The sequence below is a fragment of the Clavelina lepadiformis genome, chromosome 7 (genome assembly GCF_947623445.1).
Source record: "Clavelina lepadiformis chromosome 7, kaClaLepa1.1, whole genome shotgun sequence".
In the NCBI taxonomy this organism is placed as follows: Eukaryota; Metazoa; Chordata; class Ascidiacea; order Aplousobranchia; family Clavelinidae; genus Clavelina; species Clavelina lepadiformis.
Window position 1 is genome coordinate 8,871,475 of NC_135246.1, and position 141,591 is coordinate 9,013,065.

Genomic DNA, 141,591 nt, shown 5'->3' on the forward strand with positions numbered 1-141,591 from the left:
AAAAGCAAAAAACCTGGGAAAAATAATGGATGTAGATTATGATTCATCAATGAGATGGATTACTCGCTGGCGAGATCGCAATTCAATTGTTTTTAAGCATAAGCATGGTGAGAAATACGACTATGATTCTGAAGCAGCTGAAAATTGGATAACATCATAATGGCCAAAAATACAAGACCGTTATTCAGTCTCAGAAATTTACAACTGTGATGAGACAGGGCTTTACTTTCGTACACTACCACAGGGAACTTTGTGCTTTAAAAACAAAATACTCTCGCACAGTTAGCAGTCAAAAGAACGCCTTACAGTCTTACTTACTGCAAATATGGACGGTTCAGACAAGCTACAGCCGTTTGTCATAGGAAAATCTGCAGATCCACGCTGCTTTAGGGGAATAAAAAAACTCCCGGTAACTTACAAATCTAATGGCAAATTCTGGACGACTGCAACACTCTTACAAGAATGGTTGGAATGCTTTGACGCTCGCATGCAAAAACTAAGAAAAAAGTGTGTTTACTGTTTGACAATTGTTCTACCCACAAAGTTGAAGATAATGGTTTAAAGTGTATTGAACTTGTGTATTTGCCACCAAACACTACTTCCTCTGCCAACCACTTGACCAGGAGATCATTAAAAACTTCAAACACCATTAACGTCGTCGAATGTTACAAAAGCTTGTGCTAACATCACGGCAACGTAAGTGGCTCAATCTATTACTGTATTAGATGCTGTAAACTTTATGAGTGCTGCTTTGAACGATGTTTCTGCAGACACAATTCAAAGCTGTTTTTTCCGTGGTCTAATACCTGAGGTACCTGATGAGTCCTTTCTTGGATTTCCATGAGATGAAGTTCTATCTGAATTAGCACTGGATACATACACACAATATCTAAATCTTGATGATGGTCTTGAAGTAGCAGGGGTTCAAGATGATGCCGTTATATGTGAAAAAGTTTTACGATACAAACAAGTTGAAAAAGACAACATCAACAAAGACAGCTCTGCTGACACAATCGACTACGCCAAAAATTAAAGAAGGTCTACATGCACTTGATATAATTCAGCGACGAATACAGTTTAAAGGGGCAGATATGGACACATTTGTTTGTTTAGAAACACAAATGCAAGAAAGCATGCAAAATAAAATTAAACAAACAACAGGTGCGCAGTATTTTTCTTGATTAAACAAAAATTGTTAGTGTTTTGTGTGTTTAAATGAATAGATGATTGCATTATACAATAAATGTTAAAGTGTTTTGCGTGTTGACATTTTTACACGTGACCAGCTTTGCACTTCAAGTTAGACAATAAGTGGACTTAGTACTTTTGCATAATTCGTTTAATTGCATAAAAAAATTTGGCAAATTGACTATGAAATTAACCAGATTCGAATGTATTCTAAAAAAAATCACTCAAAACATGATCTATCTGAAAAAGATGTTGGTTATGTTAACCTGTTTGGATGACGTGTTTTGAAACATAAACTTAAAACCCTTGTCCAAGGCAGAATTGCCATTGTGAATGAAAACTTTGGAAATGTTATTGGTGTAAACCATAAATTTTCACCTCATATTTTGGAACTGAAATCTTCTGGATGAACAACTTTTCGTCTAAACCAGGCATCACCAATCTTTTATAACAATGGGCCAGACAAGCACGAGGACTGACGATCGTGGGAAAGATTACCCCTTTGTTCTATAGCAGCGGTTCCCAAACTATTCTAAAAAATTTGCCTGGCGGACCCTTTGCAATTATTTTGATATTTCGTGGCCCTATAAAAATCAAAGAATGGTATAGGAAACTTGGAAAAACCACACAAATGAAAGAAAAAGCAAAAACTATCAAATACGATAAGCGTTTAATGGGTGCACTTGTTTTGCTGCAATTAACTCATCAATGTTTGGTTTGGTTTTGGATAGCGCAACTCTCATGTCGTGTACTATATCATCCCTATGAAACTGCTTTAAAGACTAATTCTCATTGTGGACCCTCTGAAACTTCTTTACGGACCCCAGTTGGTACGCGGTAACGATTTCACTATGTCAGAGTAACCCTTCATGTAATTTTGCATAGCAAGCACAAAAACATTAGAAAGTTTTGTCCCGCTTTGCCTAGACTTCCCCTATTATTATACACTATAGCACACTAGGCCTAGTGAGGTATCTGCTCGGGGCCCCTGGTCAAGGCTATATACGACGGAAAACTATAAACACAGTTTGTACGTCGGCCGATTTTGGGAGTATGTAAATTTTCGACGTACATAGATTGTTAAGTATGCAGATTTTTTAAATAAGCTATTTTGATATAATTTTATATTGACACAAATATTTTGATTGTCTGACTGTTCGCGTAAGTCTTTCAGATTCAATTCTGGTTCTAGGCTAGGCTAGCCTATAGCTAGGTCAAGGCTAACAAGCAGATCAAATAGCCTAATTACTTCAAACAAAACAAACACAAGGAATAACAGAACATAAAAAAATTAAAGAGATTAGATCTTGGCTAAGGCTACATGCTACAACTGGCATTACCGCATTAATGACGTTGCTTGAAGAACTTTAATTAACAAGTTCCAACTGCCAACATACAGTTACATGCGTTGTTGTTGCAGCCGCAGCAATATTGAGGTATTCCCCTAAAATGGTGCTGATCAATCAACGTTTATGTTAAATATTTTACAAAGATTTTATAAAACAACAGTTTATATTGGAGTTTTTGGTATATTTTGTTTATTTTACCTGAGAGAAAGCTTATCATGGAAATATCATATGACCAATGTATTACAGAAATTCAAAACAAACATGGATGCAATGATGAAATTTAAGCAATACTTAAATCATGGTGGCTTACTTAATTTGTATGATAGTTTAACCAACGATATAAAGAACATTCTTATTCTTTTATTCATTCTATTCTTTATATCGTTGGTTTAACAGAATCTCGCTTGCGCTACTGTATCTCTGTTTGGTATCATTGACAAAGCGTATGCAAAAAGTACGTGGTAATTCCAAAAATGATATTGAGTTTATCTTCTAATATCAAACACTCAGGTACAAATATTGATATTGTCCAATAAATGACTTGTTATCATTGGAAACCAACATGTTTATGCACAGATGTATCACTAAAAACTTGACATCTGTATTTGACAATCTCACTGAAAGTAACTAAAAGATTTAGCCTACTCAATTGGCACAAAAAGCAGAAATAAGTTGTTTTTACCATACTGCAGACAAAGTATTATGCAGCAAACAATAAAATTTTTGTTGTTAAAATTTGAAATGTTTTACCTGAACTAATAAAAGAAATAAAAAATCATCATAAATTTGCATGTGCTTTAAAATGTCACTGACAACTACAGGTGGGCAGTACCGCGGTACTATAGTACCAAACTTCTGTACTGCGGTACTTTTTCAGTACCGAAACCGGTAATTAAGTCGGTATTTTTGAAACAAATGCCGAATCTCTGTACCGAATTATTTTTTTCAAGAAATTTCAGTCGGTTCCGATACTCGATTCTTTTCACGTAATCATTTAAAATTTTTCAACGAGTAGGCTATATTTTCAAAAATGCACGTTAATTAATCGTTAATACTAATTTTAGCATCTGTTGCTCTTTTTTAATCTAGGAATGTCAAGTAAAATCGCAAGCGGTTAAAGGTTTCACATGTTTTGACCTGGAATAATTTTTACTGGAGGCATAATAGTAGCAAATATTGCATTTGAAGCAGCATCTTTTACACATAAAGTACCGGTACCGAGTACCGACAAAGTAACCTACTACTTTTTTGAATAGCACTAAATACTAGAACTTTCGGGACATTTTTTGCCAAGTACCGGAACCGACGGTACTTTAAAAGTACCGACTGTCCACCTCTTCCAACAACTACAATCATAAATTATTTTTTATTTCTTTACCCTATTTAACATTGTTTATATAATCTAATATAGCAAATATAATCAAGTTCGCACACTTTGCCATTTGTCTGAATCATTTTTCTTCACAAGCTGGAACGGAATTTTTGCTTTCATTGATCAATAAAATTTAACATAATCATCATTTCGGTCTTCTTCATTATTGGTAGTGGTCATTCCGAATCAAGGATTTCTTACAAAATGTTCTTTGGGAAAAACTGACTACCGACATTGCTTTTTTCTGTTATTGTATATCGTAATATGTTATTGTAACATAGTTCATCGTAGTCGTTACTGTATAGACCTATACTCCATAGTCCGCGTATGTTTATTTATTTAGCACATAATACCGTATTTGTAGGGAATGCAGAGGCATGATTTCCAAATGGAAATATTACAATTTTAATTAGATTCGTACTGTTTATCTTTTAGTGCGCTTGTGAGTCTCAATATTGGCCACAAAAACAGGATTCCGGTTCCTAGGATGTAGTTTTTTTGTGCGGGTTTCTTTAACCATTCATTTGTTGTGCACTTAAGAGATTCATTGTTGTTTTAATCAAACGATATCACTTCATATAAGTTATTTATTTTGACTGTTAGCGCTCGTGTTTTTAATGTTAGGGAACATAACAAAACTAACTTCTTTAGGCATTTTTATAGCTTATAGGCTAATGTTCCATTAATAGCAATGCAATTTGGTGTATATATTCTTGAAGAATGTCATCACTGCTAAAACATTGCAAACAGCATCTACAGAATTGTTTTTGTTTGTATGCTTGCTTTGATTAAACATAAATCTATTAAAGTCTTTTATCCAAACATAAGGTTGTTTGAACTACTTTTTTGGAAACAAATAAAGAATAAGGCTCTTTATTTTCATAACCAAGTACATTAAACTGATGTTTTTCATTCTTTTGTGTTTTTTTTTTTAATTTTAATTGAAAATGTTATACCATTATAAGTCATGTGTTAGCATATTTCTTGTAATGACTTATTCTATCACGAATACGTTATCAGCAAAAAATTTTGCTAAATGACATCCTACCATCTAAAACACTCGTCATCATTATTCTTAGTATTTATCAACCTTTCCTGAAATTAACAAGTTCTTTTAGTAACTCAATATAAGATAACTCCTTTAAAGGTTTATTTTAAGTAATGCTACGACTACGACAATGAGCATCAACAGAATGAATTATCCACTTTGAACGTCCACGAAACCATTTACCAATTTCTTCCATTATTGGATTTGTTGCTTTTTCTAACATGTCATCAATTTCATTATCATTATGTATTTCAATTGCTTCACTATTAAAAAATGTTTCTTCGAATATCCATTTATCTTCATCCTCTTCTTCTTGTTTTGTTTTTTTTTCAAAGGCGATTCTTAAAGTGAATAATGATTTCACACCTTTTAGTTTTCTTAGAATTAACTTAATTTCATTTTCTACAGCATTGTTTGTAAATTTTAGCTGTTTTAATGGATACCGGGACTCTTTATTAATGATGTTAATCTCATAAGATTTTACATAACTTTAAGTCATGTGACCTACGTAACCGTGCAGCCTCAATGAATTCGTTTTACCTCTAAGTCACGTGAGCTCAAACTGCGCTTTTGTCATTGCTCGTTAGCCTGTTTAAAACGACCCCGAGTGATCCAAACTGTATTCGAGGCATGGAAAGATACGGTGGCTTTGCACGTACCAAATCTCTTGGATACGTTGCAGGCTACCCACCGGCGCCCGTGGGCTAGGCCTTCACGACTCTTACTCAGACTGTTCATTGGAGGACAGGTCTAAATTCGGGTAATACTATACGACAAAAAAATGAATGACAATCGGAACTAGCTTAAGTCATGCAAATACTTTTTTCAGCTAAAGATTGTATCATACTGTAAACCCCGTAAAATTGTACTGTATTGTTCATTTTTTGCCATTAACTGTGCTGAGCGAAAGTTAGGATGCTAACCGTTGTGGTTATAGCACAATAAAACACATGATCACGAACAATTAACGAGCAGGAATAAGTGTAACAATAACAGGATGGTAGGTTGGCATGGTAACCAAACCCACAAATCTTATACACTTGAGCTACTTTTTAATTCAAACTTTCCCACAACTTTTTCAATTAAATTCTACCAATTTAGGCCTAGGTAGGGGAGACCGGGGTTAGTTGGAAAAAATTTTAGGAAAATTTAAACCACCAAAATTCAGAATGATCTTCGAAACCTTTATCAGGTCTGGCATAATGACTACGATCATCTACAACTTATAACAAAAGACTGACCAGACATTGTTACAGGTTTACGCACAAACTTTAATTTTTCACACCTCAGTCACGTGTTTCAACTAACCCCGAAGCCGGGGCTTGTTGGAAAACCACACGGGGTTAGTTGAACATACATCGATTTGTTATATACAGTATTCAAAAGTGTCTGTTCTTTGAATGTCAATCAATCTATTGTGGATTTTAGCCCGACTAGTCAACAAGGAAGACAAATTTCTGCTGACAGCGTTTCGTTGATCCGCGTAGATCCACGTTGAGTTTTGCGTTTATACTCGCGCATACTTTCAATTCTAAAGTGTAGCTATTTATCGATCTGTATCAAATAACAAGTTCCAACTTAACTGTACGAGGCTGTATAAGTAAAAAATATGAATTCCATCAAGCATTAATAAAAGAAATTTTTACTCATATGATTTTACATATTCCAACTAACCCCATTCAAATTTTTCCAACTAACCCCGTATACACATGGGAGAGAAAACTTACTTTTTATGTAGCCACTAAACCAGGTAATTTAATTGCCTCTGCCCTTTCTGGTACCATGGCACCTACGGTCAATATAGACTAATGAACTTTCACTTATCTCTCTAGAGCACTATGTTACACTATATTTACCAACAAGCTCGAATTTTAGTTCAAAGTGTAAAAAACAGAAAAACGTGGACCACTCTTATGCTTCTGCTCTGAGACCAATAAAATTAATATGGCGAATAGTTAACATAGTTGTCAATCACTAAGGGGCAGTAAAGATTTACAAAGATGTTCGGGGAGTACTAAAACAGCTTTGTTTCAACTAACCCCGCTTTCCAACTAGCCCCGGTCTCCCCTACCGTCCGATCATTTTATATTTTCAAGCTTGGAGGCAATCATCAAAAGATGTAGGAAGGAAGCGCAAAAGCTGCCTTGGCTACTTCCACATCAACAACAAGACACCAAAATTTTATTGTCTAGTTCCTTTATCGTCACCTTTATTAGTGGTTTTAATACTTTTCCATTGTCTTTTTCAATATTTCTTATCAAAATTTTCACCTAAGCATGACCTTATTTGGTCATTAATAATCAACAACAAAATATTACCATTACTGACAAATTTTAACTGATTTGTATTGAAATGTTATGTTCCTGTAACATAGCAGGCTAATATAAGTAAAATTTATTTCAATATTTTCTTAAAAAGTAATTGGCCTAGTTGTCAGCGACCGGTGTGATAGCACTTTGCGAAACATTACACTAAATACCTTCATATTTGTAAATGAAAAGTTGCAGTATGTCGTCATTTTGATTTATTTTTCCTCATCTCTCTTTTTTGCCTTCAGCGTTTTTCGGTACACGCCACGTTTGGCTGATTTAACTGGGTCACTTCTGGAACTAAAACTTTTAACTAAATAAACCAACTTTAATGCAATGCCATGTTTGAACTTGAATAGTATTGCTACTGAAAATTTTCACATTTTTAGGATTGTTTTCTGAATGTTCGGTAAGCTTTCCTTTCTGTTTTTTTCTAAAGTCGATCGTTGTTTAACAGAAATCTGCTCTGGTGGCATTATACTTACACTTCTTTATTTGAAAATATTGCCTTTACCATTTGGAGAATTCCATTACCAAAAACGTTTGAATAACTTTGATACGAGATCGTTATGTACGTTGGTAACCCTTTTTAGGATTGTTTCATGTCATAGCGTAAGACACATTGTTATATGATAGAGCTTTTCATAGCAAAATTGATATTTGAGCAAATTAAAACACAAAAAGTCAGTAAATCAAGCAAAATTTTATGATTGACCAAAAAATGTGGCAATCGAATACTAGGCAATAGTTTATCGTAAACTTACTAACGAAATGCATACTGCTTACAATTTTTTTTTGAGAAATACATCATAATCAATTCTCTCAGTTCCATGAGTTAAGCACCTAAACCAATGTAGTAATTCGTTCATTTGAAGATGAAGTAATTATGTGAGAACTTAGAAAATGACTATGCAATTGAAATCCAAAATTCATTTTTCCACTTTAGTTTTCCAAAGAGTGTAAAATATCCACCTAAGATTGTTTTTAGCTAAGGAGTTCACTTTTGAAAGATTACTTTGCAATATTGAAAATAAATAGTGTTAATTTAATGTCGCTTTTATGTAAGGTAAGAGGACTTCCACCACAATAACTCCTTGAACGATTGCATTCAAGAAACAAATTTATGAATATTTTTAACGAAATTAGGTTCGAGTCACTAAATAGCGTTACCTGACACACCATCACATACAAAAAAAGATACATTTCAAGGTATGAGGGCACGCAAACCGCTTCCTTTGTGAATGACACTGGACAAGGCAAATCCAGCAACTGTTGCTCATACATTGTAAGCGCTTCTACGCAGTTTGCTCCATTACCCTGGGAATTAAAAAAAAACACAAAGAACCATGTGAAAACACTGGTTTGTGAAAATTATAAGATGTTACATGAATGATAAATTGACCGTTGTACCTAGTGAATCATGCACAATATCTTACAAAGATTAAGTTGGAATAAGTAACGGTCTAATCCAGTGGTTCTCAACCTTTTTAGGCTTGTGGCCCAGCCCATTGCAGAAAAGATAAGTAGTTTGTGGCACCCAGTGGTGGTATATAACACATTGAGGTGCTCTAATGTTCTCAAAATTGGGAAATGCCCACTATTTAATTCACCCTACCGACATTGTTCATTTTCTTTCAAAAAGTTGTATCTGTTCAGTTTATGAAATCTAAGCTTAAGTGCTGGAGTAACTGCTGATATAAAGTAAGAAAACGCATGACACAACATGAAACACTGGTCTAACACCTTAGGAACCGCTAGTCTAAACATTTACAATGCAGTAACAAACCTGTGTAAAATATTTTCCATCTGATTTCAGAACTTGCATAGACAGCGAAAGTATCAGTCTCAGAAAATCCCAATGAGAGCCAACTGGTTTAGTGCTTATTGGAATGGCGGTGAGGTCATTAATAACATAATCAAATTTTTTCCCTTCTTCAACATACTTTTGTAAATACTTCACACAATCATCTTCAATAATCTGAATTTTTAATAATGCTTATGCATAAGTATGTAAACAATTAATTGATTGTGAAATTCTATATTACCTCATAATTTTCTCCTTTATAAAAATCCATTGAGTCGCCACAAATGCCTCTAAGATGAACCTTTGCTGCCTCCAATACAACTCCATCAATTTCAATCATTGTAATCATTTTAGGCCCTCTATCAGACAGATTACAGTATATGTACATGTTGTCTTTTTTAAGTTTAAAACAAGTTGCAAATGATACAATAAAATTCCAGAAAAATACATAACCTAATTTAAAATGGATAAAATAAGCCTGCTGGTGACAACATATCTTAAAAATATGTATATACCGGTCTTTCAGATAATGGAGTATACCACCATCACCTCCACCGAGAACCAGGACTTCCTTATTAGTGTAATCTTCTTTCTCGCTACCAGTTATTGCAATGGTGTATTGCAAGTCACTTTCGGAAAGATCTGAAAAAAATATTAAATTGCTTAAAATTAAGAGTTGGTAAACACTGACACTTAAGGTTTCTATATTGTTATCTGTTGGATTACATTTTTTAGGAAACCTGAGATATGTATGGCTGATTAGCTGGTGTTGCTTATTAGCAATATTTTTTACCTAGCACAGTGCTTTTTTATCTGTGATATGGTTATTATTGTATAGTTGTTATTATTTTGTTAATTGAATACCAGTAATATATTGGCTATTTTTTTGCTTAGTTTGGTGGTCATGCAAAGAAAATTTCTGTGAAAGAGTGTGAGTGCAAACCATCTTCCTAAATGGAACTATAAGATGTTCATTTCAAGAAATTATATCATATATTTGTCAGTTTCTGCGAGATTCTGTGCAATTTACCAGATGTGAAAAGTATAGCTATGATACTTATTTCCATTACAAAACTCATAACGGAAGCACTAACTCATATCATTATCAAGAACAAGGCAGTTGCCATACTGCTTTGAGTGAAAAATTCGAACATTCTGATATGGTGTGTTTTGATCAAAAACAAGCTTGTCAAAGTCATATTCCAGCAATGATCCAAATGATGACTTATCATATGCCGAAAAACTTCTCCCTCGTTTTATAGCAGGCAGGCTGTAAGCAAATGAATCTGAGAGTAATTCTTGACATATTTTGAAAAATAACTTCTAAAGCATTTAATTCTCAGCGTTATAATAATCATTATAATATGTCGCAATTAACATTACCATAAAAATACAAAGTATCAATTTACTTCATCCATTATTACCTGTCAAATTCCATTGTATTTTTTCGACAGATGTTTTCCATGTCAAGAATAGCCTCTCTCAACTTTTGTATGTTCTGAAAGTTAACATTCATATTAAAACCGTAGCCAAACTCTAGAACTGCAAAAAAACAACATCAAGAAGTAAACATCCCATATATATTTTACATCTACGAATTCAACAAGTTGACTGCCAAAGGTCAGCTCTGACAACATGACCTCAAAAACTAATTTCTGTTTTTAATGCTCCGCTTGTTTCTAGTTGCCTTTTGAAGTTGAGTCTTAATCTATGTTTTCAATCCTGATAAACAGGTCTCTTCCATATTGACTGTAGTAAAAACAGAACTTCTTGGCCAATACAACCACCCTAGCCTTGAGTTTAATTTAAAATGAACACTTATGTGTCCCGGCTACATATGGCAAACAATTAATGAATAAATAAAACGCTTTAAATACTAGGTATTAATACTACTATTATTGGTATTAATACTATCAATACATTGGTATTAATACTAGAGGCCTTGAGAAAAGTCTTACTATTGACAATGCTAACAAGATAAAGTCGAGACAAATTATACAAAAAGTGTAAAAACATTTCAATTTTGGGCATCGGACAAAATGCTAAAGTCAAGAAAACAAAACTATTTTTTTTAAACAAAAAGTGGATGGTGGATAAAGCAAAGATGTCATTATGAACAGTTTTAATGTTTCTGATGGAAACTTTTCATAACATTGGATTTTTTTTCTATATTTTCAAATTACATGGCATATATATATATACTACATACATTTTAATACAGCTTTTACAGGTACAGTAGATGATAATATACCTCTTCCCGTATATCCAAACCATTGTTACACAGCAAGTGAATATCCACTGTTAGAATTCCATTAGAAAGTCCTTGAACAAGAGCAGTGCTGGCAATCAATTTAAGAAATGTTTACATTTTTAAGTTAAACCATAACCATGCCAGTCTGTTAATTTTGCATCTTACAATTCAAATGGTTTTCTGAATAAGAGTGTAAAACCGTTTTCCAAGTCACATCTGTCACCAAACAACAGAGAGCAGTTGCCAATCCCAGACTGGATTTCCTGCCCTATCTTTTCCACAAAAACACCTGGAAATGATAAAAAATGCAAACAAATTGACTCAGACATTTTTTCATGTTTGCCATAAATAAATAATACTTCAAACTATTGTTAAACCTTTTAAGATACACAAAGCTAGTTGAAGAGCATCAAGTGCGAGTAAATGTTGTTATTCAGTTTGGCACAATGGTACATTATTAATTTTTGGCCAGTTTGGGAACCATGTTAAAGTTCAGCAACAACACTGTATCATCAATGAGAGCCTCAGATAAAATAAACTGATAAAATTCCCAAACATGAAAAATTCTCCAAAAAGTTAATGTTTGAAAAAAGGTAAGTGCACAAATAAGTTGCACACTCACAATGAGACAAGTGAACAAGAGTATGATAATCTTTACATTGTAGATCATTTAGAGACTCTGTCAAGTTAAAACTAAGCTCATGTATGAATTTCAAATATTGGCTTAAATATCTCAAACGCTTCTGCATGTGTTAATTCAATTTATGCGATTTGAGTTAACACACCAGAACACATGCATGAACTGGCTTTGGCTTTTTCTTATTCACAAAATGGGAAAAGGGTTATCAGACATTTTAATTCAAATTAAGTTCTTTATATGGTAACTGCTATGAAAAGATTTACAGCTCAACTTGAAAATGTTTTTTCTACTGAAAAATATAATCCCTTTAATATAGTTGTTGTCTAATTACTGAGATATTCGCCACTGACGTTTCCAGTTAATCAAACCAGCCCACATTACAACAGTATCAAAAATGTCCAATTGCTATAGATAGAAATTATGCCATCAAAATTTCCATGGGAACCACGTTGCGTAAGCTGTCTAAATCATCAGTTTGTGCTTTTTAACAGTTTTATTATATGAATTTTTCAAGTGAAACAATTTGTCAAAAGGAGTATAAAGAACTATAGTTCATCATTAAATTAATAGCTTCACTTTATTCTGTAAGGTCTATGCTTACAATTAATGAAAAAACAAACTTTAATAAAGAAAAATTCTCCAAATCATAAAAATAACAGACTGCATTCATTGTCTTCTGTAAGATACATGTTAAAAATTGTGCAAAATCACTATTTTTAATTATTTTTATTTAAATCTTTAAACAGCTAACCAGCGTACTGGTACAAGGAATGTAGTCTGAAAAGGATAGATATATGTAAGTCTCTTACCGACACTGTTTTGGTCATGCAATATCACATTGTTATATCGAAACTCTAGAAGCCAAGATTTCATTGTTCTATTTGATATTCAAGTTTTAGCAGGAAGAAAACTTAAAAACATCCTATGCAGATATAGAAAATATTAGGTAAACCAATAATAGCACAGCAGATAGCAAACTATCCACATCAAAGCTAAGTAAAGAAAACAATATGTATGCCAAAGTGTCGAAAATGTTTACGTCACTAGTGCGATCACACTTTGACATGATTGTTGACTATTACACAGCCATAGTTTCATACTAGATGAAGATTCCTAGCTGCTTCTAAAATACTTTGCTGCTACAGAATGACAGGTAAACATGACGATTCCTAAAGATACCGTAGAAATCATGTATATTACATTCTACTGTTATGAAGTAATGAATCCATAAAATGCTAATCTCAAAATATCTGAACCTAATTATTGTATATTTTTTAATCCTAAAAACCAATCTCAAAAAGCATTTAACTTAAATTTTCATAAGCTAGGTGTCAACCTGGGCACTAGGTTATTTTTTTGTGAAAACTGTAGAAATAAACTTTGTATTGTCACACCAAAACTTCATACTATCTGAAAGTTAAAATGTACTGCTTGTGTAGTACTAAGATAATTTTTAATACATATATTATCAAGTAAAAATATTGTATACTGTTGCTGTCAAGTTGTACTAGCCCTAAATTAACAACCACGGTTAAGCTGGTGTTTATTTCACCATTACTATACGAAAAAGAAACCAAACCAATGTACTAGGGTTGTTATACAAAACTCTAAGTCAGCACTGATCAACTGGTTTAAGACATGTTTTCATTTCCAGAGAATTGCAATAACTTGTTATTTTATTTTAGCAAAGATTTTAACGATACTACCTAACTTTTTCTTTTAAAATGTTTCACTGTGGGCAAGGCATATCCTATATAAAATTCTGACAACATTTAACATTATAATGCGTTGCAGTGGCTGATTTTAGAGCCTAGAAAATTTCTTTAAGTGGGTGGGTGATTTTTTACAAGAAAGTCTGCATAAGTCCACCATAAAAATTGTAAACAAGTATGTGGTTTGGCCATACTCTGAAATGTGTATGCAGGCACAGATGAGGGGCGTTTAACAAGAACAAAACTGGGTTTAAATAGACTAGGTTTCTAAATGCAATTGATTAATTAATTAAAATTAATTCTCCATGAAAAAAAAAACCAACATACAAAGATTTTTTTATGAATTAGTAATTACCCTTGAATTCTAAGGAAAACTCTGCTTTTGGAGAAAAAAAGTAGTTCAAAATTTGAATTGTTTTCAGAGGTCAGGAATATTAGGGTAGCGCTCTTCAACCTTTTTTCCTCTCGTGCACCTTTCAATAGTGATGCTTTGATTTCATGCACCCTGGTGATAGAAATCGTGTAATCTCCTTTGTGTTTTTGGAGGAGTTAGGCTTGAAAATGTTCGATTTCTTTATTTATTACTGTAGTTAATAAAGGCGATTACACAGTTGGATAGATGAATGTCTTGCAGTGTTATAAATACTTTAATTGGGATAAGGAAAAATTTATGTTATGGTAGAGATAGGTAGACCCTATAGACCGGTGTCATTTATTAATCTTATTAACTCTTGCTTCCCAAGATATTTTTTAACTATTTGTTTGTATTCCGGTGTCTACGAAGCATTATTATTTGTGTTCCGGCTGTAAACAACACAATAAAAAATCAGCGGTGAACCTTTGTGCATCCCTTCGTACTCAAGCACCCCTTTGACTGTCGCGGTGCTCCCCGGTCAAAGTGCTCTGCATTAGGGTTCTGAGATGTCAATATATCAAAACTTAAAAAGTTTTATTTCCAGTAATGTGAAGTCACATGAATAAACTAAACTCATAGTTTATTACAAAAAGTCTAGATTTTTTTCATGTTTTTCCAACTTTCTTCAGGATTTGCTATTAAAAGTAAATGACACTTCATCAGTTTTTTTGCCTTTTCTGTTCCCAACATGTTGCGCAACTTGCTTTGCTAAACCCAAATGTTGTTTAACCTTTGTCCTACTGCATAATTTTACACCGCTAAAAGGCGGTATGGGTACAATTGTACCCACATACATTTTATATTGAAATTCCCAAATTAGTTATACTTTTTGTACGGTGTGCCGTATTTAATGGTCCGAATGTTTAAATACTGTGCTCTACAGAAGTATCACACGTGTTGTTAGGCCACGTAGACATTGAACAACGTTATATGATATGTTATCTTTGTGACCTCGATTATACTCAGAAAAACAACTCATTATGCCCCTGTCCTCAATTCCCATAAATTTCCGCTGATATTGCATGGCATTTCACCGATTCGAAATTTAGCATAGATTCTTTAGCATTTATTGCCATCCTTATTGTTGCTGGTGTACGCAGAAATAACAAAGATAATCTGGAAGATATGTGGAAAGTAGATGCTTTGCCTCTTGCACGTGCAGCTATGTTTCGAGATCGCTTCAAGATGATGCTCAGATTTATTAGATTTGACAACGAAAATACCTGTGCAGAGCATGTGTAAAAAGATAAAGCTGCACCAATACGAGATATTTGGCTCATGCTGAATAAAAATTTGGAGAGGGCCTACAAACCACATGAATGCATCACCATAGATGAACAATTGTTTCCATATCGAGGACATACTAAATTTACACAGTATATAATTATATACCATCAAAACCGGCTAAATATGGCATCAAGGATTTCTGGGCTCATGATGCATCAAACTCCCACCCGCTACATGGTCAGATTTATACTGGTAAACCAGTAGATGGTCCCAGACAAGTAAATATTGGTGAGCGAGCAGTTCCGAACCTGGCTTGTTTGTATAAAGGCTCTGGAAGAAATGTCACCACCGATACTTTCTTTACAGGCACAGCTAGCTATGTAATGATCACATGGGACATGACTTTAGTTGGAACAGTCAGAAAAAACAAAAGGTTTTTGCCTAGCAACATGCAGCCTGCCAAGAAAAGGGCAGTTTGCTCGACCAATTTCGTCCACCATCAAGATGCAAGAGTCTGTTCATATGTGCCAAAGAAAAAAAAATCGGTTGTGCTCTTCTATCATCCATGCACATGACTGGAGAAGTCGAAGCGACGCAATCAAGCAAACCCTAGATAATCAAGTCTTATGTCAAAACCAAAGGTGGGTTGGACACGATGGACAAAATGCTGGGTGAGTGAAGTGTAAACGACGGACATTGCGTTGGCCATTGGCGTTTTTATGATCGACTTCACTGGCTTAGCGTCGTTTATCATCTACAGGGAGCACAACCAAGAGTTCTAGAAAAAGGACCAACGGAGAGAGTTTCTGAAAGATCTTGCGAAACAGCTATGTATGCCTTCAGGGGAAGCTCGCTCTGCCAACCGGATGGTGATGAGAAACCGTTTCCTTCGAGCTGCAGTGGAAATGGTTTTAGAACGGCACACTGCGACACCGCCAGAAGGCGAACTAACTCCAGCAACTAACTCCAAAGAACCCCATGGAAGTAATGGAGCTTCACCGATTGTTGGAAATTGCTATGTGGCAGACACCAGAAACGAAAACGACGAAAGACCAGGAAAAGCTGCGTGGTTTGCGTTCAGCCTGTTTGCGACGAACACTCAGTAACAAAAAACAAAGTGCATTACTTGTGAAACGGACTAAAACCACCTCGATTAAGTTTTCTTTCATATTTCTGTACCAAATAAATCATTTCTGTAATCTGTTTCACTCAACATTCGAAAAATTGTCTTTGTGTTATGTATTCCGGCGTCATTTCGATACAAAATGTGTAAGGGTACAATTGTACCCATGCCGCCTCTTAAGGGTGTAAAAACAACTCGATCCTCTATCTCGGTAACGTGTAAAGATTTTTTGCCGAAATTTACTCTGCATAATCTAACACAAAGATGTAGAGATGTCAGGAAATCTCAGGTCCCTCAGGTTTCTAGAAAAAAGACTGCCTTAATTTAAAATTGGAAAGGTTACAATTGTACCCATGCAGTAGGACAAAGGTTAATGGATGCTAAACTAGCTGGTATACAACAATTTTTTGATATAACATTGCAAAAGTTTAATGGGGGCAATTTTTCAACTTATTTGCTCAAGCCTATGTAGGTTTTACAGATTAGCAGATTTCTGGGAATAGCATAGACTTTGGGAAGAAGCCTGTATCTTCAGTTGACAGTGATAATAATGGTGCCAAGCAACTGCTATCAATAAAACAAAAAACATTTTAAAACAGCCTCTTCAAGTAATGCAAAAAACTTGCTTCTGTAATATATGGAATGAGCATGATATGCAGCGAAATAAAAGACAGTTAGACATGGTTTATATCTTTTTATGATGACCCCTTTGTATGCCAGGCTGGAAAGTATGGCAGTTTTCGATGAGATCTCAAGGGAGTGGGCAGCAGATTAAAGTCGGCCTGCAATGTGGTACACTAAGTGTATTTTTCAGTCTGCAATGAACGCTAGCCTAGAAAAACAAAAATAGAAAAGCAAAAACTAATGTCCTGCGCCATGATCTGGTCTCGCATGGAGCAATTGATGAAGTACTTCTTGAGTTCGTGGAAGCGAGTTGTCTTCTATGTCCCGTTTCGGTTTTTGCACGTTTCTTTATAAACCAATTTTCAATCTGTTGCTTTTTTAAACCAGTTTTTTTGAAAGATATTGCACATTCCCGAAGTTGATGTTTGGGTTCAGCAAGTACAGTCTTCAAAAATCTTGGCAGTGCAGTAGCCAAGCATAGTGCATGATTTTTACTATGGGTGATTGCTTACTGGTAACTATAACTGACTGTTTCTGCACTTGGACTGGAACAGAACTTCTGCGCACTCAAAATTTAGGTCATAAGAGATTGAATCAGTTAATTTCTGTGCAATTGCACAATTAGGTGTGAACTTAAAGTGCATCTGGGTAATTTTGTGAACCCACACTTGTCACTTTTTGTTGGCTGGTACACGCAAATTTTGTTGTAAACGGCTTGCAATCCAGCCAGCAAGTAGACCTACATCCGCACTTCTAGCCTATGGCAAGTGTAATACTGTTTTTGGTGACACCTCATTTTTAAGAAAAGTGAAATAGTGTGCAGCGCATTTATAAACTATAAGATTTCTTTCAGATTTACTTGTTTGCTTTCTCATTTTAAAACTTTCCTTCAATTAGGTCTACGCCCATTTCTTTGCTAGCATCATGTTGTTTTCACTATGTTAAAAAAATGCAATAACCTGAAGAAAATCAAAATTTTTGCTAATAAAACCCGTTTTTTTACAACCATGGGATTAAGTGATACTTGTCTAAAACGGATGTATATTTCTTTGAACAAAAACTGTTTTGCCTTAGGTTTAAATTGTTTGGATGCTTTTAAAACAAACACGTTAAAAAATAGAATTATCAGATTACAGAAAATAAACTTTTGGCCTAGAGGATAAAATAGAGAAAAAAGGAGAAAAAGAAAATATCAAAAAGTAACCGTGTCCGTTGCCGAGATTAGTATCACGCTGAGATTAGTGCTTGACGAGATCGGTAGTCTCCTATTCACTACCAGGCCAGGAACATTTTGGTTAGAACTTCCTAGATCCACCCGCAACTAACACCTTACTGTTACACTGTGTGAGCAACGGTCCTTCTACTCTCTACGCTTCTAAACATTCGCTGCAACAGCGCAATGTGCTGCAGAGCAAGCAATTTGGGAAAAAGGAAAAGCAGAGTTTCCCCAAAACCAGCCAACGTTAAAAATAGCAAAAAACTCTGCCCCGGTGGAAATTTGGAAATTGCATTATTACCCCAAAAAAAACAAACAAATAATGCGTGTATTTCTTAAGAAAGCAATTTATATTTTTTCAAATCATTTATGAAGCCAGTTTTAATTTTAACCTTTAAAAATACTATGCTTTTCTTGAAAATACTGCAATTTTTAACAGTTCCATCACTTGGGGATTTCCCTACAACACTACTAAAGCAATAAAAATCATAACTATTATGATTATATAGTACTAATTACAAAGAGATTTAAACACAGTGTTTAAATCTCTTTGACTAATTATAATTTACATTCTTATATAAAGCACTGTTGGGTAAGATATGTTAAAATGGATTGTTCGTTTAAATGGCAAGACCTGTTTACAACTGTATTGACAATTACGAGCGAAAACAATTTCCATAACACAATAGTTTGTCGTCACTGCTGTCTCCTAAAACTGCTTAATATTGTAACAGGATCACTTTTGAGTCTTTTTCCTTCTAGATAGACCATCTAATCTAAAGGTTGGGAATGGTCCAGTAAGAACCCGGACGGAATTTATTGCTAGGCCAACGCCCGAATGACTCGGCTACTGAGCCAACATTTTAAACTATTGTAGGCTTCAAAAGGGTTTAGAACGTGCCAAGAAATTCTGCTTTGCCGGCGTCACGACCTGTAGAAAATTTAAACGTTTTTTAACTGGGTCTCTTTTACTTTTGTACTCCCATATCAAGATTGAGTATTGAGGAATTGTTACGTCAGAATTTTTTTCCTATTAGGCCTCATGGCTCATTTCTAGTAGTGGAAAGCATGCAGGCAACTGCACCCTCTGATTTTCCAATGCTGTGCTTGGTGCACCCAAATGTCTCCTTTTTTAATGCCAAAAAAGAAGGCCTAGGCTTTGTGTTTAGGCTAGTGTTCATTGCAGACTGCAAAATGCACCTAATGACTGCAAATGCAAAATACACCATCTTGCACTCGCTGCACCCCGATTTTAGCTGTCCTGTGCCCGGTTATTCTGACCCACAAGATCTTGTCGAAAAGTGCCATGCTTTCCAGCCTGGCTCATAACTCCTTCCGATTCAGGCCTTCAAGTCTGAAGAAAGCATAAAAATCCCTTTAACTCACATTTTATTTGTTCCAAACATGTATAATAACATAAAATATAACCTATAAGGTTAAAAAAGATATGCTTTGTACAACAGGTTAAATTTCATTAATAAGGGTTGGAATTGACTGTTTAACTTTGTTTAGAAACTTTAGATCATATATTTCTAGGTTACAGTTAGAATACCATGTTGCAACTTTTAGGTTATGTTAAGATTTAAGCAGAAATTATGCTATGAAACATATGCTGCTTAAAAATTACCTTCAAGATTAATCAAGTTTGAAATATTTACTGTGATCATTTTTTTGTATGACCATATGAGTCGCTGTACTAATTGTGATGGCATTAGAGTTGAAGTGGGTCTTTTATGGCCCGCCAAAGCTTCTGCACAAAATTTCTGTGTAAGCTTGACATCATGCTCAACTTATCGATACTTATAGTTCTAGATCAAAACTATTTACTCAACAAATCTTTTTTATTAGCCATTGACTTTACTAAGAAAATTCCGCTTAACCATGAACCATAACCCACATGCATGTCGCTGTTAGCAATTACATTTTGGCTATGAGTTGTGTTTTCAAGGCACAGAAAGGCACAACAAATGATGTCTGATGGTTGTTGAGGTATGGGTTTGTAGCTTCAAGCCCCCTGTGTGTAAAAAATGCAGGCAAAGTTATCCCACAAAATGGAAAACATTTTAAACTCAATGGGAAAAGTTTGTTTTATTGCAATGCTATAGCAACCAATAAACATTTGTTTGTAGATATGGGAGAGCAGGTATATGGGACCAAATGACTTATAAAAGCTGTTAGAAGTCAAAAAGTTGTAAAAGCACTGCAAAATATGTGAATAAACAAATATTAGACTTGAAAGTTTGCACTTTTGGATATTATGTGTCCCTATTTATAGTGTATATATATATAGTACTCATATTGCTAGCTATGGAGTTGATTAATGCTGACTATCAAAAGAAAACAACACACGTGAATGTTGGTGGCGCAGCAAATGCATTAAGTGTTTGTCGAGACAATTCAAAAGTAATTGTAGCAGGAAGATCATTGCTGAAGATTTTTTCAGTTGATGAAAATACTGGTCAGTTCAAGGAATTCAAGAACCTGCATATTGGTAGAAAGCAGGTCATTATTTTTAGACTATGTATGATAGAAACATATATTGTCCGTTGTTTAAAACTACATTGATGTGATGATGATACCTGCTTAAAAGTACATTTATGTGATCATAATCATGGCAACTTATTAAAGTTGCTATTTGTAAGTAACATACTTACTATTTCTCAACATAAATTATGTCGATTTTGTAATGGTTGGTAGATTAAACAGATTTTTTAAGCTGTTGTCTAGGATTATCATCAAATTCACAAATGTATATTATGTTATGGATACTTAAAGTATGGTGCTATTGATTAGTTTAATAACTCTCTATGCAATTGCATATCTCCTAATTCTTCATTAAAAAACAAAGTTTCTGGAAATTTAGCAATCGTTTTGACAGCTACTAGTAATGATGTAAACTTATGTTACTTGTTATAACAGGGCTTGAACATGAGCAGTGCTGATGTGGCATGGTGCCAGAATGATGAGATGTTGATTGTCACAGCAGCTACAAATGGTGCAATTGTTGCTTGGGACTTAGCTGCTATGAATCGCAATAAACAGTTTGTAGTTCTATCAGAACATCGCAGGACTGTGACCAAAGTTTCTTTTCATCCACATGAATCTTCTCGTATCATTAGTGGCTCGCAAGTATATACTATTATGTTTTTGTGACTAGTAGATCTTACGGTGTTAAACATTTTGTGACAAAGAAATCTTAGCTGACTGTTATGCTTCCAATATTACTCTTTCATAAAATTAATAGGTGGTCTTCTGTCAGAATTATCATTATATTTTTTTAAGGATGGGACAATGAAAATGTTTGATGTGCGAAAAAAAGAGTGCTTATGCACTTTTGACAGCAAGGCAGATGGTGTGAGATGTGTGCAGTTTAGTCCTTACAACCACTTTCAATTTGCGGCCAGCTTTGATAATGGAAATGTACAAGTACGTTTCCTCCATGTGTTACTTTATAATTTTATAAACCTCAGTTCAAGCAGTCATGCAGATTAAGGAAAGTTATTTAGTATTTTCACAGATCTGGGATTATCGTCGCAGCAATATTTGCATATCCCAATTTATAGCTCACAAAGGATCAGTTTATACACTAGAATGGCACCCAGATCCAGAAGAAAAAAACACTTTGGCTACTGGTGGGAGAGACAGTATGGTTAAGGTATTACTGTGTTTTTAGTCAAGCTTGTTCACAAGGTTTCAATGTGATGCTCAATACTTCAGTAAAAAGAATAAAATATATTTTACTGAAAGTTTACCAAGGTATCAGAGAATAGTTCTGGCACTTTTTGTTTTACTATAGGTGTGGGACGTCTTGAGCAGTCGGCCAAAGGAAATTAATAATGTTCCGACCACATCTTCAGTTGCATCTCTGAGGTGGAGGCCTCGGCGTAAAGATCAGCTGGCTACTGTGTCCATGATGCTTGATTTCACCATTAATGTTTGGGATCTGAGAAGAAAATATGTACCATTTGCTTATTTTGATGTAAGTTTATAGGCACGAGTAGTTGCAACGTTTTAATCACATCATTTTGAAATATTTTATAACATAGTTGTACCAATTTTTGATGGAAATTTATGTGAAACAAATCTGCTTGATATTATATTTATAATGCAGGACCACAGAGACACAACAACAGGCATTGCATGGAAAAATAATGACCCTGATTATCTGTTTTCGTGCTCAAAAGATGGGACGCTGTTTATGCACAACATGAAGGAGTCAATTAGACCATCAGACAACACTCAGACTTCGGGTTTTGATGTTAGTTCATTGGGTTATTTGGGACTAGCAGGGGATGACAAAGGCATGTACACACCACGTGCACAAAGCCCTTCTGGTCAATCGAACAAGTTACCTACCCTTTTTGGTTGGAAAGGGACCGAAAATGATGGCTTGATTTATTCGAGGCCTTCTTCACCAACCTACATCGGTTTGAAAATGAAGCAATTTCTAAATGCTCGATCATCATTAACCATTTTCAAAACAAGCAGTGATAGTAATAAATTTTGTGAAGACTTAGATGATAACATTAGTGTTGAAGACACTGTAATTGAACACCTAAAGAAACCAGGGTTTATATTCATGGCAAAAAATTACAAATTAACTGGTATTTCCGCGGCACTTTCTTTCAAAGACCTTTGCACACAAAATTCACAAATCGCGTTAAAAGCTGGCAGTCCAAACATTGCTAGAACATGGCTTTTGGTAGGAGAATTTTATTGTAATGAAGCGCAAATGCGGACTAACAAAGCTGTAGGTGGAGTTAATACTTCTTTACCGAGAACGCAATCAGACAATGCTACTGACAAACACAGACGAGCAGAGGGTGACAGTAAAAAGCCTTCAATAATGTCTAGAAAGGTGGGTTACAATTTTTACGTTTATTTTTGTGCAGCAGATTGATTGTTGTAATTATGTAAACATATTTCAGGATGATTTGCATGGTTCTCAAATACTGTTTCCAGTTACAAGTGGCGCAGAGTCAGAAATTCATTCAGACGAGGGTCGGGTGGAGATTGAAGATTATTTGACCGACATAGCTAGGGGACACCATTCTGAACCAGACTTTTATATTTCGGATGATGAAAATATTTTATCGTGGGTGACGTTTGAGCTGAGGCTCATGCAACACTTGTTAGACTTTATTGCTTGACGTTAGAATCACTGTATTTGCTTAATTTCTGAACTATAAAAACTTACAAAATTGTTTTAATTTGAAGGTATGGGTATGATGGTGCAACATCAGAAGCAGATTTTATGACTGACCAAGAATGGAATACAATCGGTATACCATCAGAAGCTTTTGAGCAAAAAGAAGTGAGTTACAGAATTTTGTAGTGGGAATACCTGCATTTAATTTTTTACCTGATCATATAAATGTTTTATAGCCAGAATTTGCTCCACCATATATCATTCGTTGTTGTTGTTACACATACCGTTGTTTACGAATGCTCGCTTTTAATACAGCAGATTGCTATAAACTCCAGTGAAAGCAGAAGGACAAACTTTGTTTCAGGTGTTAGACATGGAGTCAATAGCAAAGTTTGGTCATGTTGATGTTCCATCCGCCGTGGCGAATTTATCAGCTGCAAAAAGGACAATATTGACTCCACATGGAGGAAGATGGCATGAGACAACTGCACCATCCAGAGTTGAGGTGTCGTCCTCTCCATCGCCTCCTGTAGAAGGGGATGGCATGTTTTTCAGTGACAAAGACTTGGTTGTCAAGCCTTCCTTATGGCCAAATCCTCTTGGCGCAATAAAACATGAAATAACCAGTAAACAGTTGACGTAGGTTTTTTGTTAACCGTTCATCAATCTATTTATTGTTATGTGCGTAATTTGGTCATAAAGTTATTTTTGGTTATTGTTGATATTTTAAAAATCAGATTCTATTTGACGGCTATTTAAAATAATTTTACTGTGGAATATTGTGTTAGAGAGCCTGAATATTTCAAGAAAAAGATGCTATCCTTTCTTTTGTTAGGCATATGGCCAGAAATAATGACGTACAAACTCCGGTGAGCATAATACTAGCTCTGAGTTCTTACATTAGCTCTGACATCTTGCCATTAGACGAGTGTGACGTCGAACGTTGGCAACAATCTTACCTTGATCTGCTTGCAAAGCATCAGTTGTGGGTGCAACATGCAGAGGTACTTCTTTGTTAAGATATTGTTTAGGTTTGCAAAATGTTGGGATGGGAACGTATGGAGCTATTTTCACAGACTGTCGTGGTGGCAAAATGTTCACTGCATCGTGGTGTAACCTGTAACGTTAAAAAATTATTAGGTTGTGAAACTTAGCCGTATTCCCTCGATTCGTGGTTTGTCTACGTCATCGACTGTTCATTTTTGCTGTCGAGTATGCCAACGTCGCATGCCTGGCGCAAAACCGTGGCGCTGTGATCACTGGGAGCAACCTGATCACACTAACAAACCGGTTACCTGCTTTCTGTGTAATCTCACTGTGAAAGGTTTGTATACATATTGCCAAGCTTGCAACTTTGGCGGACATTTTCGCTGTGTTGCAGAATGGATGAAGAAAAGGAAAGATAAGCCGGGCTGGTGTGAAAACCACTGCATATAACTGTTCCTTATTATATATATTGCACATAGTTGAAGTTTAGGACATTGCATTTTACGAACTGAGCGTTCATAGACTTAAGCCAGAAATGTTTTAGTGCGCTAAATTCATGTGCACATGACGACAATCAATGTCAAACAAACAATTTCTTTGATATGTTAGTGTTAGCTTTGTATTTAAAAGTGCTTAAAATTTAAGCGCTTTTAAATAAGTTTAAGTTTTAAATGAATAGCATATAGCTAAGTGACAGCTTCAAACACTAAGCTTTTCGTTAAGGCCAGGTCGTGGTTTTGTGTGCCTTGAGGAAACGCATAGGGTAAATTGATACATCCAATTGCTTGATAATTACGTTCAAACATAACGCTGCATTGAAAAAACGGAAAATACGTGTTTTGATGTGAAGAGACTGAATAAACGATATTAGAATAACTGAATTTCAGATATCAGTCCGTTTAGCGCCTGCAACGCGTGAGGACAGCGCAAGTTTTTCATTTAAGAACTGTTCTGAAGCTGGCGAGTGAGCGATGGAAAGTTTTGGGTGGCAATTTTACGTGCGTAATTCCATTCGAAATGGAAGCGGTAGGCTATGAATACGAGAAAAAAAATCATATTGTATGTGTGGATCAAACACCGAACACTCATGGTGTGACTTTTTAGAAGACTAACGTAGGCTACAATTTTACAGAAACTCAAAGCAGAGGTTGATTGTCACCTGCCGCGAGCTGTTAAAACTGGCTGTGTAACTATAACGCTGACAAAGCTATTGCAATTAAGAAATGCTCGCCACTTCCCATCATAAGGGTAGCAAAAAATATATCGTTTAATTTTCGCCATTAACTGCTCTTCGAAACGAAAATTACGATACTAACCGTTATAACACAGTAATTACATGTCCAATTGCTCATGAACAGGAAACATTATCGTACACTAAAGGTGCGCTAGAAAATTGAGGTAGTGGGCATTGGCCATTAAAAAATACATAAATTATTTTGTATTGATTTTAGGATACGAATTTGTTATCGCTGATAATCAAACTTAGAATCCAATATAAACATTGACAATGTTAAATTTTATGTGCTATGTGAAAGTAATTTTATTGGTTTAATTAAACTGATGTGCGGTTAGTCGTGACATAAGATTCGTTCAAATCAGATTTATTTAACAACTAGCATTACTATAATATATAAATGCATATGCATTGTAAGCAGAAATAAATAAGTAATATACTGCACAATACTATCGAAGTAGATATGAAATAATGATACAATTTTATTGAATAAGCAGGAAACAAAACGTTTAAAAATAAACCAGTAAAGTAGAAGCATACAGTTTATTAAACTGGGAATAAACCAATTGAAGATTACATTTACGCATACGTTTTTAAATTTGATCAACCTTGATCAATATAGGCTACAAGAAAAGCTGATAATTTTTAGACTATATTTCTATCTTATTGAATGAATTTTTTAATGGGAACACGGTTTCCTGTAAATGTCCATTAACGCTATTGTTATTACTGTCATTTTCAGCGTCCCTATACTTGGTTAATGAAACGTAAATCCGAATACGTACTATTTCTGGAATTCTCACAAATTCCAATCTTGCAAGCAGATTCCAATTGAATCTGTAGGCTATTAGTTCTTGTTGTTGTTTGTAATGGTTAAGTGCATCACGCAGTTTACTAACAGTTATGATTACAAGTTCAGAGTTTACGTTCTTCTACAGTAGCTGAAGTAAATAGTAATATCAATGCATCGATATCGACTAGCCCAGTCTTGTCCATATAGGCCTGTATATGTATTCTATTGTCATCGCAAGCCATTTCAATTCTATTAAAGACGAGAGCACATCAAGAAACTGAAGTTTGTATACGAAATGTCCAAAACACTGAGTTGTACCGATCAGTTCCATATAAGACTGAAAAAATTTAAAAGTGAACTCTTTTACAAATAGATTGAAACAAACGTGCACGTATTGTTATAGGTAGAACATAAATTTGCTTTGCTTTAAGAAATATCAATTAAACTGAGAAACTGTAGACACGACACAGGATGTTTGAAATAGAATTTCCTCTCTTGAAAAGCATAGGAGATTTAGTAAGCATTGAAGATGAATATACTGAACACGTAAACTATGCATAGGCATACTGACGCTACATCCGGATTTAGTTATTCATATATTTATTGATAACATATATTGCCAATACAACATAGTATAACACATATATTTTAATTGATCCTAAATAGTATTCTGCTAATTGTCACAATTCTGTATTTTGTATGAATAAAAAAACAAGGGCGTAGACCATAAAATTAAAGTTTCCGGGTGTTTGGTTGACTTTAAAACAGTGAAAGCTTTCAGTTGTTGCCCTGTCAATACTTTTTATGACTGTCCTTAAAAGTTGTCAATATTTTAGACTGCTGTATAATAGTGTATATAGCGTATTTGTCGTATAGCACAAAATGAAAATTCTGCTTTTTTTGCGTACCTTCATACTTTTTGGAGTTTTACCAAGTACAGTTCATCTTTTGGAAACCTATAAAGAATGGGGTTCTTGGTTTTCCTACTCAACGGCTCCCATTATAGAACGTGTAAGGGACTGTTACACAGGTAAGGATGTTGTTACTTGAGCAGTTTATCATGTTGATTTGTTTAGAAAAAGTTCGGAGTTTGCGCATAAGTTATATAACGGAATTTTGCACTACTGCACTCTAATTTGCATGTTAAATTTAAAACACTTCATTTTGCACCTACTCCCCTAGGCATGAAACACCGGGCCCCTTGACTCGCCGTAGAAAAATGACGCGATTGTAATTAAGTTTGTAATCTGGTTTTGATGCCATACTGAGAAGGTCGTTGTTGTGCAGTTTTTTGTCGGGCAATAAATTTAGTTTAATAAGTTTAGGCTGTAGGCTATAAAACCTGTGAGGAATTCCAGCATTGTACACTAACGTGGAAATTAGTTAAAATACCACACCTGTTTAATTACTTCAATACGTGAGTTTGGTTACACGTTATGTTTTTACTGATTTTTACTAAGTTACTTACTTATTTGCAGATGAAGTTGCTTACATAATCTTTAATTACTTATTCAATTACTGTAGGCCTACTTATTTGCAGACGAAATTTGATATAACAATAAGTGTAAATAACCAATGGAGCGGTAACTTACTTCATGCCTGTTGGAATAGTCTGGTAAAAGTATATACAGTATACGCCATAAAATAATGCAATATGCTAAACTTTCAGATGAAATAGTTTGTACGTCTAATCACGTTAAAGAAGTATACACCAACTGCTCAGACGAGTGCGACGGGGGAAACTTTCTTTTCTCAAACGGCTCAGTTTGTAATGGCACTTGTGATCTAGGCCAGGCAACAAAATCATTTCGATGTAATACTTCAGACAGCCCATGCACGTTAGTGTTTCTTTTTAAGCTTTCTTTTTGTTACTAACTCATTAAAAGTTCTAATTTGTTTGCGATATCATATCTATAACTCCGTAATTGCAAATGACATGAAAAAATAGAAGGTCGATATTGAATTGTATGTATATTCATTAAAATATAACAACCTTACGTTTACAGGCTTCTACAAGTGTATAATTGTATTAATGAAGACAGTTGCACCGGTACTTGGTCATTATGGGCGGATACTGGTTATTGTAACCGATTCTGTGACGGCGGAAATATCACACAAGAAAGAATTTGTATCCATGAACTTGGAGCTAGTGTCATTGCATGTTTAGGTAAAATAGCAATGTATTTACTTGGTCTATATATCTCATTTAGTGCTGCGGTATATTGCATTTTTAATCAGTCTGAAAAAGAAATTCGTGGTGGTATTGAAGAAGAGTTGTTGCAATCAAGTTTTTTTAACTCGATTCAAGTAAAGTCAAACGGTTACTTGAGTCGAGTCAAACGAAGCTAGGACTCGAGTTAGGTCAAGTTAGTGTTGATAAGTTCGCAAAGATTGCTGACGTCACTCTACTCGTTGCGTTCAATTGGTTACCAATACCATCAGGGGGCAGTGCTGCCGGAGCTTATCACCGCATAGTGCCGCTTCGACACATCTGCTCCGGTTCGTACACAAATTGTGACACAAGTATAGAAACAATATAGGAAATGGATTTTGTCAAGCCCTACCACAGAGCTACAGCACCTGTATGACACTGCACTCCTACGATTATCTTCTGTTATGTTCGTTATATTTAATTTGACTGATTTTGTTATTCAGAAAAGTAACTTTATCATACATATTATACAGTAGGGCGAGTAGGCTATCAGGTCTGGCTACCATAAGTTTTTAATTTTCGCTGTAACATCCATCACAGCGTGATTCGTTTCAAGTTGAGTCCTTTCGTGCTATCGAATCGAGTCATCATTACACTATTAATAAGATAGAAGTTATTTTTTTCAGGTGGACTTGGTAATGCAACTCAAACGACCTTAACTTCATGTAATACATTCGCATGTCCAGTTTTCAGTTCATGGTCGGCATTTAGCTCATGTTCAGCTACCTGTCGCGGTGAAAAAATGAGGATGAGAGACTGCTTTGTTGCCAATAAGTTGAGCAATAACGCTGTGAGTGTTTTAAAGAAGCGTTTAAACATATAAACTCAAATTAATTTATTCACATAACTTGCAAATAGCAGCGTAAGCATTCCTCATTGCCACATAATAGGGCCTTAGCAATAAATAAAACGTTGACTAATGTTATATAAATCAACTCAACGTCTACTGTGTAGAGTGAAGGTTGTGGGAGTGAAGCAACAATGCAAGTGGAGCATTGCAGGCCTCTAACGTGTCCCGAATATACGAAATCAACAAATAACTCTTGCTCCGTAGAATGCGGCGGAGGAGCTGTTACCATAATTGATGTTTGTACTTTCCAGGGAGCACCTTCCACTTTATGCTATGGGGCTGATCCCGACGGGATGGTAAGTGTTTCTTATTGAAAAAATACAATTTGCATAAAATATTATTTTTTTATTTATTAAACGCGTACTTTTTCTACAGCGAACTCGAATACAGAAATGCAATGAAGAACGTTGTCCAGATACATTGAGCACTATCAGCGCTACAGGTGCATTTGTTGGTCCCATAACTTCAGTGGTGCCCATTCTTTTGATCATTGTTACAACCCTGCGAAAACTTCAAAAAGGAGAAACTGACTCGGGTAACTACAGCTACCAAAGCAAACGGATTGTTTAAAAATACATATTTACTATTTATTGGTAGAAAGTTTGTGATTACACGAGGTTGTTTTTGAGATCAAAAAAAGAAATGCAAAAATTTACTTGTGTTTAACCTACGTTTAAACGATATTTAAATAAAGATTGAACTGCTGCTGTAGCCTATTTGCTCGGACATTTAAATGTTTTAAATTGTTAGTATTAGAACAAATACATATTATTTTTATTTAACTGAACATGGAAAATATCATAACATCGTTAAAACGTACATAATCTATTCGGGATATTGGGATATGTGTTCCATTATAGTCAACTGGCAAAATCTCCATGTATAGTTATTAAAGCCAACAATTCAACATTAAACTGTCGTATATGTTTTGCATATAACTTTCCTTTGCTTTATTTAAGCATTGAAGGAAGGCGCAGGTAGTGAAGATGAACAAGATAAACTGAGCCATGAAAAAGGAAGCTTGCAAACGGACGAAAACAATCAGAATGCTGACAGCAAATCACTCGGTACTGGTACAAAAAAAGAAACAGCTCGTAGTAAGACAACGGCAACTGGATTAAAAGATGTATCGAAAACTATGTTTCGAAAGGCTTTAAGCTTTATCCAAAAACCATCGAAAGTAAATGACATTTTGTTGAATACAATTTAGTCACAATTAGGTCTATACATTACATCATAAATTGGCTGTTGATATGTTGGCGACGTAGTTTAGTAATAAACGGATTACTTTTTAGCTTTTATTGGTAATTTCCGCTTGGAACTTCCCTAGATGTGTACTGCACGAGTTAGTTTTGTGTATGTTGTGCTTGCAAAAGAATATGATATACATATGTGCAATGCTTTAACTTTTCTTTATACTATATAACTACTTATTTAATCATGGTTGAGCTATTTAGGTTTAAGTTAGTGGTCGTACTATTTGTTAGCAGCATGTTATTGGACTGTGGGGATGGCGATGTGGATTGTTTTGAGGTTGTCCTAAAGCCAAAGGCTTTTAGTCTTTCTTTTATAACACCTAGACAATTGTGTCTTTGAATCCGTTGCGCCTGCTTCTCTAATTGTTTCTTTAAATCAGCACCACATTCATAAAGTCTAAATTGTTATACTGTCCGAAATATAGTCGTAGTTACATCAGAAACCTTTTCATCACCATTTCACATTCAAATAAGGCTATAACTTCAATTCAATAATGAATAATCCAGAAAGTAAAACTGATACTCTGAGAAGAGACAAGAGGGAGAAGAACGATTTTAACCAAACCTTAGTTTTTATACCGCTGTATCCAACCAATGGGCGACAGACCTGTGTTGCTTGCCATGTTACGTGTAACACGTCACATGTACATTTCTACGTCATATGCTTTTCATCACAAGTACCATCTACGTTACACATGATACAATACAAAGCTACTTGAAACACTTGAAACTCATTATTTGAATAACGGATTTAACCACGAATAATACATTTGTTCAAACATTCAATTGAATCTAACTGGAGACACCCAGAATGCTTATTTAGAATGCCAATTATATAAATTATTACAATTTACTGTCACGACCGCCACAGGACTATCATCACTATTTTCAAGCACGATTTAACTTTTAAGCCTTTTTGGTTTTGTTATTTTTTCTCGTGCTCTAACAACTGGTATTGCTTCTTTGTCCCCATCTCGCTGATGACGAAAAATAAAATGATTTTTCGGATGTTGTACATTGTACCATTTTTTACTTGTGAAAGGCAGGGCCACCTAGATGACTGTCGCGACCAGTTCTCGAAAGTCTCGTTTGTTCATTGACAACGCTGGAATTTCTTTCAACGTGTGGTTCAACGTGCTTTAGCCTACTCAGGCAGTCCAGGGCAGCGAAAAATCGGTGGGATGTGAGTCGGCGTCGGTGATAAAACTGCCTGAAAAAGCACTTATGGCATGCAAAATAGTCCGTACAAAGTGTTACAAATGAATGTTGATTTCTACTACAAACCATCCATCGTTATAACACCACTAAAGACCTATCCGTCCTACGTAAGTTTTAACTTTTAAGTCCTCGAGGCTTTTTACTGCTGCCTGATTTTTTTGTGAGCGTATTATTATTATACTTCTTTAGTATGCTATAAAAAGGTACAGTAAATACTAAATAATTTGTACCAAACTTTTCGTTCTCATCAATAAATGGCAAAGAAATAAAAAATAATTTAATCGATACGAATGTGGCGGGAAACTTCTGGGGTAACCCCCTTTTTTCATTCTTATAAGATTTCATAGTATCCCTGTTAAATTTGAACCATAGCATAGCCTCTTTCTCTAAATCTTGTAAAGGGGGTGTAGTACCATTTTGAGCAGTTTTAAAACGGCAACCCGGCGATTGTGACGAAGGTCGCATACAGGCACGACGTCGCTATAGAAAAAGTATAAATGGTTCCGGTCCAGTGAGTACGTGACCTTAATTCGTGAAGGTTTGTTGTTGTTATGGCGTGTGCGGAGTGTAGGTTCAGGCTAAAGTTAACGTTTTGTGTTGGTTCAAAGTTAAGGCTTTTTGGCTGATTTTTTGGAGAAATGTAAGGGAAAAAGTTGTTAAAAAGTTGAAGCATTTGGTGCGAGAATTCCAGATACGAGAATTTTCTCAAAATACCGCATTAAGTCCTTTTGACCTACATCTCGGCGGATACAAAAACTCAGCAAGGTGACCGGGCTTGTTTAGAAGCAAATTCAAATTGAAAAATTGTACTTTGCATTGTTTTAGATAGGGCTTCAGATGGACCTACACCCCCTAAAGAGCTTATAAAAGCCGATGTAGTGTCAAAACCTGCCCGGCTGTCCCCCATTGTAACGTTGTGCATTATAAGTTAATTATCGTTTTGACTAAGCATAAAAAGAGCAGTAGTCTGGCTAGCGGCTAGCGCAGTTGGCCGAGTTGGGTTATTAAACTCTTCGTCCTCCATTGTCCATGAGTTCTCAGCAGTTGTTTCTAATAACACAAAAGCTGTGAATGTGATGGGTGTATGAATACGATTTACTGCTGAGTAAAGTATACTGGTAGATGTTTGTTTGTTGTTTATGGCAGCATCTATTTCACCGGCTGCCGAATTCGAAAAAAAACTATCCTAGCTCTACTTCGGTAAACGGCTAACCGGTTACGCAATTGGTATTTTTTTATTTTGGTAAAAGGCGGCGGGTGAAATAGACATTTTACTGATGCCGTTTACCATAGTAAGAAACTTCGATTATGATAAACGATAATTACGCCAGCGAATTGAAATGCATGCTAATTTTCAACTTAAAACGACGTACTAATTTTTCCAAAGTGTTAATTATCCTAAAACTAATCCCCTCTGACCCAAACTCTCACTTCTCATGATTAAATTCCTAACCTAGGCCTAGGCTGCGAATTGAATTAAATGCTATTTTTCAACGTACAATCACATTCTTTTTCCAAGTCTAAATTAATTAAAAACTAATCCCCTCTGACCTCAACTTTAACCTCTCATGACTAAATTAGGTCAAAAATAAGTTTAGACAAAAAAATCAAACAATAGCAAGGTGCAAACCCGAGACTGCCAGCATAAAATATCTATCGACTATTGTTAACCACTACGCTTTTTTCTGCACGTCTAAAACGAGAGTGATAAACCCATAAGCAAAAATGTGTTGGTCACTATATTAATTCGTTCATTTTATTTTTCGTCTTCAATGTGGGGAACGAAAAAATTGTGCTGACACAAGTGGTTGCAAACATATTAGTAGTTATCGACAATAATTTCCACAATTTGGACGGGGAAAATGTGACAAGGCCTCGAGGGAAAAAATGTGCATTACGGACCGATCAGAGAATTTAAAAAAGATTTTAGCGTCCGCACACATTTAATATAAAACAACAGTTTTGCTCATAGTTTGACTGGACATAAGCGTTGTGTCACCGTTAAGATGGAGCCGACATGTGTGTCTGGATGGAAGAAGAAAAACCCCACTAAAATGAACTCCATCCATGGGAATAGTTTCCCGTTAAGGTGGCCTGTTTACGCAGTAAGAATCTTTACACAGGTCAGTTGTGAACGGAAGTAGAAGATGGTCAGACACGTCACTCATGTCCAGTCAGATGGTTTTATCAGTTTGTTGAAATATGCATACATCAACAGTGATGTACTGTAAGTGCCAGGAAAAGATGAACATAGCTGATGCCCGGTTTGATCCTGGAGCAAGCGATTTTGAAAATTCATTTGTCATGGTTGGGTCTTCTTTGGCAAGGTGTGAGTAAATCACTTTTATTCAATCCAAAGTCTTTTTATTTGTGTTCTGAAAAACAATATTTACAACGCAGGAGAGAGTTTATTGTGTTTGAGCAACTTCGGTAAATGGACGCTGATGAAATAGTCACTTCGGTTGTTTATAGCTTGTTTATTTATATGATAGTTGTTTGTTTGATTGCTGAGTGTAAGCTCAACCGCTTACCCAGTGGTTATGAAGATGTTATTCATACTTTCAATTCTCAATTTAGTTTAATATGCCATTGTTTAATTTTTAATACTAATTGCGCCAGCACTCGTTTTCTACTGATTCAAAGCCACAATCAGAATGAAATTAATGACATCACAATGGGGAACAGGTTTTGGCACTACAAATGTTTTGTACTTTTGCACTCCGGGTTGAAAACTAAATTGTACAGAATTATGAGTATGAGGTAATACAAAAAAATATGACGTAATCAATCCTCAATACTCGTTCCTAATGTTTACGCCAACATCAATGTAACATCAAAATAATTAATATAATTTCAAAATTCTGTTGACTTAAAAGATATGTACCATTATCTACAAAGCATATGCCAAAATTCACTAGTGTAAAAATTTAACTTTGTTTTCCGCCATAGATCTTTGGTGAAAAGGTTCTAGCTGCTAGCATATTATACTAACACATGTACCAAAAAATAGTAGCCTATCACGAAATACAGTAACTTCCAACCTTTTCAATACTTCTGTGCCGAAAAGTGCGTCATCGTCAATGATTTTGCCATGTGAAAATTACTATCTAACATAGGAGTTCCAGAGGCATGCTCTCCTGGAAAAGTTTGAATTTAATGGTCTAAAATGGCGTATAATGCATAAAATTTTGCTTTTCTTCCAAAAATACAAATTGCTTGGGATGTTTTTTGTACACTTACCCTCAGTTTATGCCCCCTAATTCTTGCTCTATGGCCCCCTGGGATCCATGGCTTCCAAGTTGGGAACTACTGATCTAATAGTATGTAAATAAAACATCTATTAGTATACTATGGTTGTAGATTCCAGTCTGGCTTAAGGGCATTATAATGGTAGCCTAGCACTGCTGGAAATCAAACCCAGGTTGAATGATGGCAATTTGGGCACGGTAATAGCCCATCACTTTTACAGAGCAAAACACTAAAAATCAATCAGGAACTATTAAGAAGGTTAGGCAAAGACACACATACTAACCTATGAAATTTCTCAGTCTCAACTGAAGGGGTTTGTTAAATTATTTTTAAGTTGCTTAAGTTCATTGTCGGCTTGGTAGCCGAGTGGTTCGATCATTGGCCTTGTAACAAATGTGGCTTGTGTTCCGTGTTTGACATCCAGTGGCACCCCTACTGTTGTAATGCCCTTGGTCAAGACATTAAGGACACTTTGCTCATGTTCAGTGAGCCTGGTGGACAATTCTAAATTTGGGCGATAATAAAAAAAAACAAATAAAAAATGTGTGACAATCCGAACTTGCACAAGGCTAGCTCAGTAACTGGAGCTCAAGCGATGAAAAATCATTGTCGGGTTTAATTCGTGCAAAGACTTTCTCAGTCTGAGGGTAAAGATTATCATACCATATCAAGTTATTCTGATTTGGTAAAATTGATACTATCGTATATGCATTTTGTTTTCAGTAAAGTTGCTTTTAAGCCATTTAAGATTCTTAAGGTGCTATCCAGTACCGACTGCATTTTGCGATTGCTTGGGTTATTCAAAATTTTTATTTCAAGAGAAAGAACAAACTTTTATTTCCTTATACTTATGGTCATGTTATTTCATACAAAATCTCTGCATGTATTTTAGGAATTAAGGTTTGATAAGTTACTCAAGGCTATCACCTAACAAAAGTGATTTAAAATGTGAATTAGTTTGTAATGATAGTAGGTAAATATTTAATGTCATCTTTACTGTGCAAATATTCTACAACTGCTAAACAACTATTTAAAGACAATTATCAAAGGCTTCTAACATTGGTGACAGAACTAGATCGCCAAGGTTTGGTTGTGGAACTTAAAAGCTCGGACATTGAAAAAAAATATACAGCGGCCAGCTCAAAAGGTGGGCAGAAAGCAAACAAAACTCACAATCTTGTCCTTTTGAAACATGTACCAACAGGTATTAGGGCAGAAGGAAGGGATTCCAGGATGTTGCCTGAGAATCATGACATTGCAATGGCAAGATTAAGAATGGCTGTCGACATCCATCTTAAGGGTGATGAAAGCGTTTTTGTTAGAAGACAAAAAGAAAAACAAGAACAGGCCAGAAAAAACTCTGAGCTCAGAATATATGAAGCTGCAAAAAGAAAGGAAAACGATCTAAAACTAAAGAAATTATTATTAGAAGAAGATACTTTGCATTACTAAATTTCCCGCAAAATGTCTTGTAATTTAGAAGCAAAGGTTTGATTTATCCTCATTTCGGGTTCCAACACGTCTCCATGAATATGTCAAACCTATAATAGACTTTGCTAAACTGGATGTAGTTTAAAGAGCTGATTCCCAGTCTTCAACCTTCACTCGACGTTGTCATTCAGTTGCTTCTATTTCTTTCCAACATTTGTAGTGTTTTCTAAATGTTTCTATATATGTTTGATATATGAAATAGTTGTCTTTTCGAGTTGGCGTACAGTGTACTTTCGTACTTGAACTTTGCTTTACACTTTTACATTTGAATTATAAAATAAGATTTAAAAATTTTTCAGAATCAAAATTTTTTCGGCTCCATGTCACCATTTGGTTTTTTTGATTCCTGCTGACTTTGGATTGATGCTTTTGCTGCGTTGCTCATAAAAGGCATTCTTTTTTGTTTGAAATACCAGTTAAATCCCCCCCAAACAAAGATCATAACTTTTGGCTATGAAACTGGTAGCCAAAACAGTAGGAAATCCACCTGCAGTTTAAGTGGTGCAAAGAATTTCTTGTCCAAAAATGAAGACTCTATTGTCATACAATTAATTACATACAAAATGTCATTAAATATTTGAATTGTGTTAAGTTTCAGGATGAACAGTAGATAGGCATCCTTCTCCTGTATCTGTTTATAAATTACATATAGTTCAGATACTTTTTGTATTAAAATGTGACCATTCTTGGTTTCCAGCCAGTTTTATGTTGCAACAAGATATTTTATTCTAAAGTTTTAAATGAAGAAGATATCTATGCAAAAGAAGAATAACCAAACATGTATAGTCATGTTGCTTATGGCTCGCTTTCATGCAAAATAATGTACCGTTTCATTCATTTTGGATACATAAGGTTGCTGTTATTGTTCACATGATCAATATGTCTATATCACAAAGCTTTTTTGAAAACAGTGAACAGTTTAACAGTATTAATTAGAACACAAGGTTTTGCTTAGGTGTGTCTATATGTACCGTATTTATTCACAAAGCCATGTCTTCTATTCTGTCTTGAAGGCAATTTGTGCGACTTCCAATGAAGGACGCCTTCTGTTTTTTTCTTGCCGTAGTTAATTTATTCTACCATAGGGCACTAAAGTTAATGTACTTCAAACTCTGTTAATCAGCTGTTACGTACGTCTGGTAGTTACACTCACTTCTGAGTCTCATTTGTTGATAAGACAATATTTTCACACTTCTCAGTTATACGCTCCAGGTCTTTTAGTATAGAAAATTTTTAACATCATATCATGCGCCTAAATCAAGTAAATATGGTAAGTTTTCGACTCAAGAGATTAACACAGTTCTGCTATTACCCGAATACATTTGTATGAGATTTATTGTTACACGGTATTATTCCATTTTAGGTACCTATTTTGGGAATGGTGTTTAGTTTGCTGGGACAGTACATTGTAAGATGTCTATGAAAGAAATTAAGATTCACACTGTTGCCGCTTGTTGCAATAACTGGGGAATCGGAAATAAAGGAAATTTACCCTGGAACTTACCGTAAGTTGAATTTTATACATGTTGTGATATTAATGAATTGCTATGTGTGCATTATTTTCATCAGCTTTGATATAAAGTTTGAGACGTTGTTACATTAATTGCTGCTGTAAATTTGTTATACATTGGTGGCATTGGAACAAAGTATTGCAAGAAGTTTATGACAAAAGGAATTGGTAAAACATACGCTGTCAAGAACATGTTTACTGTTACATTTTGATTTAATTTTCCCAGCAATACCTGAAGCAGAGAAATAATAATGATTATTTATTTTTTCTAGTCTTTTATATTATATTCTGTGTTTCGATACCTCAAGTATATATTAAAGTTGCCTGCTAAACATTTGGTCCAGGTTCAAATCCCATACCTTGGAGATTTCGTTCTTTCACCAGAACCCAGGGTGAAATAACATGATTAGGCATAAGGCGGTCAAAAAAATGGCCATCCTACTTTCATCAGTGCTGTTGGCCAAGCACCATGAGAACCTTAACTAAGTTTTCAGTCTATACTGGCAGTTCTATAATATCTTGCTTTTTATTAACATAAGACGTCATTGTTGAAGCTTGTTGATTTCATGCCATCATGGTAACTTTACTGTGTTTCAATATACCTGTGTGATGTTGTCCTAGTTTTTATAGCTTACAAGATGCTGTCTTTGGACTATCATGTTTCTGGAACTTAAATTTTAGCAGTAATTTTGAGATTTTCACTTCTGTGGAAAAAAAGGCCGGATAATGTCATTAATTTATTATTGTTTACAAGGGTTCAAAATGTGTAACATAAATGATTCAGGATTATTATTATTTAGAAAAGAATACAAGCACTTTTCTAAATTAACGACTGGTAATCCCCCTGAAGGAAAGCAGAATGTGGTAGTAATGGGGAGAAAAACATGGCAATCTATTCCTGCTAAGTTTCGACCATTGAAGAACCGCATAAATATTGTTATGAGTACATCTTTAAAAGCTCCATTTGAGGGACCTGTAAGTTTCATTATTAACCTATGGTACTATTAGCATAACATTTTTGTGATATAACAACATCTGTTATGATATAATGCCAAAGTTTGCTTGAAGGAAACTACAGTACTGATTTGTAGTTTTCTGATTTGGATATGTGTATTACTATTTTTTAATCAGATTTGAGATGTTAAAGGTAGGCCTATTTTACTGCAATTAATATAATGTTTTCAATGGGATTCAGATTTTGATGTAATATTGTGCACTCATGGATTGAGTTTTTATATGGTAAAAACAGGGGGTCTTTCCCCACAAAGCAAAGATGTGTAACACGTGACAAGCGATGTATTTAAAAATAGCATATGGGCCATTGCGAAAATTCTATGCTCAAATTTAAGTGTTTGCTAAATAATTAATTGTAATTTTACAATACAACGAATCAAACCTAACAATTAAAACAGATAACTTTTACTTCTGACTTGTACCACAGCATAATAATTTACAGAAATCACATCCATGGGGAAGAAGTCACACATTTTTCACATTACTAAAATAGTTACTATTCGTGCCGGACGGGTGGATTTAATCGATGTAGTATTTGCCAGTACAGTATTATTGTTAAGTCACAATGAAAGTCTACATTGCAAAATGGCGTAGCAGTAAAGAAGTTTCTCTTATCTGTTTCCACTGTAGACATGTATTGCAAAGAATCATATTCATGAAGAGTTCACTCACTTGAACAACTACAGTAGTTGACTATTATGGTCGTTTTTGCATTCGTGGCATTTTTAACAGACTTTTGATGCAGTTGTAGTGGTTGGGCTCACCTGCCACTTCCTAATAATTCCCAAAGAAATGTGACCCACTCCTTCAACCAGGTATAAAGAGCTTTTAAGTTTTATATTGCTGATCTGCGTAGACTTAGTACTTTTCAGAGTTGTAGCAATAAGCTAGTTGCTACACAGTGATGCATTGATGTCAATTGCTACCATGCTGTTGAAGGCCAATGTTTCGAGTTCAGTTCAAAACAAACCTTTGCAAAGAAGCACTGTAGTTTGGCGTAATTGTAAATTATTAGCGTCATTTAAAGCAAAGGTTTTTCACAGTAAAACATATTTTAACAAATTGTGGCATGGGTGTAAGTTTGAAAATAAAATAAACAACTCTTTGCATTTAAGTTGGACACCCCTGCCATGAAGAATAATTTAAACTTTGTTAGAACACTCCAGAATTTTTTGGAAGACAATGTTTTTTTCCTGCTTGCGTGCTGGTTCTGCCGCTAGAGTTCATAAATAACCACGTTAGCCATGACTTAGGTCAGACTGGAAGTTAAAATGTGTTTCATTTCAACATGGGAGCTTTATGCATACTACTATATTTTTCCTAAATAACACTTATCCGGACAATGACCTTTAATGATTTAGCAGGAACGTTTTGCTTCTTTAATATATGTAACCCTCACACCAATTTGTTGCAAGTAGCAATGTGGGCCTTAGTATGTTATGGTATCTTTCACCCAACTTTCTGTCTAACTTTCAGACATTAATTTATTGTATACATTGCTGTTTTTTAAGTAAAAATGTATGGGTGTAGCCTACGTGTATGATATACTTTCTAGCAGAAGATATTGAAATTGAGTATTGCTGGTAAATAGAACACAAGCTATACAAGGTTTTTTTATCATAGTGATTTATAGAGGTTTCTCGTTAAATAGTTGTTATTGCATTGAAATAACTAATTGTCGCTATAACATAAGCCTTCTACGCTCATGAAATTAGTGCATGGCTTATAGTCATTTATGATTTATCATCACTATGAAAATGGTTAGTCATTAGGTTCCAAAAGCAAGTTTACAATGTAAATTTCAATTTAATTGTTAACACTTACAGCATGCACTCGTCCATTCATTCAAGGACCTGTTGAGTTTACTTCAAAGTGATGAATGGAAAGACAAAATACATGATGTATTTAATATTGGAGGACAATCTATTTATGAAGTAAGTTTAAGGAGCTGTTCCATTTACACAACATAATTCTAAATGTTAAGGTTTAGACCTAGTTGTTATTTTTGGCCTTTTAACTTCAACAAAACATTAATTCAATGAACTTCTTGCAAAGAAGTGTATTCTCACAAAGTGTAAAGTGAATTTCATAATGTTTTATGGTCTTTCCTGTTTTGTAAAGCAGCTGCTACTAAGTAGCCTTTAATTCAGCTTGTTATTTATTAGGTTGCTCAAAGTTCACCATATTGTGGAAACATTTATTTAACTAGGATTTTTGGTGATTTTGAATGTGATACATTTTTTCCTAAGCTTGGAAATGAGTTCTGTCAAGTTGCTGATGAACAGTATGTGCAGCTGTATTGTTATAATACGTAATTTCTAATCAACCTTGGTAACATATACTTATTAACATTATTTATGTTATGCTCTAATGAATATGAAAATCTTTCTTTCTATCAAAAATTATTTGCGGTTTTATTATTACTATAAGGTTTTGAATTTATTTTCATCAGTATGTTTGTATTTACGGTATTCAAATTTGATAGTTTCCCTCTTAGCTTATTTGTATTCAATGTATGTTAAAGTGTAATATCAGAGTTTCAAACAAAAACGTCATAGATTTGAGTAAGAGTAATTTAGAGTGACGTTACTGTTAAATATTTGCACATACAGTATATTTGTACTATGCAATATGATACTGTTTTACTTTTAACTTAAAGATGGAACAAATGGAATTATTTTGTAACAATTCCACATTAACGAAATGTAAAACATATGGCATTTCGTTCACTACTGTAGTCTTAATTAGTTTGTTGTCTACCCATGTGGTGATAAATCAAAGTAGATGCAACAAATTAAGAGTTGATTTAAAAGCTTAAATATGTCAAACAATTTTAATGCAAAAACTTAAACAATTTAACTTGTTGTATCCATACTATGTTTGCCACCAGGTATAGTTGCAACAACAAAAGGTACTCAACTGGTGATTGAATTCTTTAATGAAACCAATGTTTCGTAAACCCACGCGGGTGAGTTCCATCAGGGCAGATTACTGTAATAGAGAAATTTCGCTATTGTAGTCTGCCCTGACAAAGCTCACCTGCATGGGTTTGCAAAATGTTGGTTTCATTGAAGAATTCAATCACCAGTTGAGCACCTTTAGTTGTTTCTATATCCATGTTTATCAACTTTATAAATTAGGGAGTTAATATTTACAAAGTACCAAAGAAAATCATGAAATTTTGCTTTCATCTATGTTATGAAAAACTTGTGTTGAAAATGACAAATGTGCTTTGGTTATGTAGACTGGATGAGCAATATCCTCATTTGCCTCGAGGGATACAAGAAGACAAGGGAACAAAATGGAAAGTTGAAATCTATTACAAAACAAACAACAAATGAAGCATAGAATTCTGAATGACCGCATCATGATGTGATGCAAATGAGATATGTCCTTCCTGCCTTTATAGTAGAAATATGCCCCCATTGCCATTTTCCACTGATCTGCTTCATCTCTGCGCCATGATCCGATATCGATAGGCTGCTACTGCAATTCATCTTATCTCTGAATATATTCTTTCAATCTCATTTAAATATTAATGAATATAGTTGACTACGTTGTTATAGTTTAAATATACCATTGAAACCTTTCAATGTGCTAGGAGATTAAAAATCAACCAAGTCACTCTTGAATGTGTTTGTGTGTGGGTTTACGCATGCACATCTTGTTGCGAATAAATCATAGCTGTCTTGCTTTGCTGTTGATTAATGATTAAAATCTAGAACCAGGTTGAAAATGGTTTCAAGGGAATTGGCAGAGGTGGGCAGTGGGTACTGCAAAAGTACCGTCGGTACCGGTACTTGGCAAAAAATGTACCGACGGTTCCGGTACTATTTTAAAAAAGCAGCTCGGTACCGGACTTTTTGTGTAGAAGATGCTGCTGCAAAAGCAATGTTTGCCGCAATTATGCCCCCGCTAGAGGTTCCTTCAGGTTAAAACATATGTGACGTTAATCGCCTGCAATTTTACTTGACATTTTTAGAATAAAAAAGATTAACAGATGCTAAAATTAGTGCAGGTCCAACAGTTTGTAAAAGCTGAGTTTAAAACTACCATGTATTTACACCTCGCCCAAAATGCAGGAAGTGCAAAATATTTCGGTTTTTACGATCCAAAAAACGCTGTAAAACGACTTGAAATAAAATTATCCTCTTGTTTATACGTACCATAGCTTCCAATTTATAATGTACGCCGATGACGCTTTTACGATAATGATGTGTCCACCATTATAGTTGTATGGCGTAGGTTATAGGACCATCTTCCCCTTGTAATCAGTTACGTAACAATATAGTAATCAGAGTCGTTTAAGAGTTCTGTGAAGCTGGCGGCTGCACACGTATCGAGCATCTCCGATACGTTACAATTGTGTCAACATACGTTACATCTAAAGGTCAATAGGGCCGGTCTTAGCAAGCGCCGGTAGCATGATGAGAGAATCCAATCAATCAAAGTTTGTAAAGATTCTCAACAAGGTCATTCTGAGATATCTGATCTGGTTTCATCATTTTTGCTCCATGTTCATCTTCATTTTCAAACTCATTTGCTCCCGGGCATGTTCTTCCCAAAGCTCAGTGTGTGTGCATGTTTTTTTTAGTTCTTATGTTAGCCTAACATTTCGCTTTATTATCTTTTATTAGACATCTGTGGCGTATAAGTTCTTAATGTCTTATTTTTGACATGTTTAATCCAATAAGCTTGGAGCACCAGAGGGCCCTACTATCATGCCCTCTCCTTGGCAACGGAAACGGAAAACATAACTACGTAACCCGACGAGGGAAAACAGTTGATTCAGGCCTTGAATCACAGTTGTCGAGTTCATATTTGGACACGGCACAGCGAAAGGAAAACGTGAGTACTCATCGGTTATTATGGTTAAGATGCACTTGTTCTTAGATGGTGAAGGTACCGTTCCTTTGAAGTTAATGTTAATTCGTTCCATTGGCTTTGTAGCTTTTATTAACGCCGTCTGGGGGCTTCTGTAAAACCTTGGTTAATTTCAGCTCATATCTTACCGCTCGAACATACCTTCCGTATTTTGTCGGTTGCAAAGGGTAAATTCTTCATACGAATAACATGCAGCATTCTAGTGACTCCAGGGTGACCCAGGTTATTATGGATGTCTTCTAGTCGATTTGTTTGATTGATAGAGGCGCTAGTTGATCTCGAGAGACAATCTGCAACCGGGTTCATCTTGCCATGACGTAGCTAATTAAGTAATTAAGAGAGGCAAGTTTCAAAGGTCAAGTTTAGATTTTATTGTTTTTAATTTTTGTGCGACGACGATTGTCAAGCACGAAAGCTACACATTGTTGGTCAGTTACTAGTTCGAAACTTTGGCGTTGTAAAAGATCTTTCCATTTCCGAGTACCTTCGATGATTGCAGTCGCTTCTTTTTCAATAGCAGGATACTTCAATTCACTTCCATGCAACATATGTGACATGAAAGCAACAGGTCGATCACCTTGATTTAGAGATGCTTATACAGCAACATCTGAAGGGTCGCTCACGACTACAAATGGTGTAGTCTCTTCAATGGACTGTAACGAGGTGGTGGCCAGTTCCGTTATAACCTGTTGAAACGCTTGCTCGGCATCTTCACTGAGGGGAAAGGACTGGACTGTCTTTAGTGGTTTCACCTTGTCGGAAAACTGTGAAATCCACTTCGAATAATAAGATAGGAGGCCGAGAAGGCGATGTAAGGCTTTTTTATTCTGTGGAAGAGAATACTCTTGGAGTGGCTGTAGTCGGTCAGGATGTTGTTTGATTGTTTTGTGTTGAAATTTATATCCAAGAACGTTGATTCGGGGAACTGATTTGACAGTCTTGCTTTCATTGAATGTTAAATTTCGTCGTTTGAACACGGTAAGCAAATTTTGGACATTATCGTCATGTTCTTGTTGTGTCCTGCCGCATACCGTGACGTTATCTTGGTATGCGAAAACGTCGTTCAGATTTTCTTCATCAATGATACGGTCAACTTCCCTCTGGAAGTTGATTCCGCCATTTGTGACACCATACGGAATTCTCTTGTATTGTTGTAACTTGCCGTCAGCTTCGAACGCTGTGTAGACACGGTCGGTTTCGAGTATCAGGAACTGACAATAAGTGGATTTTAAATCAAATTTTGGGAAAACGGAGTTCTCGGTAAGTCTATTTATTAGGTTATCTATTGTTGGAATTGGATATGCATCCACGTGAGTATAATCGTTTGTGATTAGTCTACACACATTCGTGTTTTTTCCTCAGTGCGAACAACTACGATGTGTGCTCGCCACGGAGACCAACTTGGTTCAATTACATTACGATCTTGCAACTTTTTGATTTCTTCTCATATAAACTGTTCGTCAGGTTTGCTATTTCGTAGTGATTTGACTGGAAAAAGTTTGCAAATTTTCGATAGCTGTGAAAATAAGGTTTCGGTTGCAATAGAGGCCGCTGGTAAGGCACAAACTATAGATTTGGTTAGGGTAAAGTCTTCCCTACTATCACCATATTTGATTACGAGCCGATTACGCCGTTTCTGAAATGCTTGCGCTAAATAAGCTGTCCATGACACTAACAAGAACGTTACATGAACTTTTTCGTATTTGCGATTGTTAACGATAATGTCGGTTGCGCAGGAACCTGCCACAGTACATATTAAGCTACTTTGTGCCATATAGATACTTCTTGGTGAGCCGAGGTTATTGGAAGGTTGAGTGATTTTGCGGTGACGGCATTAATGTAGTTATCGGAACGTCCAGAGTCAATTAGTGCACATAGGTTTTGATCACGTCTTGATATCATTAGCGTCGCTTAAAGTAGGTTGTGCGGATAAATGAAAGTGAAGTTCGGCGTGGCTTTTATTACTGTAGCGACGGTTTTGGAAGGAGATTTACTTGTACATACATTCAAGAAACGTCCAATTTTCCCGCATTTGTTAAACGTGAGATTGGCGGTCTCGCTGGACAGAAATTCCTTTCGTCGAAATCATAACCGCAGAAATAGCACTTTTTCTTTTTTAAATAAGCTGCGATGTACGTCGTTGTCTTGTTAAGTTGTTTCTTCTGGTCCTCCATTTTATTTCTGGGATGAAGACTTTGCGGGTTTGTAAAGGCTGATGAGAATGTTGTGCTGTAGGCAGAGGCATTCTTGATCACGATGTCTAATGCATGTGCTTGGTCTACTGCTGATTCGAGAGAAAGGGTCGTATTTTCTAGAAGTCTTTGACGGATTGAGGGAGATGAGAGACCGTTAATAAATGCATCTCTACAGAGTTTTTTGCAATTTTGTTCCGCTGTAACATATTTGTGCTGGCAGTTTTTGCTGGGAATTTGTAACGTTTGCATAAACTGCGTTCGGGACTCGCTTGTTTGCAGTTTTCTGGTTGCCAGTAGGTGGCGAGCAAAGATTTTGTTCCGTTTCTTGACAAGTAAATTCTGCAAGGTTTCAACAGCAGAGTCGAATGTATCACAGTCTTCTATGAATTCAAATATCTACGTGGAAATAAAACTCGTCAACAGTTGCAGTTTGTTGATAGGAGCAGCTGTAGAACCTCGTGCAAGTTCAGCTAGGAAGTTATCGAACGTTCTTTTCCAATGCTTTCATATTTTGCTGGCTGTTTCATAGTTGATGTCGATTTCTAGCTTGGCAGTTTCCAGCGCACTTGTTTTAGACAAGTTATTGTTAGCCTACTAATTTACGTTTAATAAATTGTACTAAATGATACTGTTATTCTTAGCTTTCATAAACGTAAAATCACACATCTGAAACTCAGGAATAAGGATAAGCAAAGTAACGCAACCTCATAGCTTAAATAAGTTCGTTTGTCACAATGCGAACTGTGTCGACTACAACGAAGAAAAAAAATACACCTGCCCGAAGCAGAAACAAAGCACAAGAAATAATTAAGATAAATCGAGGCGAGTTAACAAAAGAAATATTTCAGTACAAACCTTCTTTGCAGTTTTAAGCATTAGATCATGCTTGTTTCTTAATTCTTTATGCAATTTTCCATTGTTTGTAGATGCTTTTCGCATAAATTGTTTGTACGCTAATTGTTTGAGTCTTTTCATTTTACGAAGAGCATCATTGTACCAAATTTTGTTGACTTTATAGTCAGTTTTTTGTAAAGGAAAAAATTAATGAAATAGATTTTATATTTATCAAAAAATAGAAAATAAGCTTTGTTGACATCGCTTTCTTCAAGTATTTCATGTAAATCGATCCTGTTTAAACTATGATAAAAGGTTTCCATGTTGTGCACACTGAAACACCTTTAAAAGTAAGAGTTTTCAGATTGTTCAATTAAACCGAAATCACAAGACAGAATGCGAGAAAGGTGATCAGACGAACCATCTACTAACACGGCACTTTTAACTTTAGTTTTATATGAGTTTATCCAGATATGATCCAAGGGAGTTGCAGGTGTAGGCCTACTGGTAGAGTGGATAGGCTTGTTTTCAAGGGGGTAAAAGCATTTTCAAACATTGTATCACTGAAGTCGGGTTTAAAACTCGTTTTACAACGTCTTTTGCTATAACGCTATATCTCCGAGGTGTTTAAAAAGGATAGTATCTCTGTCTTGACACGCCTATTTTTGACAGAACGCAGGATGCTAGTACTCGCATTGATCACGCAAATGTCAAGCTATTAGCTCTGACGGTCGAATCAATAAAACAGCTGGAAAATTAATATGTTTTTATTTGACCATTTGCAAGTCGTCATTCCTAGGACAACTACTAATTAACAATAATCATGCTTTGAAATGAGATTCCTTAGTGTCGAGGAATAGCCGTAAACGTCATCAATCTTAATCGTTCATCTCGCTCGAATACAGGAATGACTGAAGTCGGCATGTAATATTACCGTTATACGTCCAGTAGCGCAATACATATCATTAAATATCATACGTGAGTTTTTTCGATATATCGCGTCTTCATTAGGTCAAACCTCTCATGGCCTCACGAACCAGATTTTTTTTCTATAAGTGTTTTTTCCGTCACCATTCCTTTTCGTACACCGCATTTTCTTGTGTGCAGCGATTGATTATTATATTACCTATAGGCAATGTTCCCTCTAAGCTGCGCGCATGCGCAAATGCGCACTGCTGACACGGTCTCCGCGCACAGAAAATCTGTGCTGCGCACAAGAAAAAAATCCAACCTGAATTGAAAATAAAATAAACGCATAATTATGGCCACAGTGCGCACGTGGAACGTTTGATGTTGCTCACAGTGGTCCAAGGGACCGCTCAGGGAGTTAGTGTGTTTGCTCAGACTCGTGAAAAATTAGAGGGAACATTGCCTATAGGTCCTAGAAAACATATAATAGGCGGGTATACGGCATTTCAAAATCGTTGCACACGCCATTACGGAATCGTTTTATACAACGTTTCAGAAGTTTAACCGTAAATTGCAGCTATTGTACATATAAATATGAGAATACATTTTATTTCGTGGCGTAAAAAATTTGTGCTCCGTACTTTTTGGGCAGGATAGTTAATACGAGAATTTAGATCCAGCATTTAATCCCACCACCTCCCTCTCAACGCAATACTAGATACGCCAATGTGCAAGCGTTTCGCGGCGGAGAATGCCCTCCTTTTGAGTGATGAAAATATGGTAGCCCTGACACGGTACAAATTGCATTCAAACTAAGTTCAACCATGCTGATAGCGTAGTCATTAAACTTATTCGTGCAGGCTTAGGCAGTAAGTTCCAAAATAACAGAAGCATTTTTGCATGACAAGGTACTTTTGATTTCAGGATTATAGACTATTGTATGCTACAAAGCGCCGTTTAACAATATGTGTCGGTTTTGACATTTTATAAGCATATAACAGTGTCAGTGTACAACAATATCAACCTATACGAACATATAGCACCATCTCATCACAGTTTATTGACATGTTGAAATAATGCTTAAAATGACAAAGCCTACATGCAGATGACTAAATATTGTGAACGTTTTACAGTAGGTCTAGTGTTCCGTTTTAAAATTCAGCAATTCTTCAGCTACAAAGTTACTTTTTTCCACATTCAGTTTCTTGACATGCGCATTCAGTTGCATGATCGATCTCAAGCCTGGCAAAGCTTCCATCAGTGCAGAAGCAGCCGTAAGTTATCTTTTGAGATTTGACTACTTGGCAACAGCGGCAGATCGAGTCAAATGTGCCGCTTTGTCTAAGAACGCACAATAATAGATAAGACGAAACTATCAACTACAACAATAAAAAGAAAAGGCTTTTCTACTTTTTTTTTGAATGAGAAAGGGCTAGTGTAAGCCTACTGCAGAAGTTGTTTACGAACTTTTCGGTATTGTCAAAGTCAAAGAAAAGATCTTTAAAATAAAATGTACCAACGGGAAAGGTTGGAAAGGAGCTATCTTAGTTAACCTTCTTTCAGTTAAGCAGACTACCGAAAACGTAAGAGTTCTTACATGTTATATTCCGATGATGTTGAGCAAGCCCCATCACAGTAGGGTAAATTAATGGGGATTGCTAAAGAACAATTGACTCCGGGTCGGTGGTTTGTTATTCCAATAAAGTCAAAGTGATCTGTTAGAGCGCACGACTTGCCTGCATGCATGTAATGTTTTTTAGTGTTTTCACCATAAAAAGCATTTGCTTTGTTTAATTCTACAACTGGAGGCGTTTGTCTAGAATCATGATCCAAAACAGATCAATATTTAAATAAAATATAAAACTAAAACTTACATGTGTTACAGCAGCCACCAGTTGTTTTATTTGGTATTAACTGTCCTCCTTCCTACAACAAAATATAAACAAAAGTGTTTCAAAACAGGAACGAATCATATTTAATGGCTGAACGTGCTATTGTTGAAACAACTGCAACTTAAAGATAGTGTAGTAATACATGCACTTACAGCAAGGCACTTGGTGGCGTTAACCGTCTCACATTCGTATTTTTTCCGGCTATTGAAAATCGGGCATGCGATTCCAATTTGTATGCATTCTCTCACTACACAGTGGTCCACTGGATCAATCCAGCTTGAGCCAATCTGTAAAATAAAATGAAACTTTTTTATTATTTAGTATCAGGGAGTATAGTATCAGGTTGAAGAAGTGTAACTTACAGGATATGGTATGTTATCCATCACACAAGATTCGCATTTGCAGGTGTATGTAGGACAGCATTCAGTTTCAGAGTTATTTCTTACTCGTTTAAAACCGACATCACAAGTAAAATTAGCAAATTTGCAAACAGCAGACAATTCTTGTGCTGGTTTACATTTACACTCGTACCTATTAAAGCAAAAGTTCTTTGTTAAAACATATCCATATGTGCGCTGCTTACCACAATTTTCTCAATATCACGTACTGTGGACAGCAGCCATTGGTGTATGGATTACTGACGCTTGTTGCTTGTATCTCTTCATCAATTTTGCAATTTGGAATTGGGCAGCAGGATTGGTTCTGGCACGTGACTTTGTACTCTGGGCAGCATTCACTGTTTGGATTTTCTTCTAAGCTTTTTAGGACAATTTCTTCACAATGATATAAATCATTCACTGTAGGCTTATCACGTTTACGGCATTCCTTGCACTTGCAGTCATATTCAGAACAACATGGATGTTTCGATGATTTTTCAACTCTTTCTTTCCCATAGGAACAGGTCTTATTGTAATCTGGACACTGATCCAGCACTTCAGTATGGCAAATAATCTTTACTAAGGGACAGCAAACTTGCAAAGGATTTTCGTCTAAGGTTTGGTTGCGAGTAGTTTCGTACCATTCCAGTTCTCTCAACGGCCATGGCCCCAGATACTGAGTGGGGCATTCATTGCACTCGCAAATATAATGTGGACAACATTCGTCCTTAACGGAAACGCTCTTTGGATAATGGAAGAATCCACACTCTGGCGGCGATGGGCATTTGGTGCGCTCCATGACAAAGGCATGTGTGCATACACCACTTTGTATTCTTTCTACACACTTCAGAATAACACACGGGTAGTCAGTCTCTAAGACCGAATTTACGGGAAAGTGCTCATCATTATATACGCAGGATGGATATCCAGTATTTACGACAAAACAACCGTCTTCTCCTCTCCGTTGAGTACAGTCATACTTCAAGCAAATATCATGCGGACTTCTCCAACTTTCGTACAAGTTGTACACAGATCCATTGTGATGACAAACATTGCACACACATTCTTCGCGTCTGCAGCAGTTTAGACTGCTCGAGCAATTGAAATCACTGTCTACGTATTCATCATAAATGACCTTGACAGAATTTTCCGAACATGTAAGCTTTGGACATTTTTCAAGCACACACGCCAACTCTATTCTGGGGCAGCAAAAGTCATCACTTAAATAACGCACATATTTATGCAAGGAACATGTAATGGCGTCTGTTATCGGTGGACATTTTATTCTGTCACATCTGAACATAACGCATCTTGATTCGCAGTCTCCGGCTTTTGCTGGAACCGTTACTGGCAGCTTCTGGAAACATTTTCCGCACACTGGCGGTATTGGACATAAAGACGGATCTTCTTCGCATGTGACTGACCTTGCACAACCACAGGAATCACGTTTTGTCACAGTAGCTTTACAGCCGGGCTTGGAAGTGCAATTTACTGCTGCATTTACTGGACATTCGAGAGAAGTAGGGCACCGACAAAATTTTGTTGGACAAACTGTTTTCGTAAAGGCAATGATTTCAGGCGATATACAAGTTAAGTTGTCATTCCTGTCTGGTGGACAGAAACATTGATAAGTTTGACAGCAACCATCATTGCTTGTTGAATAGTAAATAGCCTCTGATGGCGGTTCACAGTATGGCTTTTGCGGACATAGAGTTTGATCACATTGACAACTATATATTGCACAACAACCTTCATCATGAACATGTCGACGAAGAACGTATGGACTTGAGCATTCCACGTTGAAAGTATCACAATCCTTTAGATATTCTGCATCAGCAGCACAAACTACTCTGTATGTCGGACAGCAAGGATCTTCAGGTGAATTCTGCATAAGTTCCTGGCCAACTTTTAGTTCCATTTGAAGCTGTTCTTTAGTTATGTATCCTGACGGGCATTTACCATTACAAACGCACTCGTAAAGCGGACAACAGTAACTTTTAGTTGGATTCATCTCAGATGTCCTATTTGCTACTTCATATGGTCCACAATCGGGGATATTACAACAACTCTCAACCTTTTTGCATACAATTTCTTTTTGGGGACAGCACATGTAATTTGGGTTTCTGCTTGGGGGAATCTCCGCAATTTCCTTACAATCATTAAGACTAGATTCGTCGATTGGGGGAGCATTACAACACTTTTTGCATACACAATCATATTTTGGGCAACATGGATGTGTGCTATTAATTTCAATTTTTTCTTGACCGACTTCACATGTCAAATTAGCATCCGGACACTTATAAAGAATGTCTTCATCGCAAACGATCTTTACCATCGGGCAGCAGTATTGGTTTTCATTTTCTTCTAGTGTCAAATTGATTGCCTTTTCATACCACTCTAAATCTCTCCCAGGACCCGGGCCGAAATAGTCCATTCCGCATTTATTACACACGCATTCATATTGAGGGCAGCAACGATCTTGCTTGTAATTTGACTTGGGAACATAGAACTGATTGCAAAATGGCGGATCTGGGCATTCGAAAGAAGTTGCTTCAAATTTCGCATTGCATGTTGTGCTGGAATAATCCACTTCGCACACAAGATTTGTGCACGTATTGTTAGTACGAATAATTGATCCAATAGAATACTCTTCATTGTTATACGAACATTTTGGCGGCCTAGTTATTGCAGTGTAGCAACCCTGATCGTCTCTATCGCTAGAGCAGTAATGTTCCAAGCACGGGTCCTCGTCTTTTACCCATACATTATTTAGACTGTGAATTTCACCGTTATAAAAACATGAGTTGCAAACGCACTCAATTTTTGGGCAGCAAAACGAATCTGAACCGCACTTGTACCTAGGATCGTTGTCGTAATATTTTTCATTGAATTGTGCTTGAAAGCCAGGTTTGCATGTTACACTAGGGCAGGCGTGCTCTTTGCACATGGTTCTATAGGCAGGACAGCAATTAACTTCGGTTGTTACTATCATTCTCAAACTACAAACCAATGGTTCAATAACCTCAGGACATGAAACACGATCACAAACGTAGTTTTTACATGTGGATGTGCAATTTCCTACACTCGGAAGTAGACCAACCTCAACTGGCTCCATGCACATGCCGCATGTCGGCTTAATGGGGCAAAAAGTAGCGTCGGAATGGCATTGCGTGTGGTTTACACAGCCACATCGATCCCTTACCACAGTTGGACGACAACCAGGCTTCTCCCTGCAAGCTTCTAGGTCGGCATTAACTGGACAGTCTAACTCTTCTGGACATCTGCAATACTTTTTGGGACAGACGCTCTCGGTATAAAACACTTGTTCTGGGATAGTGCACTTGATCGTAGCGTTAGCATCAGTTGGACATACGCAGTCATACAGCTTACAACAGCTGTCTATCACAGCGCTCAATTTATATTCCTTTGGAGGCGAACATTGTGGTTTAGGAGTGCACAGAGTTTGATCACACACGCAGTAGTATGTGTGACAGCAACCAAAGTCGGAATCATTTCTTTGCCTCCGGTATCCAGTTGGGCATTTTATATTGTAAGGTTCACAAACTTCGCTTAATTCCGCACCTTCTCCGCAAAACGGTAGATGTAAGGGACAACACGTGTGGTTTGAAAGAACAGTAATTATTTCTTCTGCCAAGTTTAGGCTTTGATACAAGGAGTCATAAGTTACATATGATTCTCCACAGCAAGACTGATCTTCCCTGCAAACAATCTTAATTGCCGGACAACATTCTTGTAATGGATTGTCTTCAATCGTCATCAAAACTTCTTCTTCACATGCATGGGTTATTGTAACTGGTGTCTCTTCTGGACATTCTTGACAGATACATTCATAGATTGGGCAACATTCAGTGATAGCGTTCAAACGTGTTAACTCTTTTCCAGCTAGACATGTCATATTCCAGTTGGGGCACACTTCACTCACAATGATGCCTTCCGCACAGGTGTACAACATTTGAGGACAACAAACCTGATTTGGATTTTGTTCTGACGTCATAGGTACCAAGATCTCATAGTTCTCCATGTGTCGTGTTGGAAACTGTTGGTAATCTTCTCCACATTGCATACACACGCACTTGTATGACGGACAGCATACGTTCTGTTGCGCGATTGTTTCCAAGAATTGAAATTGGTTGCATACTGGTCGAGCAGGGCAAGTTTCAATGCTTTCAATTAGATTTGCTGAACAGTTCGAGCCCAAACCATTTTGTTTGCATACCTTTGATTTACAGGGGTCCTCCGTTTGCATGTAACCACCAACGGGAACATGAAATACAGTGTTGTTTTCACTTTGAATAGTACATGTTGCTGGTTTAGAATATACAGTGTAACATCCATCTTCACTTTTATTGCCACTGCAATAAAATGTTTCACAGGGTGCTAAATCATTGCTCCATTCTTGGCCGGGTTCGTACAAAGAAAGGTTGTGTTTGCAAACTGTACAAATGCACTCTGATTTCGGACAACAATGCAAATCCAGTGAGCAATTATTTTCGTCGTCATAAAACTCTCCGTCCCTGGTCACCTTTATGTACCCTGGTTCACATTTTACAGGTGGACAAAGAGAAGGCACGCAAACAGGGAAGTCAACTGGGCAGCAGGGATTGGAATTATTCGACACTAATCTGTTCCAAGAGCACAATGGAGGAAGTCGGACAGGCGTTGGACAAATATTCCTCTGACATTCGTATTTGGGGCACAATGAATTACAGTCTCCAACAATTAATATTGTATCAACTTCTACTGCAGAATAGCAAATTGGGCATACCGGCGGAGAATTGCAGTTGGATGGGTCAGCTATACAAGTTGAGTTTATGGCACAGCCACAATCTTCGTCTCTGTAACTTACTACAGGTCTGCAACCGGGCTTATTTTGACAGTCTATAATTGGATCTAAAGGGCATTTTTTCGGGCAAGCGCAGTACTTTTCAGGGCAGCTTGTATTAGTGTAAGAAGCTACCTTTGGATGAGTGCAAGTCATATTTTCATTAGAATCTTCTGGGCAAGTACATCTATAATCTTTACAACATCCGTTCGTCGAGTTTGTTGATTCTAACTTTTGTGGAGGAATGCATTCAGGGGTGGTTTCACAAAGATCCAAATCGCATTCGCAGTAGGTTGAGGGACAACATTCCTTATTTTCTGGATGCCGTAAATGCTTGTAACCACTTTCACATGTTGGGTTGTACTGTTTACAAAATTCTGTTGTGTTTGATAAAGGATTACAAATGACTTGGTATTTTTGACAACATGCTGTAATTTCACCCTCAGGGATGATGATTTGAAGAGGTTTTAACTTGTTTTCAAGCATCTCCCTGCTTACATAATCTGATCCGCACTCTGGGCAACGACATTCTACTTTCGGGCAACATATGTGGTCTAAATCATTTGCAGCTACTGCTAAGGGGAAAAGTTGTTGCGGTTCTGTGCATGTTGCTTGAAGTGTTCTATATTCAGTGCAGTGATCTATAAGTTCGTTGATTTGATAGCAAACGCACTCTGCTACGCATCCCGTCTCATCATATACTGGTTGAGGTATTTGTCCAGGCAAATTGCATTTCCCAGATGAGGAAGGTTGAATTTGTGGCAAACTATAGTTTGAAGGTATTTGGCTTGGGTCACAAATGCATGTATACACTGGGCAACAAGGGTTAATTGTATTATTGCGTTTATCCATTTTTTGGTACTTTGGACAAGTTTTAACTTCTGGAGGACAAACGACGTCTTCGCATGTACATGAAAAAGTCGCACAGCAAACATCTTCATGCATTCCGTTAGCCTTTGGTGATGGCCAAGTCGTATTAAGTGTAAGCAACTGACAGTCTATCGGGGCTGGGCAAATTGCCTGGTTGCATTCACAGGTATAATCAGGACAACAATCTTCTATAGGGTTCGTTCGTTTCTTGATAAAATCGGGTTCACATTGAAATTCCCATTGCAGACAATCGTCTTTCAGAATAGAATTTGGTTTGCATCTGCAATCATGTACTGGGCAACATTCCTCAGTATCGTTATCGGCAAAGTAGGCAATCTTCTCCTGGTATTCGAGGCATGAGATGGAAGACATCGGAAGAGTTTTACAAGATTTTGCGATGCATCGATACACGCTACAATTTGCTTCGCATGCTTCACTGCCTGGCACATATTCAGCAACGGTTAACTGCTGACAAGACGAGCATTCCGGTGCCTTTGGACAAAGGTTCGAATCTGGCTCACACTTAAATTCCACAGGACAACCACAGCCATCTGGTGAAGTTTTAGTTATCAACACTTTACATCCAGGACTGCTTGAGCAGTTGGCTACGATTGAAGGGCACTTGCATACACAAACCGGTGTAGGACAATTTCCAGTGGTGTTTTCAATTACTTCATATTTATTCTCGCAAACGGGGACTTTTGTTTCTGGGCATTCGCAATGAATTGTTGGACAGCATTCATCACTTCTAAACGAATACTTAGCTACCATGTTGTGGTCACAAGTATCGTTAACCGGGCAAGGGTTTCGCTGATAATATGCGAAAACGATATCATCACATGTACCTGATGGATTACTGCTTGAATCATATGGTGGACAAATGTATTTACCGCAACCATCCTCAGAAGCTATCTCTTCGTTTTGAAGCATTATGTCCCCACTCACTAGGTTTATGCACAAAGGTGTGCACTCTGCAATCAGAAATATATATATATTGATATGAAATTGTTTTCTGATGTGACTACGACTATATTTTGGAAAACATAACAATTTAAACTTTATGAATGTTGTGCTAACTTAAAAAAAACAATCAGAGATGGCACATGCAACGGAGTCAAAGATAAAATAGTCAGGGAGTTCTAAAAGCAAGACTTAAGCCTTGGGCTTTAGGCCCACCTAAAACAATCAACATCGCCATCCCCACACACTCATGTGTTGGGATGCCTAAGCTGTATAATCAAGAATTTTTGTGTAATAGATTATTATTCTATTAATTTATGAAAATACAGAAAATTGACGTGACTATCAAAAAAATCAACTTTTCTTGAAACTAACAGAAATAGCCTATCTACGCATGCTTGCCAACAAATCAAGTTTCACTTTAGGAATATGTAAATTATACCGTTATTTGTACATTTTGTCACATTTTAACGAACATTTACCAACTATGTATATCAAGAATATTTCTACATTTTACGTCAGAAGCAAGAAAGATTTTTATTTTCGAATATTAAAGCAAAACCATAAAAATTTTGAAAAATTAAATACTTGAATTAGTTTGACGCAGGCTATTCCAAATTGACATCCTTATGAGTAACAAAGAACTACGGGTCACACACTTTTAAAAAGTAATCTTTACATCCCAGTAAAACAAAAAACTTGCTATGAAACAACATAACCAGCGTACTGTATATGCAAACCATATGATAGGACAGCGTGAAAAACACAATTAACCAAGGAGAGTATAGGCTTACATAAACTATCGGCTGAAAAACTTACCACACTTAGCGGAATAGATAGGACAGTCACATAAATCAATATCTATCTGCACTGGAGAAAAGTTAAACCCCTCCTCACAAACTGGAGGATTCGGACAATTACAACCTTAAATGTAATAAAAAATCAGATTAGGATTTCTTATAGCATGAAGCACTACATACCTTACAGGACCCAACGCACAAAAAGCGTTAAAGCTTAAATATAGAAAAAATCCTAAACTATGTCCAGTAGCTATTAACAAATGCAAACACAATGTAGGTTAATATTATCAAGTAAACTCACAACTTTCATTGATGCACTTGTCACTATCAGCACTTTTCAAAACTAGGCCATTGGGACAAACACAATGAGGAATAAAATTTACTTCACATTGACCAGTACTTGGTGCGGCCTATAAAAACGTTCAACGTTAAAAATCATGTCTATGACACAATTCAAAGCAACAGCGAAGTCAACCAACCCCCGTAGCAACATCGGAACAACTTCTTTGAACAAAACAATCGTCGACGCAGTGCTCATAAACCTGATTGTGAGGGCAAGAACTCGTATCTACAAAATTTTACAAACTATTCACTTCGCAAGTATTGGCTTTTACAGGTAAATGACGCTGCGAAAGAGCATGTAACTCACCATTAGGACAGCCCAGTGCGGTCCTGTACGTACTGCAGAAGCCTACACTTTCACAAGATGCAATGTACTGCTGAATGAAGGTGAAAAAACAAGGGTTGCACTGTGTTGCAATGGTAGAATTTTCTTCGTTTTCTTGAAAGCATTGACTTTGACGTGATTGACAAAGCGACCGGATCATGTCAATAGACATACCCATGGATTGGTGGCATTCGTCTGGAATGAAAAAGCGTTACAAATGTATGGAAGAAGGTGGATAATTAGTAGACTTACCAAAGACAACATTATCGAGAACCAGGCATGGATCGGCGTGGCCGAAATATTCACAATCTCGGCATACTCCGCACGATCCGATACCGTTACACCTATCCTCTTCACATGTGTCGTTCACACCGCACGGAGTAGGACAGGTGACGTCTTCAATGAAGTCTTCTTGTTGAATGGGCGCAAGTTTCGGGCATTCATAGTCAACGTCTCCAAAGTCACGCGTACAATTACCTACAAACCAAACCATATCATTAACACTAGAAGGACGGGGCGCGTCAATTGACGCATTTTCAACCTAAGTGCATCTATAACTTTTAAGTGGTGCATCGCAAAACCGTGATATTTCCTGACTTTTCCTACATTAGTGTTAGGTAACTAACCCATGAATATGAAGTTTTTATTTTACCGGTAGAAATAATTAACGTGGTCACTACCTAGAAGGACGGGGTGCGTCAATTGACGCATTGTTACTTCACATTACAAAATCCAGTTCTCGCGATAGAGAGCATTGTTTTCTTTCTGCTGATAATTACAGGTTTATCGAATTAGGTCACAGCTGCCAACACAGAGGTGTGACAAACGTGTCGACAAACTATGCAAGTCGACTTTTCCGCAAAACAGAGTAGTTTCGTCACAAGCGCAGCCTAATTTCGGAATTTTTGAAGTTTATCGAAGCGTAAGTGTAGTAAGAGTTTCTTAGTTAGATAAATTAGATGAATTAGATAAATTCGTCGGCTTGGTGGTTGCTCGTGGCGTGATAGGAGGGCGCAAATTCCCTGTGAAGAGTTTGTGGGGGAGGTCGTGGAGATGTCCGATGTTTTCCCAAACCATGGCAAGAGACAGGTTTCTGGAGCTCATACGATTCCTTCGCTTCGATCTGAAGACGGAAAGACGTAGGAATCTATTGCATGATAAATTTGCACTCCCTTCACAACTTTGGAACAGTTTTATATCAAACTGCCAAAAAGCATTCATTCCACAGTGGAAGATAACTGTGGATGAGCAACTATTGCCGTGTAAGGCACGCTGCAAGTTCATCCAATATATGGCCAATAAACCAGACAAGTTTGGTCTAAAGTTCTGGCTGGCAGTTGACGTTGAAAACAAATATTTATTCAACGGTTTTCCTTACGTTGGAAAAGATGACGCAAGGAGCCCCCACGTGAGTGTGCCCACCGACGTTGTACTGAAACTCATGGCTCCGCTTTTTCAAGGAGGTTACAACGTCACTTGCGATAATTTTTTCACCTCACTTGACCTGGCGTTGCGACTTGCGGAAAAGAAGTGCAGCCTCGTAGGGACAATGCGCCAGAACAGGAGAGAAGTCCCGGAAGAGTGCAAGAAGAAAAAGGAGTTGCGTGAAACAGAAGTGTTTAGGCACGAGTGCTTGTATTTTCAATGCGATTGCTTTTGTTAATTAAAATGCACAAAGCGGACATGCGATAGAAGTAGTTTTTTCGGAGCAACAGCACAGTTTTCTCAACAAAAAACGTTAGATTTGCGTCGTTTTGACCTTTTGCGTCAATTGACGCACTCCGTCCTTCTAGGTATACGAAAATTGCCGTCCTTCTAGTGTTAATGCGTATTTGTTAGAATGCAATTCTTTTTATATATTTAATAGAAATAATAAGCTACTGAAAAAATGGATAACAGTAGCTGTAAATGCATAATGGTGTATCTAAAATTGTGCTAATGAGCCATAAAACTAACCACATAATCCTTTTGTTCCATTGGTAGGGAAAGTTGAAGACAAGTCAATCGTGAACACTCCTATCGCGTTTGGATTGAATGCGATTGTTGGATTGTTGTGGGCAACCACCAAACCTATATCGTTAATACGTAACGAGATTGAAGTGACGCGGTTGCCAGTGGAGAATGTTCCCGTTTCTATTTCAAGGTTAACTCCAACTTGATCATATCCTGTGGTTGGTTGATCGTTGACGAGAACCTAAAAGTTATCAAGTCAGTTAGAACCTCCTTGAGAGTTTTACATTTCATTTTGATTTGCTTACGGTTCCATCGGCAGGAAATATTTGGAAAACGAGCGAAAAGTAACGGACTATCATTTGCTTGATACACATTTGATTGATTGCAAAAGAGCTGGACGGATATATATCTGAGCAAAACACATTTTCAGCCGAAACGTGGTAGGTGTCTGACCCGATTCCCTGCGTGATACATAAAGTTTGTTTTTTACAACTCTTTTTGTAATTCAATGAACAAAGCTTCTGTTAAGCCCGCAATCTTGCCTTGGATACGAGGTAAGTGCAGTTTCCAGTGAACTCGAAGGTCTGATTGCAATTGAATGTTTCGACCGTTGGCGAACCGAAGCCACTGCAGGTGCCTTTGACAATGGAATTGTTAGAAACGTATCGTAAAGTAAACTCCCAGAAACATTATGTTGTACTCACATCTGCAATCGTAGGTCCGGCAACAAGTAGTGTTTGATGCTAGCACTCTTTTTTGATCTCTTCTGCACGAATCTTGCGAAGGTGGACATTGTTTATCTACACACTGATATATCTCTCCACAGCACTTGTCATCTCTCAACTTAGTTTTCGTTTGACATTGACCACATATTGGTTCTTGAGCGCATTCTTTGACAGGAATTTTTTCTATTGTAGGACAATCGCCAAGATTGGTGCTAATCACTCGGAATTTGGAGCAGTTTTGATCATCTGCGTTTGGAAATTCATCACCGACCTAAAACGTCGAAATACATTTAATCGTGGATCAACTTCCTTTCGTGTCTCAGTTGTAATAATGGTTTCGATTTTATATCTCAATACAGTACAGCGCTTCAGAATGAAGGTATCATGTAAAATTTCTCCTACCGAGTACTGCTGATCACCTACGGTGATATACTTGCATTCTGCGAAAATAAAATCTCGACATCAATTTCATTGTTCAAGTTTATGACTAGTTCAGAGCTATGGGCGATATAGGCCATAGGGTCTTACCGCAGGTCTGTGTTGGACAACAATTCTCCATTGGGCCAAGTACAGCGACATAGTTTTTGTCGTCTGGGCAAGGTTTCAGATCTGGGCAGGAAAGAATGGGTTGAGACGCGATAGCGAAACAGTTGTCGAGTAAGCTCCTTTGACATGTGCATTTCGTACACCCTCGTTCCCACGTTTCGCCCGGCTTGAAAACATATCAAGTCATTTAGAAAATCAACATGTCATACAAGCAAAGCTTGCTTAAAATCACCATTTACCGTTCTGAATTTTCCTTCCTCGTCAAAGCACCCATGGCATTCTAAGAAATATAATGTGTTTATATGAAGCTTTGGTTAAATTACTTCTCCACTTTGTTTTGAAATAGCCTACTTACCACATTGTCCGGTAAATATTGTGCATCCGCAATCGTCGGTTCCGTTAGCTATTGGCACAAAGTTGGGATTTGTTTCAATACACGTTGGGTCTTCATCACAGCAACCTGAGGGAAGGTAAAGATCTTTTAGGAATTGATGTTATACTTTTTTTTCTTTAATCGAGCGAGCATCTTACATGTCTCATTGATGCATTCTTCACTGTCAGGAGTTTTGAAAACAAATCCATTAGGACAAACACATTGGGAAACAAAATTTACTCCACACTGACCGGTACTTGATGCTGTCTGCAAAACAATTGCCTCTTTTGTTGGTATACCTTTCTCAATAATATTTAACATGCTGCGAATAGCTATCAACCAACCCCCGCAGCGACATCGGTGCAACTTCTTTGAACAAAACAATCGTCGACGCAGTGCTCATAAACCTGATTGTGAGGGCAAGAACTCGTATCTACAAAATTTTATAAACTATTCACTACGCAAGTATTGGCTTTTACAGGTAAATGACGTTGCGAAAGAGAATACAGCTCACCATTAGGACAGCCCAGTGCGGTCCTGTATGTACTGCAGAAGCCTGTACTTTCACAAGATGCAATGTACTGCTGAATGAAGGTGAAAAAACAAGGGTTGCACTGTGTTGCAATGGTAGAATTTTCTTCGTTTTCTTGAAAGCATTGACTTTGACGTGATTGACAAAGCGACCGTATCATGTCAATAGGCACACCCGTGGATTGGTGGCATTCGTCTGCAATTGAAAAACGTTTGTGTTAGTATATGTTATGACATAAGGAAAAGAGATGAAAATAAGTAGACTCACCAAAGACAACATTATCGAGAACCAGGCATGGATCGGCGTGGCCGAAATATTTACAATCTCGGCATACTCCGCACGATCCGATACCGTTACACCTATCCTCTTCACATGTGTCGTTCACACCGCACGGAGTAGGACAGGTGACGTCTTCAATGAAGTCTTCTTGTTGGATGGGCGCAAGTTCCGGGCATTCATATTCAACGTCTCCAAAGTCCCTCGTGCAATTACCTATTAACAGAAACATATGCTCAGTTCCACAAACTAGTTGTTACTGGTACTTTCAAAACTGTTGCAACCATAAAACTCACCACATAATCCTTTTGTTCCATTGGTAGGGAAAGTTGAAGACAAGTCAATCGTGAACACTCCTATCGCGTTTGGATTGAATGCGATCGTTGGATTGTTGTAGGTAACCACCAAACCTATATCGTTAATACGTAACGAGATTGAAGTTACGCGGTTGCCAGTGGAGAATGTTCCCGTTTCTATTTCAAGGTTAACTCCAACTTGATCATATCCTGTGGCTGGTTGATCGTTGACGAGAACCTAAAAGTTATCAAGTCAGTTAGAACCTCCTCGATAGTTTTACATTTCATTTTGATTTACTTACGGTTCCATCAGCAGGAAATATTTGGAAAACGAGCGAAAAGTAACGGACTATCATTTGCTTGATACACATTTGATTGATTGCAAAAGAGCTGGACGGATATATATCTGAGCAAAACACATTTTCAGCCGAAACGTGGTAGGCGTCTGACCCGATTCCCTGCATGATACATAAAGTTTCTCTTTTGACAACTCTTTTTGTAATTCAATGAAAAAAGCTTCTGTTAAGCCCGCAATCTTGCCTTGGATACGAGGTAAGTGCAGTTTCCAGTGAACTCGAAGGTCTGATTGCAATTGAATGTTTCGACCGTTGGCGAACCGAAGCCACTGCAGGTGCCTTTGACAATGGAATTGTTAGAAACGTATCATAAAGTGAACTCCCAGAAACATTACGTTGTACTCACATCTGCAATCGTAGGTCCGGCAACAAGTAGTGTTTGATGTTAGCACTCTCTTTTGATCTCTTCTGCACGAATCTTGTGAAGGGGGACATTGTTTATCTACACACTGATATATCTCTCCACAGCACTTGTCATCTCTCAACTTAGTCTTCGTTTGACATTGACCACATATTGGTTCTTGAGCGCATTCTTTGACAGGAATTTTTTCTATTGTAGGACAATCGCCAAGATTGGTGCTAATCACTCGGAATTTGGAGCAGTTTTGATCATCTGCGTTTGGAAATTCATCACCGACCTGAATTTAATTGTTTTATTCTATTTTTAGATCGGTTTTGTTTAGTTGCAATAATTACGTTTATTCTGCATTAACAACATTACCTCGTACTGCTTGTTGTTGACGGTAACGTAAACGCATTCTGTTGCAAAGAATGTTTTATTTAAATTATTAGGATGAATTTATGACAAAAATTGTTTCTGTTTTAAATTACAACTTACCAATTTATTAACAATTAAATTTTTGGTATGCTTTTTTGTCGCTTTGTCATGGTCAAGTTTTTAATTGGATTGTTTATATTAATGCGTATATTGTTTACCACATATGTAAGATGGACAACAGGTTCTTGTTTCTACTTCAATTCGTATTTCATTAAGGCCACAAGTTTTGTTCCATTCCGAACAAAGTTTTGATAATTCTTCATTAGTGCGGCATACTGTAAAACAAATTCGCATGATTCTTTGTGAATATTACCTTCAGTTTGTTTTTTATTATTTTGTTCATGGTATATCTTAATAAACCTTTTCTGTATTTTGGGTTGTTAAGCTATTTCTATTTTTTATGCTGAAATTCGTAATTTGTATAAGTTGTAAACTAAATAAATCAATTTTAAATACACATGTGTTTTTTAAATTGTAGCTTCTATCGATATTGATCCAACATATTCTTATAACATCATGAAGTTTTATCAATACACTTTTTTCAATCTACACGCTGCTGTTGTATTTACCACAACTAAAATCCGAACAACAACCGTCTGTATTAGGGTAAATTCCATTATAGATAGGCATCTCAAAGGGACTACGGCAATTAAACGTGGAATTCCATTTAGGACAATTTCTTGAAAGATACATGTTATCTCTGCAAACTTTAAACAAAGAAACATCATTTCTTTAATGAATATAAAAATTACTAATTTTTTTTACCTTCAAAATCACTTGAAAGTTGTAAAACAGAATTTGAAAAATAATAGTTGAAACAAAAATCAATATAATTTTATCACTTAACGATGATATTTCATCGGCCAATATGGCATATCTGTTGTGCTACTAATGTTAAACAACGATATTCTTAGTTAAACTGCGTAAAAGCAATTTCTGTAAAGACAGTAGAAGTAAAACGTAATTTTGAAAGGGACTGACCGCATTCGAGCTCCTCGCAGCACGGGTCTGGATCCTCGCCTGGATCGTCATATTCAACTTTTCTCGATATTTTGTACAAAGGACAAGTTAAACTTAACGGGCAGGAGCTGCTGATGTCATCTCTCCTTCGCATTGTCAGACATTCTTCACCGAAGAAAGTACATTCCAACCCTTGGCATGCTTCGTCAAACCATATCTCTCCAGGCTAAAATTAAAACATTTCAACGTAGCCTAAATAACTCTTTGCGTCCATCATTGTTCCAATTAACGCTATTGTACTTAAGACATAATGTATCATTTTGAATCAATTTAACTGCAAAACGTTTTCGATAGTTTTTGACCTTAGTAGTAAACTCAACGTGACGTCTTGTACCATGTGCTCCCATCCGCCAGTGTTACCGCCTAGTTTCTTTGTGTTATATCTAACATTTTATATTCGTTTTGATCTCTGTCAAATTAGTATGTCTAATGCAATGGTTAGTCTTACTTAGTTCATTGTTTGTTTGTCGTGCGGTACACACGGTTGTTAGTAAACCTGTTTTAACGATTATTTATTTGTGGTTACTTGTTTGTTATACTTTTTACTTATTACCTACATTGCCGTATCTTATTGCTTCTATGTACAGATTTCAAGGGTAGTGATTCATTTTAATCGTGACTTTGTTCTTGTACTTTTTATATTACATAAAATTACCCTGGGTTCAGCTGTACCTATACAGAAGTTACACGATACATACGTTCAAGAACGCTTACGCTTTCCGCTTTCCGTTGTCGTCTTTTGTTGCTTTCTCGTTTGCATTTATTATTTCGTTTCATCTGTTCAATATATGACTATGTTAGATAGCTCCACACGCTGATCCCCGAGGAATGTTTTCAATCCAAAGACAGCTTAATTTGACAAACAGAGCCCCCACCCAAGACGCACAACTACAAGTGATAAGCGATAACAGTCCCTATGAAAGCGAAACCACAACCGTCGACCAACAACAGCCATGAAGAATGTCCATAGTGGCCAATAGCAACCTGGCCCTTCTTCTTTGCTCAAAGAAGTCACATTCTTCTCCTGATGTAGCGGGACAGGAACAAATCCTGACAGTCGCTAGCACTAATGCTGACAATTAACTACCGAATAGATGTTTGCTTGAAAAGAACCCTGCAGTTTCAACATCGACCCTCACTTATCCTGCTTGTGCTATTAGTTTCAAGTAACCCAGTGCTGAAGAAATGGAGATTCAGTGAGGACGATTGGAAGCGCTTTAGCCTTATTTCCAATGATCCCGCATCAGGCCTACGATTGCATTTGTTGAAGCCTGCCTCAACTAACTTAGATCATAAATGGCTTGTAACATGCTCAAGCGCTAAAGTGACGCAGGACGATATCAACCGATAGTGCGAATTCAGACCTGCAATCATGCAATGCATCAATGCATCGATGCATCACCAGGTCTACCGGACAGAAGCAAGTGTCGTTAATGCTTTTCCCAAGGGTATTACATCGGTGTAGTACCACAGAGTACCGAACGAGGATTTCGATTTATAGCATTGCGTTTATCTATTTATCTATTTATTGCATTTCATTTATTGTGAGGCCAGCGCTCGAACTACTTGGCCAACGAGCCGACAAATGATTCCAATCTACGGTTGCAGATCTCTTTCTGCGGCCCGGAATGAACTAACTCAAATTATGAGCGTCGTGGAAGACGTGATACCTATAAAAAATTACTAAAATCCTTTATCGAGCTGCATATCTTGAACGTTTTACCATCTCGACTTTCTTTCGTTTTAGTTTTAACTTTACTCTCACTTTTCATCATTGTTTATATCAGTAGAACGTAAAGCGGTCTTGAGAAATCTTTATGTCGGATGGAACGCTTGACGAATTTTGCATAACAATGTTATTATTAACTTATTATTGTAACGCACTAAATTAGAATTTAGTATGTAATTGATTCTTTTGGGTGAAATTACAAGCCACAGCACTCGTATCCTTATTATGCCATTTAAGCATTACGTGAAGTAAATAGGTCTACAGCCTGTATATGTATTTAGAATATAGATCAACAGCCTACATGCTTTCAAAATTTTGTTTTTATGCTCTAAAACTGCTGTGACAAGCAAGCCCCTTCAGAAGTAACTAAGAAATCCACTTACCTTTCGCTTAACGTTGGAATTATCCAAGCAAAACTGTGAACAGACTGGAGCTGTGAGAGGAGTGGTTATGGTCGTTGCCGTGGTGTTTGGCACCGCTGTTGGTAAAGTGGTTAAAACTGTTGTACAAGTTATGGTAGTTATCAAACTAATCTATAATTAGAATAGTTTAAAATTTAATATTCATTGGCACAAATTTATTATATCAGCAGCCTAAAGTGAACTAGAATAATAAATAGTCTTACGTGTTTTGGTTGTTATCACCGTAACGCTTGGTGTACCAGGCACAACAGTGGTGGTTGGTGGGCACACCTCACACTCTTCTAAAGGTATGCAAGTCTGCTGTTCTTCACTAATTCCAAAACACTAAGTTATTACACACTGTACAGTGTAATGTATGCTTATAAGAATATACTGTTATTTTCAAGCTTGGCATTGATAATGGTCTTATGAAGAATTTACATAAAACCTATTTCGGAATTACCTAAAGACGTGACCATGTTGGCATCTTGGAAAGCAACCTTCTACGCATGGCGAGTTGCAGTTCACCTGATTTTTATGGTCGCAGCAGGTTTCAGGACAAGACGTTCCACATGCTTCGAAATGCCACTCACAACTGTCATTTTTGTTGTATAGTTCGCACATAGTAGCTGCAAAAGTGTGCCCACAATGCAGTTCTTAGTACAAATTGATACATAAGAAACAAAAGTTAGCAAGAAACAATGAAATACATACGACATAGAGTAGGTGTTCTCCACTCAACATATATCCCAATTTGAGCACAGGCGTGGGCGTATGTCGCCACGGCAGTGCAAAAGCACTCACAATCTCCACCAGAGCCACAACTACACGTGTCATACAAGCAATGATCCAAATATTTTTGGTGATCAATCTAAATCATAAAGCATAGAAAACAGCATTTAACAACAAAACATTTAACAAACTAGTTTTTCTGGAAAAAGAGAAATGAAGCAGAAACTTGCCTCTTCTCGACACTCTTTAAACAAATCGCTTTCAATGACACGACATTGTTCAATTGCCCAAGCTTTTCTTTGAGGGTATTGTGCACACATGTCTAAGCATTTTGGAACCGTGCTCATCGGGCAATAGTCTTTCGTTCGCCAGTTGTGGCCAAAGACAGAGCTGCTAGTAACAATATCCTGACTTCTCAATAAAAAATCATTGTTTTCAAGACCGTCAAAGTTTCCGCATAAGCCACAGATTTTGTCCTGGAATGGTCAAGAAAAATGAAATAGCATTCCAGTTTAGCAGAGCTGGAATGGGATAAATAAACCTTATCAGTTTTTTCAACCTTTATACCAATAAGAAAATCATAAGTTATTTTTTTTCTTCTGGAAACTACTGGATAAAATGTCCAACAAATAACTAATCCAATTCCACAATAACTATTTTACAGTCTACTACACCACCCAATGGTTGAGTGACTACCAAGGGTTCAATCACAAAAAAAAACGCAAGAAATCCATAGATCGTATAGTTACAGTATTTTTTCCAAAGTTTTTAATTACTTATTTGTTGTTTTGTTTCCAATCTATGTATAGTTAAAAGAATTGAAATCTTTTTACTTTACAGGAAATACTTGCAAATTACAATGCTTTGCTTGACCGGCCTGAAGTTAATTATCGGTTCACCAATCATCATTCAGTTTCTTAGTTAAAACGTGAAGTGAGTTAGGCTACCTGACTACTTGCTGTCAAACTCATGGTTTGAAAGAAATTTGCAAAAATTCAATTAAGGTACCTGTGCCTAATAAGGCCCGGTCCCTAATAAGGCCCATTGCTCATATTTCGCAAACCCGTGCAAATAAATGAAAAATTTTAACCCTATATAAAAACTAATATAAATTCATGATGGTTTACCAGATTTCATCCTTGTCACGTGATCAACCGATTCGCTAGAGCACAACAAAAATTTGATATTTGCAGTTAAGGTGGTTTTGTTAATTTAGAAAAAAATTAAGTGAGAATTTGGCCGGTTAAATGAACTGTTGTCAGCCGGCTGAAGTTTTCATGTACCAACCAACTTAGTATTGAAAAGGATAATGCACTTTTTTTTGCTAAAATTTTTCTGATAATAAAAATGTGACATTTTTTTCATGGATGCCACATGCGCCTAATAAGGCCCATGCAAGATGCTTGGCTAATTGATTTCCAGACTTCAAGAGTGGTTCCAGTCATCAGTTGGCAAGTTGTTGCAGTTACTTTTAAGTTTTCAACCCACGTTTGTTGGTCGTTGTCTTACACAAATTGGTGGTTGCTGTCTTGTTTTATTTGCTTAATACGATTTTTCAGCTATGTTTTGAATCAAAATACTCACAAAATTGGTGGGCCTTATTAGGAGCCTATGCTCCTAATAAGGCCCATTTTTTGGAATTTTTAATTTCTTTATAAAAATTTTTTGGGGGGTTGTCAGGTATTGTGGTTTTAATATGTTGTAGTCATATACCCTTACTAATACTATACGATTTTTCAGTCTATTTTCATTTGTGGTTCTTGAGTTATTTTCAAAAAAGTGTTAGGTGGGCCTTAATTGGTACAGGTACCTTAATCTGTGAAAACTTAAATAATTTTAAATTGTAACCTAAATAAGCATATTTTAAAAAACATTTTATTTTCTTAATTTTAAATTGAATCTTAACATCATTTGTTGAGTTTTGTTGGTCACGTGAATTTCATAAAAATTACATAAAGTAATTAAATTTAATTGAATTTTTATGAATCGGTTTAAGTTTGTAAATTTTTATTTTAAATTATGAGTTTCACAACAGGTAACAAGTAGTTTAACAAGCAACCAGGTACAACTCCAAATATGTAACGGAAAATGAAACCTGGTAACTGGTGACCAACTTTTCACCGTTTCCAACCTGAACTTTGTAACCGCTCTATATTATGAAAATAAATGTTAGGAAAGTACTAGAAAACGGAAGAGACAAGGTAAATGACCTACTTCGAATAAGCCTATACTTCAACTAGCAAACGCAACGTACAGGGACAAAATAAAGTCTAAAAGTTGACAATTCCTACATTTTAAAACAAAGTTAGTAGTTTGAAACAATCGTAGTGATAGCGTAAGTAAAGTTCAAGAAGGTAGGCTTAACCTATTCTACTTGTGTGATTAGCGTTGTTATTACTTGGTTTGAATTATTCCAGCGTATAAAGTGGATAGGAACGAATTTGAATATGTAGCTTACTTCATTCTAGAGTTGGTCTTCATACATTAACAGAGGTTTACCAAAGGTCTTTGGTTGCAATACCTATAAGCATACTTATATGATTTTATACGCATATATATTATAAAAGAACATCGTCTTTCGTCCTACAGTGCCAATGACGAAAAATAAAATGATCTACCGATTAAATGGGTTGATTATTATCTGCAAGTGGAGGGTAGGCGGTGTGTCCTACAGAGTTGTGTTAAAAATATATCTATTATTTTCTAACAATTAAAAATTATTTTATAGTTTACTGGATTTAAGTGCTATACTGCTTTATCGTAGTATGTCTGGAGAGCAAGAGAATAAAAAACAAACAAATCAGTTTTAAAGTGCATCTATTTCAACAGTAGCAAAGCTAAGCATAAAAACGAAGCGCGAAAAATGAGGAATCATATTACCGAGTTATTCTGTTCTATATTTACAACCGTTTTACCACGAAGCCCTTAGCAATGTTTTACGGAACTCCAGTTGAGAAACATTGCTTTAAATTGATATAATTCAGTAGATACTAGGCATATTTATCTTCCACAATCCTGACATGGCATAATTTACATACATACAATAGGCTCTTGTACTTACGTGGTAAAAAGACGCCAATTGCAAATAAATTCTAGTTGCTCCGTCCCATAACACTGTCAAACCAATCCCCGTCTTGATAAAGGTAAAAAATCCGTGGCTTGAAATTTTGTACGGAATATCTAGTCCATTGGAATCTTCTAACGATGTTTCTTGGGGTACGCGGTCTTTTTCAAGCACTATCTGATTTCTCTGCAAACATAATCTGTTTTTAAAAATGGAAGTATAGGATGCTTATAAAATCGGCTACAGAGACTACTGTACAAAAAAGGAGTATCTAAATAAAAATTAAGTACTTTTATGTAAAAGTATTCGGAATATTTGAAAATTTTTTAATTCTATTATTTGACATATCACATGTTGCTTTAAAATTCTTTCCCGTTTTTATCAGAAACTGTCTAAGAACATTTAAATGTTAGATTGGAGAAAAAATACTTACACCCAAGGTCAGTTTAACCGTTCTCCAACAAACATGTCCCATAGTTTCACATGGATTCGTCTTGTAAACTACTTTGAAACTGCCATTTACCGATCTGCACTCGTCCTATACGGATTAAATAGTACAAGTTTTATAACGAATATTCTACAAAAAGACAAAATTTTACATGGAAACAATTAATAAAGATTTCCGTTAGTAAATAAGAAACAGTATTTGGAAAAGTTTACAATTGATTTTCAAGGTATTTACGCACCGTCGCTAAGATATACTCGCAGCCACCTCTGAAATCAAACCATTTATGATCAAAAGTTTTAATGTGAGATTCGCCGGTAACGCTACATTCACCTCCGCATATCTTGCGTGTACACGACCATTGACCATCCAAGCATGTGCTGAAGCAAAGATTAGATGCTTAAAATGAGGAAAATGCTAAAAGAAGTAGACCTTAAATCAAAGAAGAGTTGTCAGTAAGTCTACCACTCAAAGAATTTTTCCGATAGATTTATTTGGCTTGTTATTACCAAAAATAATTTGCAAGTAAACGTAAATCTAGGCTCATTATGTTGATATTATGAATACTTTAATCGGTACGTGCTTAGCACTATTCATTGTTGATTTGTTATTTCAAATTAACTTTCTTAAATAGGTTTATCGAACTTTAGCTTAAGCTACCATATATGACCGCTAGCCTATCCAAGGTGTTATGAGGTAAGAATGTGATGGTTTCGATTGACAGCAAAATTGATTACCAAGGAACTAAAAAGGTGTTTGGTAGTTTCTATATAATTACCCTCAGTACACCAAAGTACTCGCATATCTATGTTGACTATTTGATATTTGCCACCGGGTCTGCTACCTGTACTCATACACTTTGATAAACTATAAAAATAGTCTATTTGTACTCAAAATGTAAAATTATAAAACTTGTACGCAGGTCTGATAACTGCTTAACCGTAACACCAATACATTTTATTGAAAAACACTCTGGTGTGTCTGACAATTTTTGTTTTGATTTAAGGACATAGATAAGCTTGTTATTTAAACTTAAACTTCACTTCAAGTCTTGTGACTTTATGCTCTGTATAAAATCTGTAAATATTCCTTCTTACCATTGATTGCAATCCACCTCTATCAATGACCCGTTTTCATAACCTTTGTTGTTATGGAAACAGGGACAATTGTGTGGTAAAATACATTTCTCTTCATGCCTGACATATCCATGCGGGCAGCCACAACCTAAAAAACACAGAACATGGTTCTCTATTCTTGTTTTGAAACTTCACATAATTTAGTGTCCTTTTGTATAATCATTATTTATCATGTACATTATGTGCATCATCCATGTTTAAACTTATATCAGGCTTGTATCATCCATACCTGATACACAAAGCGTTAAAGGACATGGTAGATCCTTGTTGAAACAAGTTTTTGAACACTCGGCTCCTCTTAACTGTCCCGTCATCGCCACCTGGGAGCAGTTATAGAAGATTTCTCCGGCGGGACATATGGATGGAAGTGTACCTTCACCTTCGCATTCCAGTCTACCACGAATGCACTGACTAAAATATTAGTTAAACACAACGTGATGTGGGAGCTAAACGACGGTTTATAAAACAGCAGTCCTTCTCCAAGATATCATGCAATGAAAAGAAGGAGTTTCATCATGGAATAACACTTAGGGGTAAACAATAAAGTACCAGAGAATTCCGGGTGCGGGAATTGTTTGACCAGGTCTATACCAAGTGTTTACATGATAACAAGGACATTCCTCTGGACGGACGCAAGTGCCTTCAAATGAAAAATATAATAACCTTCTGATGCAGCATGACATTTAATGGTTACACATTGGCAAAAATTATCAAAATGTTTTCAGGAAAATGTATGACGGCTTACCAGCTGGACTTAGGTAGTAATTATCTGGACAATTACAACCTTCAACGCAACGATCATTGCAACTCTCTGGCGTCGAAAGCGAGCGACAACTTTTGTCACATCCAGAACCACAACGTTTATAAACTTGACCACCTCTACACGAAAGGTCTGCAGATAAAACAACAAACCACACTTATAGCAGTTGAGCTAAACGTTACATGCAGTCAATTTTAATGAATAACAAGACCATGGCGCAAAAATAAAAATCTGAATTGCAAAAACTTACGGCAAAAGTCTGGGGACCTCCAATCTAAATCAATGCCTTTAGTTGCGCATTTTCTCACGTAAACAGCCAGTGAATCGCACATGCATTCATCGTTAATTTCTCGCGTACATTCGCAATATTCGTACAAGCAGTTTTCGTAATAGTGCTCCGGTTCGATTTCATCATGGCACGGAAAAAACTTTTCCCCATAAATTTGGGCACAAGCCGCTTGCGCTTGTGGTTCTGCAATAGCGTAACATTTGTTTATTTATCTATAGTCTAGCCCTAGACCTTAACAATATGCAGGCAAAACAACGCCGAATCGTCAACTTTTACTATAAGAACGAGGAAGGATTGGTAGGAATAAATCCTTATCAAACAATTCTGTTTGTAAACTATGAGGGTATAGACACCATCTTCTGGCTATAAGTTTCAAAGAAATAAAAAAATAAGCAAACAATAAACTGGTTGTTGCAGTACATACGATGCGCGTATACATGTTTTACAACTTTTACTTTTGTAATTATTTTCCATGCAAGGGTCAGGAATTTCAGTTGTGACAAAATCGCAAGACTGAAGTCTCCAGGAATTACTAAATGCCACTGCTGTGCTTTGAAGCATGCCGTTTTTTGCTGTGAAATCATCTCCAGCATTTCCATTGTAATTTCCTGCTAAGCCGCATAACTTTCCTGGATATTGAAAATAGGCAAAGTGCTTAATTGCTCGATAAATAAATCAACCAAGAAATTAAATTAACTCACTTAAAAACAGGCATAGCAATTTGAAAAGCTTTAAAGAGTCAATAATAATTAAGGATAATATCATACCAGCATAATGAGTAGGGACTGTGACGTAAATATTGCTATAGCCATCCCACAAGACATCTATTCCGGTGAAGGCATGACGTACATTGATGTATATAGATGACTCTCTTGATATTTGAAGATCGCCTGAGAAACAAGGAAGAGTTAGCATTACATGGTGCATTTGCCTAAAGGGTTCAGTTTAATGTTTTAGAAAAGGGTAAATAAGAAACCAATTCCAAGTGGTTTTAGTCAACACGTCGAACAAGCAATGCTTAGTATAGACACCTGATTGAAACGGCAGCTTAACGTCGTAACTGTTGATAGTTACTATCTCACCTTCCCGGAGAGTAACTTCCTGCAAGAGCATGAAATAATGTTTTATCAACATTCTTGATATGTTCAGAAGCGCTACAAAGTCTATAGGGCTATTTCCAACGTTAACTAAAGCCTCCTCTTTGAGTAGAAGAAAGTCTGTTACATTAAATCACGACTTGCTTGTCTTTGTCCTTTGATAGTAAACTTAATCGTAAACGATTTGATGCAGCTGATTCCAGCATCAGTGCCACATTCTGTATTCTCGATATACATCGTAAATGTTCCATCAACGCAATCTTCAGAAAAGATGTATTGGCAGCGACCTGGGAAGGTGAAAAACTTGTCGTCGTAGGTTTTGAAGTGATCGAACCCAACAACGTGTGCCTGTCCAGGGCACATTGCTATGCTGCAGTCCCACTGTCCAGCGTTGCAAATGCTATTAAAATTTGCACAGTAAAGTTAAACATATGAGATGTACAATTGTACAACATAGAAACAGAAGTTTCTTACCATTCATTGCAATTGTATATACTGGTGACGTCACCTGGCTTATACTCAACGTTACGATGAACGCAGGGACAATTTGGAAGAATCGTACACTGGGTGCCATGTTCATACAACCCTACAATATAGAAAAATCAATTTTTTTAGTCTGCCTCAAATTGACTTATGGAACAGAAGTATGATTTTTTTCAAGTGATGCGCTATTAAGGTCTGCAGTAATCGCAAAACAGCCTACTTCATATAACTGCGGGAGCACTTAACTGTCGGAAAAAAGTGAAACTTGATATTATTTTTCGACCTTGAAACAACTTACCAACACTGCATTGACATCTATCAAAACAAGGTTGATTTGGAAGCAAATGAGGCATCTCACATGTTTGTGGAGATTCTTTTCCACACTCCTGCCAAACTTGCTCATAAGAACAGCTACGAGCTGTATTGAAAGCGTTTGTCTTTGTTACCGTAAAGTATTATATTATTAAAAATGTTAGTGTTAAATATTATTAATAACAAGCAAGAAGTACAAAGCAAGTTTGCCAACAAACAAAACTCAATAATTTGCATATAGACAATAGAAATGTACGAAGCATTTTGGTAAGTTTTATGAAAACATCTCTCTGGCCAATAATAGCAAAGATAACCAAAAAACATCTCCTTCAAGAATATATGCGCCTGACTTACGGCAGCGACTGTCTGTTCTCCAATCAGTAACCTTTCCACCAGCTATGGCGCAATGTCGAGAATACAAGGTAATGACTTCACATTGACAATCAGCTCTGATAGTATAGTTGCATCTGCAAAGCTCAGTCTTACAAACATCGTAGAACTTGCTTGGATTGAGGTGATGGTGGCAGTCGGTAAAATAACTCCACAGTATATTGCAAATGCGGGTAACGTCCTGTATACAACGCAAGAACATGAACGCTACATTTGAAAGTCCTAAAAGTTAAAACGCAAAAGACGAACTAAAACAAGTGAAGCGCACCGATCTTTCACGGCACTCGTCAATGTTTTCTTCCAACATGGCGACATCAAGACAATTTTCGTTAACGTCTCGCTCAATCCAAGTCTTTGCAACAATGTGTCCCTTCACACCACCGCTGACTGTAGCCCCTGGTAAAACACAAGATTATTAAAGGTAGAAAACGCTGAGAAAAAGAATAAAAACTACACGTATTGTGTTTACCTTGTCTTGTCACCAAGTCATCAGAGCTAATGCCGTTAAAGTTTCCACAAAGCCCAAATGTTTTATTCTGGTAGGTATCCGATAACAAGATCACGCCAACTGATCCTGAGGTGTGGTCGTATCGAAGAGTAAGATCTCCTAGTATAAATGTTGTGTACGGCCAAATTTTCATGAGAATTACCCCATTTTCATCATGTGGTAAAGCAATCCTTTAGAGAAACAGAAAAGGTACTCTTTGGAAAATTTTACTATATACGCATTTTATGGATTTAAAACTTTATTTGATACTAATTAAGTAAATTGGAAACTAACTTTATTCACTAAAATTAAATTCTACATTGAGTCTCACGGTTTGTTTTGAAAAGTAACTTCGGTATCTGTAATTGTAAATTTAACTTGGGAGGCAGCGGCGTAAATGGTGATTTTTACATTACAAAGCCCGGTGTCATAAACATATTGTCCATTTTGTGCACAGTTTGGGTTCTTCCTAACCAATATCTAAACAGAAATAGAAAAATAGTAAGGTTAACATTGTGAAAGATGACAGTTAAGTTCTTTGCAGATATTTTCAAATAATATCTCAAATCTATGGTAATATACTCACAATGTAATACAGGTTATAGTCATTTGTTATCTGGCATTTTTTAATGTAGCCTATTGAAGACTTTTTCTGACAAAGTACAAGAAACTCTTAATATAATAGACAGCATCAGTGCAATCAAAATGCAACCAATATGGTTTAAATACGACATGCATAAAATTGCGAGATTTTTCCCAAATTTTGTGCCGCATACGTTTTGTCTGACTTTTTACTTAAAGGGCCAGTTTTCCTACCGTTCTTTCTCGGTTAACTGTGGTTTAAAGTAAAATTGAATATTTTTTTCAGGACTTTTTCTTTCAAAATTCTGTTCAGGCATAACAAACTAAGAGCTAGGTTACAAGTGGCTCAAGTCCAGAATTCTTTGTAGAAAATGATTTTAAACGTAAAATGAAATTATAAGCGTACTTAAATATACTGTACTTTAAAATTTTATTTATAATTTCTTGGTAACTTATACAAAATAAAACCAGAGGTTAATATTACAAAACCTTGAAGTCTGGTTGGCCAGCTGAAGACACCATTTCGTATTGGCATAAGCCTGGAAAATCATAGAATAGGCCATCGAATGTAAGGATATTTCCGGGACCAAACAAACTGCACATTTTAGTAGAAATATCAGCTTCAAGATCCACCACCTCCGTGTGGTCCATACTAAAATCTGAACCTGTAAATAAGGGACAAGCGATTGTCAACAATCGAGTCAAAGAATAAGTTGCTTGTTGGTTTATAATGTAGCCTGTCATGGTTCGCTTGTAATGAAAAGGAAATGCAAAACAAAAGAATAATACCAAGATTTAAGTCTTGCGGTATGCAAAGACTATGCGCTGTAAAGAAAATATATTGTCAAATAGAAAATTGTTTTTTAGCTATTTTCTTACCGTACAGACACCGATAACCAGAAAAAGGATGATAGCAATGACAAATGTTTCTCCCAATGCAACGTCCACCATTCATACATGGCAAGTCACAAGAATCTGTAAGAAAACGCTGTTAATTAGACCAGATTTTATTACTTATTTTAAGGGAAGTAATTAATTATTTTGCCAATGAAAGACATTGTACATAGAATTAAGCTTCTGAAAACAATTAAATCCGCTTATAAGCTATTGTTATTATCATACAAATAATAAAGATTTTACATTGAACAATAATAAGGTTTATGTGCACGGTTCAAAGGTGATCAGGCAATAATAAGACTGCTTGATGTTATTGACGTTTTTATGTAAATTGTAAAGCATTACCCGAAAAAAATCGTCAAGATTTGTGCGAATCTTACCGATAGAAGCGAGATCGTCGAACTCGGAGTTACTCGAATATAAAAAAAATTCTTTTTACTCCCATATTTGTATTTGTTATTTCAAAACGTTAGCATGGCACGTTGCTTGAACTTAAACATTTGTAAAATACGTATTTAAAGTATTAAATATGAAAAACAAACTCCTTATACTTGCAATATTACTCCTTTAAAAACGTTTACCAAACGTTTGTTTAACGTTAAAGCATGATATTTGGACAACGTTTATTAAACATGTTGGAAACTTTGGCATGGTGCGTTGTCTGAACTTTTGAAAACTTTCTATATTTGGTATTTAGAAACGTCTTAAAGACGCTTTTACTTAACGTTCAAGAAATACCATTTGGACAGCATATGTAGAACGTTATACTGACCTTGTAAAAACGCAATGCTAAAAAAACATTTAAAAAAATATTTTTGACCAGCTTTAGACAGCGTTGCTGTGCAACGTTGAAACGACATTCCCTCATTGCTTAGTAGCATGTTCAACCCTCAAGAAGTCAAATTCAACCTATACGCAGCCAAATCGGGAACTATGGTAAACCTAGCCTATATAGCGATTCTTCATGGTCTATCATCATAGTGTATCTACCTTATTATAGTCACATAACGTAACCCATACCATTTTATGCACTTTAAAAAATATTGAAAATATTGAACAAACTGATATATATGCTAGATTTTTCCTCGGAATACAATACAGTTGATTATAATTTATCGTTTTTTCGATAAACCCGGGCCTGACCTGTTCTTGGATTGACGGTAGTGACGTCGGCATGGGGAGTAAGAGAGACGCCATTTGCTTGTCGTTTCTCTGAAAAATAACGAAGTCTTAAATATGCCTAGTGTATTTTCTGTTTAGCAGTTAATTATCGATGGTAGTGCCTCCTGGTGCGTACATAACTTCAGCTTAAAACAGTTTACGCTATTCATACACGGTCCAGCAATCTTATACACTGTAAACTAAAAACGTATAACTTATACCTAATTGTTGTGGATAAGTTCTTTTTTATTATACATTACATTATTTACAAAAAGTAGATATTAATAAAATATTCTGAAGTTTTATTACACAATTATAACTTACTCATTTATTCCATAAAAACATTTTTACATATGAAAACTACTGTTTAGGAACCTATAAAAGCATAATTAACACTTAAACGTGGTATAAAAACAAACTGCGCTGACTTATTATTATTATATAATATCTTACAAATATATTTGGAATTGAAATACAAATATTAACAATAACAAAGCACCTTGATTAATTATAACTAAAGGAAAACCAGAGCAATTATTAATTGCAATAACCATATGAAAATATGGTCACCTAGTACACATCAACAATATAAAATCAACATTTTTCGTTTGTAATTTTTGGAAAAATTTATTGTACATGCATAGACCAATAAACTTATAGCCATTTTCGCAAATGCAACGTCAACGTGTAACTTACCGATATCGATGACGTGTTCCAAATTTTCAGCCCTAAAATGATAATTGATGACAAAAATGACAGTATTTAACAATATAAATGAAAAAACGTCGGATTTTGCTATTTAATGTAACGAGAACAGTAATTGTTACTTACTCGTCAACCGAAAAGCTTTCAATAGAAGAAGACAAACCGGCATACAAACTCACCACTGCAAAAAAGTCAAAGCTCTTAAATTATGCTACCTTTTCCATACGAGTATTCTATAAGTTAAAGTGTCCGCTTGATACAGGATAACAGTACCTTTACGATTTTACTATACAGAAGTAAAAAAAAATAGTATAGCTTCGTAAACTGACCTATTACAAACAAAAGTATCGATTGCTTCAGTTTTCTTCGTCTTGTTTCATCCATACTATAGATTAGGACAAACCTTTTGGAAATACCAGTTTTTGGATCCAATTTTGGAGTAAGAGTGATCCAATTATTTTAACTCAATGTAAAATGGAAGCTTAGTCGCAGTTGCTCATAAACTTACTTGCTGTCGTTTCGAACTGATTAGTAGTATTCGCCATTCTATGAAATGATTATTTCATTTGCCACATGATCGGAAAAGGAAGAAGAATGATTTCATTCAGCTATCAAACTGGCTTCATAATCTAAGTTATAAAAATTTTAAATTGGTTTATTCAAGCAGGCAATGCATTATATTATCAAATATTTAAGTTTTATGCAGGATCATAGAAATGTCCACAAGAACGTCTCCATAATGCTACCTGCAGTAACAGCAGAAATAGTTCACAGATCTGCCAGATGATTTATTTTACTTGGATCACTCTTCATGATCTTGGATTATAATGCTACCTGCAAGATATTGTAATTATTAGAATCTAACTTTCAAGTTACTGTATACTTGTCCGCTTTAGTATTTATGTCTAATATTTTGATAATATATTTAAAAACGGCATACTTCATTGCAAAATTTTCTGCAGTGACTTTTCAGCTATACCCAGAAAGTAACGGGGTGACGTGAGTTTATACTTAATATGCAGATCAAATGTTTGCACACACCATTTCGAGCCTCAAGTTAATGGAAAGTAAATGTTCTCGATCACACTAAGAGGGCTAACAGCACTAATCAGTGTAGGGTGGGTCCTTTTCCTCAAACTTCTTCTTTTGGCAATTATGCCTAGTGCCTACTCGTGTTACTTCACCCAGCAGGTAAGTTAGTACCTGTTTGCATAATCTGAGTACTGAGTGAGATTCGAATTCGGATATAATGATTAGCAGACGAGCGTCTTTATCGCTCGGCCACGGTCTCTCTAAACAACAAATATTCAGTTATACATATTGTACCTGAAGTTTTCACAAAAACACATTAAAAGCAACAAAACATAAACCCCCATAATTTATATAACGACGATGCATACAACCAAATCAGTGCATTGGATCTACAATTTGACAAACCCCATCTATTTGAATGAAGTTGGCAATAAAAGACAGGATCGTCTGCACAGATCAGATATATTACGGGAGTTAGGCAAAAATTCGGGTTAACTTAATCCCAGATTAAACTCGCATTTATATATGTCACGCTTGCTGCCGAACAGTTTAGTATCGTTACAGCAAGGCTATATTGTAAAATTGTTCTCCAGCAATGTGTAAGGTTGTGTTTTCATAGTTAAGCCATTTTTGATTGCAGACAAAGTTTCTATTTACTCAAGTTTACTCTAAAGCTTTTGCAACAAATAAGGCCGGCATAACCCATCAGTAATGTATGGTTCTGCCCAAAAATACCCAATCGCAGTAACCAACACCAGTCCAGATTTAAAGTATGATATCATCACCAGCAAAAATGTGTTTTTCCTGACCAAGGGAAAACTTTAGTCACACGACAGAACACAGCGGAAGCTTTATTCACACAACAATAGCCGATATTGCGCGATGCTTACATCAATCTGCATTCAACGTGCAATTAAAAGATAAAACGGCATTTTTGGACAAGCTAATGGCTATAGCATACGTGTCATATTCCCGGCCTGCAGGCCACATCCGGCCCGCTTTACAATAAAACTCGGCCCGCATAGTTATTTCATACATTGAACTATTTCCGGCCGGCGAGATCATTGTACAGTATAACTTACTTTTTTCAAGCAAGAAACAAGATTATAACAAATCGCACAATACAGTAGCAAAGCAGTTGCCCCACCATACGATAGAATAAATAGATTTATTTTATTGCTTGTAACCTGGCCTGCAACAGAAGAATAATTACAAATAGCCCAGTCAAAACTGCTCTTATTCAGCAGCCTCAGTTTAATTTTGGCAAGTCTAATAGTACGGCACCTTTCAATATGGCCAAACTTTCTAATGCAATTTCTAATCTTAACTTTCAAATGCATGGTTCCATTTGCATTTTTTGATGCAGGCTACCTGTAGTACGGTTGTGTTTGACAAAATATTATTACAGCATTTCTGCGTATGAACTTATAGTTATATAGCATACCTTAAGCCGCGTACATTCATTTTTTACATGGTATTCACTTTATCGGTCTACTTTGAGCTCACATTTGAGAGCGGAATTTTAAACATCGAAAAATGCAGCACAGACTTAATAAAATATTTTTCAATTCATGTTGTTTCAACTGATTGCGCGGCCCAATTTCCATGAAATACACTGGTTTTCCTAAAGCCTTGTTTTCAATAATAAGCCTACTTCGTGATAGGTAAGCTTTTATTCTATTACATGGTAGGGTATATTATCGAGTGCGATGTGTTGGACTTGTATTCGAAGAAGAATAATAAACCGAGCTTTAAACATCAAGCACTTGGTGTTGTTTCGCTGCCTGTTCCAATTCATGTACGTTCAATAAGTTATCATCCTTAATGCCCGCGGCGTTAAATAAGTTTGGAAATTTGGCCCCTGATGCGATTGAGTTTGACATCCCTGGGCAATAGGTACGCCTTTGTTTTCCAGCCAGGCGCATGTAATCGTCCAATTTGCCGCACTGGAACATAAAGCAGTCCAAAAAGTATAAGCCAATAGCCTATAGCACTGTAAAGTATTTTGGACTATACTTTATATTCTTTTCGGAAATTTCGGTTTGATAAACAATCCTTAACGTAAGCCGCCCTTGAATGCCAGCAACAAAAAAAGATGAAAAAATTCTTATAAGCAGCGGCATATAATCGAATATATACGGTAGGTCTTATAGGAACATTTCCAACATTTGTATAAATACAACCATAAACTTCTAATTTGTCCATGTGTGCTATGGCCATTGCTGTATATGACCAAATGCACACCTTCTGTAAATTTATATTCATCTTATGAGCACTATGTGCATTATGTTGAAAATTCACATAAAGAGCATACATGTAGTTAACAACTGTCACGATTTAGCACACAAAAAAGAGCAAAGAAAGTTAATACAGCACAAAATGCACAAAACAAATTAAGAGGAACCAGATACAAAAGCATGAACTGCATATACAATTCTCTACAATTTTTAATGATGCACCAAAACTTATGTAAAATCTGAGGATCTTGTAAAGTGGCATTTCGGTCTAGACTCTAGTCTAGACCAGGGGTGGGCAAACTTTTTGTACTGAGGGCCACATTTGAAAAAATGTTGCAGCCGGCGGGCCGCACATTCTCATTACAAAGTAGGAAAATTTACCCGGTGTGTAAATAAACGCATATTCATATTAAACACAATTTTTGTATTCCACACTCAGTTACGTTTAAATCTATGCAATCATCATCACAAAATTTAATGAGACTTGTGCAACTGTTCACAGTTTTACGGTTACGTTAGGCCTACGGTAGCCGCTACCGTAATTGTATTTTATGATCAAACAATTGAATCAAGCAATGCGTGAGAAGTGTATGTTGCAATACATGCGCGACTGACGTGTGTGTGTTTACGCACTGAAAGTGAAGAGAAAAACACACTCGTAAAGGGAATAATATTTTGTCATGTAACCTGTTTAATTAAAACAGTAAGTGATGAGTAGGAGTTTCTGCAAGTGCCGGCGGGCCGCAGAAAATGGACCCGCGGGCCGCATGCGGCCCGCGGGCCGTAGTTTGCCCACCCCTGGTCTAGACTGTTAGCCGGTTAGAACATTAATTTTAAGTTGCCACTATTTCACAGGAAAAATCGTGTGTTTTAAGGTATTTTCACAGTTCCTTGTTAACCTAACGTAAACGTTATATAAAAGCAATCTAAATGTGACCTAAATCTACTTTCTAATCTAAGTCTAACTAACTTAAAGAGAATCCTAAAAAGCAGAAAACAACTTTTCGCAAACCGATTCTCCTAACTTAACCAGTAACCACTTACCTATCTTAACAGAGTGACTATTGCACCTCACGCAGCACTGATTACCATAATTGGAAGGATGTGATTGGGCGACATGGTGATGTAGACCTGGTGGCAGTCAAAGTAACCACATAAGTTACATTGTTACTCCAGAAAAAATGTACTCCACTAAGGTAGAAGTATCGCTGTTCAAAACTACTCAAGTATGAAGTGTAGTTTGATAGATAGTTTTCGATCTATTCTAAAGCATGAGGTTGTGAAAGCATAAGTTACTACGAGCTTGTTAAAAGCTACATAAATGCAGGGAAATGCATAAATTTATAAAGCTAAATAGCTTCAGACATACTTTTGTCCTTTGTCAAAAGCATTGCTACGTGAAATCAAGTTGTAGACTATCTAATATAAACGCTTATATATATATGATATGATTACACACATATATATATACAGTGAGACCTCGTTAATCCGGACCACTTCGTTTCGTCAAAAAATGTCGGTTTAGCGGGGTTTCCGGATTATCGGAAAGGAGAAAATCAATCAACCATGCAAATGCAGCACCGTGTTCAAAACGCAGTACGCACCCTAGTGAAATTCTAAGTACCGAGTTTCTGGCTGGACAGCAACTAAAATAAAATTATATTTTTTGTATGATCCGACCCAGTGTCGAACCCCAGAACCACCGTATTAAAGACGAATGCTCTAAGCCAGAAGTGACGAACGGTTTGACAACCGCTCTTGCATGGCGAAGCATTCCGGCGGGACCAGCAGTCTTGAACTTTCTTTGACCTGTTTCTAATCATTGCGCAATGCGATATCAAAAGCTGATAGCACGATTGAGTTGCAGCAGTATGTCTTCAATAGATTGCCGCACTCAACCGATGTAATGTACGTATTTTTTTGCGACCGCGGAAGTGTTGTTTGTTACTGTTGATGAACAATTTATTTTTTCGTTTCTAAAATACTGTACAGTATTTCATAGTATGACTAAAAAGCTGTGCGGCTAAAATTTTTTACAAAGCGCAATGCTGTACAGTACTGTACTTTTGAATCAATAAAGACCGCAACGTTATTATGCGTAGATAATCGGCTATTGTTTCGTCATCTAACTACCCAGCGTACATAGTGTATTAGGACAATCGTGAATCATTTTCGCTAAACTGTTAATAATCCGGTTTATCGGATTTTATTGCGATTGATTTAGCACATTTGTTCCAAAACTTTTGTGTCGGAGTCGGACAGCGGGGTTTCCGGATTAAAGGGGTGAAATGCATAGGAAGAAATCCGTTCCCGGCAGTTTTGTGTCGGATAGCGGGGATTCCGGTTGTTCGGGGTCCGGATTAACGAGGTCCCACTGTATACGATATAAACGCTTTGTGCGGATACGATTACTAATGAAAATTAATACAAATTATCTTCGAATTAAAACACTGACTAGTGACTACTTTCTAGTTCAGTATTTTGTAACCTACTATAGTATGTAACTTTGGACAACAAACTACTTAAGTAGAAGTAACCCTGAATAAAACTACCTAAACAAGCAGCCAAAGTTGAAGAAATCTGTATAAGTAGACTATTTGCGTAAAACTACTTCGTTACTGACCACCACTGCGTAGACCTAAACGATAACACTGGTCAACACGGTTTTTGCGGCAGATTGTGTTTGGGTCTTTTTTACCTAATTTGGGGACACTGAATCCGAATCTGGCGTTATTTTGTTTCTATCACATCACGTTTTTGAGATAACATATATGTTCGTTATAAAATAATACTGCAAATCAGAAACCGCCTTGAAATGTAATGGTTGTTTCAATCAGAACTGCTGGAGCGTTTAATCATGCAAAACACGAACACAAAGCCTCGAAATTATTTAAAAAATATCACTAGAAATCAACTGTTGAACAATCAATGTAATGATACAGAAATGTCATGATCACTGTACTTCAGTGTTTCCATCACATCCTTAATGTTTTCATACGTCTCTTTTTGAATGTCACAGTATGTCCTACTGAAATCGATGAATATTTATTTCCATTGTGAAGTAACACGCACTTCGGGCTTCGTTTTGAGCTGTCAATTAACAGTCTCCACTCATCTGGTTGATATTTGGCTATTCCTAATTGTAAAAGAAGGACTTCAATATCATGGAAATAAACCAAAGATCTTTTTCTTTCGATTAAGTCTGCAGGACAGATGTATAAAGATAAAGATGGTAACTAAGTAATGAGCTACCAAAGAAAAAATGAATGCGTCCACACAGGTTTTTTTTTAAGGTTTGGTTTGGGTGACCGCTAAGTAGTTTTAAGAGACCGCAAGTGTTTCATTTAAACACCAAAAAATAGCCATATTTGCAAGTCCAAATTTTGGGAAACCGCTGGAGAAATTTGGGGGACCGTTTCGGTCCCCCAAAACACCTTAAAAAAAACACTGCGTCCACATATATTTTCGAAATTCCAAAAGAGGTCCGTGATTGAAAAAGGATTGAGAACCACTAGATTAAAGTTTACCGAAAACTCCGTCATTCTGTGCTACAACGAAACTTTCAGCCGAGGTTTCATCATAGGTGATTTCAATAACAATATTTGATCTGTTGCTGTTATACGCTCACCGTATCGTCACTAACGAAAGTCAAAATTTGATCAATTTATGAAATTGGGCAAAATGCACAGCGAAAAAAACCTGACGTGATAGAGCAATTCTGAGCTCGGATTTCGATTCAGCAACCAAAACTTAGCCTAAATCAATCATCAAAGTTTATGCCGCAAAACATTTTTTTGTAGACCAGTGTAATTAAAGTAAATTAATGCAGACTACGTTGCAACAACAGCCTAAGCATTATGAAAATGTTACAGCGAAAACACAGAGAAGTTTAGGCCCCGTATATGCTTGTGAAATACCTAATTTTTTGGTTTATTTTATTATAAAGTGAAATTATTAAAAATGCAATAAATCGAGAAGTTCCATATGGAGCTCGGTGAAATTTGCATACCACTTTAGCCTGCCTTAGGCTACTATTTCATGAAATTAATTCTCGCACTGATAAACAACACCGACCACTGATTGGTCTAACACAATTTTTTAACAATTACGTAGACGTCCAACAAAACCATGGAAATCGCAAAATTTCATCATTCTTTAGCTCCTTTAGAGCTGAATTTGGTTCAGCATTAGTCGCCTAAGTAGTTTCACGCTACAACTTGTTCGAAAACATTATTGTTCCCAACATCAGTAACTTTCTGATAACCTAGTCCTATACTGTGTGCAGCAACTTTCCGACAAAATGAACAAAGCAAATTACATGAATTGTATTTCATTCGAGAATCCTCAGTCCGCATAAATAGAAAGTTTCATATGAAACAGCAAAAACTTCAAACAAACAAAATCGATAGTTCTTTGCCAACACCCTTAAACTTAATCGTGTGAAGAAAACTCCGAAGAAGTTACTTTACAAATCTCAGTACACGAAAGTCCATTATAAGTAGGTTTGCCATTCCGTCCTCATTTTTAAGGCAGAGGTTCATATTTTGGGCATTTCGACACCTTTAGTATACCATTTTGAAATTAAATTAAGTTTGAAAGCAAATTAAGAACATGCAAATAGTGTCTCGTTTTTTTTTAGGAACATTGATTGCCTTCCCCTGTGGTGCACTGTTCAAGGTAGTATTGTTCTGTCGTTTCCTAGTCATCAATATATTTAAGTCCAGACCGATGGCAACCCTGATTGTAGGTAAGGTCAAGCGAAGTTTCCAATTAGGTGATCAGAAAATAGCTAATAGCAACAACAGAGTAAAAAAACATTGTATAATTTGATAAACGAACTTCATTTGTTGTACAGAGCACAATACTATCCAATTACTGATTGTCGCCATAACAGATATTTGTATTGTAAAGTCAAATTTATAAATTAACACAGGTTTTGTTAGTGCCGAATAAAAGTGAATGATGCATAAGTTATGTTCGTATAAACCGAACAATTCCTTAAAATCTCATTTAAGCAAATTATTAAGAAGACAAAGGCATTCATAACATATGAACATGCAAAAGTGCGCAAAGCCGTTAAAGCACAAAACAAGTAAGTTATATCTAATTGTTACTGTATCACAATTAAATTAAATGAATTATGCACGAAATTAAATGAATAAACAAACATTTACGAAAAAGTGGCCATTTTTCTATAACATACAATTAGGCCTACGTGAAAACTATATGACTCTGGTAAAATGTATAAAAATATTAATTCCAATAGGTTTCAGTTACTGCCATGCCACGCATTATATATGTTTGCATTGTGTACACAAACCATAAAGGCAAGAATAATTGTCCAGGGGCCTACAACATACCAGGCGTTTTGCGCAAGGTAGAAAGACACAGCAAGATGTAAACATGTGCATTGAAATAATTTGCCAATATGGTAACGAATCTAATACTAGTTTTTGCTTCCATCGAATAAAGTTATATTGTAAAGCAAAGTAATGCATCCGTTTAGTAATATCAACACTCAATAACTGCAAAAAATGAACAAGATCAGAGTAACTAATAAAAATTGAAAGCTGTACTAATATCAGTATCTAGTGGGAAGAACAGTTTGAAAGTATAGGCAAAAACCAACAAAAATTCAATCAAACCAATTACACAAATGACGAAAATAAATGTGAAAGCGATTGATTAATGTAGTTATGTCAAGAAGACTAAAAACATATCTATAATTCCATTAAAAACACTCAAGTCAATACGTGCTGACTGCTTGTAGTAAATAAAATCATCAATCTTGACAAACAATTACAATAAAATTTCACAAACAAATTCGTCATAACAGCTAAAGATTTGGACGACCACAGTTTAAAACTGTAGGTGTTTGAAGCTCGTACTAAAGTAGACAAAAGATCACACAAATTCCTTGCATTAACTTTTTCGAGACCAGCATTTTAAGGACATTCTACTTCTTCGCCAATAACTTCTTTATGTCAGCCACGGCCTCCTCTAGTTTTTCGCCAAACACCTTGGAGTTTGTTTCGGGGCAACTTCGGTAACTCGTGATATGCACCGTCACTGCGTAAAGTATTAGTAACGTAAAAGATAATTGAAGCACGAAGGCTTTGAGTAGAACTTATAGGATGCTTTTAAAGAAGCTGGGATATGGAAAAGATGAACATCGAATTTTTCCGCAAAATATTTCGTTGTTTGAGGAAAGCTTGCTATGAAGCCCCACACGTTGAAAAAAGGGGCTAAGTTTTGCCTACATGTTTGAAGAATAACGCTGTCGGAATCATGGTAGGTATGTTAAATAACAATATACAATTTCGACAAAATCGTCAAGGAAATGTCGTTAACTAAATAGTTTGACAGAAAGTCGATGGGTTTAGTAAATTTAACAGCTAACAAGACAATACTTACGAAAATTGTCGCCAAGGAACAAGTAATAAACACCGTAACCGTCTTCGCGAAGGGCCGCGAATCCGCCACCTGCCGGATAGATAGACATGGTTTTTGCCAGTTTTGCGTCATAAAAGAAGGGCGATTGTGACGTTGACAACTGATCCATGCTCATTAGAACCTACAAATATAACGTCCAATGTCATTGCACTGCAATGTGACTTGCAAAGGATGAAGAAGTGTTTTAATGAAACCGGGTAACACATTGGAACACGATCCGTCAAAAGCAATTAATCTCATATTTCAATTAATGGCGATTAAGCTCATCCACTACAAATTTAACCTTTACAGTTTACTGGAAGTTAAGTTGATGTTTGCTGAACGCTAGACTGATTTGAACGACGTTGTTTCGTGCAAAGGTCAACAATATTTGAAATCCGAGTTCAAACGCAAGCAAACCGCTTCCGCATTCATCCAACCAAGTGGGGTTTACAATCGTGAATGACGTCAAAATAAGCAGAAACAGGCAAAACAAACATAATATTTCGCCGAACATCATATCATATCAGTTTGTGTAAAAACCGAAAACAGAAAAGGATGTATCACCATTGCGACCTACTTTAGCATGTTTGTTTAAGAGGTAGGGCAGATAAAATATTTCAGTTTTGTCCGCCATAGGAAAATAAACTTCCTTTCCAGACGTTTACGGTATTTCCACTTGTATCCACAATATATAATATGTCATCGCAGTGTCACAAACAGCATGCAAAGGACGTAATAACTGACAATACTGCAGTGTACAATCATCACGCATTAATGAATGAATGCTTTGACACAATCGTAGCATATTATATATGGCAAGTACTTTACTTAGTCGAGTAGTAATCCGAGGCTAGCCAATTAAGATGCATCTTCCGCATCAATTAAAATATACCTTGATAAACCTAGCACGCAAATTATTGAGCTGTTACGTGCTGAATAGCAAACTATGCATAAATATTGAACAAGCGTGAATATTTTTAGAAGACACTTTTCCTCCCGTATCTAACGCCTTAACCTTTATGCTTATACCTTGACATCGAAGAGCTTTGGCTTGACACCAGCTAACTTTGACGCAACATACAGACCAAACAAATGACGGTCCGCTGCCTGGCCGTTCATTGCTTCAAGCTTGTAGTTGTTGTGGTAATGCATTGCCGCTTTCAGATGACGTATTCGCTCCGCATTGGTAGATTTTGGATCTTCCATCGCCTAGAATGGTTGTGAAAAATTTTAAGACCAGTTCGTCAGATGAGCAATTACAATAGAAATTAATAGACTGCTAGCAATATATGATTTAACCAGTCAGTCCTTGTGTCAGTCAAAAAACCACAAACTTTTTAACGGTAGGGTTTGGAGACGCTAAAATTTCGCTCAAGGTAGAAAGAACCTGATACCCGGCAGACTATGACACCCTCGATACACTCCCAGGAGCCAACGCCAATGCCAAAAAATCTAACCAACTTGTAACAATCGAGGTGGGACAGAGCAACATGAAAATGGCCTGAAGTTGAGCTTTATTCGATTACTTGAGGTGGGTTTGGTCAATTGCGACGACTCGCCGGCAAGAATTCTCGTAAACTAGCAGGCTGTGTGTAAACGTGACGGGTAAAGAGCTTGGTTGATAGTGCATGTTTAACTGTAGTTTCCTGAAAGTATTGGAAAGTTTACTAAAACCAATTTGATTTGCGATCGGTTACGGTAAAGCCTGTGACAACTGCGTGATTTTGACTGTTTCGTTTAATCGTTTAGCAATGAAAAAAAGTTCTCGGAAATTAACATGTGAATTCGGACAATTGCGTAAGATGTATAGGTTTGAAAAAATAAATACAAAGAATACAGTGTTGTCACATTACAGGAACGGGACGCAATGCATACGCTTTGCAGCTCAGCAAGTGAAGAGACATAGCGTATATGGCGGTGTTGTGCAAGGTGAGAACGTTGCAAGTTAAAAAATTCCCTGGTTCTAGTCTAATAATAAAATTCAAAAATAAAGCAAGAAATTACAGTAGTTAGCGAAAAATATGCTACTCTCAGTACAGTGAGAAAAAGTCAACCAACCATCGTAAAAGCCACCGAATGTTTAGACACGGTACGAATTGTCTCCGTGCGTCCGTATTTGAAAAATCTAAAAAAGTAACAAAAGTTTTTTATATTTGTTCATTAAAGCTTTTACTGCCCTGGTTCAAATATGAGAATTGATTCAACGATACTTTATAAGTTATTTGACTGATAAAATACATTTCCATAGTGTTGATTAATACCTTGTCATTGCAGTTTCGTACGTTTTCGGCGTTGATTGGTGCATTCTGTAAAAGGCGAGTTGAAGAGCCATTTGCATGAAGCTGTCGGGACTTACACGAAGTTTCTTGATAGCCCCTTTCCCGTGATTACACTTGAGCACACATACGTCTAGATTCATAGCCTAAAAATTGTAAAGTATAAACTGCATTTCTCGACAATATCGATAACTACAACCGACTTCTGAGGCCGAATGCCCTCCAAACAACGACTATCATGAAGGTTGGAAACTGTACAAGCAGTTTCCTTTAAAAAAAGTGTAATGATGCATCACTTACAAATTGCTGAACACTTTCTAGGTAATTCGGGATCGCTGGTTTGAATTGTTGTAGATTCCAAGCTATTTTCCTAGGCACCGCCACAATAGGATGATCCAACGCGTCGGGAGTCGAGGCATTTCCATTCTGATCATACTTGCTGTGGCCCCAAATGTACTCCAGGATTCTGCTGGTTAACTGCGTTTAAATAATATGCAGTAGAACTAAATGTAATCCAGGTTGCCGCTGAGAGGGCATGGACACATGACTTGTGTTGCAACGGTCACATAAGCAAAACACATGAGCGTACTAAACATGAGCTTCTTAATTCACGCTAAATACCGAAATCGTATTTACAATAACATTCCATGACTATACCACATTGTTAGAGGGTAAAGTGTCAACGCTTTGTCTCGCGCAAACATTCTTAAAGCCTAGGTAAGAACGATATTTGATATTTGTTTAATTAAAAAACAAAAGCTAGACTAACGCACCTTATTTTTCAAGCAGATATAATGCTACAGCGTTGGATAATAAATACTATAATCACTCAGTATACCATAGGAAACGTAATTCGAGACATTATTAATGCACAATGTACATAAGCAGTTCGTCGTTCACAGCAAGACAAATAACAAGTCAATATCTGTGAGTGCAGTACGAATTTCACTTGAAAGCGTTGTTCGGTTTTTATGGAAACCGTAAACCAAGTTGCTAAAGCTAAACCAAAGGTAAGAACCTGCAATGACGTGAAAGCATGAAAACATTACGCATTGTGACGGGTTCTCACACGTTTCCGAATAAAAGCATTAAATAAAGCTACAACTGCACCTCACTACCACCCGTTCCACAGTATTCAGCACAATTAACTAATTCTAGTTTATTCACCATTGCCTTAGTGCTTTTCTTATTCTTGAGCTTTCCATAAACACGATTCGACTATCTGAACTTATTTGTTTTAAATGCCCTGTGCATAAAATTAAAAATAAATCGGGGCATCTGGGTTTATGCTGACTTTCTATATAAACAAGTCGCTTAGATGTAACAAAGTTTGAAAGTAATCAATGATACTCACAGTAGCATCTGCAGTGCTGTGTTCTACGTTTCCACCAGTTTTCCCATTCTCATAAGACACCAGAGTGAGTGACTTGTCAAACCAACGATTGAAACCACTGCTGGTAAGGTTGCTGTGACATTCTTCATTCAAGCCCTATGATCAAATGTTTTTAAAAAGTGTTAAAAACAAGATCTTAAAGTAAAGAAGTCAGTTAACTTTTACCAAACAAGGTCACTGTATACATCTATAAATAAAACCAGGTATACTAAAAAGGCATTGACAAATTTAAGTGTCAGCTACTTAGAAAATCAATTTAACAACATATCTTCAATAGCGCCCAAAGCTGTTTTGTAAATTCACTACACTCAAGTCAACTGCAAGCAAGTAACGTTGTTACAACACCGGTTTAGTATTACAATGCACATAATGTATAGAGAAAAACGCAAACGACCTCTGGACTGGTGTCTTCTAGAACCACGTGGAAGATTGCACTTTCAACATCGTGCAGAGACGCTTTGTTTATTGAATTATTCATTAGTTTTTCCCTTTCCTTCAGACGGTAGATGCATTTGACAAAGTATGTATAAATATAAATAAGTAGATGTACGGTTGTATTGTACAAAAGTCATGATATCCCAAACTGCATGTATATGATATAACCGCATAATTTATTACTCTACGTCTGTCACACAGTGATGAATGGTCAGTTGGTCACATGAATGATGACGTAGTTGTTTACGAGTCGTAGCACTAGTACGAGATATTTACGACACCAGGAAGTTCTTACATAGTCATGAAAAAACGTTAATCACGTCAAACACACCTGGCTCCAAACTGTGCGATTTAAACCAGTAAAAACGGAAGGATTCCACTGTGTTTCAGCCACATCAGTCGTATCATCAATTATGCTCTCAAAAAGTTTTTGGATTTCGATCCCTGATAAGAGGGATTCTTCGCCGGACACGTCGCTTGCAAACATCTCTACTCTGTACATGATCCCCTTTCTAAACACAACAATAAATACCATAATACCAAAATAACGACGAAATGCAGATGTATGAAGTTATGAATAGGAAGTGGTATGTCTTAAAAGCATAATCTTACAAACACTGCTTAACAAGTTAAAGTGCAACAACTTGAAACGTAGGAACAAAAAAAATTAAATGTGTTTCACTGTTGGGTACGGAATGTGATGAATGTCTGTCTACAATACCTGTGGAGAACGTTTCTTTAAAAACATACAAAACTCAATGCTCTTCACAAACCAACACCGAACAATTTCTTCCCTTTGTTTAAACTGTATAAAGATTTCAAGATTCACAGCTTACATACAACGAATAACTCAGGTTATGAAATGTTGTAGCGTTAAACAAGCCATAATGAAAAGGATGCAACATTTAATAATGGATACATAGGTAATTCAATAGCCAATGCTGTGCTTTTATTTGGCTTTTTAGTATTGTATAGCCATAGCGAGAAAAGCATAGACCAAATGAACTTCTGGTTGGAAGGACGGAAAGGGCAAAGTACAGCGCAAAAGGCCAGAGTGGCCATAAAAAAACTTTGGATGGCAATACAAAGCAAAACCTGACTTCAATAACGGGGCGGGTTGTTTTTTGTTTCCATTTCACTCATCAAATACTTTCCGCTTTAAACACTTATTGAAATGCTGACCACTGACCACTGATCCGTTACGAAGGCAAATAATTGTGAAAGCCGTGAAAACAAAGTCAGGAAATCACAACGGCACCAATCGTAGGACTAATCTTTTGTAACTTAAGCACTCTGTAGTTACAAAAGTACAAAAAAGTGTACTACTGTAGAGTTCTTCAATACTTTCCTTAGTTGCAAACCTACTTCCTTTTTAAACTTCATTGAATTAATAATAATACATGGCCTTACCGAAATACAACAATGTGTTTTGAATCTTCGTATGTTTTTAAGTCGTCCATAACTTGGCCAGGTGTTCGTGTGCATGAATATAAATAGCGATATCTGTGACTGCAGATTGGAACAAGGTCTTGCACAAGTAGTGGGGGAAGCTGAAAAGATAAAAAAACTACTACAGCATTGCACAGAAAAAATTACTGTTCACAAAGCACAACGGTAGTGATTTACATTGGTGGAACAATTTACATTCCTCAGACGCATTAACTAAAATGCCACAAAATATTCGCATTCTGCTTACAGTTCTTGACTGGATGAGTTGGTAAAACCTCATGTAATGGTAAGTTTGATTAGCGGCTATGGCACATTGCTTTCTTTTTGGTGGATATGAGAGGTCAGCTTTTTCAAGACCACCTTGATTGCAGAAGTTTGTGTAATCTGAAAAATGTGGTTTAACTTGGAATTGTACATACTATAAAAATATATAAAGTGACCTAAATACATGTATATATATATAAAATTTTAACCACACTTCTTTCTATTTGTATCTCGTTCATGTTTTGATAAAGTATAGTTTTATAAAGCGGGGACTGAAGCAACTTCGATTTTTTTCTTCTTAGAATCTTTCAATAATGATTCTCACCAATTGTTTCTTATATACATATTACCATTAAATTACATTCCTATAAGCATACCCTATGTACTTACACAGAGGAGTTCTAACTACCAAGTAAGCATACTTGTCCCATAAATCAGCAACCCAGTTATTCTCAGTATGATGTCTAAAACAAACATATTTTTAAAATGAAACTGTTCCTGTTCTTTTTTTTTGTATCGTATATTCTAATAGCCGCAAAGAATGGCAATATATACCAGTATACAAACACATATATAGGAATTTTAATTATATGTTTCCAAAACGTTTTGAAGTATGTAAACCAACCAGCTTAACACCAATTACAAATACCTTCGCAATGAAATAATATAAATCTATAGCGGTCGTTGATTATGGTATTTTTACCTTTTTTCAAGAATTTGCTGTAAAGCAAGACCTTCATTTACTTCAAAACCTTCCATAGTTGCTTTTATTTTTGCAAATTCATCCTGACTCACCAATGGTTCTACCGTTGCTAGAGTTCTGTAAAGTCACAATTATAAAACTAAGAATCACATTTACTTTTTATGAGAAATTTTGGGTTGGAGCTTGTTATAACCGGTCTTTAGCTTCTTACTTTGGGTACTGGTTTTATAGTATAAGTTTCTTAAACAGTTTTTATCTTTTTAAGACATGAACCTGTTATAAACCTGTTGACATTCTCAGTTAAGAAAACACAGAAATAAGAGTATTGTGCAAAGTTTTGAATATAATCATACAATTTTATGTACGTTGCATTTCAGGCTATTACAATAAATAACAGATGGTGCAGGTAACAACTGAAAGAAGTTCTTTTAACTTTATGTTGGCCCAGTACAAAAATTTCCTTGTTGTGCACAATGCACTACACTTGCTATCTCAAAACAGGTGTTGCAATTTCTCATACAAAAAATGAGTGCACTGTAGTCAGAGAAATCTATCCATTATGCAGACATTCATAACGGAAGCTTTTGAAGGAACCATATATGTAATACGCTTTGCTCCTTAATTTGCTAATGTATGTAAATATACAGTAAAACAGTATGCATATATATATATCGGTATATATAATATGAGAACCATAAATACAAAAGATAGCATAAACTCACTTTTGACAGGTACTCTTCAGGGATGGTAAAGGATATTTAGGCAGAACTTGCTGAAATGTGTACAAGAAACGTTTCCGTGGCAACAAACTTGACAACAAGAAGTACCATGCCTATAATGTAGCATGTATTTTAATAGATTTTGATAACTGCAGTTGAAATATTTATATGCTGTAACAAAAGTTGCTATCTTTTAAGTTTCAAGTTAAAATTTATTAACCTATGACAGTTTCTATATACAATATACAACATTTTTATATATGTAGACTGGGTTAGATACAATCGCAATGAAAAGCATATATATAATACCAAGAGAAATCTTTATTTAACCAACCTTTGTTTTACTACTTTTTGGATTGGTCAACCAGTCTCTGCAAAGGAATAAAAAATAGTTTTATAAAATTAAGGCTATTGACATTTTACACATGTTGAAGTGTAAGTAACAATATCAATATTCTAGTCACATCATATGTTGCATAAAAACAATGGGGAATTCTTGCTGCATTTAGTGGCTCACTCTTAAGCACTGCATAAATTATGATGCATACTACTTTTTATTTACATATAATTAAAAACATGTTTTCTGTTCAAAGAAAACGAAACAACCTACAGTATATTGTTGAGTGTTAAAACGGAATGTTTCTAATTTAGTTGAGCACCAATAGCGACTGAAGGCAGCATGAATGACTAACTGCATGATTTAAGGACACAGTGATACTGATTACATTAAAACAACAAAATTAGATATCAACCGATAGAGTCTTTTCAGGGCCGATATCGATTATTTAGCAGTCAAAGAAGCCGATAACTGATATTTGAAGCCAATATCAGTGTGTAGTAAAATGGAAAATACTGATATCAAAATCTTGGACAATCTTTACTTTAACGAATAACTTTTTTGAAATACTTTTATATATTTATCAAACAGCTTGTGCTTCAAAAGCATGTGGTGCAGGCAAAATCTTACAACTTCAACACATAACAGTAAAGTAAAATAATTTGGAAGTTAAACAGCTAGGCATGCAAAATTTTCATTGCTGATTGGTTGCCTATTACTGCTTTCGCTCTGTGTATAACTGGAACAATACTAGAGACAGGGAAGCATCGTTTCTGGGGCGAGCCAAATGACCCGGTTTTAAAGTGATCTGATATCGGCCACCAGATTAAAAGGGTCTGTACTGTTATACGTCAAAAATGTGAAACATCGACCACGGCGAATCCCTAAACAAAATCACAACTTTCAACAAAAATCAGACACTAGATGTAACATTGCTAAGAAAGTACTAGTTTAACTGACATGTGAATAAGCACTGTCAAGTGACTTGTATAACACAATTTGTCATCTGATAGTCATCTTCAGCTTCAGCTTATTGTTAATGTTTGAAATCCGAAGGCTGTACTGGTAGTTCAAACTGTTTGCAAATTTGTTTATATAAATCTTCACAATAACTTCCAGCTTTACTAAGAAATGCAGGCCCAGAAATTACATATCTGCCATTACTAAGCTCTCCCTAAGTTATATACAGTATATCGGCCATTGTAGACAATATATACCTAGCAACACTTGGGCATTGCAACAAAGTTTGGGTCTCACTTGCTTTTGGACTTACCTCTTAAAAACCATTTGCCTTCATAGTAATAGTTACAATGACAATGTCTAAATGAGGTAAAAGTGCTAATTATGATGACATCATTAGATATGATAACATAATAATAACGACAAGAAATCATCCTAAAACCAGGCTAGTTTTATGTGGGTGTGCAATAATGCAAAAACATATACTGTAGTGCAAAAATATGAAGAAAATGGAGCACATATCATACCTATACTTCAATAATTGTCGTATGGCACTCCATCGCAACTTTCCAAGAGCAGTCCAGAAAAACACGCCAAGCAAAAATCCACCAACTGCTGCAGTTAATTTTGCAGCAGGGAGTCGTGTTTGATCAGGAAACGGGTAAGATGTTCCCTCAGGTGCAAGTCTTGTTAAGGTGCGATCCACGTCTGCATGGAATCCTGTTGCAAATATCGCAGCCATGACAACTCCAACCATTGTCATGTAAAGAAGTTCAGTGTCATCTTGAAAAGCCTTTGTCTGCATGGCGGTAGTGTAATAGAAGTCAATCAGCAAGCCTACCAGTACCAGTTCTACTACCGGTAACTAGAAAAAGCTGACTGTCTTACACAGCTAAACATAAAACGATATCAGTATTAACGTCTAAGTTAAAACGTTAACGAGAGAAATTTCAACGAGTAGCATTGAGATATAGGCTACCTACAAAAACATAAACGCTTAAATGTTCTTATTTATACGTAATGCCTTGCACGACATGACAGTTTCTGCATGAAAATAAAGCTAAAACGCCGTCAAAACATGCAGTTATGGCAGTACTTCTTTTTAACAGGAAGATAAAGATTAGCACGCAGTCGTTAAATACCATTCCCTTCTATTCGCCCTAAGCAAACCGAGCAACACGCCAACACCATAGACACGCTATCAATATAGTCTACACTCTACAACCACACCCACACACACTCCTTCTGTACTTTGACCAAGCTCATACCGACCCAAGTCGCGCGCGAGCAGTTCAGCACGTTCTTCGGCATACTGCCAAATAATGGTCCTTTAGTGACGTTTAGCGACTAAATTATCTATTCTTGTGGTATAATTTTAAACACTATGTCGCGCCCTCAAGCTGCATTCTAAAAATCAAAGCTTGACTAACATTATCGTTTACGAATCAAAAAAATTTACATCAGTGATTTTCAAACTTTTCATGTTTGCAGATCGTTCAAAATAAAAAAATGCCTCACAGACAGTAAGCATAAAATTGTATGTATTGCTTACATTACATCTTCAAGCATAAAACAAATATAAAGAACAGAGTTGGGTACATGCCAGCGCAACAGAATTCAAAAGGGGTGTATCTGACGAGTTTGCATCGCACAAAACTGAGTTTTAACGTCTTGAAATCTTTTCTCAGAATAAGGCAACTAATAATTAAAACAATGAAATACCATCTTCTTTTACATTTGATTCATTAGCAACACGTGCCTATGGTGCACTAGGGACCCACTTTAAAAAACTAAATAATAAACCATCAAGCGTCAAACCGAATATATTACAAGGAAATTAATAACTTCTGACTGCAACGTTAGCCTACACGCGAGCGGATCAAGTTGATGGTTTTGCTTCGTTAGATCATAATGATTTTTGACAGTGAAACGTTGAGCTAAGCCGGAGGGGTGTCCAAACCGTGGCCCGTGGGCCACATTTGGCTCGAGGGTAGGTTCTGAGTGGCCCGAGCGGTATTTTTCGAAATGTCTTAATTTATTATCAACTGAATCGCCTATGTATTTTATGGCGAACTTACATTCCGAGAAATTGGCATTTATTGTTTGCTTTCTTTGTCTATTGCTCTATAGTATAGAGTCTATACTATAGACCAGGGGTGGCCAGACCTGTTTCATGCTCGAGCCGCATACTGTATAACATATTCCAGTTTTAAAAGAGCCACAACACAAACACAATAAAAAACACGAATTTATTCACTCACAAAGAAGTGTAGCTATTGATTAACATTAGTGCTGCGTGGTGATACTATGAGTCTCCAACTGGGCTTCACCAACTCTTTTTGCAATTATTATTATAACCGTAACCAAGACTTAAAACTAGGTCAGCCCTGACGTACAGCTTCAATCTGACAGTTTACTTAACTACAGTGTACAAGTTAGCACACTTCTGTACAATAATGTACTTTTTGGAGTATAATTTCATTATTGCTAACAATCATAACAATGAGTCCATTGTTACTACGTGTGATAGAACGGATTGTTTCACAATCTGATCAAACAACTCGTCTAGACCGGGAAAATTGCATGTCTAATTCAACAATGCTAATTCATTAAAGAGCCGCAGTTTGGCCACCCCTGCTATAGAGCAATTGATAATAGAGATAATAGATAATAGAGCAATAGATAGATAATATACTATAGTTTCTAGTGCAGGGGTGCACAACTGTTCAAGTTAATTTTATTGCATCAAATTTTATTTCTAAGATTAGAATTTTGGTGTGAGGGTTTTAATTAGAAACTAGCAGTAAACACTCAAGTGGCCCGCGCAATCATTCGTAAGTCGCATGTGGCCCTTTGGCCAAAAGGGTCGGACACCCCTGCTAAGGCTTCCAATGTGCCTGGCAAAAATTTAAAGCGATGCCAAGTCCAAAAACAAGTTAATCTCACATGAAAGAACACTAACAAAATTGACATTAATTGTGAAGGAGATAAAGGCTTTTGTGATGTCGTAGGTAAACAAAGACAACATTCGCAAATTAAAAAATTTACCTGTAGGTTACTTGCTGTGTAGGCCTATGTATCTGTTACAGTACCTTCCAATAGCTAGATAGGTGACAGCCTATAGCCAAACCACGGCAACCAATAAGGTACCGGTTTGACGGGTAGCCTATGCGGTCCAAAGGATACCGTAATTTCACAGACACAAATGTTTGGGCTACCGGATTTTTATGTTTAAAACAGTCGTAATTCATTAAATTGCAATGCTTCATGTAGTGACATTCCTTTGTCTTCCTTTTCTGTCTCGCGCATAATGACGCCGCCGTAATTGATTCTTGTGTTGGTTTTCATCTGTATAACGTTAATCAGTAGTAAGCGTAATGTCGGCTGCTTAATGTCAGGAGTTTATCTGTCTAAGAGTTGTATAGTTTACAGTCATTTCTTACGTAACTAATTATATTTTAGGACTAGTAATTCTGTTTTAATAAAGCCTTAGTTACTGTTGATTTTATATCTGAGTTCCAAGGTCATGACACTTCACGTTGCTAATTTATTCACATGACACCTTATTGAACATAGGCTAAACTCATGTGACCTACATTTCCGACTTCTGTTGACTACCGCAGAAGGACAGTAACAGCAGCAGCATGTTGTCAAGAAACTTGACTAGTGCATGACATAACAAGAAACTTGATCTACGTCACTATAAAGGCCAAAAACTGAGAAGTTTTGAAATATTCTTTTGCTGTTAACTTCCAATCGTTTAAATATGCCGTTTTATCAGCCTAATTGGGATATTTTAAGCTACAGTAGTTTTTTTTATAAGCTGCGTTTTCACAAAGTTCATTTTAGTCCAAGGCACACAAAGTCATAGGCGAAGTTTTTGCAACTGCCATCTACTTGTTTTTTAAGTTCTTTTTACGATATGAAATCCGGTTAAGGTTTTCAAGTGGTTTGCTTAGTATTAGCTAAGTACACTGACCAAGTAGATATAAGCCTATTTTTAGTTGTAGTTCAAAACATTTGTATTTGTAATACCGTAAGTGTTTACGCAGTATAAGAAAGTTCATCAATTTCTTTAAAATTACGTTAGATACGTCTATCTCTATCACTACGAGGCGGCAAAAGTTTTATATGAGTCCTTATACGTTGTGTAATTGCAACCTTAGCCAACGTGTAATTCAAGCTTAAATAGTGACCGCTTTCGTGAATATTGGTAAGCAATTTTGCATTGTGAAGCAAAAATTGCGAGCATGATGCATTTTATAAACGCGTAGGCGATTTACCGACGCCGAGACGAAAGTGAATTTTAACCCTTATGGCTAATGATGCCCAACCAGGTATGACAGAACAGATAAAGGAATACGTATAACTGAAACGTTCGTAAGAAATACTCCCCTACACAGCTGGCAATAATATTTCGAGATACTTGCGTCCCAGAAATTTCTATTATATGTTAACTTATAGTAGCGTTGTGGCAAGCAGTAAGACCACAGACGAATCATTACGCCAGATAGAAGAACGCCTTATAATTACTGGCCTGGGAGTAAATATTTAAAATGAGATTATGCCATGGTTAAGCACATAAACGATAAATGTTTAAATCCACAGTCTGTGTATCTAATTTCAATCTGGGTATGGATATTTCGCACGTTGCGCGACCACTCTGCACAATCCATGATTAAACTTAAGCAAATCTTTTTATTGACTAAATTAAAAAAATGGTTTCGCTTAAAAGAACTATCACTTTCTATTGAAAGCAGCGCGGTACGAACGCCCGAGTGAGGCAGTTACTTGTAATACAGCTTGCAATACATGTATACTGAATAAACAGGTACTCTAAAATGGTTTGTTACGGAAGGAAGTTTACGCCACCATGGAATGCTTTATACAAATTTTACAACTTAACAAAGATGCTGCACAGTACCGGATATAAGTTTTAAGGTTGTGCATCTAAACATTATGTGAAATTGTTCTACAATCTTTATAAAAGACACAGTATTAGCATAGTCATGCGGAAATTCTTATAAGTCGAAATCAACGTCGCCTTCCTCGTTAAGAATGGTAGTGCGAACCAAAGCTTCTGTTACAGTGTAGGGGTCGCAATTAGATGATGGTCTTCTGTCTTCCAAGTAACCAAACCTCTGTTCACCGACCTGTTTAGAAATAAGTTGTTATATAATATTTTTCATCGCTATAGCTGTAGCAAAGGCGATTTAACTTCTTTATTTAGACTGTAGATAATGATTATGACTGCCAGTGCTACAAAGCTTTGCATCTATAATAAATATAGAAATAGGTAAGTTGGTACAGTAGTAATCAGTATCATACACGAGCAAGCACTAATTATGAAACTACACAAGCACTATACAGTATACATCAGCGTCCGACCATATTGGTCCTCCAGCAAAGGATCTAGTTTGTTCTACAAGCAATGTTCCCAGCAAATAACGCTTAGCCTTAGGTTTCAACAACTTAACAATGGCTTTATTGTCTCTGACAATAAACCACTAAATAATTAAAATTATGTTGACAGACTGTCTGCACCAAGTGATACCACTTACATGTCTGGGGATCCTAATAGAAGCCTTGCGGTTTGCAACCCCAGAAGAAAAGTCATAGATTGAAGCTGTCTCGTGGAGTCCGGTCAAACGCCGAAGGTTGTCTTTACCACCTTGTGGATCGTACGCTTTAATGTGGTAGAAATGACGCTTACCAAGTTTTTCTACTGCTTTGTTAATAGCCCTAAAAAGAAATTTTACCAAAATTAAAACAAGGCATTATTGGCATTCTGAAGTTACTGTGAGGCAAATGGGGTAAAATAACCAATCTTTATGCATATTGGCTGTACAAACAATAAACTGCTCACTCAATTCCACCAGGCTGACGCATAGCTTCAGTGCTGTAGTTGGTGTGGCATCCAGCACCATTCCAATCACCTTTCATCGGTTTGGGGTCAAAGCTGGCAACTATGCCAAAGTCCTCACATACTCTGTGAAGCAGAAACCTTGAAATCCAGAGATGATCTCCCATTTCAATACCTTCACAGGGACCAACTTGGTATTCCCACTATTGCAGAGAAAGAAAATACATATTGACATCATTCAAAAATCAGTGATACAAAGGGAATTTTCATTTGGCAATGGTAGTTAAGAGTTATATACTTCAACACTGTAAAACAGCTTTAATACAACCAAACTACGACAAAGAAAATTACTTTATTTTTTTTTTAATTTGAACTACAGCTATAATAACGAGCATTAATTGTTACAAAACATGATCAACTATCTTTTTTGCAAAACCATTTAATGTATCCAATACATTTACCTGCGCAGGCATGACTTCAGCATTTGTTCCTGCTATGTTCACTCCAGCAAACATACAAGCTTTGTAATGTGCTTCCACAACATCTCTCCCATAGACATTGCCAGTGCCAACAGCACAGTAATATGGTCCTAAAACAAAGCTGTGTTACTAAAAAAAAAACTCCACAACATCTAGGTGGAACTAACTGTAACCCATTACGAAGTAAATTACCTTGTGGTCCTGGATATCCCTGTTTCGGCCATCCAAATGGGTGTCCATCTACATCAAGTAATGTGTATTCTTGTTCCATTCCAAACCATGGTCTGTCTTCTTTTACCAGCTCCATAGCTTTTTTACAGGTTCTTCGGTTATTGGTTGCTGAAATGTTGGACAAACATTACAGACAAGTATACTACTACATGTCAGAAAATGAGCTTGCGCAAGTGAACTAAAAATATTTATGCACGAATATAATATCTATGATTTATATACATGAAACATATACCACTAAGTAGAAATCGCCTATAGTGACACTAACACCTAAAAGACCTCTGAAGTGTCACAATAAGCGAATGTTGCTATAAGAGAAGGTAAGGAAAATGGCCGCAGATAACCATACATTATGATTATTAAATCGATTGCCAAAGCGCAATATAAAAACTATAAATATTGTCAGAATGTAGGCTACTGCATGTGATATACCAGTACCTCAAAACCAGTGATAACTTAACATACAATGATGTGAATTAATTTTTTCGAGAAAGAGAAGGCAATTATTTTTCCAAAAAATCCAGGATTATTGTGTGTTTTTGACTTATAAATGCTTTTATATGCAAATGTTTAAGCTCAGGGGACCGATAAATGGTGTCATTATACTCGAACTATTAATATAGATATGATAATATACAATTTCTACTGTACAAGCAAATACACACACGTGGAATACTAACCGACAGGTTCTTGTTTGTAATTTAGGACTTCACACATCACCAGTTTGTTGGGTTTTCCTCTAAATGGATCATTAAAGATTGCAACAGGCTTAATGTAACAGTCGCTGTTGGATCCTTCAGCTTGGTTGGTGCTTGATCCATCAAAGTTCCATAAAGGCAAATCTAAAATGAGATTGGTTTACAACTGTAAATCTATTCCAAGTTGTTTACTCAGACGTTGACCATACCAATTTACAAAGTGTTCAAAAATACAGTGTAGAAGTGCAAAATATGCTACAGTACATTATAGAATAGCTTACTCTATAACATTCTCTTTTAACTGATTGGTGCGATATTTGACAAGTAGTAGAGAGCGTAAACTTACTAAGATTAAAGTAAGATAAACTGTTAATTCCTAACTTACGGATATTATATAAATTTGGTGTTGCCCTGAGATAGGAGCAAACACTTGAAAATTTGTACAAGCAAATATTTAACATAATTATCACCTGACCATACCACAGAATACCACATTAGGCTAGCCTAGGTCCATTAGTAAACTTAATAAATTATTCATGGTTACCTTCATGAGACTTTGGTTCAAAGTCCAAAGTTTTTGTTTTACATCTTAAATTTTCCCCACTACCATCAATCCAAATGTACATAGCTTGAACTTTTCCATGGCTGTCAAGGTTCATGTAGTCAACCTTTGCTGTTTTGTTAAGCAGAGCAGTGGACGGCATTCTCGTTGTTTAGGGTTTTTATATAGGACGACAAGTAACAAACAAGAAAAAATCACAGATATGAGTTTAAAAACTATAGACAGTAAAACAAATATACATGAAATACTTATGGCAAGCCGCCTAAATAATCAAACAGGATAAATATAATAGAGCGGGGTATATTCTGATTATTAACGAATAAGTTGTGAAAGTTTCCTATGCATAGCAGCCTATACAGTATTTAAAATATAAATACAGAACTCTGTTTACTGACAAGATAATATCATCCGGGAAAGAAACCGAAACTGCTTGCCATTGTAACCCAAACCCAGTTTCAATACACGTAAAACAATAGAATGAAAGTTATCTTGACCTAAACCCAAATACATACAACTTGTATGATACAAGTTACAACAACCCAGCTGTGTCGAAACAGAAGCGTCTGTTACCCACTTACCCATTGTGTTATAACCAAGCTATACTTCTACTTTGCCAATTCTCCGTTCTAACTACCGCGCTAACCAAACGCCACGAGTTCGATAGATGACGCAATTTATAAGCGACGCGTGGTCGGAAAAAAAGAAATCCGGGTAACGTCACAAAGAAGCAAAAAAGAGAAAAAAGGTTGCAAGTGAGTCATTGTTCAGGTACTGAGGCAGTAAATGATAAAAATATAGCCTACGTTTAAAAGAATTACGAATCGGTGCCGGAGTTTCCCAAAATCCAAACGAATTAGTTATCAGTTATCACTTTGTTTTTGAGAACACCTACATATATATTGCTGTACTTGTGAGAGTCTGCTGCCTATTAACTTGGAGTGTTGGAGATAGTTAGAGATCCATTAATCGGAAAAGAAAGAGATCTTGAAATATTGCGTCATTATCGTAGCTCCTTCATTAATATTTGTCTTCTAACACTTCGGCGCCGCAAAGATATGTCGTGATGCCTATAAATGACGAAACAATCTATCACCAAGTACCAAACTATAAAAATATGGGTTGAAAATTTAGAATACAGTCGTTTTCAATCAATGATTTTCAAACCCACCTTATTACCCTATCTCAAACATTTCTCAGATATGAACATATCTTTCCAGTTATTGTTTGCTGTAGATTTATTAACCAATCGATCCAAATCTCTAATCAGGGAGTTAGTAAAATCCGCCACAAATACGTTTATGGCCACTTAACTCCCTGAAGAAAACTGTTACCTATTCAATTTCATTTTTGACGCATGAATTTTGGAACTGACGCGATTGACGTCTAAGCGATCCTGTCACTAAAATAACTGTGTATAGCTAAAAAAATGCTGCAAGGTATAACCTCTATTTGACGAGGGAATAATTGCATTAATTGTTTCGCAACTTTGGAGTAAACTATTAATATTCCGTTGATCAAACTATGATCACTATAGATTTTACAGGCTACTACTAGCCCTACCGTTTACTTATCAAAATGGATTACAAAAGTTTCAGTTGCAACACAATACAAACTTCTTGGTATCAAAAAAACCGAGTCTTTGGTTAGCATTGAAATCATTCAGCCATGTACTATACAGGCTTCACAGCAGGAAATCTCATCTGATATGGTTTACCGTACAGTCTACGACTCTACGGCGATGTAAAGGTTACTAGACTAGGATTGGCAGACCGTATAAACTAGTACTTTTTTCATGTAGGCTTTGCGCACAAGTTTCAAATAGAAGTAATTTTCCAAGTATTTTCTCCTCACAACTTTGACGTCTAATTTGAAACGTCACACCCTTTAACAACTGTACTCAAGTTCTAAGACTATAAAATGTTTTTCCCAAAATACTTGCAAATACATTTGTCACATCTAACTCAGAACAATATTTATACCGTGAAGATGCTGACTCGTAATTGCATTTAGTTGAAATGTAATTCGTACAGAGACTTTGTTAAAAGTTGCCTAATGCCAAGCGCAGCAAATTTGTGAGAAGTCTTTCACAACAAACCCGCGGTCAAGAGTCCAACTGTTTAACAAGTAGGTCAACCCAACAAAGTGGGCAGTACAGCACGAAGCACATGTCGTTCATATTACTGCGTGCTCAGAGAACGGAGGTAATTGGCCTTTTTTGAGCAAGCAAATATCTTGAGGGCAGCGGATCACGAGGCAGAATCGCAACTACCATGCGGCTAACACGTGCTACCTGAAAATAATCGATTTGACGATGGTGTGACCATTGATCTCAGGCAATCATCATTCGTCAGAACCTTGTGGCATTTTAAAATGGCGAAAATAAGTACGTGCATATAAAAAGAAATAAAGAAGGATTTCTTAATTGCAATTTATCGTTCTCCACAAAAGGCTACAGTCATCAATTCGTTGAAACACGTGGTTATGATTTCTTTCCTTTTTCAAAGAAAACAAAAACTGCTTACGGTAACATTATACGAATAATACGTAGAACTACTGTACTTTTGTGTTTGAACAAAAGAATTCTGTTTATTAAGATACAAGTGAAGCGAAAATGAGCCGAAAAAATTTTATGAAGCTTCAGTCACAGCCTTCCTTTATAGTTAAAATTTGTTTACCTGAAGTATAGAACACCAAAACAACACGGCAGAATAAAAGAAGTGCCTTGTAAGAGGTCCTTTTTAGATACGAATGTTTTTATCCTGTTCCAGAGCAGCGTCGTCAGCTACCAAATCGCAAAGCACTGGCTCTGTCCTGGTGTGTTTGGCGTTAAATTTTTGCTTGCATTGGCCAAGTTGGCATAGCCTTTAAAATTATGAAACGTTTATATGACACAATAACCACATGGGAACATGAAAACTTTACTACATCTACGTTGGGCCTTTAAGAAAAATATTTCATATCAGAAAACATTCAGCATAAGCGTGTAAAGCATGTGTGTATGAAATGGCGAAAACATATGATCTAAAATGTTTCTGTCAAAATCTGAAGTCTTCGTCATTTTCTGCAACGAAAACGTTATAGCTCCATAAGTACATAAATGACGTAATCCTGTATGAGTAACAGGATATTATGCTATGTGTGCGGGTTGTAAAAGCTTAGTAATCTTTTGAGTCCTTTTCTGGGAACAAGCGCGGTGGGTTTGTTAGATACAAAAACCTGAACAAGTGTTTTGCACGCTAGTGAATGAGCGAGAAATACTCACGTTTGCAAAAGTATTGATCCAAGTAAATAAAAGAGCTTGCTTTTGATTGAAAATGAAAGGTATGACGGCATGCAGAGAGTGACGTCACCTCAATTAGCAAAACTACCTCAGTTGAAAATTGTAACGAATTTGTCCATTCTGATTTTACGTGCTATTCCTCCTTATTATTGCCACTAGTACACAACACTTTAAATACCAAACATTGTCCACCATGATACACTCAAATTACAAATCAGACTGACACGGCAGTAAAATGTTTTTTAATTTAAAAAAACTATTAAAGTACAAACGTATTGTCTAACTATATTGTCGGCCACTTCCACTGCTTAAAACCTTGTGCTGACGTAAGTCGTTTGACGTAATCGTTACCGCCCACATTATCATAACAAAGGAGTGTCAAGTTTCGCCATTGAGCAAATATAACTCAAATACACGAGCCAGTACAATAGTCAGGCAAAGTTTTTCCTAATTTGACAAAAAGCGTTGTGTATTTTAGTTAAGACTATTTGTGATTATTGAAAACGGAAATTTCCGCGCACTGCTTTATTGTCTGAAAATATTTACAAGAAAAAACATACCTTATTGCACAACATCGTGCTTTTTAAACTTGTGGTTACTAACCTGGGAATTGCGATTCCGGGTAGTGAAGAGTTTTGTTGGGGGAGAGCCGAGATTCCCACTTACGATAAATCTTAGGCTAACAAACGAATTTATAAGAACAATAAAAATGGTTTGAACCAGCAGTAGCACGACTTCGGGCTTTATTCCCTTTCAAGGAGGGCAGTAGGTGGTAGTCCATACCGATTTATCCAATTACAGTGTAAAACACTGCTGTTAACTAAAAGTTTGTTACAGGCAGTTAAAATTACGTTGGTTCTAATTTGCCAATATCAGTAAAAAATGTAAACAATTCCCACCATGCCTAAGGTATAGGCCTAGCTCCCTTCACTAAACTAATGTAATGCCGCAATCTAATTTCTTTGAAAATTATAGGATAGAGATTACTGAAAACAACATTATTTGACGTGTATACAGTGGTGGCTTTAGGTTTGGGGGGAGGTAAAGTTGTGGCCCAGTTTGTAGGCCCCAACATTACGGGAGATGTAGCAATGTACCTTAAGGGGTTCGGGGGGAATGCTTCATTTCTTTGTTGCTATCAAGTGGCTAATACCTTAGAGGTTTGCCAGGGGAGAACACAATTTTTTTTCGACTTGGCATGATGTTTTAAATCAGGTGACCGTTTAAGCATTGAGCTACATGAAAGCAATCTCAAAGCAGGAGGAGATGAGATTTACACGGAAGTTAGATTTATACAACATTCCCCCTATTTTAAATACAGTTCATATATACAGCTAATCAGCGTTAACCAATGAATGATTCCTGTCCTGAAAAATTGTGAATAGTTAACAATAATACTCGTATCAAATGTTTGTTCTTTTAGAGCGCGTATACACAAACAGTGGGCCCTCTTGGAGGGGGCTGAGGTGAGCGAGGTGGTCGCCACGCCCTAAAGCCACAACTGCATGTATAACTATTTGATATTTCATGCAACGAGATTGCAAAAAAAGAGTGTAGTGAGATGTGTATGTTCCATAAACGAAGGCCGCCGATTTTGTATTTAACGAAATATAATTTTTATATTTAATGCATAACATTTCTAACTTATAGAAATAAAATGTGTAAGCAAACAACTAGTCAACAACAACAATAAAATTTGTTGTAGGCTGGTCATTCTTTCATACAGATATAGCAAAAATAAGCATACACGATGACGTATGTTTGCAGACGAGTAGTAAACTCTTATTTTAAAATCCCCGTGGTAATTCTAATACAGGTGCGCTTCACTGTTTTGTACTTGTCTGTGAAAAGGGAAAATGTTCGGTTTTATTATCTGCCCTAATTGCAAATAATCTGCCCTAATTGCAGATAATAAAAGTTTGTCTTCAAACATAATCGGTGGTTGTGATTTACAGTTAAAGGTAGACTGCCACTATTTCCCCGGAAAAATCGTGCTTTTAAAGCTCTTTTTTATAGTTTCCCGTTAACATAACTTATATGTTATAATACAATAAGCTAAGCCTCACCTAAATCTACCATCTAAAATCTAAATCCTTCTATAATTAAACCTTAAATAATTAAAATGAAGTTTTTGCATACTAATTCTCCTAATCTAACCGCCTATCTTTAACTATGGCCTGTGTGACCTATACATTCGGTGAAATTCTCTTAAACGTAATGTGGAATTTTTTCCATCTGATCTTTTGACACAACAGGCAATTGTTTCTTTCACCCTGTAACATTTTAAAAACAAAGTTTGTCAAATCCTTCAACATGGTCATGATGCGGGGCATAGCAGCATAGAGTATGTTATAGCAATATGTTGGATAAATCAACCCAAATAATTAAATATTTATGTAAAGGAATAAATACCTTAAACCAGTGCCTTTCGATCTTTCTGATGACGGTTCACGCTATTTTGTGTCACGAAGATCTCATCCGCACATAATACAATCAAAGCTGTAAAACGTTTGACAGACTGGCGATTTCATCATTCGTTCTCTTTTTCTTGATACAACTTATTGAAATTAAACATTTCATAAAAAATCTTTACCAGAATCCGTATACATGTGTCAGCATTTGTAATCTCAATTCGACCCGTACGGAAACGAATTAACATAATCTTGAAACAATACGTGAGTGTTTTATTTCAAACTTTCAAACTCTTTTGTTTGTGAACTGGTTCACCTCCGTTGGTTGTATAATAACATCATGCAAAATGTTGTTAGTAAAGACATCCTGCTGTAGTGTAGTCAGGAATTTAAAAAAGACGTTGAAGTCCTTATTGTCGAAAACAGATTAGGAAAAGTGTCATCACCGGACGAGGGTCACGCAAACCTTTCATTATGCATAAAAACATAAGATCGTTTCGAAGTCGTTCATCCACGGGGTATGCCCTTTTCCCAAAGATTTGCGCTTCGGTTGCAAATTCTCCCGCAGATTCATCAAGCTGGCGTCTATATAAGCAAACGTCCGGCGCATCTTTCATAAGGAATACGGAAAATTAATCATCAATTCGATTCTATAAACCACGTCGTCAAAGGGCATATCAGCTATTGAAAATTCGTCTAGTTGTAGCAGTAACTGTACCTTTTATGAAGCTATCGTAAAAGCGGTACATTTGCTTCTTCTGGTATAGCTTTGTGAGGCGGTAGTAAGATTTGAAGAGGTACAGAAAGCGTTCCAAATCATCGACTTTGTGAAAGAACGGACGTGGAAGAAATAACGCTGGGTTCATCGTGCTCATAGTGTACCTTGGTCTTGCGGTTGCAGTATCGAACCGCGCTCGCAAATGAAACGGGAATAACCTTTCCCTAATTTCAGCTAGGTTCTGTGCCGCAATGACGGTGAACCGCGACACCAACTACACTTTTAGGAAAGATCCATCATACGTTTATTCTTCGCCACCGCAGTACGCGAGCACAACCAAATTACAAACCCAGCATGCAACCCCCTCGCGCAAACGACACCTTCATAAAATACACACGGAAAAGCAATAAAAGATTAAACACGAAAGTGTAAAATACTTAAGGCAGTGATTACAAAGTAATTAAGGATAAAACACGCACATGTCAAATACCTAAGGTAGTGACGTGAAAAGAATGAAAATGGTGTTGGCAGTGAATAAAAGAGACTGAAGATTATTACACAGTATAGGAACTTGCATGAAGAAAAGATCGGTATAGCTGAGGTTCGAGCGATGAGGATTCATAGCCGAGTTTTAGTTGTGGTAAGGTTTTCCTCAGTACGACGATAAAGTTTGCGATATCAATCATATCATACGATACTACATGCACCAGTAACATCGATATCTAAGATTTCATTAGCGACGTGTGCACAAAAACGAAACATAAAGAGTTGGATGTTTGCAATAAAGTTAATTTAAATATATAAATTTAAAAATATGCAAGAATCATGTTAAAGTAAATCGTTTTCAAGATGATACAAAATTAATAATCGAATCGCGCAAAACCATTCAAAAAATATTTTAACCAATTTTATTTCACTCAATCATAATTTCCACTTTCATGTCGATACAACAAAAGCTCACGTCATTGTATCCGTAACAGCACTCGATTACTTTTCAACTATATACAGTATAAAGCAACGAGATAAGCCATCGCCTTGTTATGATGTGATATTAACATGGTCCGTTAATTTGCTGTTGTTTTTTCTTTCCCACTTCAACATTCTGTCACGCTCTTTTCAATGGTGGTCTTATTCATGCAATGCTAGATATTGACAAAACTGTGTTTGCTTTGTGATAACTGCGCAACGTACATTACGGATCAGTTCGCCTCGACCATGACCAGACGTGAGGGTAAGCGTGAAAACACCAAACTTGCACAAGCGATCAGCGTTGCTTGAGAATAACTGAAAATCAGGGAGACGAGTTTTATCCGCACCGTGTTCGTCATCTGCATTAAATTACTTTCTGTACGTATTAGTGCATACTGTCTCACAGGTTGAAATGCACACCTACGTGTTTGAGTTTTGACCATAATTGCAGATTTTAAACGTTGGCCAAATATTGCAGTGTTTGACAAACAGTAGTCTATACCAAAATTGCAACCGCTTCCGTTTTTTGCGCTATAGGTCACACACGCAAATAAAACGTATTTCTTATTAATTTGTTTATGCTTGCGATTTCAAATTTCCTCTGACGATGTGTATACGAAGTCAAATAAAGCAGTATTTTTTTCTTCTTTCGATACGATTTAAATTCTAAATCAACTAAAAAACGCGAAAGCAATAATTATGGATAGCCACCATACCATGCTTACAGAAATTGTCATTGCTTAAACTCAAATGCTTTCAAATGGTTTCATTTTGACAAACTGGTTTCTTTTTTGTACTGTACTGTATGGCATGAAACATTTATAACTATTGGTGATGTCATTTGAGTTGGCCAGAAAAAATTGTACCTATTTGCCCTTAACTGTTAAGTTAATGTCTTCAATCATTGATTGAAACCAGCAGTTTATTCTCTCTACATAACAGCAGCAAGCTTTGTAACACAACTAACGAAGACAATTGTATGGCGCTGTAGGTCTTTGTTGATTCACTTTGCTGGCTTTAAAACGCTGGGCTATTTTACATAAAAATTCTAAATGCATTCAGCCATGTAGTCACTGACTGTTAAGTTAGACATTGTATATACAGGTCTTAATGGCTTTCAGAACTTTCTGTAATTGCCATGACATCATTTATATTTAATGCTACTTCTATGTTCTGCATTTTCCTTTTGAAGAATCGCAGCTCGCAAGGTTTTTTGCATGTGCTTTAATTTCTATGATAGCCAATTTCAGTAAATTTTAAAAGCGGATTCTGTCTATGGCTTGTAATGGAACCTCAACTTTTTTTAAGATCTAGATATCTTCTCTTTCCATCGCCGTCGTGAAATTGACCGTTACCTCTGTGTCTCTTTTGTAATTAGTTGGGAGTTTAAAACTCCATTTGCTTTTCCTTTTGACCTGTTCTACGTATGATAGAGTTATAGTATTAGATGAGAGTGTAGTCCTGAAAAGAACTGTCGAAAAAACCTTTTGTTTGCTGCTAAGCCTGAAATATCTTTCAGCTATATGACAGATAACAAAGCAGTTCGATTGTGGGACTTTGACTTAGCCTTAAAAGATCCATCGCGAATCCACGCCCGCACTGCTCAATTGCAAAAATGGAATGACTTAAAGGTGATTTTTTTAAATAATATTTCATTGGAATCATGATAAATACAATGCACAACTTTGTTACTTTTTGTTACAACACAAAAACAACAAAGTGACAGTTTCCCTGTCGGGGTAGGCCTACAGGCAATGTTCCCTCTAAGCTGCGCGCGTGCGCAAATGCGCACTGCTGACACGGGCTCCGCGCACAGAAAATCTGTGCTGCGCACAAGAAAAAAATCCAACCTGAATTGAAAATAAAATAAACGCATAATAATGGCCACAGTGCGCACGTAAAACGTTTGATGTTGCTCACAGTGGTCCAAGGGACCGCTCAGGGAGTTAGTGTGTTTGCTCAGACTCGTGAAAAATTAGAGGAAACATTGCCTACAGGTGCTACACCTTGCCCAAAGGTGACATGGGAGTAACGACGGCTAAGAGATAACTTCGTTTAGTCTCAAAGTAAACCCCTGTCGCCGGATGCAGACTAAGGTAATTTGTCCACAAACCTAAATTTGTTAGGCAGGGGAGCCATCTCGCGGCTAAAATTTTACAGATGTAATCAAAAACAAACGGCCCAAGTCAAGGCAAGAAATTGAAAAAGTGACTCGAGTCATTTCGATTCTGCTAATCTATTACCCATCAAAGGCATACACACATATGTGCAAAAAAATATTCAATAATGTATATAATCTTAAAAATCGGACCGACAAAATCTGGCTTAAAACAACTTGAAATATCATGGAGCGTTATTGGGCGTCTTTTCTTGCCCCGCACCAGCAACAGTCCATATTTACCGGTGTGAAATTTGCTATCCTGGTTACTTATTGAGGTACTTACTTATTCAAAGCATGAACTTGGTTACTTGTCATGTGTTTTTTTACGTTATACCCATTTGCAGATGAAGTTGGTTATACATACTACGTAGGCTATAGTTACTTATTCATCAAATTATTGTTAAATAAAGATATTTAATTTACCGATTTTGAATAAGCAACCATTGCAGGGAACTGGTATAGCCATCAGCTTATCGTCGGTTCTAAAATTACACTTCCTATCCTTCTGTATGTTTCTGATGAAAGTAAAGTGGATTGGTAAAGTGGATAGTGCCTTAAACGGAAACTGTTTCTTTCTGCCATAAAAGTGACGTGAGACAAAGGTTTTATTACTCAAAACGTTAATGCTGTTTTGTAAATTTATTGTAATGCAATTTTTTCTCTTTATCCCAGATGACGTAATAGGCCTATTTCATGATTTTATGACCTTGCTTCGGACAATTACATAAAAAGTTTCATGATTTTTGAAGAAGTGTTAGAACTAACAAAGAGAAATAATGCACCTGTTTACCCGAACTTGATTTTTGTATGAGCGTGTACTGACAACTTTTGAAGCTGTTTATGACTTATAAAGACTGCTTAGTGAAATAATAATCTATCTTGGAGATAATAATTAATCCGCAACTTATGAAAGATATAATAGACTTATTTACTTGATCCCCATTGGTTAAACTGCAAAGTGTATTGTACTTTCACCTAATTTACACCACTTTCTGTGTGCAATAGCCTATATATTAGTTGTATTTAGTCATTGGTTTCTTTATTATCTGCCAACCTGTATATAGGCCTATACCGTTTTCCACCTCAAATAGTAGAGTTGTTGAGGTCAAGATAAGGACTAGTCGAGTGTTATAATGGGTAACCTATAACCTCTAGTTACTAGAGTTAACACTAGAGTCAAGTAGTCTAGTAACTATTTAATTGAACTTGACTGTTGTATGCTGAATGTAAAATTTTTAGATGTCTGTTAAATATTAACTGAGGCGTTGTTTAAGCATGAGTATGCTTTCTTGTTAACCTGGAAATACAAACTTTATCTGTAACAATAATACATATTTCTATTAATAATTGTCGGTTTTAAGTTTGCCGATGCCTGAAGATTTCTAAACTGAGCTTCTTCCCTTCTGAGAACATAGACAGATGGAAGTCACAGTTGATTAAAGAAATAGTCATCTCAATACAAAATTAAAGAAAACTTTTTGGAAACAGACATTTCACTAGTAGCCTACTCGACTTAAAAAGTGCGATGCTTTGCAAGTTGCTGAAAAATCATTTAAAAAGCAGGGGTGCGTTTAGGGATGCACATTCTAGAATAACGAATCCTAAAGAATCGAGTCTCAAAAGATTCGAATATAATTTTCGTACTTTTCCCGAATCTTAAGAACCGGTTTTATTTTATTATTGAAGATATTCATTGGCACATGCAGGAGATGTTGTTGTCATTTCACATTCCAATACTATGTGGTGGGTGCGTTAATCGTCATGAACTAAACCGTGTATTACGTCAATTTGACAATTGTAAACTTGCTTGAACCAAAATCATTTTGTGAGTATATCGCAAATTCAAAACAAAGCACTACTGGTGCTTAATAGTTTTAACTTTTATGCTATTCTATTCTATTCTAGATTGTTCAAAAATAGTGAATTATTCTGTATTTTACATCCCTCGGCGCGTTTCAACGGGCGCTTATATTAATTTTATCTAACTTAATACATAAGAATAAAACGGAAAGAAAATCAAAAATTAGAAAAGGACCATCACTGGATGGAACAACACCAAGACTGTATTAAGTTATGTTGAACTTGCACCTGCGATGATATGAGTTATTATTTGGTTATTGAAATGATATGAGTTATTATTTGGTTATTTGTATTGTAAAAACACGTTATCATTTCAACACGTCGTTGTTTTCGGTTTAGTACTAGTAGTCAATGCCAACTGCCAGCAAGGTAATATTGCTTTACCATCTTTTTGTGCGTTTTAAGCTTTCTTGTTCTTGTCACATTTTTGTGCATTTGCTTAGCGCGTACTAAATTTGCTATGATCAACTAGGATTGTTTTGCGTATACAACGCGCCAAGGAAAAAGCTATAATATATAGGAATGAATAGCCTACCAGTTAAAAACAACTTTCTGTGTCGGTTGCATTTTACACAGTACAAAAATACGCTTGTTATAAAGGGAAAGACCCGTAAAAACTTACAATACTAACAGTCTTTTGTAAATTTCTTACAACATTATAAAGTTTTTTAGTTGTTACGTTGGTTGTATTGTTATATGTCAGGATTATAATGACTCGAGTCACGTTTTTTGATGACTCGACTTGACTCGAGTCAAAAGTCTTAAATAACTCGAGTCACATTATGACGATTGTGACGGCAAAAAGACAACTTTAGCTAACAAAAACGGATATTTTCTAAAAAATTACCGATAGTCGGCACTATTTCAAAAAACGTAGTCCGGTACTCTGTCGGTACCGGTACTTCTACACACACACATATATATATATATATATATACATATACAGTATATACAATATCTGCAGTTACATGGAAGGCAAAGTTACAAAAAGTCACGTGATTACATCAGCGTTTGTAATTGAAGCCTGCTGACGTAGAGTGATGTCACACTAGAAAGAGCTTTGCTTCAAAAAAGAAACTTTGTCACGTAATGTTAAATTTGTTTGCTCGTCACCGAGTTGACGTATGGCGAATGGTAGCTTACTATTGCTTCCTGGTTGCGTGAGCAATGGTAGCCTAAATGACAACGCAAGCCTATAGCCTACCCTACATTCAGAGTTTCAGACAGTGTTTGTTTAAGATAATTTAGATTAGTATGTTTTCGAAACACGGAAGTTACCCTAGCCAAATACCGTAATGCATATATGACCTACGAAATAAAGTATTATAATCGTAAATTTGAAGATGTTACAGTGTTTTTAATGTTAAGCCTAGTCTTACAGTCTAGGCTATAATACCAGAAAACGGGTAGTCTGGGATATACGGTAATCTAACAAATTTCTTAACCTTGACCGGTAGACTATATTAAAGCAACTTCAGGTCAGGACATACCACTCACAACTTTTTAAACAAGAAGTCGTTTCATTTCTGAAATTAGGCTTACTAGGCCTATGCAAAGGCATCCATCCTGTTGTTGTACACTTGTATACTAGGCCTATAGCCATAAATCCTATAGGCTAGGCTACAGGTACTTGTTACATGTATATACATGGTAGGGTAGGTTATTAAATGTATAATAAGGTAGGCTAACCTATATGTAGTTTGTAACTTGACATGAATTAGCCTGCAGGCGCTACAATCCTACAGGTATCATAAAACCCTGAAAGACATAGGCTACCCGTACCGGTTACTGTTTTAGTGCTGTACAGAAAACAGTGATATAGTTGATGGCATTGACATGGATTGAGGCTATAGTGGCAGAATGGGGTCGGCTCTAGTTTTGCAATTCCGTATCGAATATTTAGGAATTAATTACGTCATAATTTCTTTGGACAACACTAATTAACGGAATGAGAAAACTGAGGACTGCAACAGAAATTCATGGAAAGTGAGGAATTACGAAATAATTTTTGCTATGTTTGCAATAATACAATTCGCAAATATATACAATATTATTTAGCTTAACTTTTTAACTGTAAAAATTTTTTTTGTTGCGATGCGTTTAGAATTTCTTACGAAATTACAAAATTCAAATCTTTACGAAACGTTTTTGTCGGTCCAGTGATTTATTTATTGTAGTTTTTACAGATTGAGGAAACTGAGGAACGCTCACTTTCTGTAAATTAGTGTTGCGTTCGTCAGTTTCCTCATTCCGTAAATTAATGTTGTCCAATTTATTTTCTGTAACCTCTTATCTTAGCTTAGCTCCTTTCCATTAAGCCTTCAAAGCCTCGTGTAAAAGTACAACATACCCAGATAATGCAGAATATACCATATAGATTAGTTTCAATGTTACCCTGTCCTATCTAAATGAAACGTTAGCAACAGATTTAAGAAAACTATTGACCAAATACAAACTCTTCTGGATATCATGTTTTGTCACTCAGCAAACTGCTTGTCTTAAGGCCCTGACCCTGGAGGCGACAATACCATATTTAAATTTAAAAGATTTTTAACAATTCACACGACCAATCAGTTATGATGGGTTTTCACATTTAGCTTTTTATCGTACGCTAGCTTGTAATACTGAGCATTAATTGTGAAAATAAATAAATTTTTAACATGTCTTTATGAACTTGCTCTTCTACAATTGGTAACCCTTTTGTTTGTAATATAAATCATGACATAAAATTTAAATTTGTTATACTCTGTATGTGTATCTTAGCCTTTGACATGCAATGTTGAAAGACCATAGGCCTTCTATACTTTGGACCCCCATGAACTGTAACTGTAAGTATCATGTATTGAGAAATTAATACATCATAACTTCTTTGCTATATCATCATAACTTTTACCCATTCACACCTTCCTGTGATAGTGCCAAAGTAAAACAAACTCAAAATATCTTTCTCACAAACTTGTATACTCTCAGTCTCAAGTTACTATTTAACCTTGGTTTAATAACAAAATGATGATTTGAGTTTTGAATAAATTTTTGTTGAATTTGTAAGATGCAGGGTGTGTATACATACATATGAGATAAATCAAAATTAAATGATTTTAAAATAAATTGGTTATGTAGCTTGGTCACCAAGTTTCAAAAAGATGGTAATCAAGTAGGACCGTCAACTTATTGAGAATGTCATAAATTTTGAGAAACAATGAATGATGAATTGGAATCTTTCAGTGTAACTGACTGGAAATATAAAGCTGAGGGTAACAAACACATTGTCATTTGTGATGGCAAAGGAAAGGTACTTCGATTGGTAAAGCTGTCTGGTCCTCTACCAGAGCAAGAATCCCATTCATTACAATCACGTGATGGCTATCCTGCCAAGTCTCCTTCATTGTTTATAACAGAGCATGGAAGCACAGAAAATAAGGATGAGTTGGACTTTATGGAGCATGTTGTTCTTCCATTAATGAATAATTGTGATGCATGTCACATTCCCAAATATGTGCAATTGTCAAAGTTGTTTTATGAGGAGATGAGGATCAGAATTGATAAGGATAGACCTGAGCATAGGAAGCATAAATCTTTGGATTGTAATGCTCCAGGCCTTCTAATGCATGACCACTGCTTCATTCCATTCTCAAAACAGTATCAGTCTTTATTTGCAAATGGTTTATCATCTAGATCTGATTTGGTCACTGTAGAAATCAAGCCGAAGAGGGGATATATGGCAACAGATGCTGCTATGACTGAAGCAAAATTTTCGAAACACAAAGTTTGTCAGTATTGTCGTACTCAGATATACCGAGTGGTCCATGGACAGCGTTTTAAGAAGTGTTCATTTTACTGTCCATTAGATTTATTTTCTGGTGTGGAAGAATGTATGAATTTGGCACTAAAGGAACTGTTTCGCACACCTCAAAATAACTTCAGAATCTTTCGCAATGGCAAACTAGAATTCTCTCAGGATATCATTGATGCAAGTCGTGAAACATGCAATATTACACCAGATCATTTGCTGCAACCTTTATTATCTTCTAATTTTTTTGATGACTACAGTTGCGTGAATGATATTATAAATTTACTTATTGATTTGGTTTGTCAATCATTACTTTTACCTATTGTTGAAAAACATGACCATGAAACAGTAATTAGCGAACATTGTCTTGGCTTGTATTTAAAAGAACATTTATGTAAACAAACACCTCAAAATGCAATACAAAGAACAACTAATTGTGCTGGGAAGTTACCTGCTAACTGCATACTAGGCCTTATACATTCACTGCAATTATTAGACCATCATTCCATATCGGATATTAAACACCACTATGACACTGTGACATCAAGTGGGCAGTTAAATCTTGACTTGAATGAACATCTTGCATTTGATGCTCCATACTCAAGTGATGAATGGTGCACATTTATAAACAGTATTCTCAAAAATGGAAATTCAGCCAGTGACAGGTGGGTAAATATACTGCAGTTTATGAATACTTCATGAACTGTAATAAGTGATTAGTTGAAAATTAGCCAAGAAATATCAATATAGTCTTTGATATATTTGTCATTCAAGTAGCAAGTACTCGATTGTAACTACAAGTATGTATGTTATTTAGGGATGAAAAACACAAATCTGCTGATTTACTGCGAAAGTTTTTGGTGGCAAAGTCATTTAGCGACTGCTCCGTCATGATTTCCTTTCAGCGAATTATAGATCCTTCTGTCAAATCTCTGCAACATTTGAAGAAAACTTTGTCATCGAGGTCTCCAACTGCCCACCTAAACATACTGCAAGATAAAAAAGGGCAAAATTATATTGTTTCTGTAGCTGTTGTGGATACAGATCCAAAGTTCTCTCAGAAAATTCCAGATTATTACAACCAACATACAAAGATCATGGAATGGTGGGAGAAGATCTTGTAAAACAGTTTCTTCTCCAAATTACAGCAAAAGTATGTTGACTCATGATCATTTTTTGGGGACCACTTGCATTACCTTAAGTTAGTAGAAATTTTGTGATAAGCAAAGTTCAGCGAATGAGCTTTCACTGAATATTTAATTAACAAATACCTTTTGTGTTGTATTTTTATTGTGTTAAAGTTTATAAAATATATGATATATAGCCATGACTTTTTTCTTAACATCGTAATGAAATCTAGACTAGCTATTGTGTTACTTCCTATGATGTGTTATAGATTCATCCAAATCATATACATATACCAGTGTAATAGAGAGTTGCATTTATTTTTGCAACAACTGCAATTGTAGTGAGATATAGAAGTAGGAGCGTTAGTGTGTTTATAAAGCTTTCAAAGCTGTACGCTGCTTCTTGAAACTGTTCTGGATTTGTAGTAAATATATATGCCATTTCTGTTTGATAGCCTTGTATATAAAAGATTCTAACATGTACAATGTTTAACTTTTTCTTGCCATGTTATATTTCAACACATTGTTGAAAATTTTGGTTTTATTCAAGAATTTACTTTATTATCACGTCCGCATGTGATGGATTCTCATGACTTGATTTTGCTTTTGCAGCAGTACGGAAAAAAATATTATGTGTTAGGTAAAGTAATTTAATAGTTAAAATGGATCACAACAAAACATATGAATTAATCTTGGACAGCTGCCATAATGGTTCTCCCCTTACAGTGGCGGCTTGTCTTATTGATGCTGGTGACAAAAAAGATGCTCTACTTTGTAAGCGACACATCACAGGCGAAGGTATGGTTTGGTTGTTAGGTAATGCTGTAAAATTTTGTTTTTACCAAGTTATGAAATATGTGGCATTTTAGTTGTTCAGCTTCTAGTTGCTTTAGTATATACTGTATATTGAAATTATTTGTCTAAAGTCTAAACTGTTCAAGAATTTCAGCTGGCTGGAAAAAACATTTGTATAATATAACCTAATGATTAAGAGTTAGTACAGCCTGCAGTTCAAATGTCAGTTTACATTGAATTACCGGCGATTGATCTCCCCATATGTCCCATAAAATCCCATTTGGGAGAAGTGCTTTCATTGAAGCACCCTTGGATCATTTTGTTTTTGTCATTTGGATCATACTTAACACATTTGTTGTAGGAGAAGTTTACACGCCATTTCTCATTGCGGTACGCAACGGACATACCCAGTTGGTTCGATTATTACTTGAACAATTTCAGATTAACCAATCACAACACACTGGAACTCTGAATTTTGATGGCTATTTAATTGAAGGTTAACAATTTAACCGTAAACATACATAATTTTAGATTCACAAAAGTGATACCAGTGTTGTTATTGACTTGTTGGTTACTAAAACTTCTAATAGCCTGTGTAATGCCAATTTGGTGTTCATCAAAATGTAATTATTTACAGCGGCTTCGCCTCTGTGGTGTGCATCGGCAAATGGCTATCTGGAAATTGTCAAATTGCTTGTGACACATGGTGCTGATTTAAATAAAACGACAACAACAAATTCCACTCCACTACGTGCTGCTTGTTTTCATGGAAAGCTGTCGATAGTAATGTAAGTTTGCCTAAGCTACCATTCTGCACACAAGATGTGTATAATTTAAGAATCCATTTTTTGTTTGGATGCATTGCTGCATTAATTATAGTTTAAAAAAACTCTTTCCTCAGGTATCTAATGGAACATGGAGCTGATCCTAACATTTCAAATCGCTATAGTAACACATGTCTCATGGTGTCTTGCTATCGTGGCAATCTAGAAGTGGTTGAGTTTTTGCTGCATTCTGGTGTTGATTGCAATGTACAAGCAAACTGTGGTGGAACTGCTCTCCATCTCGCATGTGAAAGTGGCCATCTTCTTATTGTAAAATCCTTAGTAGAAGGCGGTAAGACTTTTTTGAGAGATCTTATTATTTATTAGAATTTAATAACCATGGCCATTGCGTGTTCTGGCGTATTGTATGAGTAAAACAAAATGTCCGTTTATGGTGAAAGTTGCATGCAATTCTATTTCTAATTTTGATGACGTCCATGTGCTATGTGACTCGTTATAAAAATAGCACTAAAAACTTTCCAAATACTGGATTGTATTGAACCAGTATCATACCTATAACGTGAAAAAAGTACTGAAGAAAGAAATAGCCTTTGTGCAGTTGCGTTTCCTGGTGCACTATTGATTATACCAATAGGATACAACAACATCAAGCAAAATGTTTTGAAGTTTAAACTTCAACCTTTAACACAAGTGCCTTGTGATTAAAACATGGCAACTTAAGTAAGGTGTCTTAATAACATTGAAATTGTGTTTTAGGATGTGACATAAATATAAAGAACAAAGCCGGGATGACAGCAGCAATGGTGGCGGCAGATGCATGTAAAAGTGAAATTGTTGAATATTTTACTAAGCAGCCAAACATAGACAAGCAAACAAAAGTAAGTTGCTAATTTACAAATCATGGAAAAATATACTTTGGGGCTCGGGCTATTATATTTATCTAATAATCCTAACTTTTCAAAAAACACAATTGTTAATCAAAACCACTACTTGGAAAAGAATAGATTTTACGTACACTGCTACATTACTACGGCATGAAGATAAGAAGTAGTTTAAAACTTACATGGTGCAATACGCCAGACAAGATTTACGTAGCTTGCTGTTTTGGAGCAGTAAAATATTAGACAAACAACTTCTGCGAAATGGAAGCCTGATTAACGCTTAATCGTTTAGTGTGACCATTACACAGCAGCTTTAGCTTCCAATGGTTAACAAGTTATCACATAAGGAATCTCACCATTTTTACTGTATTGTCAGATAAATCTTCTTGAATTACTTGGTGCATCATATGCCAATGACAAGGATCGCTACAACACCGACAAAACGTATCATTACCTTTTACTTGCCATGCTTATGAGAGCCAGAGGTTAGTAAACTGATTTCACTCCCTAACTAAGTAAGTTTCCAACTATTGTAAAGAGGATGTTGCCTGATAATTATAATTATTAATTATCTAATGCTTGTATTCGGTTAACATCACCACTTGTGTTGAGTTGTTTGTAAAGAGCGAGGTAAGTTTATGTTTTAAAATATTATTCTCGTTGTGCAGAAAAGCTAGAGAAAGAAATACAACCGGCTGTTGAGGCCTATAATAACAGGCTGGAGTGCCAGACACCACAGGAACTACAGGACATTCATCACGATCAGGTAACACCGACCTATCCATTCATATTAAAATGGAAAGCACCATTGTTTGTTATAGCGGATCATACATTCATTGATGTACCAGATCAAGGAACTTGCTTAGTTAAAGGCAAAATTGAATATGTTATAATCTCTTTGTATATAATTGTCAGGATGCCATACACGTTGAAGCACTTATAGTAAGGGAGAGAATTTTGGGCTTAAAGAGCCTGGAAATTATCCATCCAATTGTCTACAGAGGGGCGGTTTATGCTGATGGACTGCAATTTAATCGTTGTATTAAGTTGTGGAAACGGGCACTCCACCTGAGACAACTAAACAAGCGTTCAGCTCACAATGATTTGCTTAGATTCGCTGAGGTATGATTATGAGTCATCCTACAACATGTGGTAATTTGCGTTTCCTTTGCTGTGGTTGGTTCCAAAGTACACTTAGGTACCTCGCATAATACGTGCGGTATGTAATCTTGGAACTGGGTGGTAATTACGACTTAGTAATAATTAATTAATGATGTTGACTCTTCATAACACTTGATTGTTAATAACGGTATCAGAAAGAGTTGTTCCAGCTTTTTTCGTTACTTTTGCCGAAAATTGGTTTCTGTCCAAACTTGTCAAGTTTTTTTTTGTTTTTGGATGACCAGGTGTTTTCGCAAATGATACTGCTCAGTGAAAAAATTGTTATGTCTGATTTGTGTGATATCACAAACAGTTGTGTTAAAGAGATCATTCGATCTAAGAACGAAGTGGAAAAACATCAGGTATATATGCACTAGACTAGAACTTGAAATACGAAGCAAACCTATTCTAAAGCATTTACGATGCTGTTTGACAAACATAGCTGCTCGTAAGAGCTGTTTGTAAGGTTCAACTTCTTTAAAATTCAGGCGGCAGTTATCGGCAGGTTGTCACCAGAGGGGGTCCAAATGGACGTGGAAAGCAATAGCGAAATCAATGACCTACATCAAGACCTTGAAGGACATACCTCCTTAACTGCAATTCAGGTTGCTTTGAAACGTTTACTTGCTTCAGAATAAATTTCACACGATAGATTATTGCACAAATTTTAAATTCATCTCAATCGCAACAATCCAATCAAGCATAGAATAATCCCAGAACATGTATCCTGTGTTTAATGTGATCTAATTGTAATACCTACCAGCCTACCTACATTAAATTGTCCATTTTCTCTTTGCGTTTGCGCCGGGATGTAAAATTATTCCATGGCAGAGGAAGTAAAGAAGTTTACTTCATTTCACATTAATGTACGCAGCACGTCCCTTTTATTTCTAAATGCAGTATGAAGCTAGTAATGTTGTTTTACCGACTACTAATGGTATTCATTATAACAGGCCAACATTGCTTCAGCGATGAAGGTGCTTGATACCAATCTCCACACACTTCTCTACCTCATCTTCATATTCTGCAGGATAGAAAAACATTCCTGTGATAAACACAAGTTTGGGTCTATCATTTACAGGTATCCCTTCGCAAGAACTGTCATAATTATTTGCTCAGTTGTCGCTGTTGTTTGTCAATCTTGTTCGTGTTTATGTAAGTTATTAAACTACCATAGAAAGTCTTGAAACTACCACCTTGACCTACTTTGGGGGCAACTAAGCAAACAAGTGTACCACCTTCATTACGGCTGAAATGTCTTGAACCAGCCCATCTTTGTTCATAGATACATAGCACTGATTTTTAATCGATTTGCCTCGACAGTGATATTGTGCAGCTTCTCGGCACACATGCTGCTATTTTTGTGATGTTTCTTAGCCGGTGACTAAAAATTTCCTTCCGGTAAAAACTGCCATAAACAATTTTATAATTTAAACTTATTTCTTACGCTCATGTTTTGATTAGGTTTCTAAAGATGGATGTTAGGAGCACGAACAACTCCACACTCCTTCATATGGCCGTAAACGAGAAAACGCCTGTCGATGACTTCCACGTTAAGTGAGTGTGCACTTCGCTTGTGTAATGGGAGAAATGCTTACATTGTTGAAACTTGAAAGTTCCTCTTTTCCTGAATATGTGTCAGGCTTGTGTTTCAAATGTGCTTGTTGTTTGTGAACCACAAGCATTCAAGCAATGGTTGAGTGCATTGTAAAGCACACTCTTTCCGACACATTTGCACGTCAAGGCTAATATACCATGCAAATTGTCTCATTTTACATTTCTTGACACTCCTTTTTAACTTTTCTCCCCATACTAAGATAATATGTTGAAACATGCTTAATGTTTTTTTATTGTTACAGAGATGTCGTCTCCTTCCCTGACTGTGATGTCACAAAATTTCTCTTGTCATGCGGCGCCAAATCAAACGTACAAACTGTGGATGGAGATACACCACTTCATATAATTGTACAGGTAACAATCTCTAAAAATGAAACGCTGTGCGCTGTAGGAGTTTGGTCATTTAAAAGAAAAGAAAAAATATGTTAGAATTCATAGTAGCTTATTTCAGTTCCCTAAGCGTTAAATTTGAAAACAGTTATGACAGTAAAACTATTTTCCAGAGTTTTTAAAATAGTATAAAACATTTGCTTTATACCAAAATTCAATGAGAACAGGCTGAATTGTCTGACGGTATTTACTGTCAGTTAAAAGATGGCAAAGCTAAAGGCAATTTAGTACAACGCATTAGACTGAATGTAGATGTAACAAACGAAAAGAGACTCGAAGTTTATGTGGACAGTTGCCTTTTGGTTTAATTTTTCGATTTTCTATGAAGAAGCGATTACGACTTCTTATAAAAAAAGAGTGTATTGCTATTAGACGTTACGTCAATGTCTAAGGTAACGTCAATATAAAGTTCAATTTACTTATTAGAAAAATCCCATTTTGAAAGTGATTCTAAAAGAATTTCTAATATTTTTTTATCTATTATTTTTTAGTATGAGAAGCCCATCAGCGACTTCATCACTCTTCATCAGATCATTACCCAGCTTTTGGACCACGGAGCACATTTCGATGCATGCAACGCGCAGCGTAAATGCCCTCTCGAACTTTCGACGACGGGCGTAGCAGAAATTATTTTAAAGACTCAAGCGCACTTGACTTTGAAATGCCTGGCAGCCAAAGTTATTCGTCAAAATAATATAAAATATGAAGGACTTGTTCCAAAATATTTAAAAGAATTAGTCGATATGCACTGATAACAGTAATTATTATGCCACTTTCGTTTACCACTTCATTATTTTTTCTTTATTCTTAGCTAGTTTAGCAATAATACTGTACAGTAATTGTTGTTAAATTCATGCAAAAAAGCTTTCCATAGTTCCCAATTGAACTTTTATTTGATTAAATTTTAATTATTGGTCGGCGACCACATCACACAGGGTATCCACAAATTCTTCAAACAATTTTAAAATATTATTATTGTAAATTGTCTTTGAACGCTTTGTGGACACCCTGTATTTTAACAAAATTGCATTTAGGGAATTGGTTTTTGATAATCCTGCAAGAAATGTATAGCTCATTTCCCGGTTGTCACGCCTTTTTTGACTGATATCCACCATTTCTTGTTTGTATCACAAGCACTTCTGCCTTTTGTCAAAATGCATTTCACAGCGGACTACTGTAATAAGTAATCGTTTACTTTCACGCTTGTATAGTACAAAGCATTTGCAAACTTTCCGTCAACCTTTTACCTTTTCAGAGATTTATTTTCAAAATGAAAGCATAATTTGGTATGGTGTATCTTGCTCTGTTGCAACTTGTGTTCTTTTTTAGAACACTGGGCATAATAATGTTCGTTGCTCATGAAAATGCAATTTTTGACAGAACGTTGCGTTGTACCCCACCTTAACTGTGTTACTTTGATGTTTTTAATTTTTTTTCTGCGTGATTTGTCGTTGTTGCGCATGCATGGTGAGAGCCGGTCTGGCTCTAAATCACTGACACGAAAAATTGTCCAAAAATTACAAAATCATAAATCAGACAGTATCACTGAGCGAAAACAACACAAGAATTCCACAAAGTGTAAGGCAAATCCATCCACAATTATCAGGGTGGCAAAGTGTTTCAAACAAATAGGCATCCTTGTGAAACTCACAATATTCTAAAAGAACATTCCTGTTTTGGCTGTTAATATTCAAAGGTGGGCACTCGGTACCGGTACTTAATTAAAAACTGTTCCTGTTGGGCGTAGGCCTATTCGGTACTTTTTAAAAAGACATTATTATTCGGTACTTTTTGTGTGACTGATCCTGCTGCAAGTGCAATTTTTAAAACTGTTATGGCTCAAGGATTTGGTCAACTCCTGAATTTTATTTAATTTTTGGTTGGCATTAACGTTTAATTCAGCTATGTCCAACCCCGCGGGCTCATATATGCTGTCCAGTAAGGAGTCTTCGTTGTATTATGTTGGTAATGACAACCAATCTTTAATTTAATATGCGGCAAACAGTTGTCGAGAACACTATGGGAAGTGAACCTAAAAAAACATTCTGAGCTAGGACAATGTAGCAATTTGGTTCATCTGCCAACCGTCAAAGAGATGTGGCCAAAGTGCGTTCCTGTAATTATAACAGCTAATGACCAGTATATATAACTACTGCGTAGACTTTGCGTTTGGGGTATTTTATAGAGTTGCAGCTGCAAACAGATTCTTACTACAATGTGCTCCAGTGTTGCAAATTTAAAGTCGCGTTAACCTTAATTAAGCGCATTAAGTCAGGGTTGTGTAAACTACGGTCCGCGGACCAACTGCAACCTTCCACCTGTCTTTCATTAGCCTACGGCGGTCATCGAACTCACGCGAAACTTCGTAGTAAAGATAAAGAAATATGAAACAAACGTTGGAAGTTTAAGAGTAACAAACTTTATTTCAATATGGCTTACATAAAACTGCCTTATTCAGGTACAAATTAATTTTTCCAGCGTTTAGTGGTAATTGTTAACTTGCCTTCACTAATTCACAAAAGTTAAGATACGTTATTGAGCATAATTTAAGAATTATGCATCACAAGAACTGCAATTTCTTATGGTCCTATCTGTCACGAGATCCTGTGTGTATACAGTTAACTGCTGAGTGCTGTTATGCGTTAGGCCTACGTCGAATATGGCAGAACCAAAGAAATTTTTCGAATGCACGTAGGCTACATAAAGCAAAATTCATAGAATCAGTGTGACTGACAACCGTTTATGTGACGTCTTTCACATCGCATTACTGCTTCCACGAAGAACGCTGAAGCATTGTCTTCCTTTATTCGCCAATTTTTCGAATGAAATCATTAAAATGATATATTGTTCTAGCACTTCGTTTTATATACGTCTGGGCCGTGTAGCCCTTACGTTTATGGTACCTTTTAGAGATCTAGGAGCAAACGAGTAGCTACAGTTGCGTAAATTTTTAAGGCTTTGAGCGATGTTTCTTTGGGGCCTACTATTTAGCATTTTTAGTTAGAAAGTTAATTTTTCCGTCAATGCCATTGTTAATGATCTTCACAATCTTTATTCGTTATTCTAACGTTGTGGCCAAAGCAGTAATCCTCACACGTAGGATGATAGCGTGGCGACGATGATGATGATGATAGCGACGATGATAGCGTAGTGGTCATTGGTTAACTTTTTAGCGCATGACCCTCGCTGAAAGATGTTTGGACACCACTGTATTAAGCTATTCAATGTGCGGCCTTCATTAAAAATGACGTCATTTTAACGTAAAGCGTCTCATTTGGACAGAGCTGATTTAGTAAAACTAAAGTTTTTAAAAACACACTATACTCAAAACCAAAACGTCATGAATTTAAAAGTACCGAGTATCGGAGCTTGCCGATAATGCAGCTAAGCAAGTTGAGGGTAACATTAGGTCGGAATATATCAAGGAAATGGTGAAAATTATACTTACAAATGTTCTTATCTGCCGGTGGTCCGCACAACGGAGTAACCACAACATTTTTAGCGCCGATACCTACCATTCATTTAAAGTTATACAATGTGTCCCGGACTTTCCGTGCCTTGTCAGACACAAATGAGCAATGCAGAGTTACAAACAAAAAACAGTTAATTTGTGTGATGACTGATGAGGAACTTCTCTGTTTTAAAAAAATGCTCGGTTTTTGCTGTTGTAAAAATATGTTTAGTGACCAATTATTGTGTTTATTAAGAACACACATTTTTCATTTGAGTTATTTCAGTACATGTTTATAGGTTTGTGGCGAATATCAGAATTGAGCTTATGATATCAATACACTTTACAATAAAACACACATGAGTGTAGTTTATACCTCTATTGGAAGCAGAACTGTGGGGCAAAGGGAACTAAAAATACAGTATAAGCCGAAAATTGAAATATGGCTCATCTAACCCCGTTCTCCCCTGCCATAGCACAGCGGTACGGTCCACGTCTGTTAATATATTTGACATAATTACTTTGAATACCAAGTACACGTAAAGAGCCTATGAAACAAATGTTCAAACTCAAGTTTTCTAGTGAAGGCTTCTGTTTGAAAAAAATTAATAATAGGTTAAAGCAATCAATCGAATCGTATACTGTATAACCGATACCTATATTGCTATTATTTTTAATAATCGTCAATAGTGTATTTCGATAAATCTGAGTAGGTTTAATAGATATAGGCATGATTATGAAACATTTTATTCTCGAATATCAGTACCTAAAGCAGCTCTAGTATCACGTTAAAAATTATTAAATCTGATTTGTAATGAAATGGTTGTTTATCGTACCTTAACCTGTAAGGTTGACCACTTCACTACAATGTTTGTTAGTAGAATTGTTTATTGCGCTCGATGTTATATGAGTCTTCGAAGGTCGTTGTTCTGCTTTTCTTAATCTTAGAATTAATTGTTTACCTTGACAACTGTATATTCTGATTATATTGAAGCTTCTTTGAACGAATACATCTAGATAAAACATTGGTACATCAACGGCATAAAGACGTGCATGTTGCGGCGTTGATCGTAATAGCAAGAAAGAATAACTCAAAATGCACACACAATAACCAGGAAGCAATCGATTACGTCACGCAGTGTTATGCTTCGCTGATTCGACACTTAAAGACGAGAATGCTAAATTTCCAAATGTTATTTAACGCCACATGTTACATTAACTATTATATTATCACAGATTCTTTATAACAGGGAAATTATTTGATCTCATGGTAATAGACACAAAATAGTTTTTGTTACTGGAACTGGAATGGTTGCACACAATACTTAGGCTACAAAGTGTTTTCACGTGATAACAAACTTATCTTTTTTGATCGATGCTTATTTGTTCAATTGATAATACAATTGTTGCGAAGTACAATAAGCTTTGTGTTCTACTTAGTTCAAGCTACCTCATGGTGTTAAGATTTACTTATACAGTATATTCTTGTGTTTAAAAAAGTTATAAACCTGATAAATTTTTCATAAGTAATTTAGCTTAAGATTTCTACCACTGAAACTGGAAATCTGGTAAACGTTTTAAAGGAAGTATTTACGAGTTGTCTGATCAAATGAATGTTTTATGGAAGAAGTGCTTCATTCCTCTGCAGAATACAATACAAACAGCAGTCTCATTGTTCACGTGAGGGTGATATAAAACGAAAGCCTTACTATAGCCTGTGATCTAGGTCTAGGACCTATAGGTCTGTTTGCATCACAGCTTTCAGAGTTCAGTTGCATTAATCTGTGCTATACTTTCGTCATCAAGCAACCAACATGTCGTCGAAACCAGTAAGTAGAAGCTAACGCTAACTTCGCCAATAACAGAAACATTTGTCAATGTCTCAAGCCTTTTTATTGTTTATTATATTGTTAAGATTTGTTATTTTGCTATAGTTTGTATGTTATGCTAGCAGTAGTGTTAATGCAGTGTTATGAGATTGCCAGCGTTTTACCAGTTACAGGTGTTGTAGCAAAGATATGTTCTTTGCCAAGTGATATACCTGATTATTTAAGAAAAAGCATCCAAATTCACTTCTGTACTTGTTTCGCTAAATTTTTGTTTTAAAGAAGGAAGGTCTTTTTTGTGATTGTTTACCAAAACTTTTTTTAAAAATATTTGTGATGAAACAATAAGAAAAGCAATCATAAGGCTATTTTATTCGATATTTTGTTGTTATATTTGCAACCCAATTATAAATAGAAGATACCGTAAAACCTCTATTTCACCGCCATGGCGTTCTATTTTTCAACTCTTGTTTAAAAGTGGCGTTCTATTAGAGGTGACGTTCAATTAGAGGTTGGCGCTCTATTTTACTGCTGCTTATTGTAACGTGATACTGCATTGTTACTACCGGTATGTTGGTTGGTATCTTTTAAATGGCTGCTTTAACTGCTAGATTGTGAAAACTTAATCAATTGTATAATTATCAGTAGAGACCTGCTAATACAATTCCGCCGCTAAAAGTGGTGTTCTATTAGAGGTGGCGTTCAATTAGAGGTGGCGGTGAAATAGAGGTTTTACGGTAAATAAACTATATACGAGTGTTTGAAAATTCACAAAACCGTTTTTAGACAAACCTTTTTCCTTAAATTATTCTATCTGTGGCACTTGTAAACATTCACCTTTATTAGGTTGCGCATTAATTGTATCGGCGAATGTGAAATTTATGTCGCTGTGAATATATGCGAATGAATTTCGTTGTTTAAAAATCTAAGAGCGTTATAATGAACTTTACCAAAGATCATCTTGCTGGCGGATTATACATATAGTTTCTAATAAACACATAAGCTCTTTAGGTTGTTGAATTAGGAAAATACAGCGGAAGATATGAGTGCACACATCAAAACCTGCTGGTGTAATATAGAAGCAGTAAATTCAAGCAATAAAGCATTTTTGTCGCCGTTTCGGTAGAGTAAACTTTCTTCGTCAGTCTTCAAACATTTTTAGTGAATTTATTGGCACGAAGCAAAATTTATATCTCAGCGATGTTTGAATTGCATTGTGCAAACGCTTAATGACGTATGATAAAAGAAAACCTGGGAGTATTTTGTGGAGATGAAATTTCGGAGTGTTCCTCAGAGGTCAGACCATATCATTAAAGAGCTAATTGGGTTCCACCTAAATCCGAAGAAAACAAAATTAACCAAATTAGGATTAAAACATATCGGCCTAAATAATACATAATGTACATTAAAAAAGAAACAATTAAGCCTTATACATGTACAATGGAAATTTCTAATAACTTGTAAAAAAAAAATTATGAAGAATAATGTTACAAATTACATTACACGTGAAATTACACCCTTTATTATCCACTGCTTTCGCCATGAGTTTATTGTTTACTTATTTAATTTGTTTAGCTATAATGGGACATGAGAAAAAGTGGGGAGACCATTTGTCAAGACTTTATTGGCTTACTCCAGAAATAGAAAGTGAAACTTGACAAAACCAAAACGGTGTTGGCAGTCTTTCACCCAACAAGAAACCGAAATGTCAGTTCGAAGCTAGTTAGCAACGAAAAGGCGGTCAAGTCCCTCTGTCTAGGACTCTAGGTTGATCCTAAATACCTTGCATGGGGTAATCTTGTAAAGACCGCTCATGTGTCGTTCAGCTGCTGATACAATGAGTAAATAGGTAAAAAATTTACATCATCGGTCTGTAATGTTAAGACAACTAACGGACTTACGCTGGAGCGCTGTAAAGGCTGCTACATTACGCATAGCAGTTTTAGTCCTAGTCTACTACATCACCGAGTACACACATCCATCAAATCGAATCTGTCGTAAACGGTGTCTTGCGATACTGTCACGAGAATATCTTTACGCACTTGTTTTAAGAAGCACTGCATTTTAATGTTATATAATCCAATTGTTAAGGCACTAGTTTGGGTTGTAGTTTGTTGTTGTGTAGTAATATTTTATCGTTGTAGCACTTGTGACCGTTATCGTTTTTATCGTTTTTAGGAAATTGTAGTTCTATATACACGTGCACGTTTTTCTTTGTTCCCTACAACTCTTCCCCGAAGCATGTCACGCTACCCGCGAATCCTTTTTCCTCGTTGATTGATGGTGGTGAATGGTACGATAGTTTGGTGACCAATAGTTGGTTCAGTTACGTTTTAACTTTGTAGTGAAAAGATGGTTGTTTTTACCTAAGAAAATGCAATTAAAAGTTAATGAGACAAAAGAGCTAATTGACTAGCTGTCAAGCGGGAAGTTTCATGATTCAGTTTCATGATTCAGTTTTTCATGATTCAGTTTCATGATCGGCGCCAACTCCTATCCCGCCAAACTTTTGCTGCCAAGGATATCCTGATTATACGGCTGAACCGGCGTTGGATGTTTCTGCTTAGCTCTGTACAAATAGGGAGTGACAAAATGTCTTTTGTGAGTGTGGTGTGAAGGAGCAGACTGCAGACCATTTCTCACGTTTCATTTTTCCTCACGGAATACATCATATGTGCGAATTTTGGGCGACAGCAAAACCCAGTGACTAATCGACTTCCGCCCTGACATTTAGTCCGGGACCCGGGTAGTTAATTAACATTAGGTTCACCCGATGACTAGGAGTTACAGATGAAAGTAATCTTGAACTATTAGGAATACTATATTAAAACACGGAAAACAGCAATTGGTTATACTTTCTTGTTAATATAAGTATACCCAAATATGGTAGTTTTACACCCCTGTAGCTTTACCCAAGAGTATACTTGTTTAAAAATATGATTTTCTAGCAAATGCCAGTTCAATGGAAACATATCATGATCAGCTACAATTGGAAAGACTCGAAGAAGTTGGCACATAAGGTGAGTTGTGTCTGTTTTCAAAGTTTAAATATACCGTTTTTATTCGATCATATATATTAGCAGCGCCTTTTATAATTTTTATCATCATTTTTTGCGGTTTACATTGGGTTAATTTTTTTATCTGGCGTTTATTTTGTTGGCCACACTTTTTCGATAAACCTTGCTTTGTCTTTTTTCTTCTCTGTACCCCTTTTGTATCGTAGACGTCGTAGACTGCATATAGTATGGAAAAAGAGTATATTGCAGTAGCTTACTATACCGTATATGTTCCAGTAAAGCTTACTTTCCTATTCATTGAAATACATGTGGCTTACAACCGAGGCCTGCTTACAGTATAGAATAAAGTAAATACTGTATTTTTTATCATTTTTTTAGTCATCACTTTTTTTTAAGATCAGTGACATGTTATGTGATGCCGGGTACAATGTTTGGATAGACAAGGGTCAGATGAAAGGAGATATTTATGAGAAAATGGCTCAAGGTGTCGAGAACGCCCACGTGATTCTAATGTTCACGTCTTCTAATTACGAAAAGAGTGAGAATTGTAAAAGTGAGGCCACATATGCGAGGGACAAAAAGAAAAAAATTATTCCAATCCGTGTTCAAGATGGATATGAACCAAGAGGGAATATTGGTTAGCAAGGAAATTAAAAACTAAAAAACAACTTACCAGCAATTATATTTGATAACCATCAAACTGTATTACCAAACTATTCTCTGGTGTATTTAAATTCCAGGTTTGTTGACGGCAGGGCTATTTTACCATGACTTCAGCCAAGGAATATTTGATGACAATTTCGATAAACTTCTAAAAGAAATTGGTATAACTTTGATCGATTTATGCTTTGGCATTTCTCTATGTTTAATGTTTATTCTTTATTTTCTAAATTCTCTGTTTTTAATTTTTTTCGTAATGTTTATTATTTATATCATATACTGAAAACGATATTTTATTTCATTTATTGCACTATATTTTCCAGGCTCCATTGATGGCATAGAAGTGACAAGAAAGACGGAAATAAAAAACACTTCTGCTGGTAGCTTTTTGATACTTAATTAACTCTAACAACAACATATAACTTTCTTAAATTCATCACATTACCGGATACTCAGCTCGGGTAGAAATAAATATTTTTTCGAAGTTTCAAATCAGTGCATTCGTATTTTAACTATATACTTTTACTTGAGAGGAAATTGAGAACTGAATGGGAATTTTACTTGAAAATTGACTGGGCATTGCAAGTGCAATACTTTTACGTGCATTTACAAGCCAATTTATTTGCATAAAAACCCCACAAAAGTAAAAATATTTACAAGGCTTGACTTGTATGCTATAGCCAATCATATCAGGCCATCAGTTCAACATCACATAAAGATGTGTCACAGAAATATCACATTTCTAACCATTAACAATATGACAGGACTTTTAAGTCACAAAGATACGTCAACAAGAAGACGTGTAAATTCGTAAAACTCTAAATGTACCACAAGCATTTTAAAAGTACTTTTCAAAACCAACTCTATAGTTTAAAACCCAGCAAACTACGTTTCAAAAGCTATCTGACATATAACAATGCAAAACTATGTACAAATGTTTGAATGACATATCCTAGCTAAAGATAATACAACTTTCTTAATTATAAGCACAATTTGTAACTTAATACATCAGTACATCCACCACATTGCACTTCACGAAAGAGACACAGTGTGATGTGTCAATTAAAAAATCTAATTTCAACTGACATTGAAGGTTTATGCTTTTTGCATATACACTTTAGTCAACAGCCTGCTTCATTTTTACAAGAATCTGCTGATTGTTTCATTTACAGATCACTCTAATGAGATATTCGTGATTGGTGGATTGTTCTGTGAAAAAAGTGTTGTCAAGTACAACATCAGGACAAAGCAGTGGAGTGACATGCCGGTATGTCTCATGTCTGTAAATTTAAAGTGTTATTTATAACTTTTAAGGCACAAGTAAATGCCAAAGTAAGTTTGCCTCGACGCAAAATATAGAATGGTTATACGTAATTGGTACTGTATATCCAGAGATGTTTCATCTTAAAGTCCTTGCAGTGGCCGAAAAAATATGTTTTTGTCTCTCCCCATCAACTGTTAAAAACATAAGCGTTTTAAACCAAAAGGTAGCCTACTTCCCCCACATGAGATACGCAGACGTTATTTTCTGTGTGGGGAAGTGGCCGATTATAGCCTAGCTTGCAGGCGGTAGCCTCTGATAGTCTGATGTAAAATTCTTTTTAGAAAGATCAATTCCTGTAAAAGAAGTTGTATGAATTTAAAATTTAGTCACCACTCTTCAGAGTCTTTGATATTGAGGTTACCAGCAATTTCTTAAACTATAGCCATAGTGTGATGAGAAAATGTTTCTATACTTTTAACGCAACTTTTAAGTCAAACAAATTGATATGTACATATATCTGCATGGAACTTCATCAGGTTATACTTCAGCGAGGGAAAAATGTCAACTTCAGTTGCTGATTTCTTAGATAAAATAACGTGTCTTCTGGCAGAATACAATCATAGTTCGAAGATCTCCTTCTGCTGTGAAGTACAATCAACAAATTTTGTTGATGGGTGGTTGGGATGGTGTCACTGCCTTTAATTCAGTAGACGTGCTCTTGAACTTCAAAGATAAGACATCAAAGTGGGAAAGTGACTTGCCTTCAATGGGAGAAAAGCGGCAATCATTGGCATCAGCGTTATTGAACGGTAATCTAAGTCATAATAGAACGTTTTGATATGTTGTTAAAATGTGTCTCTCGCGATTTTTCCACAGGTTTTTTGGTTTGAGTTGTTTGTCAGTGGTTATTTTAGTTATTAGACCGAAAAAAACTTTGTACGACTTCAACAAATCAATGATTATTTTTGATCGTAAATTATCATTCTACTAAATACGAGAACGATTTAGTTAGTTTAATCATTTTAAATATAAGTTCAAAACCTAAATTTAAATGAAGTCGCTTTAACGTCGATTATGGCATAGTGTTTTCTTTTTATTGTTTGCAAATCGCTGGGTGATATTTTTGCTTATTCATAAGAGGCAAGTTGTAAAATACGCTACATTGCCGAACTTAATTCTTTTCGGCTACGTCCTCAAACTCATGGCGAGATAATTTAATATTTAAACGAATATTTGTACCGAAAACCCATGCATTCTTTTCAAAACTCGAAACCTTCGAGACTGTTTTTTACAACGGTCGGTTCAACAAAAATGTCACATAAAACGGTATAGAGCGATATTTTTGCCCAGTTTTACAAGTGCAACAATAACCAACTGGTGTGATTTTCGTAAAGACTATCGGTTATAGTAAAATTAGAGAAGCCTGTGCAAGTATACGGTACAGTAACTCAATAATTATTGAGATTAATTATATTATAATTAGTTTCTTAATAAAATAAGCCAAAGCGAAGCATTGTTACAAAAAAGAATGAAGAAATTAATGCTTATCGACAAGAGTTTTTGATTTGAATCTTTGTATAATTACCTTTAGCGTTATTTCTGCTTTAAAGTCTGTTCATTGTGTAATTGTATCTTTTCATGCTTTTAATAAAAGAAGTCATATAATATCTAAATTTCTTGGCTACAAAGCAGCAAGATTAACGAACGCAAAGTTTTATGTTTTTATCATAGGGAATGTTTATTGTACTGGTGGGTGGAATGGCAAGCGCCTGTCATCTTGTGAGTGTTACAACTCTAGAGCGAGAAGATGGTTTGCAGTAAGCAACATGAATCAAACACGAAGCGAACATGCGTTGGTCAGTGCACGTGGTAAGTTCCAATTATGGTCAATTGCTCGTGGCCATTTTAAAGAACTTTGAATCTTTGAAATGATATTGTTATCATACTTGTAATAAAGTAAGACCTAGCTCCTAAATAAGTAAGGCCCAAGTGTTATGAGCCTAAACTAATGAAAAACTATTTTAAACCATATAATAGTAATTAACTAAACCATCCTTGTCGTCATTAAGCAAGCTCTGACAAAACAAAGAAGCGTCATACTTGCCTGACGACATCATTATAGCCATTCACGGCAGCATGCTTTTGGGAGGGATAACCACATTTCCAATAATCTGATGTACATAATTAAAATTTTACAGTTTTGGCTAGTAGTATATGTTATTGCTAATAACTACTAACTTATTAGTTAACGTTAACTTGTTAGGTACCTTACCTTCATAGCAATGATTTCCAATTGAAGCTATCGTAAATCGGTTGCTTTACAGCAGAAAAACATATAGACTGATGACGAAATTTTTCATACAATTGCTGCAAACACGAATTAACAGAGGTTACTTTTTACCAAAAATTTCGTTGGTCGTTGTAGTTTTATGTTCCAATAAATCAAGAATCCCAGTTACCGAAAAAGTGTAATGATAAGGAAATTAGAAGCTTCTTTGTGTATGAAAGTTTTGTTTATGTCGTGGTTAGTATTATGGAAAAATGCTTTCTAGAACACTATTGAAGAACGGAATAGGACACGGGAGAGAATATGCAATAGCTGTCACGTTCGTCTTGCAACTGACCCATTTAAATATTCGATGATTTGCTTTCAAGGTTTGCTTTTTGCACTTGGAGGATGGGACGATAATGCGAATGCAACAAACACAGCAGAATGTTATAGTGCATGTATAGGGAAGTGGCAATATATTCCCCCGATGAATACCTGCAGAACCCAATTGACTGCCGTTGTATTAAACGATGAAATATATGTTATAGGTGAGGCTTGGTGCAAGTATAAGTTTCATTTAAACTTCACGTTTAAACAAATTTTTAACTTTATGATTTTAAATAAATTAAACCAGGAGGGTTTGGTCTTTCTTCTGTTGAAAAATACAACCTGGACAAACAGACTTGGACTGATATTCCAGCCATGAAGGAAAAAAGATGCGGTGCATCAGCGTGTGTAGTTAATGGCCTTATATGGGTGTTTGGCGGGTGAGATATAGCATAAACGTTTTGACAAGTTACACAAAATTTATTTACAGGTGTCACGCTCCAGCTACTTATAAAAAGTCCTCAGTGACTAATAATTACTGGAATAAGCTGTGCACACTGCAGTTTATTTAGTTGAAGAACTGCTGCAATTGATTAGTTTCAGTAAGGCCGATGAATTATTTTTGCACAATATAAATACGTGACATCATCATATGGTAGCCCACCCAACGTAAAAATAACTTTATTGTATATGGGCCAAGTAGCCACATGCAGTTAACTATTGTGTAAGCGAACTGTAATTTTTACTGTATGAAGAATATTC

At 36.1% G+C, this 141,591-nt stretch overlaps 14 protein-coding genes and 1 long non-coding RNA gene across 19 annotated transcripts in view; 7 read left to right on the forward strand and 8 right to left on the reverse strand.

The window, feature by feature from the left end:
* The window catches only part of LOC143464562 (exportin-4-like), a 21,919-nt gene extending 19,881 nt beyond the window's left edge, over window positions 1–2,038 (reverse strand). The window contains exon 1 of the mRNA XM_076962409.1: window positions 1,567–2,038. The gene's annotated coding sequence lies outside the window, so the exon portion shown is untranslated. The remainder of the gene's footprint in view (window positions 1–1,566) is intronic.
* A 5,298-nt stretch (window positions 2,039–7,336) lies between these two features.
* LOC143465869 (spermine synthase-like) lies at window positions 7,337–12,885 on the reverse strand. The gene is made up of 10 exons (XM_076964384.1): window positions 12,771–12,885; window positions 11,487–11,610; window positions 11,322–11,409; window positions 10,495–10,568; window positions 10,165–10,340; window positions 9,586–9,712; window positions 9,312–9,429; window positions 9,053–9,244; window positions 8,468–8,583; window positions 7,337–8,238 (listed from the first exon to the last, which is right to left on the reverse strand). The coding sequence occupies exons 1-10, from the start codon at window positions 12,832–12,834 to the stop codon at window positions 8,196–8,198; spliced, it is 1,122 nt and encodes a 373-aa protein (XP_076820499.1). The 5' UTR covers window positions 12,835–12,885; the 3' UTR covers window positions 7,337–8,195.
* A 2,948-nt stretch (window positions 12,886–15,833) lies between these two features.
* On the forward strand, window positions 15,834–16,302 carry LOC143465127 (uncharacterized). Its single transcript, XR_013118583.1, has 2 exons — window positions 15,834–15,986; window positions 16,076–16,302. It is a non-coding gene; the product is annotated as an uncharacterized LOC143465127 (long non-coding RNA).
* A 2,635-nt stretch (window positions 16,303–18,937) lies between these two features.
* Window positions 18,938–25,295, forward strand: LOC143465715 (GATOR2 complex protein WDR24-like). Its single transcript, XM_076964161.1, has 11 exons — window positions 18,938–20,780; window positions 21,198–21,407; window positions 21,561–21,704; window positions 21,796–21,933; window positions 22,075–22,257; window positions 22,390–23,136; window positions 23,207–23,373; window positions 23,496–23,592; window positions 23,792–24,066; window positions 24,263–24,431; window positions 24,568–25,295. Exons 1-11 carry the CDS (start codon window positions 20,586–20,588, stop codon window positions 24,862–24,864), a joined length of 2,622 nt encoding a protein of 873 aa, XP_076820276.1. The 5' UTR covers window positions 18,938–20,585; the 3' UTR covers window positions 24,865–25,295.
* Window positions 25,296–27,281: 1,986 nt separating this feature from the next.
* On the forward strand, window positions 27,282–31,752 carry LOC143465296 (coadhesin-like). The gene is made up of 7 exons (XM_076963517.1): window positions 27,282–27,471; window positions 28,111–28,279; window positions 28,448–28,608; window positions 29,280–29,443; window positions 29,608–29,799; window positions 29,879–30,038; window positions 30,463–31,752. Exons 1-7 carry the CDS (start codon window positions 27,324–27,326, stop codon window positions 30,711–30,713), a joined length of 1,245 nt encoding a protein of 414 aa, XP_076819632.1. The 5' UTR covers window positions 27,282–27,323; the 3' UTR covers window positions 30,714–31,752.
* A 4,355-nt stretch (window positions 31,753–36,107) lies between these two features.
* On the forward strand, window positions 36,108–42,933 carry LOC143465551 (dihydrofolate reductase-like). Of its 2 annotated transcripts, none has more exons than XM_076963903.1 (6): window positions 36,108–36,373; window positions 38,081–38,222; window positions 39,028–39,202; window positions 41,068–41,175; window positions 41,407–41,525; window positions 42,486–42,933. In XM_076963903.1, the coding sequence occupies exons 2-6, from the start codon at window positions 38,131–38,133 to the stop codon at window positions 42,580–42,582; spliced, it is 591 nt and encodes a 196-aa protein (XP_076820018.1). In that variant the 5' UTR covers window positions 36,108–36,373; window positions 38,081–38,130; the 3' UTR covers window positions 42,583–42,933. The 2 variants fall into 2 exon arrangements, with proteins under 2 accessions (XP_076820018.1, XP_076820017.1); XM_076963902.1 differs by lacking the exon at window positions 36,108–36,373 and adding an exon at window positions 36,678–37,987.
* A 1,785-nt stretch (window positions 42,934–44,718) lies between these two features.
* On the reverse strand, window positions 44,719–47,295 carry LOC143465288 (uncharacterized). The gene is made up of 3 exons (XM_076963507.1): window positions 47,176–47,295; window positions 46,141–46,716; window positions 44,719–45,336 (listed from the first exon to the last, which is right to left on the reverse strand). The coding sequence occupies exons 1-3, from the start codon at window positions 47,293–47,295 to the stop codon at window positions 44,719–44,721; spliced, it is 1,314 nt and encodes a 437-aa protein (XP_076819622.1).
* A 1,808-nt stretch (window positions 47,296–49,103) lies between these two features.
* On the reverse strand, window positions 49,104–65,481 carry LOC143464528 (uncharacterized). The gene is made up of 31 exons (XM_076962333.1): window positions 65,289–65,481; window positions 64,877–65,014; window positions 64,466–64,582; window positions 64,251–64,288; window positions 63,876–64,167; window positions 63,714–63,808; window positions 63,476–63,631; window positions 63,174–63,411; window positions 62,869–63,093; window positions 62,584–62,796; window positions 62,414–62,502; window positions 62,228–62,336; window positions 62,052–62,156; window positions 61,936–61,976; window positions 61,679–61,862; window positions 61,553–61,590; window positions 61,130–61,421; window positions 60,968–61,062; window positions 60,731–60,886; window positions 60,429–60,666; window positions 58,725–58,949; window positions 58,455–58,667; window positions 58,285–58,373; window positions 58,107–58,215; window positions 57,825–57,929; window positions 50,563–57,016; window positions 50,318–50,486; window positions 50,108–50,242; window positions 49,938–49,989; window positions 49,661–49,799; window positions 49,104–49,404 (listed from the first exon to the last, which is right to left on the reverse strand). Exons 1-31 carry the CDS (start codon window positions 65,419–65,421, stop codon window positions 49,245–49,247), a joined length of 10,842 nt encoding a protein of 3,613 aa, XP_076818448.1. The 5' UTR covers window positions 65,422–65,481; the 3' UTR covers window positions 49,104–49,244.
* A 497-nt stretch (window positions 65,482–65,978) lies between these two features.
* On the reverse strand, window positions 65,979–75,017 carry LOC143465289 (von Willebrand factor-like). Its single transcript, XM_076963508.1, has 17 exons — window positions 74,915–75,017; window positions 74,651–74,773; window positions 74,339–74,512; window positions 73,845–74,066; window positions 73,580–73,726; window positions 73,384–73,474; window positions 73,064–73,245; window positions 72,796–72,922; window positions 71,940–72,078; window positions 71,687–71,791; window positions 71,251–71,439; window positions 68,420–68,665; window positions 68,172–68,328; window positions 67,921–68,086; window positions 67,682–67,788; window positions 67,440–67,534; window positions 65,979–65,999 (listed from the first exon to the last, which is right to left on the reverse strand). The coding sequence occupies exons 1-17, from the start codon at window positions 75,015–75,017 to the stop codon at window positions 65,979–65,981; spliced, it is 2,394 nt and encodes a 797-aa protein (XP_076819623.1).
* Window positions 75,009–84,429, reverse strand: LOC143464529 (von Willebrand factor-like). Of its 3 annotated transcripts, none has more exons than XM_076962337.1 (16): window positions 84,311–84,429; window positions 80,744–80,831; window positions 80,506–80,626; window positions 80,327–80,382; window positions 80,124–80,178; window positions 79,989–80,020; window positions 79,275–79,343; window positions 78,114–78,209; window positions 77,724–77,899; window positions 76,984–77,132; window positions 76,635–76,843; window positions 76,434–76,561; window positions 76,130–76,346; window positions 75,762–75,881; window positions 75,455–75,566; window positions 75,009–75,380 (listed from the first exon to the last, which is right to left on the reverse strand). In XM_076962337.1, the coding sequence occupies exons 4-16, from the start codon at window positions 80,379–80,381 to the stop codon at window positions 75,104–75,106; spliced, it is 1,695 nt and encodes a 564-aa protein (XP_076818452.1). In that variant the 5' UTR covers window position 80,382; window positions 80,506–80,626; window positions 80,744–80,831; window positions 84,311–84,429; the 3' UTR covers window positions 75,009–75,103. The 3 variants fall into 3 exon arrangements, with proteins under 3 accessions (XP_076818452.1, XP_076818450.1, XP_076818451.1); XM_076962335.1 differs by having other exon boundaries at window positions 75,010–75,380; window positions 80,327–80,400; XM_076962336.1 differs by lacking the exon at window positions 84,311–84,429 and adding an exon at window positions 81,039–81,060 and having other exon boundaries at window positions 75,010–75,380; window positions 80,327–80,400.
* A 3,147-nt stretch (window positions 84,430–87,576) lies between these two features.
* LOC143464896 (carnitine O-palmitoyltransferase 1, liver isoform-like) lies at window positions 87,577–99,148 on the reverse strand. The gene is made up of 16 exons (XM_076962937.1): window positions 98,765–99,148; window positions 97,275–97,311; window positions 96,944–97,053; window positions 96,222–96,338; window positions 95,909–95,982; window positions 95,502–95,638; window positions 95,216–95,355; window positions 94,137–94,317; window positions 93,765–93,863; window positions 93,332–93,466; window positions 92,278–92,454; window positions 91,963–92,123; window positions 91,760–91,826; window positions 90,731–90,910; window positions 89,681–89,840; window positions 87,577–89,335 (listed from the first exon to the last, which is right to left on the reverse strand). The coding sequence occupies exons 1-16, from the start codon at window positions 99,040–99,042 to the stop codon at window positions 89,223–89,225; spliced, it is 2,166 nt and encodes a 721-aa protein (XP_076819052.1). The 5' UTR covers window positions 99,043–99,148; the 3' UTR covers window positions 87,577–89,222.
* A 3,767-nt stretch (window positions 99,149–102,915) lies between these two features.
* On the reverse strand, window positions 102,916–106,352 carry LOC143465062 (glutamine synthetase-like). The gene is made up of 7 exons (XM_076963199.1): window positions 106,053–106,352; window positions 105,491–105,652; window positions 104,772–104,918; window positions 104,562–104,689; window positions 104,104–104,303; window positions 103,799–103,979; window positions 102,916–103,390 (listed from the first exon to the last, which is right to left on the reverse strand). The coding sequence occupies exons 1-7, from the start codon at window positions 106,210–106,212 to the stop codon at window positions 103,259–103,261; spliced, it is 1,110 nt and encodes a 369-aa protein (XP_076819314.1). The 5' UTR covers window positions 106,213–106,352; the 3' UTR covers window positions 102,916–103,258.
* A 12,210-nt stretch (window positions 106,353–118,562) lies between these two features.
* Window positions 118,563–122,998, forward strand: LOC143465586 (inositol-pentakisphosphate 2-kinase-like). The gene is made up of 2 exons (XM_076963965.1): window positions 118,563–121,924; window positions 122,077–122,998. Exons 1-2 carry the CDS (start codon window positions 120,669–120,671, stop codon window positions 122,381–122,383), a joined length of 1,563 nt encoding a protein of 520 aa, XP_076820080.1. The 5' UTR covers window positions 118,563–120,668; the 3' UTR covers window positions 122,384–122,998.
* Window positions 122,999–123,026: 28 nt separating this feature from the next.
* LOC143465585 (protein fem-1 homolog B-like) lies at window positions 123,027–129,557 on the forward strand. The gene is made up of 14 exons (XM_076963964.1): window positions 123,027–123,184; window positions 123,543–123,677; window positions 123,819–123,969; window positions 124,083–124,297; window positions 124,723–124,844; window positions 125,224–125,332; window positions 125,516–125,613; window positions 125,763–125,969; window positions 126,254–126,370; window positions 126,497–126,613; window positions 126,962–127,089; window positions 127,473–127,565; window positions 127,868–127,979; window positions 128,507–129,557. The coding sequence occupies exons 1-14, from the start codon at window positions 123,049–123,051 to the stop codon at window positions 128,765–128,767; spliced, it is 2,001 nt and encodes a 666-aa protein (XP_076820079.1). The 5' UTR covers window positions 123,027–123,048; the 3' UTR covers window positions 128,768–129,557.
* Window positions 129,558–133,001: 3,444 nt separating this feature from the next.
* Window positions 133,002–141,591, forward strand: part of LOC143465587 (uncharacterized) — a 9,447-nt gene continuing 857 nt past the window's right edge. The window contains exons 1-11 of one of the 2 annotated variants that reach the window (XM_076963967.1): window positions 133,002–133,295; window positions 136,241–136,312; window positions 136,706–136,946; window positions 137,050–137,133; window positions 137,293–137,349; window positions 138,142–138,236; window positions 138,844–139,042; window positions 139,965–140,102; window positions 140,889–141,050; window positions 141,137–141,269; window positions 141,585–141,591. The exon at window positions 141,585–141,591 is cut by the window's right edge and continues 431 nt beyond it. In XM_076963967.1, the coding sequence (XP_076820082.1) occupies window positions 133,281–133,295; window positions 136,241–136,312; window positions 136,706–136,946; window positions 137,050–137,133; window positions 137,293–137,349; window positions 138,142–138,236; window positions 138,844–139,042; window positions 139,965–140,102; window positions 140,889–141,050; window positions 141,137–141,269; window positions 141,585–141,591 (1,203 nt within the window). In that variant the 5' untranslated portion in view covers window positions 133,002–133,280. The remainder of the gene's footprint in view (window positions 133,296–136,240; window positions 136,313–136,705; window positions 136,947–137,049; window positions 137,134–137,292; window positions 137,350–138,141; window positions 138,237–138,843; window positions 139,043–139,964; window positions 140,103–140,888; window positions 141,051–141,136; window positions 141,270–141,584) is intronic. The other variant, XM_076963966.1, reaches the window with a different exon arrangement.

Excerpts from the sequence above, each read along its gene's own strand:
- LOC143465869 (XM_076964384.1), bottom strand. The coding sequence starts at position 12,834 with ATGAAATCTTGGCTTCTAGAGTTTCGATATAACAATGTGATATTGCAT. Across the intron at positions 11,611-12,770 it reads GCATGACCAAAACAGTGTCG|GTGTTTTTGTGGAAAAGATA; the intron begins GTAAGAGACTTA and ends TATCATTTCCAG. Across the intron at positions 10,569-11,321 it reads GTTTGGATATACGGGAAGAG|AACATACAAAAGTTGAGAGA; the intron begins GTATATTATCAT and ends GTTAACTTTCAG.
- LOC143465715 (XM_076964161.1), top strand. The coding sequence starts at position 20,586 with ATGGAGTTGATTAATGCTGACTATCAAAAGAAAACAACACACGTGAAT. Across the intron at positions 23,374-23,495 it reads GATGATGAAAATATTTTATC|GTATGGGTATGATGGTGCAA; the intron begins GTGGGTGACGTT and ends TTTAATTTGAAG. Across the intron at positions 23,593-23,791 it reads AAGCTTTTGAGCAAAAAGAA|GTGTTAGACATGGAGTCAAT; the intron begins GTGAGTTACAGA and ends ACTTTGTTTCAG.
- LOC143465296 (XM_076963517.1), top strand. The coding sequence starts at position 27,324 with ATGAAAATTCTGCTTTTTTTGCGTACCTTCATACTTTTTGGAGTTTTA. Across the intron at positions 27,472-28,110 it reads TGTAAGGGACTGTTACACAG|ATGAAATAGTTTGTACGTCT; the intron begins GTAAGGATGTTG and ends CTAAACTTTCAG. Across the intron at positions 29,444-29,607 it reads ATAAGTTGAGCAATAACGCT|AGTGAAGGTTGTGGGAGTGA; the intron begins GTGAGTGTTTTA and ends TCTACTGTGTAG.
- LOC143465551 (XM_076963903.1), top strand. The coding sequence starts at position 38,131 with ATGTCTATGAAAGAAATTAAGATTCACACTGTTGCCGCTTGTTGCAAT. Across the intron at positions 39,203-41,067 it reads AAGCTCCATTTGAGGGACCT|CATGCACTCGTCCATTCATT; the intron begins GTAAGTTTCATT and ends TAACACTTACAG. Across the intron at positions 41,526-42,485 it reads TGTCAAGTTGCTGATGAACA|ACTGGATGAGCAATATCCTC; the intron begins GTATGTGCAGCT and ends TTGGTTATGTAG.
- LOC143465288 (XM_076963507.1), bottom strand. The coding sequence starts at position 47,295 with ATGAAAAGACTCAAACAATTAGCGTACAAACAATTTATGCGAAAAGCA. Across the intron at positions 46,717-47,175 it reads TGCTTAAAACTGCAAAGAAG|ATATTTGAATTCATAGAAGA; the intron begins GTTTGTACTGAA and ends ATTTCCACGTAG. Across the intron at positions 45,337-46,140 it reads CAAATGCGGGAAAATTGGAC|TTCCTGATACTCGAAACCGA; the intron begins GTTTCTTGAATG and ends ACTTATTGTCAG.
- LOC143464528 (XM_076962333.1), bottom strand. The coding sequence starts at position 65,421 with ATGCGAAGGAGAGATGACATCAGCAGCTCCTGCCCGTTAAGTTTAACT. Across the intron at positions 63,632-63,713 it reads GCACTTACCTCGTATCCAAG|GGAATCGGGTCAGACGCCTA; the intron begins GCAAGATTGCGG and ends TGTATCATGCAG. Across the intron at positions 61,591-61,678 it reads TTGTCCAACACAGACCTGCG|AATGCAAGTATATCACCGTA; the intron begins GTAAGACCCTAT and ends TTATTTTCGCAG.
- LOC143465289 (XM_076963508.1), bottom strand. The coding sequence starts at position 75,017 with ATGTTGATAAAACATTATTTCATGCTCTTGCAGGAAGTTACTCTCCGG. Across the intron at positions 74,067-74,338 it reads CATGGAAAATAATTACAAAA|AACCACAAGCGCAAGCGGCT; the intron begins GTAAAAGTTGTA and ends ACGCTATTGCAG. Across the intron at positions 73,475-73,579 it reads TTACTACCTAAGTCCAGCTG|GCACTTGCGTCCGTCCAGAG; the intron begins GTAAGCCGTCAT and ends TTTCATTTGAAG.
- LOC143464529 (XM_076962337.1), bottom strand. The coding sequence starts at position 80,381 with ATGGATGAAACAAGACGAAGAAAACTGAAGCAATCGATACTTTTGTTT. Across the intron at positions 77,133-77,723 it reads CTGGCCAACCAGACTTCAAG|ATATTGGTTAGGAAGAACCC; the intron begins GTTTTGTAATAT and ends ATTTCTGTTTAG. Across the intron at positions 75,567-75,761 it reads TAGATGTCAATGCAGTGTTG|GGTTGTATGAACATGGCACC; the intron begins GTAAGTTGTTTC and ends TCTATATTGTAG.
- LOC143464896 (XM_076962937.1), bottom strand. The coding sequence starts at position 99,042 with ATGCAGACAAAGGCTTTTCAAGATGACACTGAACTTCTTTACATGACA. Across the intron at positions 97,312-98,764 it reads CGACAATTATTGAAGTATAG|AGACTGGTTGACCAATCCAA; the intron begins GTATGATATGTG and ends ATTCCTTTGCAG. Across the intron at positions 89,841-90,730 it reads CAAAGCTCTTCGATGTCAAG|GTTCTAATGAGCATGGATCA; the intron begins GTATAAGCATAA and ends TTATATTTGTAG.
- LOC143465062 (XM_076963199.1), bottom strand. The coding sequence starts at position 106,212 with ATGCCGTCCACTGCTCTGCTTAACAAAACAGCAAAGGTTGACTACATG. Across the intron at positions 105,653-106,052 it reads TGAACCAAAGTCTCATGAAG|ATTTGCCTTTATGGAACTTT; the intron begins GTAACCATGAAT and ends ATCTCATTTTAG. Across the intron at positions 103,391-103,798 it reads CTATTAGGATCCCCAGACAT|GTCGGTGAACAGAGGTTTGG; the intron begins GTAAGTGGTATC and ends ATTTCTAAACAG.
- LOC143465586 (XM_076963965.1), top strand. The coding sequence starts at position 120,669 with ATGAATGATGAATTGGAATCTTTCAGTGTAACTGACTGGAAATATAAA. Across the intron at positions 121,925-122,076 it reads GGAAATTCAGCCAGTGACAG|GGATGAAAAACACAAATCTG; the intron begins GTGGGTAAATAT and ends TATGTTATTTAG.
- LOC143465585 (XM_076963964.1), top strand. The coding sequence starts at position 123,049 with ATGGATCACAACAAAACATATGAATTAATCTTGGACAGCTGCCATAAT. Across the intron at positions 123,185-123,542 it reads GCGACACATCACAGGCGAAG|GAGAAGTTTACACGCCATTT; the intron begins GTATGGTTTGGT and ends CATTTGTTGTAG. Across the intron at positions 126,614-126,961 it reads CCTCCTTAACTGCAATTCAG|GCCAACATTGCTTCAGCGAT; the intron begins GTTGCTTTGAAA and ends TCATTATAACAG.